The 144,179-nt window shown below is 44.3% G+C and overlaps 3 protein-coding genes across 3 annotated transcripts; 2 read left to right on the top strand and 1 right to left on the bottom strand.

Annotated features, from left to right (window-relative positions):
* Positions 1-35,376: 35,376 nt before the first annotated feature.
* Positions 35,377-66,904, bottom strand: LOC311224112 (transmembrane protein 120A-A-like; the record flags this gene model as incomplete). The annotated part of the gene is made up of 12 exons (XM_084308945.1): positions 35,377-35,493; positions 35,782-35,850; positions 46,499-46,563; positions 52,687-52,779; positions 53,017-53,078; positions 54,716-54,781; positions 55,419-55,508; positions 55,895-55,990; positions 59,709-59,768; positions 59,916-60,032; positions 65,338-65,456; positions 66,842-66,904. The coding sequence occupies 12 exons, from the start codon at positions 66,902-66,904 to the stop codon at positions 35,377-35,379; spliced, it is 1,017 nt and encodes a 338-aa protein (XP_084165071.1).
* A 742-nt stretch (positions 66,905-67,646) lies between these two features.
* On the top strand, positions 67,647-104,988 carry gdpd1 (glycerophosphodiester phosphodiesterase domain containing 1). The gene is made up of 11 exons (XM_084325668.1): positions 67,647-67,773; positions 70,758-70,915; positions 71,704-71,746; positions 76,675-76,810; positions 78,022-78,067; positions 79,827-79,948; positions 82,681-82,770; positions 84,207-84,340; positions 90,193-90,252; positions 98,589-98,640; positions 103,052-104,988. The coding sequence occupies exons 2-11, from the start codon at positions 70,780-70,782 to the stop codon at positions 103,184-103,186; spliced, it is 954 nt and encodes a 317-aa protein (XP_084181794.1). The 5' UTR covers positions 67,647-67,773; positions 70,758-70,779; the 3' UTR covers positions 103,187-104,988.
* Positions 104,989-105,702: 714 nt separating this feature from the next.
* ypel2b (yippee-like 2b) lies at positions 105,703-135,280 on the top strand. The gene is made up of 5 exons (XM_084318219.1): positions 105,703-105,875; positions 123,611-123,843; positions 125,462-125,505; positions 130,162-130,270; positions 135,134-135,280. Exons 2-5 carry the CDS (start codon positions 123,727-123,729, stop codon positions 135,221-135,223), a joined length of 360 nt encoding a protein of 119 aa, XP_084174345.1. The 5' UTR covers positions 105,703-105,875; positions 123,611-123,726; the 3' UTR covers positions 135,224-135,280.
* The last annotated feature ends 8,899 nt before the right edge of the window (positions 135,281-144,179 follow it).

The raw sequence follows: 144,179 nt of genomic DNA, 5'->3' as shown, positions 1-144,179 counted from the left end.
TTGATAGGAAAGGGTGGAGTCCAGAATGACACCCAGGTTGCGGACCTTTGGGGAAGGGCAGATGGAGCAGTCATCAATGTCCAGGGTGAGATCTCCAACCTTCCGGAGCAGGGCCTTGAGTGCCACAAACATGAGCTCAGTTTTATTGTTGTTCAGTTTGAGGAGGTTAGATGGCATCCAGGTTTTTATTTCGTGGAGGCAGTTGACAAGGGAGCGTGGGGTGAGCTGGGTGGATGGTTTGGTGGAGAGGTATAGTTGTGTGTCATTGGCGTAGGAGTGGAAACTGAGGCCATGGCGGCGGATGATCTGACCGAGGGGGACCATTTCGATGGTGAACAGAATTGGGCCAAGTACAGAACCTTGGGGGACGCCTTGGTTGACTGGGGCCGGGGTGGAACTGGAATCGCAGATGGTGATAAACTGTATCCGGGTGGTGAGGTGGATTGAAACCAGCAGAGTGCTGAGCCAGTGATGCCAAGGTTGTCGGATAGGCAGTTGAGGAAGATGGAATGGGAAACTGTATCGAAGGCTGCAGAAAAGTCTAGGAGGATGAGGATGCTGATGTGGCCAGAGTCAGCTGCAAGGAGGAGGTCGTTGGTGATTTTGATGAGGGCGGTCTCTGTGCTGTGGTAAGTTCTGAAGCCGGATTGAAAAGGCTCATAGAGCTCATGGTTGGACATATATTGATGGAGTTGGGCGGCCACTGCTCTTTCCAAGATTTTACTAAGGAAAGGAAGGTTGGAGATCGGGCGGTAGTTGTTGAGCTCGTCTGGGTCGAGGCCGGGCTTCTTGAGGATGGGAGTGACAGAGGCTGTTTTATTAAGGAGGGGACGAGACCAGATTTAAGTGAGGAGTTGATAATGTTGACCATGGTGGGGCAGAGAGCAGGGAGGCAGATCTTGACCAGGGTAGTAGGCATGGGGTCGAGTGAACAGGTGGAGGCTTTGGCCGAAGCTATAAGCTTGGCAACTCGAGGATCATCCACCGGGGAGAAGGAGAGGCTGCATTGATGATATAATGATGATATAATATTCACACACCGCGCCACTCACCACCACAAGTACATTCTCAACCCATGGGAAACACTGAACACAGTGATTATGAATAATACAAAAAAAAGTGACGAAGTGAATCAGTGATGGTGGTATTAGCAGAGTTTATAGGAAAAGGGACGTTCTGTCTGGGCTAAGTTATATATCAACTGGCTATCGCGTCTCGCTCTGCCTACTGAGAAATAACCCATCATCTCTAGCACCTAGTGTGCTCCGTTTAACAAAACAAATGCACCCACTTGCACGTGACCACGCCACTCCCATGCATCCCCTATATATGGTCACACCTCACCCTTCCTCATTCGTTTCCAACGCGGAAGCAGCTAGATGCACTTCGGAACTGGAGATTGTTATGAAGCAGAAGGAGACATTACACAATGTTGGGAATTCGCCAGAAGTTCGCCAGCCCCCGGAACCTTCTCGGCACATCCTGACAGCATGACGGCCCTATCCTGTTTGTTCCTTGTCGCATGACAGCAGACGAAGGACTTCGCGCGACGGTTAGCAGTCGAGCTACGTCGCGCCCAGGTAGGACCTGCACTAGCAGGCATTGGTATATGTAATACTGCTTGTTGTCTCGTGAGACAGCCGGGTGATGTATTGGCGCAGGGGGCGGGATATTTGGATAAACGTGGTCATCATGACTCACTTTTGGATGTTTTTCCAAGTATCCTAGCAGGCAGCTAATGCTAATGCTACAGTGTTGGGGCGCCGTTTCCCATGTACCCCGCCGAGGGCTGTCTTTACTGTCTTCCCTCCTCTTAACCATTCATGCTGACGGTCAATCGGTGTCTAATGTTGGGGGTTTAGTGGAGGCTTATTTATCCTTTACATGGGTGGATGGGCTGACGATAGGGCTCAGGGCAGGTGTGCTTTTTGTGAATCTATGAATTGAAAATGGGGGACCCTGATGTAGACAGGACTAACGTTTTCTCTGGTCTGCATCCCCTTAACAATTGTGTGTATTGGGCTAGCCCATTCTGCAATATATTAATAGAGTTTTCGTTCATTCATTCATTTATCCCTTCACGGGTGCACACCGCAGTGGAGGTTGTAAGTCGCTTTGGATAAAAGCGTCAGCTAAATGACTAAATGTAAATGTAAATGTACTGGGTCCACTTTTATTTACATTATATTATATATAAATAATATGGTATTTCTTCTCCGCATTGTGATATATATATTTGTATGCAAATCATACAATCTTGTATGCCACTGGCTCCACTCTCAATGATTCTGACATCAGTTTCACGTTATGACATAATTTTTACACAGAACTTCAAGATGGCCACCATCCAGTAGAATGAAAATGTATTAAAGTCATTCAATAAAGCCTCAACAAAGAATTGGAACAGAAAATACAGAATATGGATTTAGATTTAGATTCAAATTTATTATCATACAGCACAAGTATAGTGCTATTGTACCCATTCTGCAATCTGTTAATACAGTTTTCAATCAATAGTACAACGAAAATAAGTTTGGCATCCAACCTGAGTGCAAATGTAGCCGCAAAGTGCTTAAAGTGATTAAACTGGGTACAAAATATACAAATTAATACTACTGAGTGTAGTGCATATCAGATGTATGTACAGAGTTGTATTATACAGGTGTAAAGACAGTATGGTAGTAGTCATACTGTCCAACAGCGTAACTAGTAAGAATAGGATATGTACAGATATAGATATATAGGTATATATGTGGTGAGAATAAATATGTATATATGGTATATACAGCATTTATACATGCTATCATACAGAGCTATGGGTTATTTGTAGGTGTATAAGATGTGACGTCAGTCCGAATCAGAGCATTCTGCCTCACTAAATTCTGAATCATCAAATTCCGATTAATCCAGAATTCTGAAAATGAAAGTAGTCACCAACTTCCCCTGTCACCCTTGAACTTTCCATTTGCCCCATGACTTCCCAGCAGAGCTCAGGCACTCTAATGCCCTCTTGTCACTGAGTCACTTGTCAGAAGTTCTCAAGCCTAAACTTAGAACATGTCTTATTCTTCATCACCCTGTTCAGTGTTTCCCGCATGTTGACAAATGACATTGGGATGATGTCACAATATGAGATTTTGATTGTACGGTTATGGTGAGAGGCAGTGGCGTAACTCTTTTGCTAGTGGTGCGGGGGACAGATTAGGGGGCGTGGTCAGTGACGTCGCAGGGGGGGGGGGGGGGGTAGGGTGGGGCCCACCTATTTTTTTTTTCTAATACCAGGTGTGCAATACGCATTTTCCCAGGCGGTGGCGCCTCTTGTAAGAGGTGGTCATCGTGGAGCCAGGGCTTGTCCGGCTCCACGTCCGCTAATTTAATATAATGATAGTGAAAAAAATTTAACTCTGTCAAAATAAACGAGCTGCATAGGCATAATAAACTGTAAGCGACATATACATGTTTGCACTGTCTTTTTTCTATTATAAAGTGCCTCTCTGGTGCATAACACATGAACAGATCAGTCATTTGATTTTAATGCAGGTGCTCGCATTATAAATCGAATGTATTATTATTATTATAACACATGAACAGATCAGTAGGGTGGGCATTTTATTTGCAGCACCTCGGCGGGTGTATTATAAATCTAATGTATTATTATTATTAAAACACAACTCACCATAATGCAGCCCTGCCCATTGTTTCGGATCCTCCAAAATCCCAACTTTGAAACATGTCAAATGTCCACTCGCGTTGAATGCAACTACTTTATCTTCTGCAACTTGAACACAGTTGCGTCATTACCTCGTGTTGCCATGTCAACACGCGAGAGTCACCTGTTGCGATAAACCCATATTTTAAGTATGACTCCTGTTTATTAAAAGAAGCTTTATAGGTCGTAGGCTCCTCTTCTGGCTCATCAGTTGGTATTTCCCCGTTGCAAAGAAGCTATCAAGACGTTTTTTTTTTAACACATTTTTGCAAGCGTTCGCTCGCATGATCGCATCCCAAACGCGGAAGTGGAAGTGAAATTCCATTGGTTCTCCCAGTCCACGTGACCATTTCTAGCATTTCAATTGGCTATAGTGACAGACATAGATATGATGAAGACCTGAGCTCAGAGATGGAACAAGCAGCCGATGTGGTCAAAGTGCCGCGTCGCGTCACCGTTTATTATCATGTAACATTGTTTTTGGACGGTAAAAACTGACAATAACTCCATTCTGAAACCATGCAGGGGACATTTCCCGGGGACCCCCCCCATAGTTACGCCCCTGGTGAGAGGAAATATCACGGTTTTCATGATTATTATACTTTATACAACAGTTAGTTCCAACCAGGTAATTTGATTGGACAAGAGGCATTCCATGAGTGCTGATATTCAGTATAACAGCACTGAGATTTAAAATGTTTAACTAATAGAGCACAGGACACAGCACAGAAGAGAGTTGTTCATCAGCGTCTTTGGGTTCCTGAAAAGCGCTTTCATCACATTTGGGATTTGATCAGAGATAAATTATATGAGCATTAAGATGCAGAAGGCAAGGATCAAGATCCTTTGTACCAACGACCAGGGCTGGACTGGGACCAAAAATCGGCCCTGGCATTTTTGTCCCAGACCGGCCCACCATAATCGGTCGGACACCACCCACCAGTACACCATCCTTGCGGTCCCCTTAAATATGCGTACCTACTGTACTATTCCCCCAAACCACTACAAAGCTGGGTAGTAAGTGCCATGGACAAGTGTACCAGTGCAAGTGGACCAGTGTACTCACTCACTCTTGGCTGAATATTGTTTTGGGTGGTGATGTAAAAACATCTGCATCATAGCAGGCTCAGGATGGGCAAAGTAGTCTATAGCCTGTTCATCCCTGTCTCTCTCCTCCACAACCTGGCTTGACTAGACATAAGGAGAGAGAGATGATTACAATTAACTGGTACATTCAGGTCCAGAATTGTTGGAATTCCCTGACAAAGATGTGCAAAAAGCTGTACAATTAAAAAAAATATTCCCGCTTTGAAATATTATAGTGAAATATTTTGCACTGTTGCACATTTATCTTGTTGAAATCCTCCCACAGGTTATTTTTTGTAAGTCGAGTATATCAAGGAGGCTTTTCTCTGTAGCTCAGATGTTTTGTTTGAAGGCTTGCCAAACAAAGAGACAATCAAATCAAGGATAAAAGATATCCCCATGTCAGCTTGAAGTGTTGAGCGACGCATCAACGAAATGTCAGAAAATATCAGAGAACAGCAAACAGCTGGATTAAAAGATGCTCCGGTGTGCAGCTTAAAGTGACCAACTACAGCCCCCAGATAACGGAGCTCAGTAAAGCAAAACTGTTTGTCTGCATTGCACCCCCGCCCCAACTCAGATTTAGTATTGATACAACCATCATAATAATATTATTAATAATAACAATAACAATAATGATGTAATAATGTAAAAATTATCATTAAAAATACCTGATTATGAGAAAAAATTATTACGATGCATGGAATATTGTTGATATGGCACACTAGTTACAACTATATTTCAAACAGGCACTTCATGTCAAAAAGGTTGCTGACCCCTGCTATAGCCTGTTCATCCCTGTCTCTCTCCTCCACAACCTGGCTTGACTAGACATAAGGAGAGAGAGATGATTACAATTAACTGGTACATTCAGGTCCAGAATTGTTGGAATTCCCTGACAAATATGTGCAAAAAGCTGTACAATTTAAACAATACCATACTGGTAATGAGCAAATAGTTGTTTATTCAATGAATGCATGGAGCTGTTCCATCTTATTTCATTTGATACTAACTACTCAGTTCATACAGATTTCAATGATGAATATTGCATAAGGTTTACACAGTTAATAGATCACCTTCTTGTTTTATATTCATGTTCAGAGAGGAGTAATAGTTAGATATTTGTATGTGATTTATATGGCAATTAAATCAATGGTGTGCTTGTTTGTTTGGGGAGTTTGACGTACAGTTAATGTGCCTACCATGTGAAGGTGCATGATCAATGGACAGCACAAAAACAATTTGTGTAGGTGGAGACTAGAGCTACCACAGATAGTAATAAGTTATAAGAGTAAGTAATCCATACCATATATATCCTAATAGTTACCTTATTACCATACTTGGCTGAAAATAAACTTTGCTGCCTGTTGTGAATGTGTTTTCCCTGTAGGCTAATACATAAGTAGACATACATTTTTGCAGTTGAGCAAAAATTAGCAGTTGAGTAGGCTATATGTGCTGTGTTTTTATGTCTTCCATCGAGGACCACCTTGGAAATAAGTTGGTCAAGATAATTTGTTTTTATGATGTGTTTTTAATTTCCAAATACAAATCAAATCAAAAAAGCTGTTTTTGCAGTTGAGCTACAGGTGTTGTATATTATACAGCCTTTTCATGCATCTTTATCAAGGGAACCCTTATCCTAATGATTTTATAAATATTATTATGATGATACGATATGGACCTAGTTGGGTCATCTGTGGCCATTTTTTTTCAATGGATTTGTCATCTAGGAGGGGTAATAAACAAATTTAGCCGGGGTGTATTTTTAAAAAAGGCGGGGGAAATTTGTGAGAGACCAAAATCCAAAATGGCTGCTGTGGAAATTAACTTTTTAATGGTTTGACCTACAATGATGCACAATACATGGTACCAGCCCCCTCTCAATCATGTACCAGCCCCCCTCTCAGTCATGTACCAGCCCCCTCTCAGTCATGTACCACAGCCCACTCTCAGTCATGTACCAGCCCCCTCTCAGTCATGTACCACAGCCCCATCTCAGTCATGTACCACAGCCCCCTCTCAGTCATGTACCACAGCCCCATCTCAGTCATGTACCACAGCCCCCTCTCAGTCATGTACCAGCCCCCTCTCAGTCATGTACCACAGCCCCATCTCAGTCATGTACCACAGCCCCCTCTCAGTCATGTACCACAGCCCCATCTCAGTCATGTACCACACAGCCCCATCTCAGTCATGTACCAGCCCCCCTCTCAGTCATGTACCTGCACGACTGGCGGGGGGTGCTTAGTAAGATAGGTGATTGGGCCAGCCCAGTGTCAGTCAGTACCAATGGGCCGCTGTCCCAGCCTAGTAGTGAGCCGGTCGTTGACCAAATGAAATTATTATTTTTATTTAAAAAAAGAAAATATTATAATATATTTTTTTTATCAAATCATAATGGCCCAAATATGCGTCGGCCCACCGGACAAATGCCCGGTATGCCAGATGGTCAGTCCAGGCCTGCCAACGACCATCAGGCTCCACAACAGTGGGCAGGGACTGCTGCCAGCAGCCGGAGGACAAACAGTGGCAGAGCTCCAGAACCACTAGGAATGTCTGATTACTAATAAGTGTGTTATGGAATTGTCAATCAGCAGTCAAGAAAGCTGACTTCATTACTGCCTACGCCCATAGTCTAAATCTGCAGCTCCTGGCTCTAACTGAGACCTGGATAACCCCCAATAACTCATCAACACCTGCAGTATTATCTACAAACTATAACTTCACTCACACACCTCGACCTTCCAGACGGGGTGGTGGCACTGGCCTCATGACATCTCCTTCATGGGCTACAAACTTAACACCACTCCCAGAACTGTCACTCTCCTCTCTCGAATATCATGCAGTATCTGTCTCTAATCCTTTCAATCTCACCATTGTTACACTCTATCGCCCTCCAGGTCCGCTCGATCACTTCACAGATGAGCTGGACATGCTTCTAACCTTCTATTGGGCGACTTCAACCTGCCTGACTCATCTCAGTCAGTCATAGTGGTCTCCCTCCTACAATCGTTTGACCTGACTCCCACTGCCATGCCTCCCACTCACAAAGCAGGCAACTCCTTGGATCTCATATTTTCCCATAACTCCAGCATCATTAACACCACGGTAACTCCCCTACATGTATCTGACCATTCCTTCATATCCTTCTCACTAACTCTCATGCTTAACCGAAAGGTCTTCACCCCAACTCAAACCGTCTCACTCAGACGCAACCTGCCCTCCCTATCCCCCTCCACCCTCTCCTCTGACATACTATCCGCTCTACCTTTGAGTGACACCTTCTCTGCTCTCTCCACAGAAATGGCAACCTCCACCCTCCCTCTCAGCCCTTGCAACCTCCTTCGACAAGCTCTGTCCCCTCGTTGAGAAACCTGCCCGCCGTTCCCCACCCAGTCCATAGCTGACAGATCCAGTGAGAGAACAAAGACAGGTCCTGAGAGCGGCTGAGAGAAAGTATAGAAAGTCACGCCTCACTGCTGACATTGACACATATCACAACCTCTTGTTAACATTCTCCAAAACCATTACTAATTTGACTAATTAATGTTAAGTAATTGGTAAAGTATATTATTATATACTTATTATTATGTGTCTTGTAAGCCCATATGGGCTGGGCATACATCTGTATGTAAGACACGAAAATAAAAAATATCAAATCAAAAAATCAAAACTAATGCCTTTATTTCACCATAGGATCAAGGCCGCTGCCAAGAATCTTCGCAAACTGCATGCTACCATGTCCTCCCTCCTCACTCCCCCCCCACCCCCTCCTCCCTCATCTTTCTCTGCCGAAGACTTCGTGATCTTCTTTGAGGAAAAAGTGGAGAACATCCGCAGCTCCTTCTCCCAACCCCCACCCATTCCAAATGCTGAATCAAGAACCTCATCCTTCACTCTGTCATCTTTCTCTCCCATTACAGAAGCCGAGACCCTGACACTGTGTTGTGTCCTCTAACATTACATGTTGAAGCTGTACTCCCAAGAGTCTCCACATGGGGCGTAGTTAATAGAATGATGTTATGCCTACAGGAAGTGCAGAAGAAAAGTACACGATGCTGTATGATGAGTACACGATGCTGCTGTACCATGCTGTAACCTAACGTGCTTGACTAAAAGGCTAACGAGTAACCTGCTTCCTGAGTCTTATTACTACACCTCTACCTACATACAAAATACTACGTACGTACAACATAACAATTGGCGACGAGTGAAGTTGAACCGGGGAATTTTTTAACAACGTTTTTACTGCGGGAGAAATGGCTAATTTACATGTGCCTTCTCCGACAGCGTTTTTACCCTGCCCTGGAGAACCTACTATGCCGTTCAAGACTTGGCACCAGATGTTCACGAATTACATGCTGGTAATAAATGCGACTGGAAATGGCTGGTCCGAAGCTCGGAAGAGAGCTACCCTTCTACATTGCCTGGGTACCGAGGGTCAGCGGATTTTCTACACATTGCCAGATACAGGTGATTCTTATTTTTTTTGTATTTAATTTTTGTATTATTTTTTAAACATAACATAAAATTAGACACACAAGCATTAACAGTAAACATCCAATGAAATCACCATTTAAATAAATGTAGTATACGAGATATATACCTAATACTCGCTATCTAATACCCTACATACATATGCTCTCGCTCGCTCACCCCCCCCGGACCCCCACTTGGATAATCCATCCATTATCATTCGTTCCTAACCAGGCACTACAATTCATATGCTAGCTTTTATTCTCTCCACCACTTCTAACCAGATTGCAATTTTGGTTTCACTGACACCTAAAATTCTTGCTGTAGATATTTCTAGATAAATCACATCGAGATATGTAAGAACCCATACCTTCCGACACATTTTTTCCGGTTGAAACCATCGTGATGCTATCAGCTTTTTAGCCGCTGTGAGACCAGATAAAACTAGTCTCTTTATCTGTATAGGGGCTGCAAACTGAAAAACATCATTCAACAGCAATACAGAGGGGTGTACATGTACAGGTATGTTCAGAAATAAGGAATTTGATAATTGCTGGGACACTTCTTTCCAGAATATCTTAACTGGAGGGCAATCCCAATACATGTGCATAAATGTACCCTCATCCCCATTTGTACATAAGGAACATCTGGAGTCTTGTTTAAGTCCCATTCTGTTCAATCTTATAGGAGTCAGGTATGTCCTATGAATATAATTAAGATTAATTTGTTGATGGTCCGGGTTACGTGACGCAATTCGAACGTTTGCCCAGACTTCTTGCAAATCAAAATGTATTTCCAAGTCTGGTATATCCCTCCTCCAGACTGAGTCTAGGGGGAGGATTCCATACGAGGACGTTAGTAAGTGATGATAAAAATCAGATACGAAACCTCTCGATGTCTCTCTTTCATAGAAGAATTTGTGATATCTGTGGTGCTCAATTGGTATCCTTAATGGGACTCCATGAGCCTTCAAACAAACCAATAACTGTGCGTAAAAATAATATGTGGAACTGGTGAGATTACATTTTTTATGTATGTCTTTATAGCTACAAAAACCCCGTTTGTTGAAAACATCTCCTAATGTGTGTATGCCCTGCTTTTCCCATTTAGGGTATCTTATAGGTCGTTTTCCAATCAGGAGTGCATTGTTATTGAATAGGGGAGTATGACTATGCCATTTATGTTGGTTAGAATATTTTTTTTGTGTTTCACGCCATATCCGGATCACATGAGTAATAAATAATGGGGCCAAATTTCAATTCGCATTGCTTAATTGATAATATGGTGTATACTATGTCCTGCAGTCTATGTGGTGCTACTATATTTTCTTCTAAGTTTCTCCAGGATACAGATGCTTGGGAATAAAACCAGGTTGTCAGTGGTCTTAAAGAGTACGCTTTAAAATAGTGGTAAAAATCTGGAAATGCCATACCTCCGTCGGCTTTGTTTCTCTGTGCGGTGGATCTTTTTATACGTGGAGGTTTGTTATTCCAAATAAATTTGTATGCGGTGGAGTGTAATTTTTTCCAGTAACCATCAGGAGGGGGTAACGGTAACATTGAGCTAATGAAGTTGATTCTAGGTAAAACATCCATCTTAACTATTGATACCCGTGCCTGTACTGAGTTTTTAAGTTTGGACCACCTGTCAAAGTCGTATTTGATTTTATCTTGGAATTTTATGTAATTGTACTTCACCGTTTGGCTTATAGTAGGGAAAACTTCAACTCCTAAACATCTGAAGTGTTTAACCATTGGTATTTTTTCTGGAGGGAGTATATTCTTTGCAGGGGCATTAAGTGGAAGGAAGGCCGACTTTGGCCAATTTATCCTAAATCCTGATAGATTACCAAAGTCATCAATCAACTTGAGAAGCTGAGGCATTGAAGTGATCGGGTTTTGCATGAACAATATTACGTTGTCCGCATATAAACTAATATAATGTTGTGTGCCCTTGATTTCTATTGGTTCTATGGATTGGGATTGTCTTATATATTGTGCTAAAGGTTCTAGTGATAAAGCGAATAGTCTGGGACTAAGAGGGCAACCCTGTCTGGCAGAGCGCGATACCGGAAAGATTTCGGAGGTGATTATACCTGTTGTAATCATGGCCGATGGGTCTTTGTATAATACTTTAATCATATCAATGAATCCTTTTCCTAATCCCATCCTTTCTAGTACTGCCCATAAATAAGACCATTCCAACCTATCAAAGGCTTTCATCGCATCCAGGGACAACATCGCTATAGGTGGGGTGTCATCCTTGCTGGCATCTAACATGTGTAATATCCGTCTTATATTATCCGTGATCAAGCGGCCTCTTATGAAGCCAGTCTGATCAGGATGAACCAAAGACGTCATATGCTTTTGAAGTCTGATGGCTAATACCTTGGAATACAGCTTGATATCGGTTCCGAGGAGGCTCAAGGGTCTATAACTACCGCAATCGGTGGGGTCTTTGTCTTTTTTAAGGAGGACTGTTATGAGTGCAATATTGTCAATCTTATGGAAATTCCCCTCCTTAATTGAGTATAAAATCATATTAAGTAATAGGGGTCCTATTACATCCCAGCATGATAGGTACATTTCTGGTGGGATACCGTCCCTTCCAGGAGCCTTACCACTTTGCATTACAGATATGGCCTCCCTAAGTTCATCTTGTGAGGTTTCGCCTGTTCCCTGGACCTTTAATTCCCTGTCTCCTCACCTCACCAGCCCCCACCTTTGGACTTTCCCTGTCTACTCTCCTCAACAGCCCCCACCCTTGCGATGTTTTACTCTCCTCTGCTCTTCACCAGCCCCCACCCTTGGACTACCTTTCACAGCTGTCATAAGTTATGATTAGCGCCCCAGAGGGCTTTAAATACCTGGACCTCCCCTCCAGTCCTGGTCGGGTCGTTCTGTATGCTGGTTCGGTGTTCTGGGCTCTGTATCTTTATCTGTGTTCAGTGTTCATGGAGTCCTGGACGTTACCATCACCTGCCGCGTCTCCGGCGTGAGACGACGTGCCAGCCATCACCACCTGTCGCCGTTTGCCTGGAGTGGGACCCCGTCTGCGCTCTCTAATCCTCTACGGGAGGTTTTCCAGTGTTCCCACTCCAGACGTCAAGCCGGCACGCATCGCTTCCTATTCCACGGGAGGATGCGTCTCTTCGCCCCGGTCCCCTGGGACCCCGGTGTTCTGCGCTGCCAGTCTGCAGCATCCGAGGGGGGATCTCCGTGCCAGGCCTGGAGTGGTGTTCCCACTCCAGACGTCAAGCCGGCGCGCTCCCACTCCAGACGTCAAGCCGGCGCGCTCCCTCTCCAGACGTCAAGCCGGTGCGCATCGCTTCCTATTCCACGGGAGGATGCGTCTCTTCGCCCCGGTCCCCTGGGACCCCGGTGTTCTGCGCTGCCAGTCTGCAGCATCCGAGGGGGGATCTCCGTGCCAGGCCTGGAGTGGTGTTCCCACTCCAGACATCAAGCCGGCGCGCTCCCACTCCAGACCAGACGTCAAGCCGGCGCGCTCCCACTCCAGACGTCAAGCCGGCGCGCATCGCTTCCTATTCCACGGGAGGATGCGTCTCTTCGCCCCGGTCCTCTGGGACCCCGGTGTTCTGCGCTGCCCGTCTGCAGCTTCCGAGGAGGATCTCCGTGCCAGGCCTCCGCCGTCGGAACCCTGCCATCCCTGTAAGCAGCTCTGGCCCTCGCCCTGTCCAAGGCCTTAACCCTGTTCTCTGTCCCTGTCTCCAGCCCGCCTCTCCGGGCCTCTGTCCCTGTCCCCCTCTCCAGTGCCCCCTGGTCCTGGTCCTTGACTTTTTGCCCTGGCCCTGTCCCTTAGCCTTAGCCCCTTAGCCTGCTCACCTCTTAAAGGCACAGTGCCGCATTTTCCCTATATTCTTTGACTCCAGTGTTTTTGTGTTCTCCCTTAAAGGGACAGTGCCGCCTTTTGTTATGTAATGAATAAATGCCCTGTTTTGGCTTACTTTCATACCTGTCTTGTGTTGTGCGATTGGGGTCGGTCACAAACCATAACACATCTAGTGTGATGGGTGTTTCTAGCTGTTTAGCGTCATCCTCTGATAGTTTAGGAAGGTTAATTTGATTAAGATATATGTCCATTTTGTTTTGATCAAAGGCCATTTCTGATTTATACAAGTTGGAGTAAAACTTTTTGAATGTCTCGTTGATTTTTTTAGGGTCTGTAACAAGTCCTTGCTGTGCCTTAATAGTAGGGATATCTGCAAAATTAGCATTGGCTCGTATCTGCATAGCTAGTAGGTGACTTGGTTTAGATCCATGAAAGTAATACTGTTGTCTTGTGCTACGTATTTGAACTTCAGATTGTTGTTTTAAAGTGGCATTAATCTCTTTTTTTAACACAGTAATTTGAGATTCCAATCGAGCCGAATAGTTGTATTGTAAAGAGGAAAATAACGTAGAGTAAAGCGTTTCCATCTCTGCCAGTTTTGAACAACGATTTTTGCGTATTTTGGAGGAAAAGACCCCGGTAAAATCCTTGATAAATCCCTTTACCGACATCCATAATATTCTGGGGTCCTGTACCGATTGCGCATTCTCCAGCAGGAATACATCAAGAGCTTCTTTGAATTGTGTAATGAATTCCTTATTTTTCAGCAATATCGAGTTAAATCGCCATCTTGGGGCTCGGGATGACAGTATACCAAATTATCCTTTTAAGAGTAAATAACAGTGATCTGATAATGCATTGGGTACCATTTCCACGTCATAGTTATCAAATAGTCTAGGGGATGCAAAAACATAATCTATTCTGGAAAATGTGTTGTGTCTTGCAGATCGACAAGAGTACTTTCGGGTCGTAGGGTTGAGTGATCGCCATAAGTAATTTACACCTATATTCTTAGCCCAATCCTTTAATGCATTAGATGAATTTTTCTGGTCATTGGAGAAGGTGGGATAAGATTTATCCATTCCGGGATCCCAAATGGCATTAAAATCTGCGGCAATTATAAATGAGTATTCAGGATAGTTTAACATTGTTCTGGTAAGTGTAGCGTAGAAATTGGCCTCGTAAAGATTTGGGGCATATGCCGCTACCAACGCTATTTTCCTGTTCCTGTATACAATTTTAGCTATGGTTATCCGACCATCTGTATCAGACCATACTTCCTGCAATTCAATATTCAACTTCCGTTTCACGACTATAGCAACTCCACAGGATCTCGTTCCAAAGGAAGAGTGACTAATGTTATGATATATGTTGTCCGCTAGCGTTGCTTTGTCTTCCACTAAAAGGTGCGTTTCGCTTAGAAGAGCCACATCAACCTTTGTTTTTCATCAGTGTGAGCACACTTTTGCGTTTATGTTGATTATTTATTCCCCCAGTATTCCAGATCATTATATTTAAACTAGCCATAATCTATACATGTTGTTGTGTGCTTGTTGGTAATGCGTCTGGAGTACGAATTCAGAATGGATGTACATCCAATTATTGAGGTCCCGTTGAGAGCCGAGCTTAAAAACATAGTACATATATACAAATAATCCCCTAAACCCCCTCCCTCAGAGAGCCGTACAAGGCTGTGTTCCTTAGACACAACCTTCGCGTATAACTCCCTCCCTTACACCACCGGTTAGCCCAGAGTGAGCCTTTTATCCTTAACTTTCCTATGCTAATTGCCATAGGATCTAAAACTTTAATTCTAATTTAATAGAATGTCACTCGTGGCCTAGCCACTCTCCCTTTAATGTAATAAAAAATAAAATAAAAAATATGCCTCAATTAGTATATTCATTTGAACCTTCTACTAACATGTGTATGTTGGAACCTTACAGAAAACAGAGAAAAAGAAAAAAAGATTTTTAGCTAAATTATAGAAATCCCTAAAGTTAGGGAGCAATTGCTTAAAATTTTTAAAATAACTTTGCCAAGCTTACACCTTTAGATGAAAATGAGGATTTTAAATCCTTGTATGCAGTTCGTCCCCCGACAAGTGTGGGCATTAAACCGTTATGAGGGTTTATTGATCTTCCATATCTGGTTCATGTGCAGGTACATACCGAATGTTATTGTTCCCAGGCCTTCATTGTAAAAGTCCAGTGTATTCTAGAAAGTTAGCCACCGATCATGACTTGTATAAAACTGATGTTATGTTCCAGAGTATTCTTCCTACCAAAGAGTTATGCCATTCCAGTGTATTCCAGTATATTCCAATATGACACAGAGCGATCGAAAAAGAATCCAGAATGTTCCAGAATGTTCCAAAATGTCGAAGTCAGATCATTGCCTGCACAAAAACCATAAATCTATAAATATAGTGTCTAGCGTTTCGTATTAAACTATTTGTACCTCAATGTTGTCAACAAGCTTGTTTGATGCCGTTTTTGAAGTCCGAGCCATGGCAAAGTTATCCAAATAATAATAAAAAAAAAAAGATGAATAAGCTTGTCATCCACGATGTGTTTCCTTCATGTACTCTTCGGCCTCTTCAGGCGACCGTAGACCGATCCTTTTTCCATTTTCCTCCACAATGGAAAGAAACGCTGGATAACGTAGGCTGGGATGGAGATTTTTCTTATAGAGCTTCTGCATCACATCCTTGTAACGGGCTCGTAGGTTTATAGCCTCCCTGCACAAATCTTCGTAGAACGACACTGGTTTATCTTTGTATTTCAGTTTTCCCCATTGCTTATGTGCATCACTGATGATCGCGTCTCTTATTTCAGTTTTACGCAGAGTAGCAATGATCACTCTTACTTTGTTGCCGCTGGGGTCTCGTGTGCCGATTCTGTTACAATGATCCACTATCGGTACTGTAGGGAGGATATCTTTACCTAGAATTTCAACTAACACTGATGGAAATGAGTCGTCTGTGCATTTGACTGATTCATCCAATCCCACTATACGGATATTAAATCTACGAGAGTGACGTTCGAATTCGAGCAACCTCTCCATTGATTTCTCGTTGTTGTCATGTATCTTCTGCCAAAGCTCTTCGTCACCCTGTTGCATCGCCCCCGCTAGCTCCATGATTTCTTCATGAAGAGCCTTCTTGTTCTCATCGACTTTCAGTGTATATTCGTCCATGGTGTTTTCAACTGCTGTAATACGCTCGGTTTGTTTTGCAGCCGCTGTTTTAAACTCTTCGAATTTAGCCTTGATATATAACTTAAAAGCGTCAGCCTTGACGTCAGCTTTATCCACCTTGTCGGTCAAGTCCTTTATCAGATTAGTCAGAGACTCGAAGTGTATTCTCCATGTCTGTTTCGGATGAGGTTGCAGGAGCGTTGGGAGCGGTGGTATTGTCGGATGTTTTTTTCTCAATTTCCACTGCTATCTCCTTCACGGAGCACGTCCCCGCCGGGTCCGTTAGATTGTCTACTTCGCGTCTCTTTCCAGGTTCTTTCCTTGGTCCCATGTTGATTCTTTCTGTTGATATAGTTAGTAGAAGGTCTTAGTTAATATATACGTCGAGGTTTAAACACATTAGTGTTGTACAAAGAGGGTTTTGAAGCGAAATTAACGGTAACGGGAGCGGAGCGTTGACCAAATGTGACCGCTTACATCTCGTTCTCAAACCGGAAGTCTAGATACAGGTGATTCTGTGGCTAACGCCGTGGCAGCGTTGGATGCACATTTCACTCCAAGAATCAACGTAGTAGTCGAGCGACACGCGTTCAGAAAGCGTGCACAAGCACCGCATGAAAGCATTGCACAATACGTTGTTGCTTTGCTTGACCTAGCTACCAGATGTGACTTTGATAATAAAACTGAGGAAAATCTCCGGGATCAGTTGATTGAACATGTAGCTAGCCCACAGATAAGGGAACGTCTGCTGCTTGAACCAGGTTTGACGCTGGAAAAGGCTATCAATCTAGCTACACAGTTTGAAGCAGCTGCACTGCATGCTAAAGCTATCAGTACAGAGCGTGCTGCTCCAGTACATGCCGTGATGCCGCGGTCTCATAATACTTTCAAGAAACGGGACTGGCAGCGCTCCCGTCCAGCTAAACCTGCTACTGATTCTGCTTCCACTCGCTCTTGCTACCGATGTGGTTCGGGGAGCCACCTGGCGAACTCTTCACAATGTCCAGCAGTAAAAGTGACTTGCAAATTATGCCAGAAAACAGGACATTTTGCTCGTGTCTGCCGTGCTAAAACACAGTCGGTGAGTACAGTGGAAATTCCTGAAACTACAGTGCTATGCTTGGGAGCTTCTGACATTACAAATAGGATTGTGTGCAATGTGCATGTACACACACCTACTACCCAGGATCAGGAATTGAGACTGGTTGTGGACACAGGCTCAGCAGTATCCATAATGCCACTGTCTACTTATGAGAAATACTTCAGTGAAACTACCCTATCTGCACCTACTGTTCGGCTGGTGTCGTACACCAAGGCTAGCATACCTGTCATGGGGTGCCTACAGGCTCAGGTGAGGAGAGACAATGTCACGGTCCCTGCTACATTTTACGTCGTAGCAAGTGTCATCGAGAGGGTGGACGCTTCTCCATGGGTGTCACCGATCGTGGTGACACAGAGGAAAAACGGTGGAATCCGCATGTGCGTGGACCTCCGTGAACCGAACAAGGCTGTGGTTATGGACTGTTACCCACTGCCACACATGGATGAACTACTCTCCAACCTGCGGGGAGCAAAAGTGTTCTCCACGATTGACCTGGCAAATGCATACTACCAGGTACCGTTGCATGAGGAGAGCCGTGACCTTACCGCATTTATCACGCACGAGGGCCTGTTCAGGTTCTGTAGGGTCCCGTACGGTCTGGCTTCGGCGCCCTCTGCCTTCCAGAAAATGATGGCTACAATTCTCAAGGACAGTCCAGGCGTTCAAAGCTACTTGGACGACCTGATCATCTACGGTCCTACCGCTGCCGTCCACGATCAAAACCTGAAGACGGTGCGGCGGAGGCTAGATGATGCTGGCCTAATGCTCAATGAGGATAAATGTCACTTCAACAAGCCCTCCCTTCGCTACCTGGGACACATGATCTCAGCTGATGGTATCCTGCCAGTCAAAGAACACACCGACGCAGTTCTGAAAGCTCCTGCTCCCTCCGATGCTGTCTCCCTGCGTTCCTTTCAAGGACTGGTATCCTGGTACTCAAAGTTTCTGCCTAATTTTGCGACAGTCGTAGCCCCTATGCGTGAGTGTGTGAGCGCTACAGACACCTTCACATGGACTGACGCTGCGCAAAACATTTTTGATCAAGTCAAACAGCTACTGGTAAACAGCCCAGCTCTCGCTCTGTTTGACCCTGCTCTCCACACAGTGATCTCCACCGATGCAAGTGACTACGGGTTGAGTGGGGTATTCACTCAATTTCATGCAGATGGCACTGAGAAAGTGGTGGCCTTTGCATCTCGTACACTCTCGCCGACAGAGCGAAGATATTCAACTGTGGAGAAGGAGGCGCTTGCATGCGTGTGGGCCACAGAGAAATGGAGAACGTACTTGTGGGGACGACGGTTTACTCTCTGTACCGACCATCAGGCTCTCACCACGCTGCTCACGACAAAGGGCATAGGCCGTGCTGGGATGCGCGTCGCCCGGTGGTCAGCACGTCTCCTCTGCTTCGACTACGATATAGTCTACAGACCCGGATCACAAAATTACACGGCTGACTGCCTCTCACGCCTTCCCCTGCCTGCTTCTACTGACTCTGCTATGGATGTGGAGCCCGAGATAGTAGCACACATCGCTGCTACACTCTGCTACATTGCTGCCCTGTCGGTGACTGAGTTTGGGGCTGCTTGCTCTACCTGCCCTGAAGTTACTGCACTGCGTAGTCAGATTAACAGGGGTTGGCCTCACTCAGCGAAATCAGTGAGCCAAGATCTGATCGCATACTTCAAGATCAGAGAGGAACTGTCAGTCAAGGACAATTACGTCCTCAGAAGCAACCGCCTCATCGCACCAGTGTCCTTACGCCATACATTGCTCACACTGGCACATGAGAGCCACCAGGGGGTCGTACGCACTAAGCAGCGTCTGCGGGATCTCTATTGGTGGCCGAAGATGGACTCTCAGGTTCAGGCCAACATATCCAAATGTGTCTCTTGTCAGTCTAATGACAAGACGGCCAAGATTTATTTTGCACCTCTACAGCCAGTTCCACTGCCAGACGGCCCGTGGAAGAAGCTAGGCCTCGACATAGTCGGGCCCTTCGAGTCAGCTGTGCCAGCCTGCCGTTACGCGATCACACTGACGGACTACTATTCTAAGTGGCCAGAGGTAGCCTTTTCTCACAACGCTACAACTACGGATGTAACCAAGTTCCTAAGCTCTGTGTTCAGTCGCCATGGTAACCCAGAGAGCGTCGTCACAGACAATGTACCTCAATTCACATCAGCAGCCTTCGCCGAGTACCTCAAGGAAAGAGACAGGGCGGCTAATGGTGCTGTCGAACGCTTCCATCGTGTTCTGAGGAGTTGCATTCAGACAGCGATCCAGCAGTCTCAACCGTGGAAAGAGGCTGTGTTGGGTTGTCTGCAAATATACAGAGCCACTGCCCTTGCAGCCTACTGTGAGTTCACAGGACGAGACTGTGAGAGAAACGGTCCAAAACAAGCAAGCCAAAATGAAGCGCTACACAGATGCTAAGCGTGGCGCTCGTGCACCTGTTTTTCGGGAGGGGGAGAGAGTCAGGATTAGAATACCACATCATGTCCCCAAAGCACACCCGAGATACAGTGCACCAATGACAGTGAAAAAGAAGATTGGCAAAAGCACCTTTCTGCTCAGTGATGGAAAGAAATGGAACGCATCCCGTCTGGCTCACACTTCGAACACTCCAGATGAGCAGGACTTAGGGATCCGCCCGGCCCTGACAGCACTCAGCGGTCACACTCCAGCACAGTCGCGTGCAAGAAACAAGCCTAGTTGGCATCAGGACTTTGTTGCACACTGAGTGAGAACTAAGAGTAATATTGGTTGAGCATATATAATTATATCTTGATAATGATTGAATAACCTGTGCTCCCTTTGTTTAATGATTACCTTGAGTTACCCGTTTTATGATACTGACTGTTGGTTCAGTTTACTTAAGAAAGTGAAAAAGCAAAAGTTCAAAATTTGCATAATAATAATAATAATAATAATAATAATTTAGGACCTGCTCAGAGGTCATCAATCGGGACGCATGCGATGCATGCATGCGATTCGTATCTGCGATTAACCCATCCTGTCGTCCTTCCCCCCCAAGGGCAGCCGGGAGCAGACAGGCGTCAACGTGAGCCGCGCCAGGGGACCAATCCAAGTGCTCCTGTCCGTCTTCGTCAAGGACGCCACAGCGTTAGCGATCTATTGTTGTGCATGTTTTTCCATTGGGTTTATCTTATCGGGGGGGAAACCCTTGCGAGCACGGGGAGAACATGCAAACTCCACACAGAAAGGCCTGGGAGATACCCCACCTGGGTAACTGGCATCATCGAACCCTGGACCTTCTTGCTGTGAGGCGACAGTGTTAACCACTACACCACCGTGCCGCATAATGCTGAGTAGCAAGTAACATTCTTTCACAGAGAAGGGAGATGTTGTGTCCTCTAACATTACATGTTGAAGCTGTACTCCCAAGAGTCTCCACATGGGGCGTAGTTAATAGAATGATGTTATGCCTACAGGAAGTGCAGAAGAAGAGTACACGATGCTGTATGATGATACCCTGCTGTACCATGCTGTTACCTAACGTGCTTGACTAAAAGGCTGACGAGTAACCTGCTTCCTGAGTCTTATTACTACACCTCTACCTACATACAAAATACTACGTACGTACAACATAACACACTGGTAACGTCGAACCGTCCGACTACATGCCAGCTGGACCAGCTACCCTCCCCACTCCTCCAGACCATAGCACCAGACATCCTCCCATTCCTAACTGCAACCATTAACTCCTCACTCAACTCGGGGGTGGTCCCCACCTCCCTAAAACAAGCCAGAGTCACGCCGCTCATAAAAAAAAAACCTGAACCCCACCGTCATAGGCAACTATCGTCCTGTCTCTCAAGTTTCAAGTTTCAAGTTTCTTTAATAGTTGTCATACAGAAGTACAGAATACTTTCATACAAAATGCTTCTTACTGTTACACTCCAGAGACTGTGCTAGACAAGATAGTATCAAATAACATAGTATAGCATGTAATTTAGAAGTAGAAAATGAGGTCACAGTGTTCAGTATAGACATATGTACAATGTTCGATGCAGAATAGACGTAACTGAGTTACCATATAATATACAATACTATGCAGTGTACTAATGTACAATACTATATAGTGCAAGCAGAAATGGGATGAGGTTCAATTTAGGTACAATTTACAGTAAGGTGTACGAGTTGTAGTGCAATCCTTCATCAATAAATATAAAGTGTGGGGAGTGGGTGCTACAGTGTGTTTGTTTAAAGTGAGTGTGTGCTATAAAGTGTGTGGAGTGGGTGCTACCGTGTGTTTGTTTAAAGTGAGTGTGTGCATGTGGATGTGTGTGCTATGTGCGTTTGATGGTTGTTGTTGTGTAGTGTTCATTGTTCGTTTAGCAGCCTGATGGCCTCCTTTCTAAAACACTTTAATGTGCTGTATCCAACCAACTTACTGCTTATCTATTACAGAATGACCTCCTAGACCCTAATCAGTCTGGCTTCCGGACTGGCCACTCCACAGAAACGGCCCTCATTGCGGTCACAGAGGCACTTCACTTAGCAAAAGCGAAAGGCCTCTCCTCTGTCCTGATTCTGCTAGATCTATCTGCAGCCTTCGACACAGTCAACCATCAGATCCTCCTCGCGGCCCTCGCAGGAATGGGAGCTGGCTCTGCGCTGACATGGCTGACATCATACCTCAATGACCGCTCCTACCAAGTGTCACGGGTGTCCCCCAGGGCTCGGTTCTAGGACCCCTTCTCTTCTCCAGTGTCGGCGCCATGGGGGGGCATTCGCGGGCCATGCCCCCCCAGATGGCGCACTGTGCCCCTCCAAACGTCATGGGCAATTATTATATTTCATACTGTTTAATTTGTGTGTGTGTGTGCGCGAGACGCGAGTGTGTTTGTGACGTGAGAAAGAAAGAGGGAGCGAATTGGAGACGAAATCGCGCACGACACTGTCCTGATATGACGCAGCGCGTGTCCGAGTGTGTCTGTGTGACTACTGCAACGCACTGCTCGCTGGCCTCCCGGCCACTGCCACTAAGCCTCTTCAACTCATTCAGAACGCAGCGGCCCACCTGATCTCAAACCTACCAAAGTCGGCCCATGTCACCCCACTTCTTAGGGACCTGCACTGGCTCCCCATTGCTGCACGAATCCGCTTCAAGGCCCTCGACCTGGCATACCGTGCAGCAAAGGGAACCGCTCCTGCCTACCTCCGGTCAATGGTCTCTAACTACACACCCTCAAGACCCCTACGCTCTGCATCTTCTGGCCGCCTCAGACCTACTCCTATCCAAGCTCCGGGAGGGTAATCAAAGAGAAGTCGCCTATTCTCAGTCCTTGCCCCACAGTGGTGGAATGAACTACCCACCCCAGTTAGGACAGCCGAAACCCGTCCAATCTTTCGCCGTCGACTAAAGACTCACTTCTTCAACCATTATCTGAATTTAAAAATATATATATCTAACCCTAACTAACCTTACTGTTGTGCACTTGTCCTAATAAACTAACCTACACTGTAGCACTCAACACTTTGATAAACATTGTTACTCAGCTGATAGAGTTGTGCCCTTCCTGATGACTTGTCGTACAGAACTTGTAAGTCGCTTTGGATAAAAGCGTCAGCTAAATTACTAAATGTAAATATAAATGTAAGTGTGTCTGACTCTTACCACCTAACCTGCACAGACTACAACGTATAACATATGGCGTATATCATGCCAGTTAGGATACCTTGTGTATACTGCACCTGTGTATACTGTTTACTTTACTTACTCATAGTATATATTCAGATTCTAAGTGTTTTATTGCCCATATTTATTTTAACGTATAATATAACCCTCATCTGCACCTTTGATTACACTTAATTATATTATTTACATTGTTTATTTTTATCTTCACTATAATTCTATTGCCTATATTTATGTCTTTCTACTATTACCATGCCCATACCTGTACCTCCCCTCCCCCTCCCCCATGCTGCTATGACATCAGAATTTCCGGTCCACACCGGCTGCTAATCTACAATCAGAGGCTCTTGTCTCCTTCCCAGTGATCAAGTCAAGTCAAGAGTTTTATTTGTCACAGCATACAAGTATACAATGAAATGCGGGTGGTCTTGCCCGCAACGATGTGCAATACAGTAGTACAACATATAATAGAATCCAATAACACAACATTGTGCAATAAACAGGTAACATAGTGGGGCATCTCGGTATTTGTACATACGTTATTTACAGAGCATGGGGGACATGCTAGGTCCTTTGGTAGTGCAATACACTGTTACTGTTGCTATACTATTTTTAAAGTGACCTCTCCTTTGTGGCCATAAGTGTGGGCGTGTGCAGCATGAGTGTGTGCTTGCTCATGTTAAAGTGGCTGCTAGTGTGCGAGCGTGTACAGCGTGCGTGTCGTGTGTGTGCTCATGTGTGCTTGTGTGTGGAGAGTTCAGTGTTCTGTGGCACTCAGTGTTCAGTGTTCAAGGCTCTGATGGCCTGGGGGAAGAAGCTGAGCCGAAGCCTCTCTGTCCTAGTAGCTGGGGTTCGCAGGCGTCTGCCTGACCTCAGCAGCTGGAACAGGCTGTTGTTGGGGTGGTGAGGGTCTTTCATTATTCTGCAGGCTCTGGATTTGCACCTCTTGTTGTATAGAACCTGCAGGGGAGGTAGTGCAATACCCGTGGTACGCTCGGCTGAGCGCACCACTCTCTGTAGGGCCTTCTTGTCCTGTGCCGTGCTGTTTTCATACCAGGCAGTGATGTTTCCAGTCAAGATGCTCTCTACAGCTCCGGAGTAGAAGGACTGGAGTATCTTCCTAGATACTCTGAACTTCCTTAACTGTCTCAGGTGGTAGAGGCGCTGCTTCGCCTTTTTTACGACTGAGTCTATGTGTGTTGACCATGTCAGATCCTCTGAGATGTGGACCCCCAGGTACTTAAAGCTGCTGTGATGGAGGGGAGTATAAACGCTTGACCAGCCCTGAGGACAACGCAAGTTAGTTCTGCCAGGAACATGTGGGGACGCTGTTCCCGAACCGCCACGCTCGTTGTTTTTCTGCTCGCTTGCCCCTCCGTGTTTCCCCCCCCCCCCCCCCCCCCTCGCCTGTCCCTCGTGGTAAGCCCCCGGGACTCCCGACTATTCCCGGGAGTTGTTTAGGCAACCTTGACCCACTACATATACAACACGGTAAGACTAGTGCTGTCAATCGATAAAAATATTTTATCTGATTAATCGCATGATTGTCCATAGTTAACTCACGATTAATCGCAAATTAATCGCATTATTTTTTTATCTATCTTTTTCAAGTTCCAAGTTTTAATACTCTTATCAACATGAGAGTCAACAAATGCTTGCTTTATGCAGCCATTTAACACAAAAGGATGACCCTCATGCATTGCAAATTTGCATCAAATTCCAAACAGAGTGATGCACAAAATAACTTAAAAGAAAATAATAATTTAAAACAATGAATAAAGTGTGCATGAAATAATAGGGGAAAGAAAACATTAGGAACTTGTTACATTCACCCACACAAGGGCTGAGGACTCACCCCGCCGCACCCCTCTCTCTCTCTCTCTCTCTCTCTCTCTCTCTCTCTCTCTCTCACACACACTCTCCCAGCTCTCTTTCTCTCTTGCCCCTTCCTCATCTCTCACCCCCCCCTCTCTCTCTCTCTCGCTCTCTCTCTCACGTTAATATCGCGTTAACTTTGACAGCTTTAATATTATTATTATATTATTGTATATATAGGAGATTGTATTTATATCCTATCTATGTCATCAATTGTATGATATTCCATACCTAAGCAGATATCGTGACACATATCAATATTGAACAAAATGTCCTGATTTAATTTTTATCGCCCAGACCCACTAGGTAGTGATTAACTCAATCAGCGCCACGCAGTTGAGCATCGTTTGTACTTAACAGGCCGAACTTGTTACATTCACCCACACAAAGGCTGAGTACTCACACCCCGCACCCCCCCTCTCTCTCTCTCTCTCTCTCTCTCTCTCTCTCTCTCTCACACACACTCTCCCAGCTCTTTCTCTCTTGCCCATTCCTCATCTCTCTCACCCCCCCCCTCTCTCTCTATCTCACACACACACACACGCACGCACGCACGCACGCACGCACGCACGCACGCACGCACGCACGCACGCACGCATGCACGCACGCACACACACACACACACACACACACACACACACACACACACACACACACACACACTTTGAGTCAGAAACAAACATACTATCAATGAGAGTATCAATAATACACCTGAGTGAAGTCTAGTAAAAAATGTATAAATAAATAAATCAAAAAGTTAATCGTAGGACTTCCGGTATGAGAGCGGAAGAGTAGCACGCATGCGGTGAGGCTCCTGGTCAAAAGAGCGAAAAACGGAGAAATAAAGACCCGAAAAGTGACGAAAAGAGATAAAAAATCAAGATGCAAACGAGAAGGAAGGAGGAGAAAACAAATATGAAGGAAAGAGAAATGGAGAACTCACAGGAAGAGGAGAGTTCGATGGAGCAGAACCCCCGAGGCGAGACCGAGAAGGAGCAGGCGGAGGAAGGGGGAGTCTCGGCTGAGACGGACAAGGAAATGCCAGGATGTGCCGTGCTCATGCAGGCCGGGATATTGGCGACCATAAAATTGAACTCGGACACGATGCAGGCGACCATAAAACTGAACTCGGACACGATAAGAAATTATATTGGGAAGTTACGGGAGGAATTGAGGAAGGAACAGGAGGACTTCAGAGGTGAAATGAATACAGAACTCAAAAGGGTGGATGAGAAGATGGCGGAACAGGACAGAAACGTAACAGAGGTACAGACTAGAACGGTGCAAATGGAGGAATGGAACACAGAGATACACAAGGTGTTAATGTGTGCGATTCAAAAACAAGAACAGATGGAGACAAAGATATCGGACATGGAGGGGAGGTCACGGAGAAATAACATCAGAATATGGGGATTGAAAGAAGGAGTCGAAGGGGAATCGGTGATCCAATATGTGGAAAAGCTTATCAAAGAGCAACTGAAGGAGACGGGACTGGAAGAAATGGAGATACAGAGGGCCCACAGGGCGTTGGCTCCGAGACCGCAACCGGACAGACCTCCGAGGGCGGTGATTATTAACTTTCTGAGATTTGAGATTAGGAATTGATACTCAGAACCGCGTGGACCAAGAAGATAGAAATCGAGGGGAAAAGACTGTCGTTTGATCACGATTACTCGACAGCGGTAGCAATAACACGCAGGTCCTACGCGGGACTGAAGAGAATTCTGAAAGAAAATGGAATGAAATTCCAATCACCCAAGACCTCGCTAAGGATTCACTGGAAGGAAGGGACGGTGACGTACGCGACGGCGCGGGAGGCGGCGGAGGAGATGAGGCGACGGGGGATGCAGATGGCGGAGGACGGAGAAGGAAGGGGACAGGAGGGCCAGACGCGGAGCCTGCAGCAGAGATTGGAGAAAGCGTGCAGATGGACCAGAGTAGGAGATCGAAACCCGGGAGAGGAGGGAGGAGAGAGGAGAAGGCCGAGGTGAGACGTGACAGACCGAAGGCGGAGACGGACGAGGAGGCCAGAGACGGAGAAGGAGAGGAGAGGAGGCGGGAGGAGACGAACGGATGAGTACACGCACAAGAGATTGAAAAAACTATCCAAATAGAGACAAAATATAGAAACTGAAATAACATATACATAAACACACATTCCCAGGTAGAGGCAGGATATAGGAACGAACATAACGTGTACATGGACACATAATACACATGATGATGGAGGAAATAAATGGAAATAAAATTAGGTATGATAGACGGAACACAGAATATATTGAAACAAATACATAGACACACGCTGCGAGTAACACAGTTGGAAGGGATTAAGGGGATACATGGACATCACATAGAAAATAGAGAGGAGGAAAAGAAAGTAAAAAGGGGTACACAGAAGACACCACACACGGGTTTGGGAGGAAGGAGGGACATTGGAACATATGAGCCACATTGAGAGGGACCTAGGAAATGGGGGTCTTTGATCAGAATGAAGGACAGAGCGCTTTTGACCAGGAGCTCGACAGCAATAAAAACAGTAAGAATGCTGGACAAATATGACGAGCGGTTGGGGGTAAAGGTTTCAAATCCCCAAGCCGTCAGGAGGAGGCCTCTCACTAGGAGAGCAATTACTCCTCACCCACCAGCAGGGGACAGGGGGGGACGCCTTTTCCTTAATGATAAGCAAGCAGTGCAAGAATGCGGAAGCATTCTACCGTAGTGGCGTGCGGTAATGCGCCTTTCATTTTCCGCCGCCCAGCGCCCGTGCGTGCACCGGCGGCGGCGTGCTCGCTCAGGTGCGTGCGTGCGCCGGCGTGCTCGCGCGAGGTGCCCGCGCATGCGCATGAGATCCCGCCTTGGTTCGACACGAGCGGAGCTCAATATATATAAGTCACCGCCCCTTATTCAGTATCTAGAAATAGCTCAATTGGCAAGACTACATGGCTGTGGATCCTATGGCTCGTTTGCTGGCGAGTTCGAATCCCATCGAATATTTTTTTTTTAACGTGATTTTTTTTTTTTACGTGTATTCTTTCGCCGGTTAAGGTTAGGCATGGTTAAGGTTAAGGTTAAGGTTAGGCATTGTTTCGGAGTTGGTTAAGGTTAGAACGGTTAAGTTTAGGCGCTGTTAAGGAGCTGGTTAAGGTTAGAGTTTGTCAAAGAGAATGGCAATATAATTTCTATGGTTAAGGTTAGGCATGGTTAAGGTTAAGGTTAAGGTTAGGCATTGTTTCGGAGTTGGTTAAGGTTAGAACGGTTAAGTTTAGGCGCTGTTAAGGAGCTGGTTAAGGTTAGAGTTTGTCAAAGAGAATGGCAATAGACAGCCTATTTCCGCGCGACAGCTCCCAAAGCGGGCCTGAAAAGAAAGGCGCTTTACCGTAGTGGCGTGCGGTGACGAATGCTTCTGCATTTTTGCACTGCTTGCTTATCATTAAGGTAGACGCGGGGGGGACACAGGGACCCCCCGAACGCCTTGGGAGCACTTTATGTAAAGTTTGTTTTTTATTTATGTTAATCATTATATGTATTCGGTGAAGAGAGCGGAGGCTACAACCGGAGGGGGGAATGAATGTGACATGGGGGGGACTGACAGACGAAAGAAGAAGAAAGATGACAATGGTTAAAGGTATAAAAATGATGTCGTTAAACGTTAATGGAATGAATAATAAGATAAAGAGGGGCAAAGTGATGTTGAAGTGTAAAAAAAGTGAGATGGAAGTGATTTTTCTGCAGGAGACACATTTGGTAGCACAGGATCATGAGAAACTGAAGAGATTTGGATATGAAAATGCATACTATAGTTCCTTTAAACGGAACCTGAGGAGAGGAGTAATCACGTTAATCAAAAACACAGTCAAATTTGAATTGATCAAGGAAGTAAGAGACAAGGAGGGAAGGTTTGTTCTGGTGAAGGGAAAAATGGAGGGTCAAATTATTACGTTAGTGAATGTTTATGCACCCCCAGAGAGTGAGAGGGATTTATATGAGACCATTTTTGATATGATAGTGATGGAACTAGAAGGGATATTGATATGCGCGGGAGATTTTAATGTAGTACTGAATCACGACCTAGACACCACGAGTACTAGAAAAGGACGGGCACCAATCAGTAGATATATGAATATTCAGATGACGGAAATGGGAATTACAGATGTTTGGAGGGGGATGCACGCCATGGACAGGGAATACACACATTACTCACACCCGCACGTGACATATGCGAGAATAGACTACTTTTTGATGACGACGGGGGACAGTTACAGGGTACAGGAGAGCAGAATAGGAGTAGCGGACATATCGGATCACAGTGCCATATATCTGACAGTAGATCTAGAAGGGAGACGGAGGAACACGATCTGGAGACTAAATGTAGGAATATTAAATAACAAGGGGGTGGTGAGTCAGATCAAGGAGGAGATAGCCAGGTATAAGGAAGAAAATGACAACGGGGCGGTAGATCCGAACATTCTATGGGACACACTGAAGGTGGTGATAAGGGGGAAATTGATGGAGAAGACAGCAATGCTGAAGAAGGCCAGAACGGAGACATATCACAATCTGATAGGGAAGCTGAAGAAGCTAGAGGGGAGACACCAGATATCAAAAGAACAGGAAACGCTCGGAGAAATCAAAGAAGTAAAGGCCAGGATAAATAGGGAATTATTGACGGAAATAGAAAATAAAGCGAGGTTCATGAAACAAACGTACAATGAAGGGGGACCAAAAGCGACCAGATTGTTGGCTAGGAGAATTAGGACGCAACAGAAGTTGAACACGATACACACAATAAGGGATATAAAGACTAATGAAATATTGAGAGACCCAGCTGAAATAGAGAGGACATTTAGAGAATACTATGAGAAACTATACACACAGCCAAAAGCAGCGGGAGAAGAGGAAATAGAAGCATATCTGGAGAAGCTAGAGTTACCATCGATAGGGAAAGAACAGAATGAAGAATTAAATAAAATAATTACGGAACGAGAACTGGAAGAGGCAATTAGTAGAGCTAAAAACAACAAGTCTCCGGGGAGCGACGGATTCCCATCGGAATTCTACAAGACATTTAGAACTGAATTAGCACCCATGTTAGGGGCGGCGTTCAGACACACGATGGAAGAGGGGAAAATGCCCCCCTCGTGGAAGGAAGCCATAATCACCACGATACCGAAGGAAGGGAAGGATAGAGAATTATGTAGTAGTTTCAGACCTGTGTCCATACTCAACGTGGATTACAAGATGTATACATCGATAATATCAAAGAGATTTGAGACGTTTATGCCAGACATTATAGATGAAGATCAAACTGGATTTATTAAAGGGAGACAGACACAGGACAACGTGAGAAAGACATTACACATAGTAGAGGAGAGGAGATACAAAAACAAGGTGGTAGCGCGGTACTGATTAGCCTAGATGCAGAAAAAGCATTCGACAGTGTGAGCTGGACATTTTTATATAAAACATTGATGAGGTTCGGACTGAACGGGAGGGCGATGAAGATGATCAAGGCGCTATATCAAGAACCGACAGCAAGGGTTAAGGTGAATGGCAGCTTGACGGATAGAATCAGATTAGAGAGGGCTACCAGACAGGGATGTTGTCTCTCACCGACGCTCTTCGCCGTTTTCATAGAACCACTGGCACAACTGATCAGACAGACCGAGGACATTAAGGGAGTAAGGATAAAGGGAACGGAATATAAACTAGGCCTATTTGCGGACGACGTGATAGTATACATGAGGCAACCAGACAAGAGCTTCCCGGCACTGATGGATCTACTGAAGGAATATGGCCACTACTCAGGATACAAACTAAACGTGACAAAGACACAGACCTTAGCATGGAACTATACCCCAACGACGGAAATTAGGGAACAGTACGGGATAAGATGGGACATGGACAAGATTAAATACTTAGGGGTGAACATCACGAGAGGGGTGGAGAAACTGTTTGAGGCGAACTATACACAGATAAATCAGAACATCAAGAGAGACTTAGAGAGATGGACAGTAATGCCCTTGGACTTCAATTCAAGAATAGAGGTCATTAAAATGAACATACTATCAAGGTTACTGTACCTATTCCAGTCACTACCGATACAAATACCACAGAATCAATTCAGGGAGTGGGACAGACTGATATCGAGGTTCATATGGGCGGGGAGAAGACCACGGGTCAGATATAAAACACTACAACTACCAAAGGAAGAGGGAGGGATGGCAGTACCCAGCCTACAAGATTATTACTATGCAGCACAACTGAGAGCAGTGACGTGCTGGTGTAACGACAGATATGAGGCAAGATGGAAAGACATTGAAAAAGAAGGGGAGGGATACAAGGTACAAGCTCTGGTGGGAGATAGGGAACTATTTAAAGAAAAAGAGGGACTATTAGATCCAATCACCAAATGCACCTTGACCATATGGAACAGAGTAGTAAAAACACACAAATTGGAGAAGCAGTCAGGGGTTCTGAGATGGGTAGCACATGACAAGAGATTCAAACCAGGGAGGTTAGACCATGGATTCAGAAGGTGGGAGAGGGGGGGGGGGGGGGGGGGGGGCAACAGCGATATGCAAAATTATAGAGAAGGGGGAAATGCAGACACTACAAAAATTAAAGGAGAAATTTGGACTAGAAAACAGGGACCACTTCAGATATCTACAGGTTAGAGACTACTACAACAAAGAAATAAGGGGGGCCAAAGACGAAGAACAGAATGGAATAATAAAGATGATAGTATGGGCATACGAAGGGGGGCAAGGAAGAGTAATATCAGCAATATACCGGGCTATAATGAACAGCAAGGGACACACGACCGATTACATAAGGGAGAAATGGGAGAGAGAGCTAGAGATAGAAATAACAGGGAAGGAATGGGGGAACATATGCGAGGTGCAACATTCAACAACAGGATCGAGGATATGGAAAGAGTTTGGATGGAAAAACATAATCAGATTCTTTATAACCCCAGAGCTGAAGGGAAAATATGCACCAACACAAAGAGCATGCTGGAGGATGTGTGGGAAGGAGGGGGCAAACCACACGCACATATTCTGGGGATGTCAGAAGCTGAAGGGGTATTGGGAGGAGATAGGGGAGGCAATGATCAGAATATTAGGATACGGGTTACCACAAACAGGACTGGTGCTTTACTTAGGAGACCTGACACACGAGGGAATACAAGGGGGGGACAAATATTTAATAAAGATAATGTTGATAGCGGCCAGAAAAGCAATAACGAGACTGTGGTACAAGGAAGACCCACCGACAATAGCACAATGGGTAGGAATAGTGGAAGAGATACAGGATATGGAGAGGATAACACACATGCTGAGGTTACAGGAAGAGAAATTTGGAGAAAGATGGGGAAAGTGGGAGGATTACAAGGGGAACGAAAACGACATCACAGAGGAAGAACCAAATACACCACAAGAGGGCGAAGGGTAAAGGAGGAAAGAGGTTCAAAGAGGGTCTCTGAACCCATGTCACACACTTAATGTTTTCTAATTTTATTTTTGTTTAACACTTTAGTTGCCAAAGGACGAGTTTAGGCGTCCTTCCCCGCCATGCTCAAGTTGCCGAAGACGCAGTAACTCGTCTTTGATATCAATATTTCAAAAATCTGTGATCGGAATCATATTTCCTTTCCGGGGCCCTGAGACACAAGTGTGATCTCCTCTCAATTCTCTAGCGGTTCAAGACCGCCATCTGGTGGCCGATCGGCAGATCGAAAAAACGGATGTTACCTTTAACCCGGCAGGACTCACTCCATATGTGGTCCGGGCACTCGCTAATGTTAGAGAGACTCAGTCTTCACACAGTGAACATCGATCGCTGCAAATAACTCGAATAAACAACATGATTTGGACGTATATATTATTATACAACCTGGAAATGGACCGGGTATTTCAACATCCCATAATGGAAAACTGTCTACCCCACGCTGATCGCCCAACGGCCCGCTGAGACTGGGGTGAGTTTTAGCGTGTAATATTACCGTGTTCGACACTAACTGCTATGATGAACATTTGACCCACATTAGATGAATGGTATAACGCTGCCCACGAAATTATAAACGCCCCCTCGCTCATCCGGTCAACATCAGATGACGTGTAGTAACTTCCAGAAGTCCGTCCAGTTGGATTTTTTTATATCGCGCCGATTGCTATCAAACTGTATTTGATCATCAATATAATGCATTTGGGGCTATAAATCACGTTCTGGAGAAAGCTGCAGAAAGAGATGAAAACATACTTATACTTTAGATCATATTTTAGTATGAATGTGTGAATGAAAAGGTTTAACGTTCATACACCCTGAACAATACATATAGGACATTGAATGGGCCCTAATAATGGCAATTTAGCAATAGAATTTAAAAAGTTATAGCCCTGCAAAGAAGGGGAACTTCTCCATAGACAAATAGAGCTGGCAAGGGATGGTATATCATGAATTTAGCCTTAGGCAATCAAAGTGTTAAGGTATGACAACTGTTTTATGTTTTCAGTATTTTTTATTTTTCGTCTTTTGGGTATTAAATTTTCTCTTTATTATTTATGTCTGTTTAATAGTGTTGTTGAGGTTATTGCATATGTCGTGTTGTTTGTCTATAAATGTTTAATAAAAATCTAAGTTTAAAAAAAAAAAAAGTTAATCGTATAGTGGCGTTATTAGAATCGTGCGTTAACGCGTTAATACCGCGTTAACTTTGACAGCCTTAGGTAAGACCCCATTCTACATTGTTAAGACACACACACATAGGGGCGCCCAAGTGGCGAACCATGTAACGTGCTGCGTCGCGAAGCGGCCTACCCGGGTTTGATTCCCGGACCCGGCGTCCTTTGCCGAATGTCTTCCCCCCACTCTGTCTCCCGTTTTTCCTCTCTCTCTCTCTCTACCAGACTGCCCGGCAGTAAAAACAATAAAAATCTATACCAAAAACATAAAAAATTTATAAATAAAAGACACACACATAGTCACCTGCTTCCCGACATATTTATTAAATACACACTTCATATCCCAGACGTCCGACCTGCCCACACTACACCACCACAGTCGTTAATCTTTTGTTGTTCTGTTTGCCTTGAACCTTGTATAAATAAATACACGCCGTTTGGTGTTTTTCCTCTTGAACCTGTTGCGTTGCCTTAATACGGGTCCCGTTCCTCTGTTCCCATAACAATTTCCCCAAGGGGATCAATAAAGGAATATCTTATCTTATATTATCTTATCTTATCTTAAAAGGCTAATTAAAATCTGATCATATTGGCTGACCGATATATGTGTATAGCCCTAGGGCTTCATTTGTGTCCAAGTACCAACCAGACACCAGGTAAAATTCGTTATGTGCTTTTAGAAAGGTACAGGAGTAGTGTCTAGATTGCATTGCTGGGAATTCATAGCTTTATTTTTTATTTGTAGGTAGTAGGAATGGTTAAGGTAAGGGATAGGTTTATAAACATATTTTTAGGTTAAAATGATGAGTGATGATTCTCAATAAAAATGTCCTTCCGGGCTATAGGATCTAGACACTACCTTTTAGAAATTATAATAAAGATAAAGGTCACATTGGTGTGTGTGTGTTTATGATTAACTGGTCTCATTTCTTTAGGATAATCTTTATTTGCATATTGCGAGTTTTATTTGCATTTTACAGATAGTCCGTGGAACATCATACACTCACGCACACAACACAACACAAGTAGCTCATACAATATCTCTCTAATGTAAATGCACATGCATTTACGACCACACACACACACACACACACATTAGGGCATTTTCATGTACAAGATAAGCGCACAGAGTTTCCTCTATTATGGATCATAATCACACACATTTATTGATGTTACATTTTGCATAGACTTTCTATGGCCTTTTGATTTGCAAAAATAGATAGCTGGGCAAGTCAGTAAACTAAGATATCACAAAAACGAGTTCAGCAAACCGCAATATGCTTCCCTTACGAAAACATAGTTGCAAAAAAGTATCATGGCCATTGGCCAATGACCAAGAAATGTAGGAAATACCATCAATATCATGGTTTAAATTCGATTATACCACAGTATTATTATTAGTACAAAAGTGGTACCATAATGAATGATACATAATACCATGGTGATACCATGGTAACTGAAATTACCATCTAACTACCATTTGTAAGGGTTATGCCAAAAACAACCAAACAGGATCATGTCACTTCATGCCTACTACTACTACTACTACTACTACTACTACTACTACTACTACTACTACTACTACTACTACTACTACTACTACTACTACTACTATGCGGCGACATCACCCACCCGTCACAGTGCTTAAAGTTGACTTTGACTTTTGACTAGTAGTAAATGATGAGTCAAACAATTACTTGTTCAAAAGTGATTGGTCTTTCCGCTTTCTCCTGCCTCAGTGACTCTTTGGATTCGCCTGACTCTTGCTCTTCAGCTTGGTGCGAACGACAGCTACGGTCGTGAGGAAGTTCCCCAGGAACAGAATGAGGAAGCAGGCACTACACGTTGAGATCTGGAGTGACGGGAATAAATGACAAAGCATTAGAAGTAGAAACAGCTCTTGATAGTTAGATAAAAAAATATATAATATAGAACGTATACATTTTACACACAAAGTAAAATCATTTGATTATTGATATGGGAATGAGAGGGCTATGTCCTTTAAACACAAAATATGTCATCCATCTTCCTTTTTAAATCTAAACAAATCCAAATACACAGTCATATCATTGAGGACAGACTTTAATTGATGTAGAAAGGAGCTCAGAATGTGTTTCTAGGTGAGGACACACACACTGACCTGCCACTCTTTACAGTCTGGTTGCTGAGCCATTCTGAACAGGGACACGCTATTGAAGAGCTGCCAGAACTGAAAGTTGATAATGAGATGAATACAGTACACTGACAATAGAAATGTACAAATACATTAAAAGGGCAATCCATAATACAAATATACAATAAACAAATGGGTAGCCCCACTGATGAAAACAACAACAGCAAAAGGAACATTGGACATATTTCTCAAATTCTCAAAGAGATTGAAATGATTCTTTATACAGGGACAAAGTGTAACACCTTACGGGGACTCACTAAAAACATGGTATCTCATGCACCACGTCCAACAGGCATGAGGTCCATCCAATGAGGTTACTGTTTATGCATGAGACACCAAGTTTTTAGGGAGTCCCAACAGCTTACAGCAACTGCTTACTCCAACATAATTGTTTTTATTAAGTTTTATGAAGCTGTTTGAACTGAAGAAGTTTTGCTCACATTGCAAATATTTGTTTTGAGTCAAGATGGGTCAAGTAAGGAGTACAAACTTTGTGTCCACCCGTCGAAATGGAATTATTATGGTCAGAAAAACATGACTTTAATGTATTACAGATTCTTGAGAGTCGGGTCAAAACATGTCCTACATAGAAAAATCTTCTTTATCTTTTTCTTTATATTTATATTAGAAATCAAGAAATGTATAATGAATAATATGTACAAAGTTAAATCTAAAGGAACTGTGTATACTCATGTTATTATTCTCATATATTCTTTTACAGTTTCAATTTCAAACTGCCCTAAATTTCTTTTATAAAAATAAAGTATATATAAATAGCCTATATATATATATATAATTATTAATCAAATAAAAAATAATGGTTATAAATATTATCTGTCTGTCTGTCTATGTGATGTTAACTTAAAATAATGTTTTCTGTAAAAATCAAAGTTGTGTCCGACTCCTCCGTCAACACCGTCAGATTTTTTCATAATTTTGGTTAAATCAGGCAATAGTATGGTCAGCTATATCCCTGAGGACCCCTTTTCCACTTCCTATGTATCATGAATGCAGCAGTACAACACATGATCTGGTAAGTCTTACTTGTTTCGATATTTTAGACAAACAATGTTAATATCACTGCAGTCACAGTGTGTCAACTGTTACAGCCACAGCCAGGGCCTTTCTCTCCCCTGTCTATCAGCAGGTCCCCGCTACCATATAGGGTCCCTCCATGTTCCCGCTTCACTCTCAGCCTGTCTACCTGGGCCGGTCTACACACCTGAGGCTCATCTCGTCATCACAGAGCCAGGATAAGAGGCCTGCACCCCTGCTACTCCTGGTTCAGAGTGTTGTTTACCTGCCTTGATAGTAGGACCTTCTCTGGACCTATAGTAGCTGTTACACTATTCCGTGTTACTCCTTGTGTTACCTGTACATCAGTATTCCGCGTCATACTTACCCTTGTTCTTCTGTGTGTAGGATCACACACCTCTGGCCTGCACCCTCACCCTTGGACATCACCACCCTGCCTGAATACTTTGGGCAGCCGAAGAGTGTTTCCGCGTCTCTGATTGACCAGGTCATTTCTGGTCATGTGACATGTACGCCCAATCGTGGGACCGCAAGTTTCTACACTGGTTAGGCTTAGGCGCTCGTTCGAAGTCGGTTAAGGTTAGAGTTTGTCTTAGAGCATGGCGATAGAACGCCTGCCCTGATTCCGACGGTTAAGCTTAGGCACTCTTTCGAAGTTGGTTAAGGTTAGAGTTTGTCTTAGAGCATGGCGATAGAACGCCAGGTAGTTTGCAGGCTGTTAGACCCGGCAATAGGCGCAGAACTTGCTGTCCCACGATTGGCTCACATGTCACATGACCTGGCCAATCAGAGCGCAAAACTCGAACGCGGAAGCACTCTTCGGCTGCCCAAAGTATTCACGCCACCAGCCTGCACTATCATGGACACACACATGGACACACACATCCTTCACCTGTATTCTCTCACTGCCTGCCTTGTCGTCTTCTGGGTTTCCTATTAAATACCCTAAACCGCCTCATTCTCCTGTGCCTTGTGTTCTGCTCTTGGGTTCTCTAGACACCACCCTAACATCAACACCGTCTTCCCAATAATGATGATCTTAGTTAAGAATTTTGGATTTGATTTAGGCATTTTAGTGATGTTATTGAGGCAGCTAGCAACAGCAGCTAGCAACTAAGAAAAACCAACATGGCTGCAGTGTACACTACATATTTGACATAAAAAAGAAAGCCCCTTTGTCAACACCGTCAGACGTGAACTCTGTCAGGTTTTTATCTCTGATGATGTTGACGTGTAAGCTAACAGAGTTGACAAATCGTCCCATAACCTCTTAATGTGGTAATATAATATTACTTGGTAAAATATTCCAATGTTATTTAATGGTTTTATTTACACATACATGTACATATAGCCTGATTTACATGATTTAAGCTTGTATACCATACACCTTTGAAGGGTATACACAGTATTGATCGTCGGAATGTAATATGAATGTTTAAAATGAGAATCACGATAAAGAACACTACATTCAATCAAGAGAACAACTGACAATACTGCAATATTATCTGTCTGACAGTTTTCTTGTATTTTTCCAATGAGCTACTGGAGCCCCAGAAGAGGACACACATCTGCAAGGACTATCCACTTTGATTATGTTCAATATCATTTTTAACATAAAGAAGACATGTTTTGTCATCAGTTTGTCAGTATTTTTATTTCATTTTCTTTTTAAAACTTTGACCAGTCACCTGGTTCTTTTAGCGTTTATCGCTTTTTCTTCGCATTCATACTTGGTCAAGTTCGACCACAGAGCAGGCTGAAAGGGTTCAGATGGGGGGGAAAGACACTCTGGGAAAGGCACGGCTGCCGTCCGGGATTCGAACGCGCTCAGCCCCAGATCCGCGCGAGCGCGGTTGTCCACAGCGCTGAAATAGCACTCGCGGTACGTGGTGAGCTACTGGAGCTCCCCTTTTATTTCATTTTCTGTAGTTTATTTGTTAGTATACTGTGGCAACCCCAAGCCACCCCTGGGCTTGGTGATTGATGGGCGCTACGTGGCGACCCAATGGCTGGGCGCTGCCCATGTTTGGGCGTCCGCTTCCGGACGCACCTGTCACTAGAGACCCATCAGAAGTGATTAGGTGATTAGCGAATCACGGCGCGGTGCGCCTGTTGGGGAGGGGGGACTTAATGGAGCCGAGGAGCCTCCTCTCAGTCCCCCGTAGCAGCGCAAGGCAAAAGGCCACAGAGCGGAGACGCCGCCCGGCCGACAGATTACCGCCAGCAAGCAATTATTATTTGAATAGAAAATAAAGAGCATGATTTTGGGAACTGCAACCTGTCTGTGTGTTGTTTATTCTGCCACCCCTACACCTGGAATTGCCACAGTGGTGGAGAATGCGGGCATAGTCTACTGGCAATCAGGGGTGCGGAATAAACAACAATAGACTTTATCGAAGTAGAATAAAAGAAATAAAAAAAATATATATATATATATATTTAATAACGAAAAGAAGCATGGACGCGCTGGTGCAGCAGCTCGTACAGGCGAACCTGGAACAACAGACCCGGCACGAAGAGGCCCTGCAAGAACAGAGGAAACAGACGGGGATGATCCACGCGGAGCTCCAGCGGATGGCCTCTCACCGGCGGGACGAAGGGGCCGCAGGGACGCGGCCTAACCCCGGGCGCTTCATCCCCAAGCTGACGGAGCAGGAGGATATAGAAGCCTATCTCCTAGCGTTTGAGCGCACCGCCGGCCGGGAGGGCTGGCCAGAGGACGACTGGGGGGGACTGCTGGCCCCCTTCCTGTCGGGTAATGCGCAAAAGGCCTACCAGGACCTGCCACCGGAGCAAGCCGAGAACTACACTCGGCTAAAGCAGGAGATTTTGTCCCGTTACGGCCATAGTCTGCAGTCCCGTGCGCAGCGGTTCCATGACTGGGTGTATGACGCACAGGCCTCCCCGCGCTCCCAGATGCACGACCTAGTCCGCATAAGCCGAGCCTGGCTAATGACCGACCCCGGAGGGCCCACGGTCTTGGAACGGATTGTTATGGACCGCTTTGTCAGAGCCCTCCCTTATGACACGAAGAAGCAGGCGAGTCAAGCGGACCCCCGCTCCGTGGAGCAGCTAGTGAATATTGTGGAGGCCCACCAGGTAACTCGGGACTTACTCAAAGGGGGGCGAGGGGAAAAGCCAGAGCGGCCGAGAACAAGGAGGGGTCCCGACGAGCACAGCCCAAGGGGCCGGGTAGGGAACGCAGGTGATCCCGAACTACCCCGAAGAAGACTGCTGTTCGACCAGGACCAAAGACGCTGCTATGACTGCGGCGAGCCCGGGCATCTCTCGTGGAACTGCCCAGGCCGGGATGTGTCCATGCCATCGGCGGCAGCTTCAGACCCCCGCGGAAAGACGTGCAATTATGGCGCAGCCTGTTGGGCCCATAAGGAAACATCAGCGACACTTTTACCCGTGCGCGTCAACGACGAAGATGCCGTAGCGCTCCTGGACTCGGGTAGTGTCATAACGCTGGTTCAGCCCCATTTGGCACACTGCGACGCAGAGGCTCCGCAAGTGTCAGTGTCCTGTGTGCACGGGGACACAAAGTTGTATCCCACAGCGCAGATCACCCTGACAACCACCAAGGGGGTCTGCTCGATGACAGCCGGCGTGATACCCAACCTGCCGGTAGCGCTGCTGATTGGTCGAGACTGCCCCCTGTATCGCCAGCTGTGCTCAGCCGTCATCTCCCCGCGCACCCCACCCTCTACGGGTAAACCGAGGAAGAGGAAAGGGTTACGTCAGCCGAAGGTGTGTGCTCTGAACGTAACAGGGAGTGAGACTGAGACGGCATCAGATGTGGGTGACGACGCGCCGGAACCCCTGAATATACCGGGGAGTGAGACGGAGACGGCATCAGGTGTGGGTGACGACGCGCCGGCGCCCCAAGCGGGCCCCGAGACGGATAGCAGTGACGAGGACCCATTTGCGGAGTTCCCCCAGGCGGACGAGGTGGGGAGGGACCTGGCGGGTCAGTTCGGAACGGCCCAGCTGGAAGACCCAAACCTAACGCAGGCCCGGGCGAATATCAAAACCGTAGATGGAAATCCAGTGGAGGGGGTGAGTAACCTGTCATATCCTCACTTTGCAATAAAAAGACAATTGCTGTACCAAGTCGTAAAAAAGAATGATGAGGTTAAAGATCTATTGCTGGTGCCGAAATTCTTTATTCCCACTGTACTCCAGCTAGCGCATTCACATATCCTCGGAGCGCACCTGGGCGTGGACAAAACCATGGAGCGCATAAAGGCGCGTTTCCATTGGCCGGGCATGAAGAGAGCGGTAGAGGACTACTGCAGGAGCTGCCCAGAGTGTCAACGCGCAGCACCAAAGGTACAATATAAAAATCCTCTGATCCCGCTGCCCATCATTGAGATCCCATTCTCAAGAATTGCCCTCGACGTGGTGGGCCCTCTAGTCAAATCGTCCCGAGGCCACCAGTATATACTGGTAATCATAGATTATGCAACACGTTACCCCGAAGCCATCCCGTTACGCACGGTGACGGCCAAAATTGTGGCACGGGAGCTCTTTCATTTGTTTAGTCGGGTGGGAATTGCCGACTCTATTCTCACTGATCAGGGCTCGTGCTTTATGTCGCGGGTCATGAAAGAAATGTGCAAACTAATGAAAGTGGAACAGCTGCGAACCTCCATATACCATCCACAGACGGATGGGCTGTGCGAACGCTTCAACAAAACACTGAAAAGCATGCTAAGAAAGGTGATGGAGAAGGATGGGAAGAATTGGGATCAGTTGTTGCCCTTTCTGATGTTCTCTGTGCGTGAGGTCCCACAGGCTTCCACTGGCTTCTCGCCATTTGAGCTGCTCTACGCCCGCAAGCCGCGGGGTCTCCTGGACATCGCAAAGGAGATTTGGGAGGAACAGCCGTCGCCCCACCGGTCTCTCATAGAGCATGTGCAGGTAATGAGAGACAGGATGAAGGCGCTCTGGCCAGTGGTGAGAGAACATATGCAACAGGCCCAAGACGCACAGAAGCGCATTTATGACCGGGGCGCACAGCCACGGGAGTTTAATGTGGGGGACCGGGTCCTAGTACTGGTTCCGACAGCAGAGTGCAAATTCCTAGCCAAATGGCAGGGACCCTACGACATAATCGAGAAAGTGGGTCCCGTCAACTACAAGGTCCACCAGCCCGACCGTAGGAAGCATCGACAGTTATACCATGTTAACCTGTTGAAGAAATGGCATGCCCGGGATGTGTTGCTCTCGCCCCCCCCTCTCACCCCTTTTGCGCAGCAGGTGGCAGAGGCGGCCGATGTTCCCATCGGGGAACAGTTGTCCCCGACCCAACGGCAGGAGCTTCGGGAGCTGGTCCAACAGAACCGGGACGTGTTTTCGGCCACGCCGGGCCGCACCACATTGGCCCAGCACCACATCATTACCAGCCCGGGAGACAAGGTAAAGCTGAAGCCCTATCGTATCCCAGAGGCAAAAAGAGAGGCCGTAAGAAGAGAAGTGCGGGTCATGCTGGAGATGGGAGTGATTGAGGAGTCTCATAGCGGGTGGTCCAGTCCTATTGTTTTAGTGCCGAAACCCGACTCAACAACCAGGTTCTGCAATGATTTCAGGAAGCTTAATGACATTTCAAAGTTTGACGCCTATCCCATGCCTAGAGTGGATGAGCTCATTGATAGACTGGGCCTGGCCAGGTTTATCACAACACTAGATCTAACGAAGGGTTATTGGCAAGTCCCTCTGGCCCCCGCCTCGAGGGAGAAGACGGCTTTCTCCACCCCAGACGGGCTGTTTCATTATAAAGTTCTCCCGTTTGGCCTGCATGGGGCGCCATCTACCTTTCAGAGGCTGATGGACAGAGTACTACGGCCCCATCGGGATTATGCAGCCGCATATCTCGATGACATTATCATTCACTCATCAGATTGGGACACCCACCTCCAAAAGGTGAGAGCGGTGTTGGGTGCCCTCCGGGAGGCGGGTCTCACCGCCAACCCAAAGAAATGCAGGCTGGGACTAGAAGAGGCAGAGTACCTGGGGTTCACAATAGGCCGGGGCAATGTAAAACCGCAGAAGAGGAAAATTGATGCGATAAGGGAGTGGCCTCGCCCTTTAACCAAGAAGCAGGTCAGGACATTTAATGGGCTAGCGAGCTATTATAGGAGGTTTATCCCTAACTTCGCTGCTCGCGCTGCTCCCCTCACAGATCTGACCCAGGCGCGGCGGCCGTTCACGGTGAAGTGGACACCGGAGGCGGAGGCGGCGTTCGAGGACCTCAAGACTGCCCTCTGTTCGGGACCGGTGCTGGTCTCCCCGAACTTCGACAAGGAGATGACGGTACAGACAGATGCATCAGAGGTGGGACTGGGAGCGGTCCTCTCCCAGCAACTGGAGGGTGAGGAACATCCAATCTTATATGTGAGCAGGAAGCTGCTGCCACACGAGCGCAACTATTCTGCGGTGGAGCGCGAAGGTCTGGCAATTAAGTGGGCACTGGAGACGCTCCGTTATTATCTGCTGGGGAGGCGCTTCACGCTGGTGACGGATCACGCCCCCCTCGTCTGGATGGCCAAGACAAAGGGGACCAATGCCAGGGTGACTCGATGGTTTCTGGAGTTGCAATCGTTTAACTTTTCTGTCATTCACAGGTCCGGGGTGGCACATGGCAACGCAGACGCCCTCTCCAGGAAGGATGCCTGTTGGGCGTCGGACGCTCTTCCCCGACGGTCGGAGCTGGAGGGGGGGTACTGTGGCAACCCCAAGTCACCCCTGGGCTTGGTGATTGATGGGCGCTACGTGGCGACCCAATGGCTGGGCGCTGCCCATGTTTGGGCGTCCGCTTCCGGACGCACCTGTCACTAGAGACCCATCAGAAGTGATTAGGTGATTAGCGAATCACGGCGCGGTGCGCCTGTTGGGGAGGGGGGACTTAATGGAGCCGAGGAGCCTCCTCTCAGTCCCCCGTAGCAGCGCAAGGCAAAAGGCCACAGAGCGGAGACGCCGCCCGGCCGACAGATTACCGCCAGCAAGCAATTATTATTTGAATAGAAAATAAAGAGCATGATTTTGGGAACTGCAACCTGTCTGTGTGTTGTTTATTCTGCCACCCATACACCTGGAATTGCCACAATACTTAAACTGACAGTGTTTATTACAAATTTTGTCAACACTGTCAGTGATTGTCAGCAGCGTCACGTCAGATGTATGTTTTTGTACATTTTCAAAATAATCTTTTACTATTTGTTGAGTTTGTATTGTTCATCTATTAACTCATTCTGCGCCACGGGTCGGGGCGACAGAGGGCGCTAGAACGGCAGCGCTGTAAGTCAATGGGGCGCTTTGTTCACTTGCGAGTGCTTAAAATATATCTTATATTATAGCTATGGGTCTAATACACCCGTTGATTGTCAGTGAGTTGCTTCCAGTCAACATGCACGAAACAGATTGTTTTTTCATCTGTACATTTCCGTTTTATACCGTTTTGAATACGAGTATAGTTTTGGTGATTTTTAGTAATCCCAGGAAAAGATGCGATAATAGCCCTTTAGTGGAATACACTAAACACGTTGTAATTTTTCGCCTGATTATCGAATCTTCCTGAAATCAACGCTAGATTATCATTATTATCCTTCCTCGTGCATACATGAAATGGCCCTCGTAGCCACACACACACACAGACAGCGTCGATTGCGGTAGAAAGAAATATCAGATCAACGCAAGATTTTATATATAGAGTCCTTACCTGGTCTCTGATGTAATGCAAAAGAAATAATCCAATTATCTGATCGCCATTCCAAATACTGCTTGTGGAGGTCCGTCCCACATTGCCCGGCATTGCATATGTAAGGGGGAGGGGGGGCAGCCTCGCAGATGTAACGTTGTAAAGGCTAGTCCTGCCGGAGTATTTAAACCCCACCCGCACGGCTCAGATCGGCCCAGAAAATAAACTACACCATTTCTAATAGAGTGCAATACCGTCTGGAAGGCGTAGGCGGCGGTATTTGCCCTTTTGCGAGCTCAGACCCATTCCCAATGATAACATCAGGCTGGATGGATGAAAATGAATGGATATAGCTAATAAAATAAATAACGATTAAAACCTGACTTTACTCGTGATTGGCGCTGAACGGTTGGCGAGTTAACCCGACTTTACTCGTGATTGGCGCTGAATGAGTTAAAGTTATTAACTGATCTACATCTCTTATTTGTCTAAGAAATGTGTTTTTATAGTCTTAACATTAAAAACAAAGGTAGAAAATAAAGGAATTTAGAAATTGGGTTTTTCAGAATAGTGTGAAATCTGATTAAAAGTTGATATATTGTATTTTATTACATATCAGAGTAACTGAACACTATTGTTAGATACTTGAGGACTTTAAAGTTTTGTTGGACTGAACAAATTCAAATAAGATACTTTTTAGTATGTCTGACAGAGTTGACACAAATTAAGTTATGAAGTGAATAATGTTTATTTTCAGAAAGGTTTTTTCAGAATACCTTTCTCCACAAATACATTTAAAATAAATGTAGAATATATATATTTTTAAGAAATGTAGTTCTAAAACGTGTTTTGTCCCTTATTTGAAGAATCAGCGGTAGGCAGGGCCGGACTGGGGAAATAATTCATACCGGGAGATATAGCGCGAAATATAGCACCAATCAGGCCACTTTTTAAGCGGGGGGTCTGGGGGTCCCCCACCAGGATTTTTTTTGTTACAAAGACTTAATTTCCTGCATTCTGGTGAATTTTTGTGCATGTGAATCACAAACTAATGAGCCAACAATTGCTTAGTACAATGTACTGTTATGGACCTCAAATAAAACTGTTGTGGCACTAGCAATGCTACTCTCTCCACCTTCAAAAAGAAAAAAGCAAGAGCACAACATATTTTTCTATTTACTATTATAATACAGTTAACCACTCTCTCCTGTAAGGGCCTTTCTTTTTCTTTGTTTTATCCCTCTCTCCTCCACCCTTTCTCTTTCTTCCACTGTCCATCTTGACATCAACGTTAATTGACTTTCGCTCTACTGTATCTCTCCCGAGTCCCTCACTACCTGGCTCACTGCCTGGCTGTTATTCTGCATCTGAGTGCCGTCTGCCATTCCATTCGCCGCCACCGCTGTCAATCAGTTGTATCGCCTGATCCCGCCTCCACCAATCACAAGCGGCAGCACGGCTCCATTGTGTGTGTGTGTCCGCGTGAGGGAGAGAGTCAGATAGTTCTCCTGTGGCAGACAGTGAAATCCTGGTTGTTCCCCACCCACCTAGGTTATCTAACTATCGCGCCGCGCCGCCGCCACAACTAGAAACAATGGCCTGGCAAAAAAAACTAAAAAAATTATAATTTTTTTTTTTTTTTTTTATATAATTTTTTTTTTTTTATCTGTGCAGGCCAGGCCACCGGGAAAGCTCCCAGTGCTCCCGATGGCCAGTCCGGGCCTGGCGGTAGGCTATACTGTAATATCAGAGTTTTCAGGACAAAGATGTGGTGGGTTGTCCAGTCTTAAACATGACAGTGCATAATTCTCCATGACTGACTAAGGCTTAGTCAGTAATTGCTTAGTCAATAATTACTTCTGTAGAATGTGACTCATCAGTTGTAAAGGCTGAGACTATTAATAAACAGAGATTCCACACTGACAGTACCACACAGCACATACTTACATGACCAAAAAACAGGAAAGGCAGGAGAAAGGTCAGGCCTCGCCACATCCAGGACTGAAATCCCTCTGAAAGGCAGAATGGAATTGAGGTGTAGTTATGTCCGCAGTAGGCAGAGCCTAACCCATTGTAGCAGCCTGAAAATATTGTATATTATTCAGAACTGCTGACTGGTGTTTTATATTCCCTTTGTACACAAAGACATCATTGATATTCCCACGAGCAATGATATGAGTTTCTCTTCCTTCTATCGACTGAAGTATGGACTATACACAGTATCGCTGGACCATAATCAACATCCTTCCCTGTGTGACTAGTAGGCGGGACCAGCAGGGGGCGGTGTCTGACAGAGAGTGTTGGAGAGAGATGGAACGTGATATATGGGAGCGGAAGACGGAAAGAGAACCTCTTCGGCAGTGAACTTGAACACGAACAGTCGCAACGGACGGGGGCTCTGGAGAGCCCTGTTGCAGAAGTTATGCCAGAGGGCCCCGTGAGATAGCAACGGGTGATAGGAAGTACTTGCTAGTGGACACGATATCCTAGCAGTACCAGCGATAGTGTGTGAACAATTAGTGCAGAGCCATGCACTAACAATCGGGTTATAATAGTTACTGTGTGCGGTATAAGTAACGTGCGGCTAACCAAGTATCAAAGTCCTTAACAATCGAGTTATAGTAGCTACTGTGTGCGGTATAGAGTGCGAGCCCCGAGACGAGCGTGGGCCAACAACCGGGCTGCTCCGGCTGACTTCAACCAGATCTGCACCCGGCTGCCTGCAATCAGTCTGCTCCGGCTGCCTTCAATCAGACCTGCACCCGGCTGCCTGCAGCCTACGGGAGTTCGTCCCGTCCAGCAGGGGTCGTCATCGCTCAGCACACGCTCTCAGCCGGCGCTGCCTCTCTGCCCAGCTCCGCCTGCTAACATCCTCACCGAGAGCGTTCGACGCCATCTTGCTTTCCAGACAACAGTGGCGTGGCGAGGCGGCCATTGTGGATGAGTACAAATGGGCATTGATGCTCCCGAGTTATTATACAGTATACAGTGTGGTGCAGCCTGCGGGCGAAAGTAACGTTGCTACTACCATTCCATAGGGGTACCCCAAACAATACATGCCGGCATTAAGATAGGACTTTACTGGTATTTTGTGGGCCCACTCTTTTGTTTTCTGATTATTTCTTTTGAGTGTGATACCGTGTTGGTGTAATAATATTTTCCCATTCAGTGAACCCTGTTATTCCTCCCCTATGTCCTCCCTTCTTTCCCCATATTACGGAGTAGAGCAGTATATGTAAACCCTTAGGGAAGGTATTGATATTGTGTCTAGCCCAGACGTGGGCCGCACTTAGTCTGGGTACAACGAGAGCACTTGGTGCCTAGAGCGTAATCACCTAATGATCAGACTGTAATTATTGTGTAACAATAACCATGGTGCAATAATCACCAGACGTAGCTATGGTGTAACTAGGCCAATGATATAATAATACTCAGACTGAATGGGAGCACGGTGTGTGTGTCTTTTATTGAGCCTAATCCTAACCCTTTGATGCGGGTAATATATCTATTATTAACCCCTTCTTATTCAACCTTCCCTTTTCCACTGTAAGGTTTCTGGTGTTAATGAGGGAGGGTACTGCTTGCAGGGGGAACCAAGTTATTTATTTACCATTCGGTCATTAGGTGTGGGGGGGTGCTAAGGGGACAATTGGGGAGAGTGAGGGCGTGTTGGGGAGTACTGCTGACTGTCCAAGAGAGAGGGAGGAAGACCAGAGTACCGGACTAGGTTTGTAAATCCTGGGCCTCATACACCCCCACTGCCAGCCTCCAGTTGACGCTCCTGACCCCAAAGACGGAGGTGCAGCTAGCCAGAGTTCTACTGTGTCTCGCTACCTAGTGACCGTGCACCACAGTTCCCACGAAGCAGGGATAATCCACCCTGCTACACCATTATAAATTCAGTAGTGTAGGCGGCTACGTGGCGTAGTGGGCAAGGCGCTCGCCACAAAATCTGGAGACGCTGGGCTTGCCTGTTCGAGCCCAGCGCTCCACATTTGCTTTCAGTTTAGCTGGTCGTCCGTACTAATACACATTGGCCGTATTAGGGGGTGGGAAACTGATGGGTGGGGCACTGGGGATCGGGCGTTGTGGACAGCGACTCCTACAGGTCGGTTGGTGCGCCTGCGCAGTAGAATCAGGAAGTGTCGGGGGCAGCGTGAGCCTCCCACACGTTACTCCTCGCCACTGAGAGATCGAGCTGCGCAGGTGAAAAGATGCGACTGCTGTTACCTCAAGTACCGGAGGGGACTTGTGCTATGTATGACTTAGTCCACATTGCAGCCGGCTTGTGGGAGGCAAGAAACAGCGTTCGTGACAGGGGAGGGTTGAATTGGATGATACGAAATTGGGATGGGAGAAAATATAGAAAATGGGAGAAAAAGTGGAAAAAAAAATTCAGTAGTGTCTGTGTGTGGATGAGTGGGTGTGGGTGGGTGGGTGTGTGAATCCGTGTGAAGCCTGTGCTTTGGCACAGAAAGTTACAGAGGCACAATAATAATAATAATAATAATAATAATAACTTCGTTTTATATAGCGCCTTTCATAAGACCCAAGGTCGCTTTACATAGGGGGGGGGGGGGGAGATGACAAATATACATATAGAGTGAGAAATTAGGGGTTAAAGGCCAAATTGAAAAGGTGGGTTTTGAGCAGTTTTTTAAATGATGAGCATGTGGGAATATGTTTCACATCTGGCAATGGGAAGTATTTTTTGGGAATTCATTTCAAGCATCCTCCATCAACTTTCATGTAGTCCTTTGTGTAGTTTTGGTACACCTTTTTACCACCAGAGGGCAACAGTGCAATACTGGAGACAGTTGACCAGAGGATCAGCACAGAGACAGTGCAATACTAGAGACAGTTGGCCACTCTCTCCATCCCAGCATGCTTTACAGTTGGAGCTAAATGTTTTTCATAAGATGTAAAATAGTTAAATGTTGCAAATGTTATAATTATGTGGTTTATTGTCTCTTTCCATGTTATAGTGTGTTTAAATCTAGTTACTGTTATGTTTATGTGTTAACACTTTCTCCGCCAATAACGTCATACAACGGGTTTCAAGTTCATGCGAATTCTGCCAGATCACGGCGTACGACGTTATTGTGATCATATTTCATATTTTCGCCATGGTATTCATATTTCACTCACAGAGCCTTGTATGATGCTGTGGGACTCAGCACAACTCTGCAACGCTTCAACACTGCCACCTGGTGGATGATCGGCGAGTTGCCAAACCGGATATGCCTGTTGCATATCGGTGCGTCTCCTAAATCCGTCCGGCCACTCGCATATCATCCCAGGACTCTAGCCACACACCGTGGATATGGATCGCTGCCATAACTCAATAATCCACATGATTTGGGCGTGTATTAGTATTATACAAACCGGAAATGGATCGCCTCGATCCCCATCACATAACTGGGATCTGTTTGCTCCAGAATCATCGCCCAACGGTAAGAGGAGGCTGCCGTGAGTTTCAGCGTTTTTGTTTATTATTATCGATGCAAACTGCTCTGGGCCCTGTTTCATGTACGTGGTTCAACTAAGTCGATCAACATGTCCATTATCCAGCTTCAGTTAACCCGATGTTCAAAGCCGGGATTTTCCTGTTTCACAAAGGAGGATTCAGTCTCGTTAACTCAAGCCAGACTTGAGAGTCAGGCTCAAGTCAGGCTAGATGCGCGCTCCCGTTTTAGGTGGAAAGCCAGCACGTATCGATGGCAGAGACCCTGATTCTCAACGGCATTGATTGATTAATTGATTTAAGACTTTATTGACAGATTGCAATAGGCTCAATCGCCTCGCCGACAAGTTAAATGCGTTATCTATAGGCTAATTCTAAGTCCCTCATTACCTCAATCAATCAGATTATATTTCTTTAAACTTGCCTGCTGGATTGAATAATCAAATGAGATCTTGCTAGCGAAAATTATTAGTTAACTGTTATACAGAATTACGATACGGCTCTCTTACCCATTGGTTGATGTATAGTCAATCTTTTACTTATCTTCTCTGTGGTGTAACGGGTTCTTCTTTTGACTTTCACACGGACGACCGGGGTTCAAGGCCCTAGTCTTTTCCTTCTTTTTGCAATATAGGAATAATTCAATTTGGTGCACGTTGAGAGCTATATAAAGAATGACATCCTCAATGCATGTAGATTTATAATATTTTAACTTAAAACCAGGCTACTTTGGCGTATAATCATTAATATTATATTCAAAAAAATCATATTGGAAACACGGGGATTTGAACCCCGGTCGCTGAATTGGCAGGCATGAGCACTACCGCTGGGCCACTGGGCCAGATGGGATAAATTCATTGTTTATACATTAATGAACGAGAGACCCGTGTTTAGAATATCCGTTGTTTTGAATGAAGTTTATCTCTTTATCCTCATTCATTAATGTGACGTCAACGGCTCATTCAATTTCTCAAATCCGTCAAACAGCGCATCTCATCAGACATCTTAATCCCAGTTACAATTAAAATAACCACATCATGTGTACATCGCACGAGCGAGCGCCACCGTCGCCACGGTATATATAACGTGCATTATTTAGGACAAAGTGAATTTAATATCAGCATTTTGGGTCTATTTTACATTTCAAAAGCCCCCTCTGGAAGAATGGAGCACAAAAACGTAATTCAGAATGGTATAATGCAGATCGTAGACTGTGGGAATAGTTTCAGGAAACGGGCTGTCACTTCTTTGCGGGGGCGTGGCGATAGTTCAGGCTAACTTGAACTTGAACTCTGCTTTCGAGCAGGCTCAAACTTTTGGATATGTTGTCATGGTGATTTGGGAAATCCACGTACATGAAATCGGAAAGTCAGGCTAACAAAGTTATCCAGCTAAAGTTATCCGGCTAACTCGGTTATCCCGGTACATGGAACGGGGCCCTGATCTATATATCACCCTTACTACATAAATCATTTAATGACGATCACGGAATTATAAACGACCCCCCCCCCCCCCCCCCCCCTCCGTTCACCCGTGCATGATCAGTCATAACGTTTAGGACCATGTACAGTTGACATTTTTTATATAACGTGTATCGGCAACAAATGGCATTTGATAATGTATATATACATTTATGCCTATATCTCACGTTCTAGGAATTACTGCAGAAAACGATAAAAACATATTTATATTCTAGACGGTATTTTTGTATGAATGTGTGAATGACAAAGTAAAACGTTCCTACATCCTGAACGATAGATAATCGATGTTGAATGGGCCATAGTAATGTCAATTTAGCAATACAATTTAAAAAGTTATAGCCCTGCAAAGAAGGTAAACATCTCCATAGACTTAGAGTGGTGGCAGTGATCAAACATTGATGGATATAAGCGTGGCAGAGAAAGTGTTAACCATGAATGTGAGTGTTATTTGAAATAACCACCTCAGCAAACAACTTGTGTATATGCTAAAGGCACATCAATCTCTATGAAAATCCCAAACTGCATGAAAACACTTGTGAACTTGTATTTGGGGGGACTATTTATGACCCACTTGACTATAGCATGCCATGGCCATTATGTGCTCCAGTGAGCACCCATTCTAGTTAGTCACCATATGCACATTGTCCTCTTAGGTGCTGGGTTGATACAGATCTGCAGAATCTTCTGTTTGATTATCATCACAACAGTTCTCAAGGTGTCTCTGGGAGTTCCCAGCAAAGCATTTCTGGTCAATACTTCATTCCATTCACACTATACCTATTTAACTTATTTAGAGGTTAGTTAGCATAATGAGAACATTTACAACAATGGCTATTTTGATCGTAGGGTTCACACTCCACTGTATCGTTATCTAATTTTGTACTCAGTCAAAATCAAAAATCGCAGAGGTCCATGGAGAACCTATTTTAGTCTACGTAAATCAGATTTTACTTTTTAAATGTGGTCAATGTCAGATTCCAGTGTGAACTGGTCACAGTCCTGAACTGATCCACATGCGCAAATGAACAATAAAAGTCGCATGACCTGCATCTGATTTAGGACCACATATGAAATTTGCCCAAATCAGAATTGAATGCAGAATGCAGTGTGAATGTAGCCTTAGAGTAGCAATCCCTGGGCTTGGTCTCATGTTTTCTTGGTGTGTCCTTGGTGCTTAAAGCTAGTCTCACCCACAGTCAGGTCCATGGTGTGTCTCTCCCCTAGGGATCGTAGTCTGTACAGACAACCACTCTGATAATAGCACTGCAAGCACTGCACAAAACCTGTACGTTCCAAAACAAACACACACACACATTTATGTTTATGTGAAATATGGGGACATTACATACTTATATTCATTCTGTAACTAACCCTAAGCTTAAATCCCCCGATTTCATGGTGTGTACATGGTGTGTACACCCCCCGTCCCCCATCACACACACACACAAACAGTTGAAGAAAGTGAACACCAGTGATTTTACTTACTACTTTGGAATAATACATTTGACCATTGATCTTACTTTGATACAAGGAGTAGGCAAGGAACTGGTTCCTGAAAGTCTGGTAAAAGTTCCCATCAGGCCTGTGGAATAATGGACGTTGAAAATGTATTAAATTGAGCGGCTAGAACGGCGGTTCAAACACATGTCATTTTGTTGGTTACCGGTACCATCTCAGAACAGTTTGGCGCATAACAAATACGGTATGTAACCAGGAACCAAGGCTATCTATCTGTTTCAATTCCTTGTTCCTTGTTTGTAGTATTGTGTAGCCATACCAAGATTGTGGCTGAATGTACCCTATTCAGTATCCAAATGAGCCCAACCATGATTTATTTCTTAATAACATGCTAATCACATCTCTGGTAAGCATGAGAGGACCTTCTGCATGATTGCATGTGGGAAACACAATTTTACAGACGTGTCGATTAAATCTATTAGTCGACTATTAGTCCTTTGACTATTAGTCGACTAAGAGTTTCTTAAGTCCAGGAAATGGCCTCAGACCCTAAGTATCACTCTCCATTCTGGGAGGCACCCAAACTGGTGCTGCAGAATCAGCAGTGAGAAAGTGTTGACTCGGATGGTGTATCATCCCTACTCCCTACATTTAGTCCTACAGTGTGTACAGTACATCAGATCTAGCAGTGTGGTGATGGTGTTATGCAGTACTCCTCTTCAGGCTGTGGAGGGCGTGGAAGTGAGCGTCTAATAATTAGATCTGTCTGTTTTTATGGACAGAGATTATGAAGTGTGTAGTGAGTGTCTAGTAATTAGATCTGTCTGTTTTTATGGACAGAGATGGTGAAGTGTGTAGTGAGCGTCTAGTAATTTGTAGATCTGTTGCTTTTATTGACAGAGATGGTGACATGTGTAGTGAGCGTCTAGCAATTTGTAGATCTGTCTGTTTTTATGGACAGAGATGGTTTGATTTGATTAGGGATCCCCATTAGCTGGTGCCATAGCAACCAGCTAGTCTTCCTGGGGTCCACACACAAAAACATACAAAAACAATTATTATTGCAAAAACAAAATTATTAAAAGTCAGTACACACAATGCATGCAGATTGTGAAGTGTGTAGTGAGCGTCTAGCAATTTGTAGATCTGTCTGTTTTTATAGACAGAGATGGTGAAGTGTGTAGTGACTCTAGTGAGCTTCTAGCAATTTGTAGATCTGTCTGCTTTTATGGACAGAGATGGTGAAGTGTGTAGTGAGCGTCTAGTAATTTGTAGATATGTTGCTTTTATGGACAGAGATTGTGAACTGTGAAGTGTGCAGCAAGTGTCTAGCAATTTGTAGATCTGTTGCTTTTATGGACAGATATGGTGCAGTGTGTAGTGAGTGTCTAGTAATTCATAGATCTGACTATTTTTATGGACAGAGATGGTGAAGTGTGTAGTGAGTGTCTAGTAATTCATAGATCTAACTGTTTTTATGGTCAGAGATGGTGAAGTGTGTAGCGAGTGTCTAGCAATTTGTAGATCTGTTGCTTTTATGGACAGATATGGTGAAGTGTGTAGTGACTAGTGAGTGTCTAGTAATTCATAGATCTGACTGTTTTTATGGACAGAGATGGTGAAGTGTGTAGCAAGTGTCTAGCAATTTGTAGATCTGACTGTTTTTATGGACAGATGGTGAAGTGTGTAGCAAGTGTCTAGACATTTGTAGATCTGTTGCTTTTATGGACAGATGGTGAAGTGTGTGTTGGTTCTTCTCACCATGTCAACATGACTCCTGACAGGAAAGCAAAGACGTAGTGGTGGAACACCCACCAGCCTTTGATCCTAGAATAATGCAATACGCACGCCATCAGTGTATTGCAGAAGTCTGGTATGTATTCAAAATGAAACCTTTCAGAAATTGGTATTTGAGAAATGGTAATGGTAATGAACTGGAGTTATCATTATGCTTAGATTAGATTAGATTAGATTAGATTAAAATGTATTGTCATTATACAGCACAAGTACAGTACAACAAAAATAAGTTTGGCATCCAACCAGAGTGCAAATGTAACAATAAAGTTCAATAGTAATATACAATGTACAGGTGATTAAACTGGGTATAAAATATATAAATGAGTACTACTGAGTATAGTGCTAATAAGATGTATGTACAGAATTGTAATATTAATATGTACAGTGATACAGGTATAAAGACAGTATGGTAGTAAGTCATACTGGCCAACAGCTTAACTAGTAAGAGCCTATGCTAAAGTGGTTTATTGCTTAGTGGTTTATTGTTTTAACCCTTTCACTACCACACTACCAAAGGGTTAACCATTTCACTGCAACAACACAGAAGGTTAACCCTTTCACTGCCACACGACAAAGGGTTAGCCCTTTTACAACCACACTACAGAAGGTTAATTCTTTCACTACCACACTACAGACGGCGGTTTAGAAGAGAGGATGAGTTGTTGACCTGGAGCCATTGCTGATGAGGACGCTTTCTCTGATGGTCAAGGTGCAATAGTACCATACTAGCAGGAAGTGGAGGATCGCGTCAAGGAATCTACCGACAGTGGGCAAACAGACATAGAGATAAATTATAGATTGTAACAAACATACTACTCCCTTACAAAACGTATCATGCTAGTTTGATGGTCATTTCAGTTTTAGAATGATACCGGCCACTGTATAAATAATTTACCATGCCATGTTAAAAGTCATATCACCATGGTACAACTTTTGCAGTTAAATAAGACCATGGTGTAATCCAATTTAAACAATGATATCAATTATTATACCTACTTTTTGGGGAAATACCATGGTTCATTTTTGTAAGGGCGATGTTACAAACAAACAATAATAGCACACTGAAGCATTAAGATCTGTGCTTCTTTTTGCTTAGTTTTTTGGTGCTTCAAATTATATATATAATATAAAATATATATTTACCTGTAGCTCACAAAGAAATAGCATATGAAGGAACAGAGTAGCAGGATAAATGTGGTGTAGAGCTTGAATGTCTCATATTCATCTTTGTAGGCGAACCTGAGGAGGACACAACAAATTTAAGAATCAAGACTGTATTTTCTCTTATAGAATTGAAACATACAGAATTTCAGCGTTGGCCTATTATTACCTTTTGCTTACTAGCCTTCATCTTACCCAGCTTACCCAATAGTTGTGGCATTACAAGCATGATTTAATGTTGCTTGTTGGTATACAATTAATGAACTAAAAGTAATTTCCAAGAAAAGAAAATTATAACCGAACAGCTCCCTCTAATGGAGAAGAAGTGAGAAAGGTTGTTTTTCTTTTATTATTGTAGACACATGAATGTGTCTGTGAACAGATATCACAATCAATACAGACATTCAACAGGACTTTCCGATATGTTCCCTTGGCAGGACGAACACTAGGGGGTGCTGCGGGATAGTCAGACTGGTGGTCAGAAGAACGACGTCCGGTGTACTGTGGAAGACACGAAGAAGTAAGGAACACGCCCTCTCTCTGCGCTGACCGTCGACGAGAGCAGGTGTGCGATAGCGAGCTCCCGCGAGCATCCAGCTAACGGCTAATAAAGTGGCCCAGTGACTAAGTGTAACGCTGTGTATAGTGTATAGTGTATAGTAGGGCTGACCCCTATTAGTCGATTAGTCGACTAATCGGTCGAAAGGAGCCGTAGTCGACTGGCCAACATCTTAGTCGAATATATATATATATATATATATATATATATATATATATATATATATATATATATATATATTAACGCTAATGGCACGCATACCAGAGGCTAACTGCCTACGAAAACAGGCACAGAGGCACTGAAAGAGGATTTCACCCATCTAATGAACATACTAGACTAGACAAATATCAAGATGTATCCATCAGTGGACCAATTGCATGCTTTTGCAGAGGACAAGAAGCCTTCAGTAGACTCCTTCAGACATTAAGCACACCCAAAATGAAATGGAATGATAAAAAAAATTATAATAATAATAAAAAATAATTATACTTTTTTCTTTTTTTTTGTTGACCAATAGTCGACTAACGGCTAATTTTGGCCAATCATAGTCGACCATCCAAATCCTTAGTCGGGGACAGCCCTAGTGTATAGTGTAAAGTGTATAGTATCGAGACGTCGCGCCGGCGAAGAGAACGGTCAACCGACCAACGTGAGAGGACGACGGAGACTCTGCGAATTAGAAGTCTAGGTTGTGGGCGGCTAGGTGGTGTAGTGGGAAAGGCGCTCGCCATCAACTCTGGAGACGCTGGGTTCGAATCCAGCTCTCGGCGTTGCTATCAGCTTGGCTGGTCGTTCATACTAACACAATTGGCAGTATTAGGGGTGGGAAAGCTGATGGGTGGGTCCTGGGCATTGTGGACAGCGACCCCTACAGTTCGGTCGGGGCGCCTGCACAGCGAGGGTAGGATCTGGAGGGAGGTAGTGTGACCTTCCACACGTTACACTTTCCCGGTGAGAATCTGCACTGCCAGGCTGGCTGCCGGCTGGCTGCACATGCGTCGGAGGAAAGCATGTGACAGTCTCCGGCCTCCCGGACCAACAGTAGGGGGGAGTGCGCAACAACCAGGAAGGGGGTTGGGAATTGGCATAACGACTAACAGTGGGATGGGAGAAAAAATTGGAAAAAAGGAGGGATTTTTTCTTTTTTTTAATAAAAAAAAAAAAATAATAAGTCTAGGTTGTGAGCTCAGGTAGCCGCACCGGCTATTAGGTAACACTGTCATCGTGAGTTAGCCTGTTAGCTTAGCTCGTCGCGCACCCAGCTAACCGTGAAAGGAGTACGCTTCAACCCAAGGCTTCCACTGGACGCTTCCAGCAGACCAGCAGACCACCTACTGACTACCCGCATCATCCCGGCCGGGGTGAACCAGGTGACGGTCTACAGAGACCCCTTTTATCGCCGGAGAAGCACTGACTTCATGATACATGCGTGCTAAAGCCAGCCATGGCTAGACTGTTTAACGTGAACTTGACATTGTTAGTAAGCGCCGTGGCGGCGAACTTTGCTAGGCACGCGTGTTCATTAAAGGGACAACCCGTGCTTTCTCCTGGTCTCTCGAATACAGCCTTTTATTTGCTCAGGCTCTCAAGGGAGTGAAAGGGCCATTGTGTTTGCGGCCACAACGTCCCCAAGCTACGACCGGGCGCTCCAACGGGGTTTTCTTTCTTCTTTTATTTTGGTAGTAACTTTAATGTGCCGGCTTAGTACAGGTGTGGGCCCACGCAGGTTGTATGTACACGCTCCAGGTTACCCGCGGGGTTGAACCGTGGTTTGTACTAGCTGTTTGTGGTATATGTTCCACGTTACCCACAGGGTTGAACCGGGGTGGGTATTAGTATCCTGCATTGTGCTAATGCAGCACCTCCTTAAAGGGAACATGCCCTATTTAATTAACATTGAGTGGAAGCGTAATAACATGTTTCTGTGACTGCTCAATTCCCATTTTTCAGTAAAACAAGACTGATAATTGGATTCGCTGTGTGCGTGTGGTTTTATGGTGTCGTACTGTCTAACTTCTTTTAATACCCTGTATTTCACCAAGCAGGGTAGGTGTTAATTTCGGGTCTCTCCACAGAGAAATGTATGGTACTGCTTTGGGGAGAATTACACCAACCACTACTTCCAACGGGTGTGAGGGGGTGAATGAATGAATGAATGAATTAATGAATGAATGAATGAATGAATGAATGAATGAATGAATGAATGAATGAATGAATGAATGAATGAATGAATGAATGAATGAATGAATGAATGAATGAATACTTTATTTAACAGATTGCAGAATGGGTACAATACAGTACGGCTCAATACACACAATTGTTAAGGGGATGCAGACCTGAGAAAGACGTTTGTCTTGTTTCCATCAGGGTCCCCCATTTTCAATTCATATAGACATTTATGACATACACAACATACATGACATTTATGGCATAAGGACATATAAGTATTTAGTACTGATACATTTGTGACTTAAACGGTATTCAAATATACAGTACTGTTACCCCTAGATCCTGACAGAGTATATACATATGATGGGGAGGGGACTGTACATTAGGAGGGGGTGGGTGGGTGGGAGATAAATATACATACGGCGGGGAGGGAATATATACATGCGGTGGGGAGGAGACTGTCTATTAGGAGGTGGTGGGGGTTTTGGGCATTTTTTACGGTGGCCAGTTTCGAATTGCAGCCTCCCGTAGGTGCTCTTTAAGAGCGGTTTTGAATGTGGGTAGGGATTCACATTCCTTTACAGCTTTGGGTAGGGCGTTGGGTGTGGAGCGTACTAGGGGAGCGTGGGTGATTAGAGGTTACTGAGTATTGCCCTTAAGAGGCGGGAAGGACCAGTACACCAGTCCTAGGTCAATAAATCCTAAGGCCCTATAGGTCACCTTTGCTAACCTTAAGCCTAGTACCTCAACACTGCAGTCGGGGACCCGGCTGGACTCAGCTCTGCCGGGTGCCTACTATCCGGTGCCAGTAGAATAGCACCCTCACCAAGTAGGGATAATCCACCCTTCTACATTATCATTATCATTATTGTTATTATTATTATTAGTAGTAGTAGTAGTAGTAGTAGTAGTAGTAGTAGTAGTAGTAGTAGTAGTAGTAGTAGTAGTAGTAGTAGTAGTAGTAGTAGTAGTACTAGTGATAGTATTATGGCACTATCCTACAAACAGGTAAACACTCTGGGACTTTATTGTCATACGTGACATGTTATTATGACTCCTGCTACTTACTTGGCCTGCTTGTTGAGAAGAGTTACATCTACATTTCCCAGAACCAGATTGAGGTAGATCCTGCAGTTTGACAGATAGTGATGAAGAAACATGTAAAGTCATAATTTATCCACTTTGAGGAATCTGTCACTTGGAGAAATTAAATCTTAATGTGAGTCACAGATGAGCCCTGTATTAAAAGACTTGTGACTGTAGTGAAGTTCACACCCATTCTTCTTGGGAAGAAAAGCCTCCATTTCAAAGAATACATTTGGTCGTGTCTTGATTTGCTCCTTTATTCCATCCAAGGTGTTGGCTTCTGCCTCTGCTGTTCCTTTACTGCATCTGTTTGATAGAAGACAACCCAGATGTATGAGTATACAGGTCTGTATGATGATGGCAAACATTATTAATGAGTGTGTGTGTGTGTGTGTGTGTGTGTGTGTGTGTGTGTGTGTGTGTGTGTGTGTGTGTGTGTGTGTGTGTGTGTGTGTGTGTGTGTGTGTGTGTGTGTGTGTGTGTGTGTGTGTGTGTGTGTGTGTGTGTGTGTGTGTGTGTGTGCGCGTGCGTGTGTGTTGATAGGTCTTCTCAGAGGACAGCTCCCTCAAATGTGATACTTGTTGTCATGTCTCTCAGAGCTCCACCATAAAAAACCTTGGAGTCATTTTTACTTCCTCCCTCATTTAATGCACATATTAAAAATGTCACCAAAATTGCCTTCTTCCATCTCTGTAATATCGCACAAATCCACCCTATTTTAACTCTGGTCGACGCTGAAACCCTAATTCATGCATTTGTCTCATCACGTATAGATTACCGTAATGTGCTTTTTTCAGGCCTACCTAATTCAAGCGGCAAAAATCTTCAACTCGTGCAAAATGTGGCTGCACGGATACTAACTAAAACTAGAACATTTTATCATATCACACCAATTTTGTCCTCCCTACACTGGCTTCCCATTCAGGCCAGATCTGACTTTTAAAGTGCTACTCCTCACTTACATTTTTTTTCTATGGGCTCGCCGTTTTATCTATCCAATCTCATTTCACGATACTCGCCCGCTTATGCTCTGCGTTCACAAAATGCGGGGCTCCTATCGATTCCAAGGGTAAAAAATTAATCTTTTTTTTTGTATCCACTTTTTCTCCTTATTTTTCAATTTTTCTCCCATCCCAATTTCGTATCGCCAATTCTCCCCTTCAATTCTCCCCTTCAATCTTGAACGTTGCTAGACTATGCCTCCCACTGGTCGGCTGTAGTGAGGATAGAAGCCTTGCATCACGTGTTCCCTCCGGTACACGAGGAGGCAGCCTGTCGCATCTTTCCACCAGACAGCCCAGACTCTCAGTGGCAAGGAGTAACGCGTGGGAGGCTCACGCTGCCCCCGATACTTCCTGTCTCTGCTGTACAGGCGTCACCCAACCGACCTGTAGGAGTCGCTGTCCACAACGTCCAATCCCCACCCATCGACTTTCCACCCACTACCTCTGCCAATTGAGATAGTATGACGACTAGCCCAAGCCGCAGGCAATGCCGACTCGGGGAGTCGAGACCGGAGTCTCTTGCATTGGTGACGAGCGCAATCTCCGCTACGCCACCCAGCCGCCCCCCCGGTAAAAAAAATAATCTTGCTGGCCACAGAGCCTTTGCCTACTGCGCTCCCTACCTGTGGAATAAATTACCCGCCGTCGTCAGGTGTGCCTGCTCTGTCGAAGCTTTTAAATCCTCTCTAAAGACCCATCTTTTCTCTCTCTCCTTCAGCCTACCCCGATCTCACCTGGTCGGGGATAGACCCTTATTTTAATCTGTCTAGTTCAGTTAGGATGTCTGTTATTTGCTCAAAAAGCAGACATGGGAGATTTTCTAACCCCTGTCCCTGTCTCTCTGAGTGGATATATCGATATACAGATTCCAGTGACCGTTCTACCTCATACTGGATATGAGCACCACTGGCCCCATGGATCAGCTTCATACAGCCTTGTGTCCGACCTACAACGTCAAACCATACCTGCTCTACCTCAACCTGTTCTGAGTAGTTCTCCTGCCCCCCGGGGCAAATGGCCCTGTGCCATCGTCTTAACCCTTTCAGACGATGAGGCATGCTGTATACTAGCGCTTGTAGTCCTCTGCCTCTTTGTTCTTGGTTCTATTTACTACTTTAATTTCATAATTTTCTTATATACTTTGATTCTATGCTACTATGTATATTTATTACATGTATCTATTGCTCCTATGTCTGCCCACTGCAAACACAGGAACTCTCTAACCCCTGTCCCCGTCTCCCTGTCTCTCTGTGAGTGGATGTCTTGTGGTGATGGCCAAGGTGGTGGATGTCTCGTGGTGATGGCCACGGTGGTGCGATCTTCTCTACGTCGCCCCCATACTTCAAATGGATCAGAGCGAAATACACACATACATTCATCCACTTTAGCCTTTTTTCAAAAATGTTCTTATGTACCTTAGTTGCTATTGCATAATTATGTGTTGTACTTGTATTACATGTATATATACATACATACCAACTATTCGCCTGTTTTATTCTCCACCCATCTATCATCCATAGCAACACTATTTATCACTGACATCCAAGTTGGGGGATCCCCTTTGAACAGCCCATCTGAGGTTTCTCTCCTCCACACACCTGTGGTGCTTTTTTCCTATTGCTAGGTTTTAGTTCGTTTTTCCTCATCTTCATTGGGGAATGTCTGGGAGTGTCGCATATTTGGATTTTATGGTGTTTTTTTGTTCTTGATTTATTTTGATGTTTCTTCTTGACTTGTTCAAAGAAGACTTGTACAGCCCATGGGGGCATTACCTTGTGATTTAGGGCTTTTACAAATACAATTTGATTTGTGTGTGTATGTTACTCTGTCAACACCTTTTGCATTGCTCTTATTCTGTCTATTTTATACTCATTCTATGTCTGCACTTACATTGCTTTTATTTAGTCAGAGACCTGCTAATAGTCTTTTATAAATTGTAATGTCAGACATCTATCATAATCAATAAGTCAGAAACCCGCTAATAGTATTTTATAGATTTGAATGACAGAAATCTATAAGAAAAAAAGAAAAAGGTTTTAACTCTTTCAGTGCCACTCACGAGATTTCTCGTGTTTTTTTATAGGTGGTTGCTAGCCACTCACGAGATTTCTCTGAATTATTATTATTATTTTTTTTTGCGATCTGAAAAATTATTGCATCACCCGAGCCTACCCGAGTATTGCCGAGCTGCGCCGGTGATCACTGTGGAAAAAAGCGCCCCCTGTCGTCTCCCAGATGACATAAGTGATTTTGGAATGGACTCAATGAAAATGAATGGGGAAAAAAATCTGGTACTCCACATTTTCCAGTTCACTGATCCAGCCGGGGTTACTAGAGTTCATTCTGGAGCCTCAGATCCCCGCGGATCATGGAGATCCACTGTGTCGCGTTGGATCCATACACGTATCGATTTTTTCGAATGGTGATCAGGAATTGGAATATACCAGTTGGATACCATCTGATGTCAGGTAAGGACTCTATGTTATCAGTGGTAGGATAATCAGAGTAAGTTTGATGAAGTTATAAGCTGTTTTGTGAAATGTCTTCTTTCGGTTTCAATGTAAAACTCCGAGAGGAAATCAACGAGGCGATTATCCGCGCGCGGCCGTAATGTGCGTGCGTGCACGTATAATATTGATCATCTAGCGTTTATTTGAAAACGATTCATAAAAAGGCCGACGAATATCAACGTTGTGGAATATTCTACTAAAAGACGATTTTCATAGAATGCTCCAGAATTAGCTGTTTTTTATATCAAAACGGGGGCTTTTCTAACTGCTCTGAAACGGCAACGACGCGATAAAAAAACAATCTGCCTTCACAGCACTGTCTGGAAAATAGTCTTTGATAATGCGATGGGCAGATTAGACACATAGCCATAATCTAAAACATAGATTAGGCGATATTAACGTTAACATTGGCGCGGATGGTGGCATTCAAGCGGTAAAATGGAAAACCAGGCGTGGCACTGAAAGAGTTAATGTCAATTCTCTGTCTATTTTACGTCTACATCACTGTTGTGAAGCACTTTGCGCTCCAATTCTTGTATGAAAGGTGCATAAAGTTCATTATTATTATTATTATTATTATTATTATTATTATTATTATTATTATTATTATTATTATTATTATTATTATTATTATTATTATTATTATTATTATTATGTTGTGTCCCTGTGTGCTTCTGTGCCCATGTGTCTATTAATTAGCATATATCCATTAGAGTGTACGATATAATCCAATTGAAATCATGATACCGATGGTGATGCACCTCCGAGGCCTTGGATCAGTTATTTACCGTCGTCTGTCCGTGGTCCTGTCAACTGATTAACAGTATTAACAGACTGTTAACAGATTAACAGTCAACGCGGTTTCATTGCTGGGTTAAGTACTTCTATTCTATTCACATAATATGCTTACTTCATATATCTACTCCATTCACATATATGCTTACCACTTGTATCTATTGCTATGTCCGCCCACTACAATCACATGAGCTGTCTAACGCCTGTCCCGTCTCCCTGTCCCCCTATGAGTTGCTGTCCTGGAGTGCTGACCGGAGTGTCGGACGTCCCGTGATGAAGGCCGGGAGGTTGCGACCCCCTCTGCGTGCCCCCCTGTCTCCGGAGGTCTCGTAGTGGTGACCGGAGTGCCGGACGTCCCGCGATGATGTCGGGGAGTTCGCGACCCTCTCTGCGCCGCCCCCTATCTCCCTGTCTCCGGCTGTCCCTGAGCAATGACCGGAGTGTTGAATGTCCCGTGACTAAGACGGGGAGGACGTGACCCTCTTTGCGCCGCCCCTGTGCCTCAAATAGATCCGCTATCAGCTCTATCTTTAATCTTTCAAAATGTTCAGTTGCTATCGCTATTAGCTCTATCTTTAATCTTTCAAAATGTTCAGTTGCTATTGCATGCACTCATCTGTGTTTCACTACACACATGAGTGCATGCTTACCAACTGTCCGTCTGCAACACTACTATCACCAACATCTAAGAAGGGAGATCCCCCCTTGAATGGCCCTTCTAAGGTTTCTCTCCTCCACACTGCCTGTGGAGCTTTTTTCCCTATTGTTAGGTTTTAGTGAGTTTTTCCTTACCTTCGCGTGGGGTATGTCTGGGAGTGCTTGCATTCTTTCATTTATTTGCATTTATCTTAAATTTTTTGGACCTTATGGTGTTCTTGTTCTGTTCTTGACTTATTGTTATGTTTTCTTCTTGACTTGTTTAAAGAAGACCTGTACGGCCCATGGGGACATTAATGTGTGTTGTCGGGCCTTATAAATAAATTTGATTTGATTTGATTTGATTTGTGATCAGAGTATTTCCACTACCGTCATTGTACTGACCAAAATACAACGGAAATACTATGATACTATAATAATATGATACTTTAGTGTAGAAAAAATAGGGAATGCTGCACTGAGTAAAATCACTATGGACTTAGTATGGACTTTCTATGGACTATGTTAGCAGGACAACCGCTGTCTTTAATCCTATACTATGGTACTTCTTTTGGAAATATGATGATACTTTTTTGGAAGGGGTGTGTGCGCGTACGTCTCTGTCTGTGACTGTGGTTGTGTGTCAAAGTATATTGCAGCACCTACTTCTTCATGAAATAAGACATGTCCTTCAAGCTTCTGCGCTGGCGGGCGATAGAGGAGGAGCAGCTGCTCTGCAGCTTAGAGATCTCCTCTAACTTCTGCAGGTACTGCCTGTGTGTTTCCTGGATGACAGGGGAAAAGAAGTGTTACGTCCATATTCAAACCAAGACTTATTTTATATTATAATGTCATTCAATTAGGTTATCTATGACAAAGTAAAACACATCATGACAAGATAAAACATTTTCACAAGCCCATGTCCCACTGAAGCATTCCATTTTTTTTACCATGGGTCTCAGGAGTATTTTCACAAATATAAAGTGCGGTACAAATTGAATTTATTATTATTATTATTATTATTATTATTATTATTATTATTATTATTATTATTATTATTATTATTATTACTTAGGAGTAAACATTATGTCATTATGTGGGGACCACCACCACCATACATAAAGTTTTCACTCAATAAGTGTGGAAGTTCCCCTGCTCTGCTGCATCCGTTCTCCATTAGTAGAAGTGCATGTTTTTTCCCTTGCAGTAATGAAGCAAACGTCTGTATAACCCTTTCACTACCACTACCAAAGGGTTAACCCTTTCACTGCGACACTACAGAAGGTTAACCCTTGGCTTTCACTACCACACTACAAACGGTTAACCCTTTCACTACCACTACCAAAGGGCTAACCCTTTCACTGCGACACTACAGAAGGTTAACCCTTTCACTACCACACTACAGACGGTTAACCCTTTCACTACCACACTGCAGACGGTTAACCCTTTCACTACCACACTACAGAACCGTCTGTAGTGTGGTCGTGAAAGGTTAACCTTCTGTAGTACTAGTGTGGTCGTGAAAGGTTAACCTTCTGTGGTGTGGTAGTGAAAGGGTTAATATGCTAACTGCAGTGGTTGTCAAAGTGGGATCATTGAGGCGGGTCCAGAGAGTTCTCAGCAAAATGGGGACAAGTTTTACATCACAAATATTCTGTTTACTAGAAGTTAGCATATTAAGTTAGCATAGTTAGAATGTAAATAAGAATGACTATTCTGTTATCTCCTCACCTAAGGTAATATAGACAGTAATGGAATTCTTGACAAAGCATGTCTGACAATAAATCTGCAGGGGAACCCTGGATTAAAGTGGATATTGATTGATTGATTGATTGATTGAAAACTTTATTAACAGATTGCAGAATGGGTACAGTAGAGTACAGCTCACAATTGTTAAGGGGATGCAGACCAGAGAAAGACTTACGTCTTGTTTACATCAGGGTCCCCCATTTTCAATTAATTGTAACATATATGACACACACGACATACAGATAGACAGTACTGCTACATCTATACATTTATGACATACCAGATTTGCAAATACAGTACTGTTTGTGATACAAAAAGTGTCCAAAACGGGGATCCGTGGACCATTGTTTAAATCTGGAGCTCTGCCCCCTTGGCATAAAAAGATTTGAGAAACATACTGACTAATACTGAAGGATCTTACCTGAATATGTTGATACTCTTCCTCAATTTTTTTCCATTCCCCCAGGATCTCTGATAAAGGCATGTTGTCGAATCTTCACCTCTTCAAAGGCTAAAATGTTCACTCTGTGTGGCTCTTCCAACAGCTGATTCCAGATAGACAAGACCAACACACACACTGTAGTTATGGTGAAATATCGTCAGGGTGTGTGCAATAGTCTACATCTCCATGGACAGTTTAGGGCTGTGAACGTTGACCTATAAAATGTCCTTGGTTTTGACTTGGACATTGCTCTAAATACAATGCTTATCACATCCTGCATCTGTCCCTCACACAGGCAGTTGTATGTGTGCTTCAACTGAAACAAAGACACATAGCAGGCCTATAGTCTTATTAGGTCAAATAATGTATGCAATATATAATCATATACATCATGATTCATTCCAATGTTGGCAGAGTTGCTTTTCAGTTTGGAAATGACTTGGCCGCGGAGTCAGCCTCTCAAACGTCCACTAGAAGTCGCAATTGTGCTTTCTTTCTTCTTGTTATCTCATTCCTCTTTCACAACAGCAACCTCTAGTCTAGTGAATCGCGTGGGCTGAATATTATATTGGAGATTGGCCTCTCAACTCTGGCGTTTTGACCAAGGATGTCTTTTGCCTAATCAAGTCTTGTAATTTTATCTTTTCAAGGTTATCTCTTACGTCTTGGCCGATCGGACTGATTGACTGAAGGGGAGGGAGGAGGAGGAGGAGGAGGAGGAGGAGGAGGGGCCAACCAGTGGCGATGTGAGCGTTGATTGGCGCATGCTCAGACTGCTGAAACCCCGGTATGTTTTGTTTATGACAGCTCGCCTTCTTTCAATTTGACAAGGCATAACGAATACCCGGGACTATCACAGGACTAAAACGAGCTCTTTTAATCTACGAAGGAAAGGGAATTTGATGACAAAGGTACAATTATATTTCCTGTGTGGGTCTGTCAGTGTCAGGCTCAGCCAGCCTAACTAGAACGATAGCCAGCTCCTTGTAGCTACTTAGGTATGGTATGATAGCCAAATAATTCCTGACTGGGTGATGCTATGCTGTGCAACAGGAATAGTCCACATGAACATAACGTGTTATTCAACTTAATGTGATCACAGGGTTGGGGCGACAGTGGCTCGGGAGGTAGAGCAGTCGTCTGGCAATCCGGAGGTTCCCGGTTCGATTCCCGCTCCTCCCGGGCAGCGTGTCGATGTGTCCTTGAGCAAGACACTTAACCCCTAATTGCTCCCAACGAGCAGGTTGGCACCTTGCATGGTTGCCTCCGCCGTCGGTGAATGAATGTGTGAGTGAATGGGTCAAATGTGAGTAACAAATTGTAAAGCGCTTTGGATAAAAGCGCTATATAAAAAAGCAGCCATTTACCAAGCAGCCATGTGGGTTATCAGGTTTATGTTACCCCTAAGGGAGATTCATTGTTTCCGGCTTGGTCCTCATCTTTCATTGATTGATTGATTGATTGAAAACTTTATGAACAGATTGCAGAATGGGTAGAATACAGTATGGCTCAATATAAACAATTGTTAAGGGGATGCAGACCAGAGAAAGACTTTCGTCTTGTTTACATCTAGGGATGTCCGATATTATCGGCCTACCGATATTGGCATAAAAATGTGATATCGGTATCGGTTTTCAATTTTTTCAATTTTTTTTTTTTTACATTTATTTAACCTTTATTTACCCAGGCAAGCAAGTAAGAACAAATTATTATTTTATTTATTGTCAAAGTATGCATACTGTTGTGTTAATTACACGACAAGAGATATGTAATGTTAATTACCTGAAATTATTCCATTTTGGGGGGGGGGGGAACCCTGCATATATCGGTATCGGTTGATATCGGTATCGGAAATTAAGAGTTGGACTATATCGGTATCGGTAAAAAAGCCAATATCGAGCATCCCTATATCATTGTATCATCACATCCCTGTTCGCAGATACTCTTTCAGTTTCTCTCCCTAACCGCTTGAAACGGATATCAGACACCGTTGGAGACAAATCCTGAATGTGTTCCATTTACACTGACCACTGACCTTGGGGACAGTGGCACCGTCCCCAGAGAGAGTGGAATTGCGTTGCTAGGTAACGGCTTGGACCCAAGTTTATTATAGGGACAGCTGAGGGGGAATCAAAGGTTGACTATTTTATAGCTACCGTATGTCTCAGCTTCATTTTGCATATCGAAGTTCAAACAAACAGTCTTGGAGTCCAGACAGACAGGCAGTCCCTTTTCATTTTGAAGAGCATTAAATATTCTGTTTATCACAGACTGCTAAAGAGGACCGTAACAGAGGCATTCTGGGATGCTGGGGTTCAAGAAACAAAGGCACTCCTTCACACCAATAATTTTAAACTGGGTGGGAGGTATTGTAGATGCTTTTTATTTATTTTGTATCCACTTTTTCTTCTCCTATTTTTCAGTTTTTTTTTTTTTATCACAATTTAGTCGTTATGCCAATTCCCCCCTCCCCTTCCTGGTTGTGTGCCCCCCACTGGTCGGTCTAGGGCCGGGAGCCCTGAAGTCTATCAGATGCTTCCTCCGATACATAGAAGACAGCCAGCAGCCTCTTTTCACCTGACCTGGGGAAGTGTAACGTGTGGGAGGATCACACTACCTTACCCAGCTCCTTCCCTCGCTGTGCAGGCGCCCTGACTGACCTGTAGGAGTCGCTGTTTACAACGACCAGAATACCACCCACCGGCTTCCCACCCGCTGACACTGCCAATTGTGTCAGTATGACGACCGCCCAAGCCGGAGGGAACGCTGACAGCCGGATTCGATACCAGTGTCTCCGCGGTGGTAGACAGACGCTTAGTCCGCTGCGCTACCCGGCAGCGCCTGTAGATGCTTTTTTTGTATTTAAATGTTCTTTTGTGATGGATATCCTGCCACTTTAATTAGAGATTATGTTACACTAAAATCCCCCAAAAAGACATCAAACACCACTATCTGTATGGCAAGGCAAAGGGGGAGGGGCTCAAGCCTATCTGGATCCTATCTGCAGAGTACACTGCTAAATTAGTGCTGTCAGGCGATTCAAAAAATGTATCTAATTAATTACAGGATTTGTAATGAATTAATCTAATTAATCACATTTTAATCGCATAACTATTTTATGCCTGATATTCTATAATCATATTTCAAATTGCATGTGTCCGGATGGCAGAATTCAGTACTGTATCTATAAAACCTTCTGTTTAATCATCTTCCATCTATTAATTTGCTTAGATTTTTCAGGTCTGGTCAATTTGAGCATGGTGTTATTCACAGTCAAGGATACACATTTTTTTATTGATATTCTCATTTGGTTCATTACAATTTACTCAAAATAAAATGTTCATTCAATCAATCACCACGCAGATTGATTGATTGAATGAAAATTGTATTAACAGATTGCAGAATGGGTACAATACAGTAAGGCTCAATACACACAATTGTTAAGGGGATGCAGACTAGAGAAAGACATTCGTCTTGTTTACATCAGGGTCCCCCATTTTCAATTCATAATGAATTGTAAGTAAGGGTGCAACTTGCACCGTGCAATCCATTCTTTGTGGATCTAGCCCACAGTATTTCTGACACTGGGAATACATTCCCTGAGATCCATAGATGTCCCTAGAATCAGATACCAAGAACATGCAAATGGACCATATTAAAAAAAAGTCTGTAAATGTGTATTCTACGTTCTTATGGAATGAATGAGATAAAACAAAAAAAAAAAAATATTTTTATTTTTTTGTAATTAATTTTTAGTTAATTTTCATAACGCGATAATTTGCTGTGTAATTAATTAATCTAATTAACGTGATAAACTGACAGCCCTATGCTAAATATATTCACATCCACAAATCAAGACTTTGTGTTGTTGTTTTATTTCGCTATCCCCCCCCAGCCCCCCAGCCGCCTCACAAGAGATGAGTGCTGCGGTCTACGTCTTGTCCACAGTAACAGGCTACGTGCTCACCTCCGTTTTGCTGCTGAAATGCCCGTCACTTCTGCACCGGAAGAAGAGGGAGACATTCCTCAGCAGGCACATTTCTCACCGGGGAGGTGAGTCTGTGGCTGTTGCCTTATCACCAGTGCAGTGCCTCCCACTTTTTTACAGTTAGCTGGTGGTGGTGACCATAGATATCTATAGAACACTAGATAGCTTAAGGCGGAGTCACCAGCATCTCTGAACCGCCGCCATCTTGCTCGAGTCAGCCTTGAGTGAGGGTGAGTGATCTGCACAGACAAAAATACTCATAACTCGCTGAAATATTGACGGATTTACAAACGGTTTGGTTTATTACAAGCATTATTCAAGTGGTTTGTAAAAAAAAATCTTAAAAAAAGAACATTTTTATAAGTATGCAGTATCATAACTACATCTTTGATGTTTATAGCAAACCAACCAGTTTGAAAATCGGTAAAGAATTGAGCAATCTATGGTTATTTAAATAGTACATGCACCATATACATTAATGTTATCAGTAGCTGAGCTGCCTCTGGCAAGATGGCCGCCCTACGATGGTGTCACTCCATTGGCCGGCAGCACAGGTAAGCTATCTAGTGTTCTATATATATCTATGGTGGTGACCGCCAGGTTGGGTGATGATAAGCTGCACATAGGTAGGTCACCAGCAGGAGACGCCAGTGTGCTGCACACAACTCAAGAAGTGCTGTTTATGTTATTATTGTATCGTTTTTTTTGTATGTATCTGTGGCGGGCTTGTCTCTTTTGGATATTGGGAAACACTGCTTTCTAATGCAATTAGATTTATTCTGTTCTGTTTTCTGTTCTACTATATTTAGTTGTTGTATGCCAGCATACTTCTCACTGTAGATATTTATTTCAGGTGCGGCCGAGAATCTGGAGAACACCATGGCAGCTTTCAAACAGTGAGTCATCATCCGCTGTCATAATAACACCGCTGGCCAAGATCCCTGGGCACCAAGTGTGTGTGTGTGTGTGTGTGTGCACATTGTGCACGTCTGTGTCCACACCTAAGGGTGTAACGACACACATGTTTCCTATCCTAGCTATACTAACTATACTATACAAAAACATAGTTATGTTTTATTTCTATATTTCTTTAAATTTTGAGGTCACGATTTGATTTTCAAGTCTTAAAATGTATTCCTACGTTTTCAGAAGTGTGTGTGTGTGTGTGTGTGTGTGTGGTGCACCCTCCCCTCCTGTCCCACTCTACACTGATATCTATATCTGCTATATCTAGAGTGCTACCAGAATGGTTTGGTTTTACCAATGATGTCTTTGCCAACATACCAAATACACCTGATGTTGTTTTTGTTGACACCAGCCACAAGGAGGTGCTAATCATAGAAGTAGGCTGTGCCTTTGACCTGTACATGGACCAGGCTTTCCGGGACAAGTATATAAATTACCAACCACTGCTCAATGTGATGGCCAGCCTTGAGTACAGGTGTAGATATAGTGTACTTATATTATATTATCGGCAGTCTTGGCCATGTATACAAATGCACCATGACTGGTCTGAGAATTTCTGCAATGTCTAAGAGAAAAGCCAAACAAATTGCCAAATATTGCTCTGTCTCAGCGAGAGCGGCACGGTGGTGTAGTGGTTAACACTGTCGCCTCACAGCAAGAAGGTCCAGGGTTCGAATCCCGCTTGGGGACCAGGTTTCCATGATGCCAGTTACCCAGGTGGGGTATCTCCCAGGCCTTTCTGTGTGGAGTTTGCATGTTCTCCCCGTGCTCGCAAGGGTTTCCCCCCCCGATAAGATAAACCCAATGGAAAAACATGCACAACAACAAGATCGCTAACGCTGTGGCGTCCTTGACGAAGACGGACAGGAGCACTTGGATTGGTCCCCTGGCGCGGCTCACGTGGCGCCTGTCTGCTCCCGGCTGCCCTTGGGGGGGAAGGACGACGGGATGGGTTAATCGCAGATACGCATTGTATGCATGGTTCGCATGTGTGCCAAATGATGACCTCGGAGCAGGTCCTAAATTATTATTAATTATTATTATTATTATTATTGGCAGCTTAGCCGCGTGGAGAAGGAGGTGCTATGTGTACCCTTAAGTGTTCAGTGCTGCTTGGCCCCGATATATTTGATTCCCTGTTTATGTAATATAATTTGTGGAACCAAATAAAGTACTTTGTGTGTGTGTGTCTGTGTGTGTGTGTGCATGCACCTGTCCCACTCTACACTGATATCTAGGATGCAGGCAGATGCCTGTCTAGAGAAGAGAACGAGAGAATTTTCGATACACCGAATCTAAATTTATCTTCTCAGAATTTCTTCGATTTGTGTAAAATGGTTCCACCCTACAGTCCATCCTAACTAGTCATTCTGAACGTCTCAGCTGTGGTGCTTATTTTTTTTTGTTTGATCTACTTTTTCTCCCCATTTTCTATTTTTCTCCCTTCCCCAATTTCGAATTGTCCAATTCTAGCCCTCCCCTGTCTCGAACATTGTTAGGCCATGCCTCCCACATGTCGGCTGCAATGTGGACCAAGCCTTGCATCACGTGTCCCCTCCGGTACATGAGGAGGCAGCCGTTGCATCTTTTCACCTGCACAGCGCGATCTCTCAGCGGCGAGGAGTAACGCGTGGGAGGCTCACGCTGCCCCTGTTGCTTCCTGATTCTGCTGCGCAGGCGCACCAACCGACCTGTAGGAGTCGCTGTCCACAACGCCCGATCCCCACCCACCAGCTTCCCACCCCCTAATACTGCCAATTGTATTAGTATGAACGACCAGCCAAGCTGGTAGCAACGCCGAGAGCTGGGCTCGAACCCAGCATCTCCTGCGTTAGTGGCGAGCGCCTTGCCCACTGCGCCACTTAGCCGCCCAGCTGTGGTGCTTCTTTATAATGTGATGTAAACCTCAAACCTCAACAAGATGGCTGTCACACACAGATCACTCCCTATAACACATGACCCTGAACACCACCTCAACACATGACCCTGAACACCACCTCAACACATGACCCTGAACACCACCTCAACACATGACCCTGAACACCACCTCAACACATGACCCTGAACACCACCTCAACACATGACCCTGAACACCACCTCAACACATGACCCTGAACACCACCTCAACACATGACCCTGAACACCACCTCAACACATGACCCTGAACACCACCTCAACACATGACCCTGAACACCACCTCAACACATGACCCTGAACACCACCTCAACACATGACCCTGAACACCCTGAACACCACATGACCCTGAACACCACCTCAACACATGACCCTGAACACCACATGACCCTGAACACCACCTCAACACATGACCCTGAACACCACCTCAACACATGACCCTGAACACCACATGACCCTGAACACCACATGACCCTGAACACCACATGACCCTGAACACCACATGACCCTGAACACCACCTCAACACATGACCCTGAACACCACATGACCCTGAACACCACATGACCCTGAACACCACATGACCCTGAACACCACATGACCCTGAACACCACATGACCCTGAACACCCTGAACACCACATGACCCTGAACACCACATGACCCTGAACACCACATGACCCTGAACACCACATGACCCTGAACACCACATGACCCTGAACACCACATGACCCTGAACACCACATGACCCTGAACACCACATGACCCTGAACACCAGGTGACCCTGAACACCACATGACCCTGAACACCACATGACCCTGAACACCAGGTGACCCTGAACACCACATGACCCTGAACACCACATGACCCTGAACACCACATGACCCTGAACACCAGGTGACCCTGAACACCACATGACCCTGAACACCACATGACCCTGAACACCACATGACCCTGAACACCACATGACCCTGAACACCACATGACCCTGAACACCACATGACCCTGAACACCACATGACCCTGAACACCACATGACCCTGAACACCACATGACCCTGAACACCAGGTGACCCTGAACACCACATGACCCTGAACACCACATGACCCTGAACACCAGGTGACCCTGAACACCACGTGACCCTGAACACCACATGACCCTGAACACCACATGACCCTGAACACCACGTGACCCTGAACACCACATGACCCTGAACACCACATGACCCTGAACACCACGTGACCCTGAACACCAGGTGACCCTGAACACCACATGACCCTGAACACCACATGACCCTGAACACCACATGACCCTGAACACCACATGACCCTGAACACCACATGACCCTGAACACCACATGACCCTGAACACCACGTGACCCTGAACACCAGGTGACCCTGAACACCACATGACCCTGAACACCACATGACCCTGAACACCACGTGACCCTGAACACCACATGACCCTGAACACCACATGACCCTGAACACCACATGACCCTGAACACCAGGTGACCCTGAACACCACATGACCCTGAACACCACCTCAACACGTCACACTCTCACCCTCATCTCACCTGACTGCAGATACAGACCTCTGACTCTCATAATTCCATATGAATATTACTATGTAGTATTAATACTACAACTGTACATACATCTGATTAGCACTATACTCAGTAGTACTTACCAATTTATACATTTTATACCCAGCTTAATCACCTGTACATTGTATATTACTATTGCACTTTACTGTTACATTTGCACTCTGGTTTGATGCCAAACTTATTTTTGTTGTACCGTCTATACTGTTGTACTTGTGCTGTATAATAATCTAATCTAATAAAAAGCACCAGAGGTTTAGAGAAGTAAGTGATTCATGTAGTAATCACATTTCTACCTTTTGTGATTCTGCGTCTTATGCGCAAAATTCAGCGTTCCATTTTTTTTCTTATGGTTTTCTGGGTTTTTAATGTATACATTTTTCCTGGCATTAACCAAATAATAATTAATTGTTAGACTAGAAGTCTTTATTTGTCATGCAGTTTAACACACACACGCGAGATGGGCAACCCACAGGAACACACATGCACTGAGTCGCCGATGAAATGTCTCTCTGCACTTTTCCCATCCCGCCGTCCTTCCCCCCATGGGCAGTCGGGAGCAGATAGGGCGTCAACGTGAGCCGCGCCCCGGGGACCAATCCAAGTACTCCTGTCCGTCCTCGTCAAGGACACCACAGCGTTAGCGATCTGCTGTGCATGTTTTTCCATTGGGTTTATCTTATCGGGGGGGAAACCCTTGCGAGCACGGGGAGAACATGCAAACTCCACACAGAAAGGCCTGGGAGATACCCCACCTGAGTACCTGGCATCATGGAAACCTGGTCCCCAAGCGGGAATCGAACCCTGGACCTTCTTGCTGTGAGGCGACAGTGTTAACCACTACACCACCGTGCCGCCTCAGTCGCTATGCCGTCATAGCGACTGAGGTCAGTTCTTCTTGACTCAGCATTTATCCACAACGTCATACAAGTGTAAAAATATAGGACAAAATCACATTGAATTTTATGTGATATCAAATCCAAATTCTTGATTTGTTAACAATCATTTGATTTGATCAGATTGAAGCCCTGATAATCAGAATTAAATGGAACTGGCAGAAAGCCTTGTGCAATATAACCCACGTGACGCGTTGGAGGAATTGAGGACAAGCTGGTTAGTCTGCCTTTTGAAATGTTTGTTGTTCAGGAAATGAAAAACGAAATGAAAACAAACATCCATCTATCTATGTAGATGCCACGCTGTCAATGAACTGTGAACAGTTTTAACTCACTGATATTGTGTGTGTGCATGCGTGTTTGTGTGTGCATATGTGTGATTGCTTTTGTGTGTGTGCGTTTGTGTATGTGCGCGTTTGTGTGATTGCTTTTGTGTGTGTGTCTGTGCAGTGCTGTAGATCTGGGTACAGACATGCTGGAGTTGGACTGTCACCTGACGAGGGACCAGCAGGTGGTGGTGTCACATGACACCAGCTTGATGAGGTCCACTGGTATGAACGCCTACATCTCTGACGTGGCCTACGCTGTAAGTAACTGCACCTGATCGCATCTCCAGATGGTTACCCCTCCATGAGTCTCCATATTATTATAAACTTATATTAGATTAAGGGCGGCTGGGTGGCGCAGCGGACATTGCGCTCGTCACCAACGCAAGAGACACCGGGTTCGAATCCGGCTGTCGGCGTTGCCTCCGGCTTGGGCCGGCCGTCATACTAACTCAATTGGCAGAGTTAGCGGGTGGAAGTCGATGGGTGGTAATCTGGACGTTGTGGACAGTGACCCCTACAGGTCGGTTGGGGGACGCCTGCAGAGTAGAGACAGGAAATGGCGGGGGTAGTGTGAGCCTCCCACACGTTACACCTCGCCAATGAGAGTCCGCGCTGGCAGGTGAAAAGATGTGACAGGCTGCCTCCTCATGTATCGGAGGGGACACGTGAGGCTTCTATCCTCCCTACAACCTGCCAGTGGGGGGCATATGCAAGCAACGTTCAAGACAGCAGAGGGGAGAATTGGCACAGCGAAATTGGGATGGGAGAAAAATAGAAAAAGAGGAGAAAAAAAGTGGATAAAAAAAAACATATCAGATTTTTTATTTTTTATCTAGTATATCTAGCCACCATGTAGCACCTCCTCAACACTGTGCACGAGATGCCTGGCTTTTATCTATGTATATCTAGCCACCATGTCACACCTCATCAACACTGTGCATGAGATGCCTGGCTTTTATCTATGTATATCTAGGACTAGCCACCATGTAGCACCTCCTCAACACTGTGCACGAGATGCCTGGCTTTTATCTATGTATATCTGTATATCTAGCCACCATGTCGCACCTCATCAACACTGTGCACGAGATGCCTGGCTTTTATCTATGTATATCTAGCCACCATGTAGCACCTCCTCAACACTCCTCTACAACTACCACTACAGCACAGTGTTTCCCAGAGGTTCAGAGGTCATTTGTGTCGTTAGTAGGATGCTGGAGATACACATTAATGTAGCAGGGAAGAAACTGAAAACACGCACACGCACACACACACACACGCACATGCACACACACACGCACACACACACACACACACACACACACACACACACACAGCTGTTAATGTGGTTTTGTAGCAGCTTGGGAGATGTATTTGTGGTGGATCTGTCTGATATTGTGGTGTGAGTCTGTATGGAGGAAACACAGCCACTGGTCTAAAGTCGTGGTTGTTTACTGCCTTCTCTCTGCAGGAACTCCCTCCGTACTTCTGCAAGCTGGGCGTGACCTTTCAGAGAGGTGAGCAGTGTGTACATCCATCATGTCACGGGCCTGCAGCTCATTGGCATGATTGATGACTAGGTGATCATGTGTTTGTTGTAGAGTTGTTCCGATACCGATACCAGTATCGGAAATGCCGCAGATACTGCCTAAAATGCTGGTATCGGTATCGGCGAGTACCCTCTAATGTTGCGCTCCGATACCATGACGTAATTTATCAACAACACTGCGGACGTTGGGCTCTGTAGATACTTTATATACTCATACTTCGCTGGGTGAGCATTATAAAACAAACGTGTGCTTAATCGACCGTGAATTAAAGTGTCAATTGCCATTAACAGCAGAGCAGATACTTTCTTAAAATGCCATTGTCCCGACAGCGCTGTTGACGGGGAGCTCTGATGAGTTCGCTTGGTGGCTGGTGTTATTAGCATTGAACAGCTAACCGAAAGCTAGCTTTGACGTTACCTTGGCTAAAGTTGGGGCTATTCACATAATCCAGCAATAATGGCTGCAGATCTGCAAGCAAAGTACAGCAAATTGGCAAAGGAGTATTCCAAGTTAAATCACAATGTCACCGGCAGTAACGTTACAGTCTTTCCATATAGCGGTAGCTCATGCTAGCTAACATAGCTCACGGTAACGTTGTCATTGCACAATTGCACGTCGCGTACACAATTAATGACATGTTGCGGACAGCCATATCGGCGACAATGTTTAGCTTTTAGTGCCAAATGATAAGAGTCTGAGGCGGAGTCTCAAAAGAGAATGTTGAATATTTATTGTGCAAAAATCACAACAACAGAGCCTCTGGTACTAAACGGAGCCTTCTTGTGGAAGCAAGTGCAGCAACGAATAATGTCCGTGTGGAACTAATGTGCCAACAACCTTTCCGTGGGTGAACTCATTGAGATAGTTTTCAATTACTGATACTAATACTAATCTATACAATCACCTGTTGTTGAATAAATACCATTACTTTATAGTTATTACTAAAAAACAGTATATATAAAACAGTAGCTGTATTAAAAAAAAAAAACGTTTTTTATAATTTATATAATATTTTTTAATTTTTTTAATGTATGCACTGGTATCGGATAAGTATCGGTATCGGCCGATACCCAAAGCTTAGGTATCGGAATCGGATCGGAAAGGAAAAAATGGTATCGGAACATCTCTAGTTTGTTGTGTGTTAAGTCATCAAATGAAACTGTACATATTTTCTTTATTAATTAATACATTTATTTGTTTTATTACATGTCTACAAAATTATTTCTACAAAAACTAAAACCATATACATACAAAACATATATATTATATATATACACACACAGAACACAACCACCCACCCATAGGGACTCAAAATAAAATAAAAACACACTAAAGGTCCAATATAAGAATCCACACCAGTCACACCATAATTCATAAAGTCATACTGTATCTGGAGGCCACGGCTCACTGTGTCCTCGTGTTGTCCTATCTGGAGGCCACGGCTCACTGTGTGTCCTGGTGTTGTCCTATCTGGAGGCCACGGCTCACTGTGTGTCCTGGTGTTGTCCTATCTGGAGGCCACGGCTCACTGTGTGTCCTGGTGTTGTCCTATCTGGAGGCCACGGCTCACCGTGTGTCCTGGTGTTGTCCTATCTGGAGGCCACGGCTCACCGTGTGTCCTGGTGTTGTCCTATCTGGAGGCCATGGCTCACCGTGTGTCCTGGTGTTGTCCTATCTGGAGGCCACGGCTCACTGTGTCCTCGTGTTGTCGTCTCTCTCTGTACAGAGTGTTACTGCGAGGGAGGAGAGGACAAGCGCATCCCTCTCCTTGGGGACGTCTTCGAGGCCTTCCCCAACACGCCTGTCAACATCGACATCAAGGCCAACAACGACATACTCATCAAGAAGGTCTGTGAGGACTTCTGTCACTCTCCTGCCGTGAGACTGTCTGTCCGTCTCCGTCTGTCCATCAGGGCTGTGCGATTCGGGAAATCTCACAATTAGATTTTGATTCTCGGGATTCATAATCGATTCTTGATTGAATACATGGCATGGATTTGATTCTAGATTAATTTCCCCATTTGATTGCGGTATAGACACTTCGGTCTCAAAGGACACAAATCACACTGAATCAAATGTAAACCTTTACTCAATGTAAACCTTGAGTACGTTTTATTTTCCAGTTTAGTCCTCTCAATATGAAACATAAATGCAATCATAATTTTGAACAAAAACATGTTACTGGCAGTCTTCTCAATTTTGTGTATTGATTTCGGTAGAGATTCTATGTGTAGTGAATAGATTTTTCTTTGCACACCCTCCCTGTCTGTGTGCATGTGTGTGTATATACATATGTGTATACACATGCATACAATGTAGTACAGACAGACATGCTGTCCTGACTCACAACTTAATATTAGTCACTCTTTGTATGTCTCTCTCTCTCTCTCTCTCTCTCTCTCTCTCTCTCTCTCTCTCTCTCTCTCTCTCTCTCTCTCCCTTTATCTCACCCTACACTCACCACCCCTCTCTCTCTCTCTCTCTCTCTCTCTCTCTCTCTCTCTCTCTCTCTCTCTGTATTGTCTCATCTCGTGACTTGATTTAAAATGTCACTTTCTGTGGCACTGAGCTGGAAATCCACCTTTAGTGATTTGAAAGGTCAATACAATATGCTGTAGGAAGGTAGAGATAGAAGATGGAAAGGTCTTTGCTCCTTGCTGTGGATGACTGTGTGATTAATGTGGCAGAGAACTTGTTCAGTATAATACAGTGGGCTGTGGGCAGGCATTTCTATTGTTTAAATATATATTTTCCACATCTACCTGAAACCTATACAGGTGCACTGTGCTGTTTGGGGGGATACGTCCGTTTACGTTTGAATTATTCTGTCTCATGTCATCATGAATACAATTAATAAAAAAAAAAAATGTTGTACAGTATATAATCGCTACTTTTCCAAACGTGAGACGTGTACCATCATGGATCCATGCAAATACCATCGTCCACGATATACAGTATACTGTAGGCCTACATATTGTAAAAATAAATAAATAGACATACAGGGAAATAGACCATTTTGAAAATAGACCACACATGTATTACAAGTATGGGTGTAACGGTACACAAAAACCACGGTACGGTACGTACCTCGGTTTTGAAGTACAGTGGGGGAAAGTTTAGCTTTCCATGGTCCACTCAGGGGTGATGTAGTGTGCAGTAACTAATTGTACTTGTAGGGCTGTCAACGAATATTCTATATTGAAATTAATAATCGACTTGTAAAAAAGAAAAAAAATAATATCAGATTGTGAAAAAAACATTTGTTTGTATTCGTTCGGTACACAGCTGTTCGGTATGGTATGGTACACCGTGAAATGGTACACCCCTAATTACAAGATAAATATATAAAGAGGGCGGCCGGGTAGCGCAGCGGACTAAGCATCTGTCTACCACCGCAGAGACACTGGTATCGAATCCGGCTGTCAGCGGTACCTCCGGCTTGGTCGGTCGTCATACTAACACAATTGTCAGTGTTGGAGGGTGGGAAGCCGGTGGGTGGGTATCCTGGTCGTTGTAAAACAGCCACTCCTACAGGTTGGTCAGGGTGCCTGCACAGCAAGGGAAGGAGCTGGTGAAGGTAGTGTGACCCTCCCACGCGTTACACTTCACCAATGAGAGTCCGCGCTGTCAGGTGAAAAGAGGCTGCTGGCTGTCTCCTATGTATCGGAGGACGCATGTGATAGACTTCAGGGCTCCCTAGACCGGCAAGTAGGGGGCAAATGCACGCAACGACCAGGAAGGGGAGGGGGGAAATTGGCATAACGACTAAATTGGGATGGGAGAAAAATACAGAAAAAATAGGAGGAGAAAAAGTGGATAAAAAAAATATGATAAATATATAAAAAAGAAACAAAAAAAACATTGTAATTTGTACTGGAAATGAAATTCTGTCAAATACCGTTATACCATCAAAACTATCATGATATTATAATTTGGCCATATCGCCCAGCCCTACGAATAACTATGACGTAACACTCTGTTGTATGTTAGTTTAAATGACTATGATGTAGCACTCTCTGTTGTATGTTAGTTTAAATAACTATGAGGTAGGCGGTCAGGTGGCGTAGCGGAGATTTCGCTCGTCACCAATGCAAGAGGCTGCGGTCTCGACTCCCGGAGTCAGCATTGCTTGGGGCTTGGGCTGATCGCTATACTAACCTGTTTGGCTGGGCTAGGGGAGGGCAAGTCATGGGTGGGAATCTGGCGTTGTGGACAGCGACGCCTACAGGTCAGGTCTGGGTGCTTGCTCAGCGGAGGCAGGACTTGATGAAGGCAGCGTGACCTCCCACGCGTTACACTTCACCAATGAGAGTCCTCGCTGCCAGGTGAGAAGAGAGCCACTGGCGTGTCGGAGAAAGCGTGCGGATGACTTCAGGGTTCCCTCGTACCGACCAGTAGGAGAACATGCGCACAACAACCAGGTAGGGGAGGGGGGGAATTGGCACAACGACTAAATTGGGACAGGGAGAAAACAGAGACAAATCGGAGAAAGAGAGGATTAAAATAATTATAATAATAACTATGAGGTAGCACTCTCTGTTGTATGTTAGTTTAAATGCTTGACTTTGTGTTCCTGTTAGGTCTCTGAGCTGGTCATTAAATACGACAGAGAGCATCTGACTGTGTGGGGCAACTCCAGCAACCAGATCGTCAAGAAGTGTTATAAAGAGGTATGGATGAACACCGGGGCCATGATGTCTGTGTCTTCTCTTCACATCACGTTTCGGAGACATTTTAATCTGTGTTATTCTGTGGATGTATGTTCAAAGTGTAACCGTTCAGATAACATACATGGGTATGGATTCATTCATTTGATTTATTTAATATTTAAGAGTAGGAGATTAACTTTGCCTGATATCAGACAGAAATATCAACTCAGCGGATTCAAAGGCAAAGATTTACTTCGACTGGGGGCAAAAATAAGTTCACAAAATGCCCCTGAAATCAAGCAAATGGAAAAGAATGTGGTGTTGCATACAAAGAAAATGTCCTAATTCTCACTATTTGACGTGTTTTATTGTATTGTATTCTCCCTTTATTGTAACATTAGAAACAACAATTCCGTCTTTGTTTTTTGGGGAATGTTTTCCCAGAATTCTATCCTGGATTTCTGTACCTTTCAACAGCCAGAACGTTCAGTTCTCGTAAATTTCACATGTGAAATTTCCCCTAAACATCTGTTCAATGAAAGTTCCCCACAGAGAAAGAAAATGTCCCCCCCCCCCTTTAAAACATCTGTGCCATTCTATCTACAGAATCACATCAGATCAAAACCTCAAACGTGTTCCTCACTTCTTGTGGTTTGTGTGCTCTACACAGCATCAGTGGTGATATTGCTCTCTTGCCTGGCCTGAGTGATGGTGTGAGTGAGTGTAGGGAGGTCTGAGCGCTGAGCCTCGCACCTCAACAACCTCATTGCAATGATGGGTGTCGCTATGGTGACAGAACTCTGTTCCCTCGAGCCACTCTTCCCATAATAACTATGAAAGCGACCCGATGTTCGCCGAGACCGAGCACACCGTCCGCACGCTTAACCCTTTCACTACCATCCTACAGACGGTTAACCCTTTCACTACCATCCTACAGACGGTTAACCCTTTCACTACCATCCTACAGACAGTTAACTCTTTCACTACCACACTAGAGAAGGTTAACCCTTTCACTACCACACTAGAGAAGGTTAACCCTTTCACTACCACACTACAGAAGGTAACCCTTTCACTACCACACTACAAACGGTTAACACTTTCACTACCACACTACAGAAGGTTAACCCTTTCACTACCACACTAGAGAAGGTTAACCCTTTCACTACAACACTACAGAAGGTTAACCCTTTCACTACCACACTACAAACGGTTAACACTTTCACTACCACACTACATAATGTTAACCCTTTCACTACCACACTACAGCCGGTTAACCTTTTCACTACCACACTACAGAAGGTTAACCCTTTCACTACCACACTACAGAAGGTTAACCCTTTCACTACCACACTACAGATAACCGTCTGTAGTGTGGTAGTGAAAGGTTAACCTTCTGTAGTGTGGTAGTGAAAGGGTTAAGTGAGCTTCCTCTGAACCCGGTTCTCTGCGTGTTGCAGAACCCTCGCATCCCAGTGTTGTTCAGCTTCTCCAGGGTGCTGATGCTGCTCGGCCTCTTCTACAGCGGCCTGCTGCCCTTCCTCCCTCTGAGGGAGCAGTTCCTGGAGATCCCCATGCCCTCCATCATCACCAAGTAGGAACACACACGCACGCACGCACGCAAGCACGCACACATACACACATCCCATAATGTAGAAAAAGAACTTGTGTGGAAGTGTGGTTTTAAGAATAGAACAGATTGAAGATGTAAGCTTGCCACAGGTTTCGCACAAGGTCCTTGAAGTGCTTAAAGTGCTTGATTTTTTTACAAAAAAAAGTTAAGGCCTGTAATTCCTTGAAAACAGCCAATTTATTAACAAGGTGTTTAAAAAGTCCTTGAAATTCAAATCAACCATTCGCATTGAACGTTTTGTTCATCCATGATAAAATTGTTCTGAATCAAGATTTTTTTTATTTAAAGTGTAACTAATTGTCGGAAATTACTTTTAAGCCATAAATATTGGATCCGTTTTTTTTTATATAAAAAAAACAGCATTTAAAAGTGAATTGTATCCTTTTAAATGCCCTTTTAAAATGAAAAATAGTGCCTGAAAAAGTACTTGAAAGTCATTGAATTTCATTTTTTCAATGTTTGTGGGAACCCAGAGTGCCTACTAGGGAAATGATTGGTAGGAAACACTACCGCAAACTTAAAGGACCATACCAGTCTAATCACCATTACCAGAGATTGTCCCTGTCTTTAACTAATGTCATGTTCATACAGTAGGTGTATGAAGTGAATGTTTTGGTAGATCTCAGCCTACCTTTCACTCTGCCAAAGGGTTGAAAATATGCTCCATGAAACTTGAAATTCATTAGGCATAGGTAATTTACCCCCATAATGTAGAAAGAGAACCTCAAGAGAGCATGCATACATATTATTCAGATATTCATATAGTAGAATACAGATGTAATATGAGGTTGAAAATGTTCCACACCCACGCAACATTGTACGGTGGTTTAGTGCAATGAGGGAGGGTCACATCACATGGTAACAAGGGGGGCGTGGCTGGAAAAAGTACGAGAACACTTTGTCTAAGATACCTGTAGAGTGAACACCTGCATTAAAATACTGATTAGAAGAACCAAAGTCGGGCGGTTAGGTGGCCGAGCGGAGATTGCGTTCGTCACCAGCCCCGGAGCTGAGCTGGATTTGCCTGTTCGAATCCAGCTCACAGCTCCGGGGTTATCACCAGCTTGGCTGGCCGTCTGCACTGATACAATTGGCTGTATCAGAGGGTGGGAGAAGCTGGCGGGGTGGGTCCGGGTCGTTGTAAACAGCGACTCCTACAGTTCGGTCGGGGCGCCTGCTAAGCGCGGATTGGACGTGAGGGGGATAGTGTGGTCCTCCCACACGCTACGCCCTCTCAATGAGAATCCGCGCTGCCAGGTGAAAAGAAGCGGTGATTGGCTGGACGTGTGTCGGAGGAAGCACGTGGTAGCCTCCACTCTCCCAGATGATCTGACTGTGGGGGGTAAGTGCGCAGCGACCAGGAAGGGACTGGGAATTGGCATACGACTAACATTGGGATGGGAGAAAATCGGAGGAAAATGGAGGGGGAAAAAGACCAAAAAAAAAAAAAAAGAAGAACCAAAGTCAGGGTGGCCGGGTAGCGCAGAGGACTAAGAGTCTGTCTACCACCACAGAGACAGTGGGATCGAATCCGGCTGTGGTGCCTCCGGCTTGGCCGACCGTCCATACTAACACAATTGGCAGTGTTAGCGGGTGGGAAGCCGGCGTGGGTGGGTCCTGGTCGTTGTAAACAGCGACTCCTACAGTTCGGTCGGGGCGCCTGCACAGCGAGGGAAGGATCTGGGAGAGGTAGTGTGATCCTTCCACACGTTACACTCTCCCAGTGAGAGTCCGCGCTGCCAGGTGAAAAGAAGCGGTGGGCTGGCTGGCTACACATGTGTCGGAGGAAGCATGTGATAGTCTCCGCCCTCCAAGACCGACGGTAGGGGGTGGAGTGCGCAACGACGAGGGAGGGGATTGGGAATTGGCATAACGACTAACATTGGGGATGGGAAAAATTAAATAAAAACCAAAGTCTCAGTATTGCAACGTTCTGCGGGTCAAGGTTAAGTTTCCCAAGATGAAATCTCTTTAGCGACCGTGTATACTGATATGTTGGAACACACAATGCGCGTGTTGCCGTGTTAATACGTGACCCGGCGTGCTCATCCACCCTTGGTAATGCTCCTTTCACAGACCGCTCTAAGTACAGTGCTACCAGTCCTCTTTGGTTCTAGGGTTTCACTGGATTCAATGGGAACAGAACACCCACCAGGGCTAATCAGGAGATTAGCGCCAGCTGCTCCACAATCAGACGCCATCAGATAGTGGAGGGGTAAAGGTCAGGGACTGTGTATAGATCCTCCACTCTCCCAGCTGTGTCTGGCCAAGGTGGAGTTTATATATAGCCCATTTAAATGGTCCCCCCATTCTCTAAACTCTAATCCCTCTCCAGTGCCAGCTCCGTCAATAGACTCCAAACTGTCCCGAACCCATGCGCCTGACTCCTAACTCGCACCACGTCACCTCCGTCCTAAAAGACCTCCACCGGCTTCCTGTCTTCCACCGGATCAACTAGAAATTCCTGGTCTTCACCTACAAAGCCCTTCACCAATTGGCCCAACATATCTCACTGACCTCCTCTCCCCCTACCAACCCTCTCTGTCCCTCAGCACCCCCTCCCCAACCTTCACAGTTGTGGGGACAGATCCTTCTCCAGGACAGACAGATCGTTCTCCAGGACGGCTCCCAGGGTCTGGAACTCCCTCCCCCAAGACTTTAGACTCTCAGTTTTCCAATCCCACCTCAAGACCATCTCTTCTCCACTGTCTTCTCTTAGCCCCCCCCCATCCATCCATCCTTGTGTGTTTGTGTTATGTTTGTTTGTTGTTTGTCTTACTAGCCCTGCCCCTTAGTGTAAAATTACTTTTAGCGCCAAATAAATCGCATGTATTATTGTTATGATTTCCAATGTAAAACCTTCATTTGAAGACCCCACATTCTCCGAAGCCATGGTGAACTTTGCTTTCCTCAGTGGAAACTAGGTCCTCCCCCTCTCCTAGTGGATCAATCCATTGATTTGCTCCAAGTCGACCAAGACTTTAGATTTTATGCGTTTAGTGTGTTATTCCCTGGAAGGTGATGATGAGACACAACCCTGGTGAGCGCCAGATTTAAAGGCCTTTCTGCGTGGCTGCACGCAATATCTGGGCCAGAGAATGTTGTGTGAAAGTTGATCTCTCAGTTAAATGATTGAAAGAAAACACACACGACTGAGAGTTCTATATGTGCCAATGGATCACAGGGATCTGGGTCACACAGCAGATTATCCACGTTGCACATTCACCAGGGATAAGCTGATTTTCTTTTTATTGCACTTGTTGTGTGCGTGAGGCCATTTGTGGTGTTGAAGTAATTTGATTAATGCCAATTAAGCATTAAAGGTCCCAATCTGTAATCCACACGTAATAATAATAATGATATGCCCCACCACAGAAGAAAAGAAAAGAAAAAACTAAGTAATGGAGACATTTTTCATTCTCACCTTGGCAGGACAGGCAACATGTGACAACTAAATGTGTTTCAAATACCAGTATATTTGTGATGGTAAAGTGAATATTTGATATAATATTTCATTTTGAGTTCAAATGGGTTTAGGAAGTTGCAAAAAGTGAAATTTTCCAAATTTGAAGTCCTACCAGATTAGGTCAATAATCATGATATGTAATTGAACATTCTCTTAAGGGGGCACTTCACCAAAAACAAACAATGCTGATTTATTTGACATCATTTCATGGTGCTGTAATTGATTGATTGATTGAATACTTTATTTTGACACAAATCGTATGACAAAAAAAAAACATTTTTAAAAGACAAGACAATAACAGTGTCAATAACGCTGGTCAAAAATGGATAAAACACAATAAATAGGCTTGTTTCTATTGTGGTCCATACATGGAACATAAAAAGGCACAGAAACACAAATGGACATGTACACTGACAGGACACATTCTAAAAGAAAATTATAAAAACACCTAACCTGACAACTCATACAGTTAACTAATGTTAAAAGAAAATCCGCAAACCCTTAAAAGCAACTCATGATAAAAGAAATAAAAGCCAAGTTATGATAAAAGAGATAAAAAAAACATTTTTAAGACCAATTTGAGTTGCTGCTGAGCCATGTTTTTAGGGCGGATTTAAATCCGAGAGGGGAGTTCAGGAGTTTTATAAATGTTGGCAGGGCATTCCACATTACCGTAGCCGAGTAAAAAAATGCATCTTTCCCCATGCATGTCCTGACTCTCGACGGGACCAGGTCCGTGGGGCTTCCTCTTGTGGCGTGTTTGTGGACATCTCCTACTTTATTAAAATAATTTACTAGGTACTTGGGGACCGTTTCTTTTAGTACTTTAAAAACCAGTAGCATTTTAAGCTGGTGTACCCTTTCTTCAACCCTAAACCCTAGGTGAGTCCTAAAGTGAAGGTTGTGCAGGAGTCTCACTAGTTTGTTTTGGGAGGTCTGGAGCTTTGTCTTCATTTGTTTTGATATGTTGCTGTACCATGAAGTGCAAGCATAGTCAAAGTGACATTGGATGAGGGCTCCAGCTAGGGTCCTCAGAGCGTTTTTATTTATGAACGAGGAAATTCTAAATACAAATTTGGTTTTTTGATTGACCTTAGTAATAACTTTTTGTGCCATTTTTTCGTTAGAAAGTTTGTTATTTAAAATAAAGCCCAGGTAGGTGACCTCCTCTTTATCCTCAATAATGTTTTCACCTACTCTAATTTTAAAACCCTGGGATTTCTTTAGGTTGGCGTTTGACCCAAAGAGTATGGCCTCTGTTTTTCCCAGATGTAGAGACAATTTATTGTCACTGAGCCAGGAGCAGATCTTTTTCATTTCACTGCTCAGGACACCACTTTAGACTTATCCCTGTCTGAGACCAGGAGTGCCGAGTCGTCAGCAAACAGGAACAGGTTGCAATCGCATGCCGATTTCATGTCATTAATATATATTAAAAACAGTTGAGGTCCCAAAATGCTTCCTTGGGGGACCCCACATGTCACTGGAAGGGACGAGGACAAGGTGCCATTGATGTCTACCACCTGTTCTCTTCCCTCCAGGTAGGACTTGACCCATTTGGCTGACTTGCTATCAAAGCCTATCGCTCTCAATTTTTCTAGTAGGATGGAGTGGTTGACCGTGTCAAACGCCTTTTGCAGGTCCAACATTACCATCCCGCAGTAGTTCCCCTTGTCCATCTCCCGTTTTATATAATCTGTCAGGTACAGTAAACAGGTGTCAGTGGAGTGTGATTTTCTGAAACCTGATTGGAACTGGTACAATAGTCTATGTTCAGTCAGGTAGTTGTCTATCTGCTCATATACCAGCCTCTCAATTACCTTTGATATGGAACAAAGGATAGAAACGGGGCGGTAGTTACCTGGATCTAGTTTGTTTCCTTTTTTAAATAGAGGGGTTACCCTAGCAAGCTTGAGTTCTTGCGGGATGTGACCCTGGTTGATGGAGAGGTTGGTGATATGGGCTACAATGGGAGCTATGATGGAAGCAGAGTCTCTGAGAAATCTGGTGGGAATATTGTCATGGCCTGTGGCTTTTGTTGGCTGCAGCATACTGAGCTTTTTCATAACCTCTTCAGTAGTTACTTCAGTCAATTTAAAATCATTTTCACGTACACCCAGTTCCTTATAAAAGGCCTGGATGTGCTGTATGCCCATCCATAATTAATTAACACCACACAAGGACTAAATGTCCCTGATGACTTCACTGGTGGCCATACTTAAACTAATTTAATCTTGATAGCTTTCAAACTAAATGAATGTGTGAAAAACTGTTTAAGAGTTTTCGTATGTGTGTGAGATGATGTGCAATGATGTCACCGTTAACCCTTTCCTGTGCGGCTCCACAGACTGAAGGGTCCTGGCAGGATGACCAAGAGTGAGCGAGTCATGGCGTGGCTGGCAGACAGGTGACTTCAAGTTCAAGTGTTGTTTTATTTGTCACATATAAGGTACATGTACATTACAGTGAAATGCTTGGTTCTGTATGAGCCCCCTGAGATTGTGCTTCATACAGTAAAAAAAGAACAAGGATCGAACACTAAATATACAATATACAAACTAAAGTACAAAATGCAAAAATGAGGTAGAGATGTAGTGCAAATATTTTAGTAATAAATAGATACATATGTGCTGTGTCCCAATTCTTCCCTTCACGCTATGGCTTGGCCCTATGGCTCCGTTTTGCACATTCCCACGAAGTGTAGGGCTGTCCCATTTCTCTTTGGATCAAGGGGTAGTGACGTTCCAGACCTCCAAATATGGCTTCAGAGGAAGTGTGCCGAGATGCAGGCTCGGAGAGAAGGGAGAGATGGTATTTCCCAGAATGCACTGCAAACCTTTGGCAAAACTAAAGAAAAAGAAAATGGCGGAGCGGTACCAGTAATTTAGACAAATGGAAGTATTGATTTCGTCCTAACGAATCATTAAAGAAATATACAGTCAACTGGAATATGTTAGTTTTTTACACATATGTTGGATTATGTAATTGGTTTGTCATGAGAAGCCAATAAAAAATCGTGAATTTGTGGTTATCCTATAACCCTAGTTATATGATTACTGGCGAAGCGTCTCGCTTTGCCTATGGGATTGATTGGACATTTTATTAACAAATTGCAGAATGGGTACAATACAGTACGGCTCAATACACACAATTGGGATGCAGACCAGAGAAAGACTCATCTTGTTTACATCAGGGTCCCCCATTTTCAATTCATCATAACATTTATGACATACAGATAAACAGTACTGTTACATCCAGATATTTATGACATACAAGATATACACATTTACAGTACTGTTTAAGAGACAGAGTTTCTAAAAGAGAGTATATACATTTGAGTGGGAGGAAAACAGATCGCTTCTTGGCCCCGTTTCAACTCATGGTTGACAAAATGCCAGAACAATAGTGTGGGTACTGTACCCAATAAATTAAAAAAAAAATCTACAATTGTTAATATTTGCAGTGGATTTGTATTCTCTTTACATATACATGTGAATTACTAGAATTTATATCAAGAGAACCTAGAAGTAAAAAGTTAATATGTACTACCACTACCAGTACATTTACATTTAGTCATTTAGCTGACGCTTTTATCCAAAGCGACTTACAAGTTCTGTACGACAAGACAGCAAGAAGGGTACAACTCTATCAGCTGAGTAAAGATTTTCATCAAAGTGTTGCGTGTTACAGTGTAGGTTAGTTTATTAGGACAAGTGCATGACAGTAAGGTTAGTCAGGGTTAGATATTTTTTTTTGTACCAGTACCATGTAATACACTGCAGTACTCTGTATTAACACATTCCCTGCCACACAATTTGAGCATCTTATACCACTTTCTGCCAGCACTCTAAGCCTATGGAGATGTTCACCTTCTTTGCAGGTCTATAACTTTTTTAATTGTATTGCTAAATTGACATTACTATGGCCCATTCAACATCGATTATCTATCGTTCAGGATGTAGGAACGTTTTACTTTTTCATTCATAGATTCATACGAAAATACCGTCTAGAATATAAATATGTTTTTATCGTTTTCTGCAGTAATTCCTAGAACGTGAGATATAGGCATAAACGCATATATAGATTATCAAATGCCGTTTGTTGGCGATACACGCTATATAAAAATGTTCAACTGTACATGATCCTAAACGTTATGACTTATGCGCGGATGAACAGGGGGGGGGGGTCGTTTATAATTCCGTGATCGTCAGTAAATGCTTTATGTAGTATGGGTGATATATTGATCAGAGCAGTTTGCATGGATAATAATAAACAAACGCGCTGAAAATGACGTCAGCGTCCTCTTACCGTTCGACGATGAGACTGGAGGAAAAAGATCCCACTTATTTGACGGCGATCTCCTAAATCCATTTCCGGTTTGTATAATCATAATAAACGGCCAAATCGTATAGATTATTGCGTTATGGCAGCGATCGCTACACACGGACGTGTGTATACAGTCCCGCAACAATATGCGAGTGCCGGATGAATTTGGCAGATGCACCGGAGATCTCCAGAGATCCACTTCCGGTTGCAACTCACCGATCATCCACCAGGCGGCAGTATTGAAGCGTTGCAGAGTTGTGCATGCTCCCACTGCATCAGACCAGGCTCCGTGAGGGAATTATGAATAACATGGCGAAAAAATTAAATATGATCTCAATAACGTTGTACGCCGTGGATTGGCAGAATTCGCATGAACTTGAAACACGTCGTAAGCCGTTTCCGCCGTGGGATGTGTTAACCTGCAATACCATGTTGTACCCTGTACTACCATGGTCATATTCTGTTGTATCATGTAGTACGCTATAATGCCATGTAGTACTACTGTATATGCTTTATTATAGTCTCACCCATTAATTTTCTATTTGACTGACATACTGTATTAATATAAAGAACCTGACTAACATTTGATTAAACTTGTGCTACAAAATAACAACACAAAATGTCAAGAGTTTGATACCAAAAACCTTTTTATATACAAGCATAAACACTGAAGACATTCGTTATAATTTACATGGTATGCAGAGCAAGCTTCATGGTCCTTCTGATGTAAGCTGCCTGTAAGTAATGTAAACAGTCAGCGTGTGGGTGTGTTTCATCATTACGCTGTCGGCAACTGAGTGCTTAGTGCTGTCCCATTTCGTAGTGCAATTCACCCCTTGTGGCTCCGCTCTGAAGGGTGACTCCCATCAAGGGCACTCCAAGACGAGGGGTAGGGCCAAGCCGCAGGGCCAAGCCGTAGGACCAAGGGGAGAATCTGGACGCAGCCATGGTGTAGTGTTAAAAGTGAATGTGTGTGCATGTTTGTGGATGTGCGTGCAGTGAATGTAGATGGATGGGTTAGTGTTCCATAGAGTCATTGATCATCCTGATGGCCTGGGGATAGAAGCTATGCATACTGTACTCTCATCTCATCAGCCTTCATTCACTTCATATGACAGACGTTGTTTTCTCTCGTAGTAGCAGCTACAGTGGCCAATGGTTTCAAGATGTCACCACCAGCCAATTTGATTTCAGTTTTAAGAATAGAACAGACTGATTGACAATGTGAGCCTGCCAGAGTGCCTACTAGTGAACTGACTGGTAGCAAACACTACCGCAGACTTAAAGGGGACATGTACTATAAATGTCATTTTTCAGTCTCTAGCATTGTATTATAGTAATAGGAGTTCGTATCAATGTGTTTTAGTGTCTAAATACCATATTGGCGGATTGCTCTGATTCAGCTCAGATCATTTCCTTCTCCAGTAAATTAGGCCATCCTGATTTGAAGGCCTGAATGACGTTACTCAGGCTCTGGGTAGCAGACAGTGATGTGATTGGCTCTGTGGTTGTAGCTAATGCCCGCCCACAATCTACATAGACTGACTGTACACAGCGAGTGAAAACCACTTCCTCATTCTCTGCATGCACTAGTCTGGAGGGAGAGAGAGAGAGAGAGAGAGATAGAGAGCATTCACGAGCACTGGGGGGGGGGGACCTGCCGCACGGAAGTCCGCGCGACACACACCTCCGAACGGGAGAGTGATAGAAAGAAAAAAAGGAAGAGAGAGGGAGGAAGGGAGGGCTCACTGTTTACCTTTGTTTTTCTCTACCTTTCTCTCTCTCTCTCTCTCTCACCCCCTCCCTCCCTCTCTCTCTCTCTCTCTCTCTCTCTCTCTCTCTCTATCTCTCTCTGTCTACCAGTCGCAGTGTTTTGGTAGATCTCAGCCTACCTTTCACACTGCCATTGATGTTGAAAAGGGATGAAAATATGCTCCATGAAATTTGAACTGTATCATTTGTAAGGGTAATTTACCCTTGTGAAAATTACTGTGTCATCTATGTTTGCTAATGTTACTGTATTACTCTACTACGAGTTATTAGGATTCACGCTGCAACCAGGAGTTAATAACAAGCTCACCCAACTGAATGAGGAAGTTTGCCGTGTGGTGGTTCTAGTGGAGTGTAGTGAAAATAAAACAGTACAGTGGTTTTCAGAAGGCTGGGTTACATATGCAGAGCAACTTTCAAGGCTCATGGAATGTTTTCCATCCCTTTTCAACATCAATGGCGGTTTGAATGGTGTTTAGTAAGATAAGATGATATCAGCTAAAACACACATCAAAATGTACACTGTATGGTCCTTTAAGGCCAACACAGAGAGGCTCAAGAGACTTCACAAGTATTTTAATTTTTTTTTCATGCTAAATTAGTTATTAAAAGTAATAAGTGCATCTCTGGATACGGTTCTTCAGTGCCAGGGTTCAATTTTAGCTCTGTCTCTGTTACAGGGTATATACAGTATCATGACCATGGTCTCTGTCTCTGTTACAGGGTATATACAGTATCATGACTAGGGATGCCCCGATCGATCGGCCAGCGATCGGTATCGGCCGATATTCAGTATAAATATGAGATCGGTGATCGGTGATAATGCTTTATTTTCGCAGATCGTCAAAACCGATCGAAAAACATGTTCCAATTCTTAGCGGAGATCTCACTGCTGACTTCTCTCTCAGACACACAGAGCTGCGTGCAGCGTACGGCCCCTCCTCCTCCCCAGCCCTTCCCGCACTTGTGTAAACAACAGGCTCCTATGCCTTGCAGTCTGCTATAGTCTGGTGCATGCGACGTGAGCTAACGTTGGCTACCTACCGAGCTAACGTTACTGTTTAAACTAAATGACCCAGTGACTACATGAGGCATTGTCTAACGTTATCTAGCTGGCTAGCTACTGATAGCTGCTGATATCAACAAATGCTCCAGAAATAGTCGAGTGCATGATAAGTTACCTCCGTTGACTCGGTAGCTCACGTTGGCTCACGTTAGCTCTAAACTAAATAGTTCACTGAGGCGTTGTCTTAACGTTATCTAGCCGGCTAGCAGTAGCTACAGATAGCTCCTGATATCAATGTCTTATAACATTGATTCGATGCGTATTCGAGCTGAGGGCATGCTGAATGTGATTTATACCAATAGGGTCCAGCTGCAGTGCCGGAGAATCCTGGCCGTAGCTGGAGGCTACTCGAGTACACACAGACAGTGGAGCTGTTTGCAGATAGCGAGCATTTTGACTTGTTGCGTGGTGGCGATGTCTCGCAGATAATACAACTACAAGTACAAGTCTAATTATATAATATATATATTTTATTTTTAAAAAAAAGTTATATAAAATTCTTTTTTATTTTTATTTTTTTAAACGATCGGTATCGGCCGATATGGCTCAAGACGATCGGTGATCGGTGTCAAAAAACGTGATCGGGGCATCCCTAATCATGACCACGGTCTCTGTCTCTGTTACAGGGTATATACAGTATCATGACCACGGTCTCTGTTACAGGGTATATACAGTATCATGGTCTCTGTCTCTGTTACAGGGTATATACAGTATCATGACCACGGTCTCTGTTACAGGGTATATACAGTATCATGGTCTCTGTCTCTGTTACAGGGTATATACAGTATCATGGTCTCTGTCTCTGTTACAGGGTATATACAGTATCATGACCACGGTCTCTGTTACAGGGTATATACAGTATCATGGTCTTTGTCTCTGTTACAGGGTATATACAGTATCATGGTCTCTGTCTCTGTTACAGGGTATATACAGTATCATGACCACAGTATCTGTCTCTGTTACAGGGTATATACAGTATCATGGTCTCTGTCTCTGTTACAGGGTATATACAGTATCATGACCACGGTCTCTGTTACAGGGTATATACAGTATCATGGTCTCTGTTACAGGGTATATACAGTATCATGGTCTCTGTCTCTGTTACAGGGTATATACAGTATCATGACCACGGTCTCTGTTACAGGGTATATACAGTATCATGGTCTCTGTTACAGGGTATATACAGTATCATGGTCTCTGTTACAGGGTATATACAGTATCATGGTCTCTGTCTCTGTTACAGGGTATACAGTATCATGACCACGGTCTCTGTTACAGGGTATATACAGTATCATGACCATTCTGAATTCTGTGCCTCCTCTGACGACATGTGATACACTGAGCACTGTGTAGACCAGTGATTCCCAACCTGGGGTCCGCCAGGGGGCGCAGGGGGTCCGCCAGACCACAGATGATTTGAGGTCTTTTTTTTTTTTTTTTTTTTTCTTTCAGAGAAATATTTAATTAGCATATTTTTATCATCAGAAGCATGAATAGTCTCTCCACTACAATAAAAAATAAAGATAAATAAATAAACATCTAGACATGATTTTTGAACGTTAACAGTAGGCTACCGGGTAGCCGCTAAAACGCGAATCAGTTGACTGTATCACTTTCTGTAGCTAGCCTAGCACGCTAGTTAACTTTCTCGGCTCGTCTGCAGTCAGCCGCCAGAGGCGAAAATGTGTGACAAACGAAAAGGAGATGACGGCAGCTCATCTGCAAAAAGAGTTAGGACCTACAGCAATCGCGAAAATTACATCACCATGGGCTTCACTGAGGGACCAGACAAACGACCTGAGTGTGTGATTTGTGGAGAAAAGTTGGCAAACTCGAGCCTGAAGCCCAGCAAGCTGAAGAGACATCAGGCGTCTAAGCACCCAGAAACCGTTGGGAAGGATCCGGACTTTTTTCGGAGGAAAGAACAGTCTCTCAAGGTGAACAAGCCTGTTGATGTTAGAGTAGCGTGGAGCAGGGGTGGCAGTGATTTACAGAAGGCTACCGAAGCCTCCTTTGAGTGTTCGCTTTTAATTGCAAAAGCAAAGAAACCGCACAATATTGGCGAGCAGCTCATCAAACCAGCCTGCATCAAAATGGTTTAGAAACTGTGCGGCCCACAGGTGGCGGATAAACTAAAATCAGTACCACTCTCGAACAATGTAGTGAAAGACCGAATTGATAAGATGTCAAGTGATTGCGAGCAGCAGCTGTCAGAAAAGCTTAGAAAGGGTCCATTTGCCATACAACTTGATGAAACTACAACTGTCGCAGACGAGGCTGTGCTCATCGTTTATGTGCAATATATCGAAAATGAGGATCTGAAGCAGGACATTCTCATGTCAGTCAACCTTACTACCACCACTCGAGGTGAGGATATTTTTACTGCAGTGGATTCTTACTTCATTCAACATAAATGCAAACCGTTCACCATTAGGGCCTGATTTGAGAGGATGAATACAGGATTTGAATATTGGCCAAAATTTTGAAATACATATGGTGCAAGATTAGATTTGTTGATTGAAGGCACAAGTCAAAGAAGCATAGTGGGTCTAATTATGATGCATATGCCTGTGTATAAGCAGTTTGTTATTAAAATGACAAAAAAAAGGTATTAAACCCAGCTAGGACAGATTCTCTCTGCTACTGATTGGAATTTCCTGTCTCATATTTAGTTTAATTTGTTGCATTGATTTGTTCCATAAATGCAAACCGTTCACCATTAGGGACTGATTTGAGAGGATGAATACAGGATTTGAATATTGGCCAAACATTTTGAAATGCATATGGTGCAAGATGAGATTTGTTGATTGAAGGCACAAGTTAAAGAAGCATAGTGGGTCTAATTGTGATGCATATGCCTGTGTATAAGCAGTTTGTTATTAAAATGACAAAAAAAAGGTATTAAACCCAGCTAGGACAGATTCTCTCTGCTACTGATTGGAATTTCCTGTCTCATATTTAGTTTAATTTGTTGCATTGATTTGTTCCATAAATGCAAACCGTTCACCATTAGGGCCTGATTTGAGAGGATGAATACAGCATTTGAATATTGGCCAAACATTTTGAAATGCATATGGTGCAAGATGAGATTTGTTGATTGAAGGCACAAGTCAAAGAAGCATAGTGGGTCTAATTGTGATGCATATGCCTGTGTATAAGCAGTTTGTTATTAAAATGAAAAAAAAAACGTATTTTATGGTATCTTATTAGGAGGGGGTCCGCGAATTTCATCAGAGATGTTTGGGGGTCCCTGGAGGGAAAAAGGTTGGGAACCACTGGTGTAGACGATTCCAGTGGGATTGTGTTGCCAGATAACATCTTAGATGTTTATTCCCCATTGCAGTGTTTTCTAATCTCAGATTAGCTGACAGGAATGCACATGTAGTCCATGTAGAATGTTTATGTTATCAAATTGAAACCTTCTATTGGAAGATAAGAAACCCCATAGTATTATTCTAGACTCCCACTGAGTCATCACCATAGGTAACAGACAATAAAGAATGTATCTCTCTCTCTCTCTCTCTCTCTCTCTCTCTCTCTCTCTCTCTCGTTCTCTCGTTCTCATTCTCTCTCTCTCTCAGACTACTGATGAGAAAGACTCTGTTTGACCACCTGACAGCCAGGGGAATACAGGTGAGACCTCGCCACTGTACCTCCTACATGTTATTTCTGTGGACTAGGATGATAGTATAATCAATACTTGTGAACATGAACCCTCGCAAAGCCAGACACCTACACCTCAAGCTTGTGATGTCATCAAGTATAAAGTCTGGAACTGCTCCACAGACGGTGGTAAAACAGTAGTAAGTAGTAAGACAGTGGTAAGACAGTGAATATGAGACTGATTTAAGATCCACTGAAATGGTTTCTGGATTTTGAAGGGTTTTGCTCAAGTTCATTATTATTGACCGTATTGTTCTAGATCTAGACCATAGGGATAACATTATGCAATGTTGCCCTTTAAAGTCCCCAAGAAACGGCTATTTGATGCGATTCCACATATTTATGCGTCACCTGTAAAAACAGGAAGAGGGACTTGTCGTGGATATTGATTGGCGTCTATGTGACCGATCATACTGGGTCTGCGTTGTGTTTGATGTTAAATGAGAATGTCCCGAGGGGGAGTCGAACAGGGGGCTCCCGCGCCGCGGGCGACGACACAGGCCGCTGCACTAAGAAGTGAATTCACTCCTAACTACCGTACCTATGCGTCTGTTAACCCTGTTATGAGGAAGTGAGTTTAACTTACCAGCCCGCACTGCCACAGTCACTCGTCAACACACCTGTTTCCGTGACTGTGGACATACCCACGGGCTTCCCCGTTACACTCACCTCCCTAAACTCACGCCCCTCAGGACATCCGGGTCACTGGGCACCACTGTGACGGATCATACTGGGTCTGCGTTGTGTTTGATGTTAAATGAGAATGTCCCGAGGGGGAGTCGAACGGGGGGCTCCCGCGCCGCGGGCGACGACACAGGCCGCTGCACTAAGAAGTGAATTCACTCCTAACTACCGTACCTATGCGTCTGTTAACCCTGTTTTTTTTTTTTTTTTTTTTTTCCACTTTTTCTCCCATTTTCTGATCTTTCTCCCATCCCAATTTCGTATCATCCAATTCAACCCTCCCCTGTCACGAACGCTGTTTCTTGCCTCCCACAAGCCGGCTGCAATGTGGACTAAGTCATACATAGCACAAGTCCCCTCCGGTACTTGAGGTAACAGCAGTCGCATCTTTTCACCTGCGCAGCTCGATCTCTCAGTGGCGAGGAGTAACGCGTGGGAGGCTCACGCTGCCCCCGACACTTCCTGATTCTACTGCGCAGGCGCACCAACCGACCTGTAGGAGTCGCTGTCCACAACGCCCGATCCCCACCCATCAGTTTCCCACCCCCTAATACGGCCAATGTGTATTAGTATGAACGACCAGCTAAACTGAAAGCAATGTGGAGCGCTGGGCTCGAACAGGCAAGCCCAGCGTCTCCGTCATTCGTGGCGAGCGTCTTGCCCACTACGCCACGTAGCCGCCCCACGTCTGTTAACCCTGTTATGAGGAAGTGAGTTTAACTTACCTTCGTCAACACACCTGTTTCCGTGACTGTGGACATACCCACGGGCTTCCCCGTTACATCTACAGTGGTGCTAGCTTAGTTACAATGTGCTGTAAATGTCATTCTAGAAAGCATTTCATTGGATGCTAAATTAGTATACGCCCCCATGTGCAGGATGACTCATCGACATTAAAAAAAAGTTATAGAAATCCAGGAAATAACTAACTCTAAAATACCATTAAGAATACCTACAAAACTACTTTTCTGTCATTGTTGCGACAGATACTGGCGTATAAGTGACAATCAGGGCAAAACATAATGTGAGAACATAAACGTCTATTTTGATTTCATGGGGCCTTTAAGAAGTGTCTTACTCACTCACTGACTGCCCTTTATGCCTACTGCCATGTAAGGCAGCAATAAAAAGATCTCCACTCCTGTCTCTTTAGGGTCTGCTCCAGGTCTCTCAGTCTCCACTGTTCAACGGCAGGTTTCTTTGGGTCTTCCTCTCTGTACAGCCTTCCTTCTGGTGTCCAGTGTAGGGCGGCTCTTGTGACGTCATCCTGTTGTCTTTGCCTGATGTGTCCAATCCGTCTCCACCGCCTCCTCGTGGCGATAGATCTCTCTTGATTAGTCGGAGCGAGCGGTTGTTGATTGGACGTGGCGTTGGGACCGGATGATACGCACTTTTCTGAGGCTCCTTGTGTGGAATGTTGACGGCTCTGAGAGAGAGGTTGCCCTCTGTCACTCTGCAGCATTATGGGCTCAATGGCAGGGTAGGAAGAACACAACGGCTCTGGTCCAATTTTAGTGCTAGTGGTGTTGATGCTGGCCGGGGGGGGGGGGGGGGGGGGACTTCCACATATTGTTCAGCATTCCTGAAGGCGCCCATCGTTTACGCAGACTCCTTCAGAAGGGAAACCTTTTGGATTTTTAAACTTGATGCAGTATGGTATATCCTGGTTTAAATGAGGAGATTGATTATAGGCCTTTTCTATGAAATGTATAATATTACTATGATATATGTGTCTTATACTATTGTTTGTCTGGAAATGTAGTTTAGTTTTGTGTAAATTGTTTATTTACCATAGTCATTACTATGGTTTCTCGTTGTGATCCATTGTGGTCGCCCATCTATTCACTCTTGTCAGAAACCTGCTAATAGTATTTTATAGATTTTAGTCTATCATAATCAATAAGAAATCTATTACAATCTTTATTTAAAATGTTCAATGACAGAAATCTATTACAACATTTCCAGGCGCTTTTAATATCAATCTGCTCATTTTATGCCTGTCTATAATTATGCACATTTTATGCACATTTCATGCCTATGTCTATTTTGTGTCAACATCACTGCTGTGAAGCACTTTGGGCTTCAATTCTTGTATGAAAGGTGCTATACAAATAAAGTTTATTGTTATTATTATTATTTATCAGCATATTATTTATGGGTGACGCCCCCCAAGCCAAGTTTGTGTGGTAGTGAAAGGGTTATTAACCTTCTGTAGTGTGGTAGTGAAAGGGTTAACATTCTGTAGTGCGGTAGTGAACGGGTTAACCTTCTGTAGTGTGGTGGTGAAAGGGTTCACCTTCTGTAGTGAAAGGGTTAACCTTCTGTAGTGTGGTAGTGAAAGGGTTCACCTGAAGTTTGTTTCCTTCCGTGTGCTGATCTCAAAGCCTTCAGCAGCACCTGCGTGCTCCTTCAGTTACATGATACAGACCAGTCCTCCAGCACCCGGCCTCCTCACAGTTACATGATACAGACCAGTCCTCCAGCACCCGGCCTCCTCACAGTTACATGATACAGACCAGTCCTCCAGCACCCGGCCTCCTCACAGTTACATGATACAGACCAGTCCTCCAGCACCCTGCCTCCTCACAGTTACATGATACAGACCAGTCCTCCAGCACCCGGCCTCCTCACAGTTACATGATACAGACCAGTCCTCCAGCACCCTGCCTCCTTCAGTTACATGATACAGACCAGTCCTCCAGCACCCTGCCTCCTTCAGTTACATGATACAGACCAGTCCTCCAGCACCCTGCCTCCTTCAGTTACATGATACAGACCAGTCCTCCAGCACCCTGCCTCCTCACAGTTACATGATACAGACCAGTCCTCCAGCACCCGGCCTCCTTCAGTTACATGATACAGACCAGTCCTCCAGCACCCTGCCTCCTTCAGTTACATGATACAGACCAGTCCTCCAGCACCCTGCCTCCTTCAGTTACATGATACAGACCAGTCCTCCAGCACCCTGCCTCCTTCAGTTACATGATACAGACCAGTCCTCCAGCACCCTGCCTCCTTCAGTTACATGATACAGACCAGTCCTCCAGCACCCTGCCTCCTCACAGTTACATGATACAGACCAGTCCTCCAGCACCCTGCCTCCTCACAGTTACATGATACAGACCAGTCCTCCAGCACCCTGCCTCCTTCAGTTACATGATACAGACCAGTCCTCCAGCACCCGGCCTCCTCACAGTTACATGATACAGACCAGTCCTCCAGCACCCTGCCTCCTCACAGTTACATGATACAGACCAGTCCTCCAGCACCCTGCCTCCTCACAGTTACATGATACAGACCAGTCCTCCAGCACCCGGCCTCCTTCAGTTACATGATACAGACCAGTCCTCCAGCACCCTGCCTCCTTCAGTTACATGATACAGACCAGTCCTCCAGCACCCTGCCTCCTTCAGTTACATGATACAGACCAGTCCTCCAGCACCCTGCCTCCTTCAGTTACATGATACAGACCAGTCCTCCAGCACCCTGCCTCCTTCAGTTACAGTTAGAGTTTGTCTTAGAGCAGGGCGATAGAACGCCAGGTAGTTTGCAGGCTGTTTCGACGCGGAAATGGGCAAACACGCTATTGGGCGCACATGTCACATGACCTGGCCAATCAGAGCGCCGGAAACGCGGATGCGTTGTAAAAAGGCTACACGCCACCCGGCCTCCTCACAGTCTGTGTCTCTGCCTACAGGTGTACGTGTGGGTGCTGAACGACGAGGACGACTACCAGAGGGCGTTTGACCTGGGAGCCACAGGGGTTATGACAGATTTTCCCACCAAGCTTAAAGACTTCATAGAGAAGAAAGGCATTTCTAAACCCCAGTGACCTGCCAAAGTATGCTCCCTCCCCGCCGATCATTCAGAGACCGACTGACCTGCCAAAATGGCCCTGTGTCCACTTTACTGCCTGCATTCCACTTGGGGTATTTTCAGGCTGTGTTTTCCAATCACTTGGGGGGGGGGGGGTGTTAACCCCAATGACCGTGTCCTACACCCACACCCAGTGTTGTTGTTTTCCTGGAAAACTCGGACCAGCTCCGGGGAAAACATTTCTCAGTGTTTTGAATCATATAGTCTCCATGTACAGCAGACTCACCTGCCAACACCTCATCTCCCCTGGTTGGATCATAGCCTCAGAGGTGAGTGTTGGTGCATCGGTAGCAGCGTTGTTCCAAGTAGCACAAGTAGTATCACAAGTACAAATAGTATTACAGGTACAAGTAGTATTACAAGTACAAGTAGTATTACAAGCACAAGTAGTATCACAAGTGCAAGTAGTATTGCATTTTCCTCTAAGGAAGTAATGTAAGCGTGGTTAGTTCCTCATCATAAATCTTCCCCAGCTGTTGTGTATCTCCTTGCCTGGTTCCTGTTTGCCGTCACGTTGCTGGAGTTTAAAGTGTGCACGGCTGAAAGAGGAGAGGAGAGACACCCTAAAGACACTACTGTCTGCAGTGTCACCTTCAACATACCTCCACCTCCCAGTCTGTTGAGCCCCAATGCATTGCAGAGGTTGCAGGGTGCAACGCCAAAAGTACTGTTAAGAGAAGTAATGTGTAATACATGACTCATTTTTTTTTTTTGGGGCTACAACTGAGGTGCCCACATACAGTAGACGTTTAGCACAGTCGGAACACCAGCAGAGCTATGAAAATTACAATGACAGACATATATGAATATTATAACTGCAGCCAAGCAACATGTGAAGTACATTGATGTTTTGTTGAATGAATGTAACAGGCCTTTTCTGTTAAACATTTTTAAAGAACAGAAATCCAAACAATCTTATGCACCCCAGGTAAGCAGCCAGAAACCTGCCAGTAGTCATACCCCATACCCCCCCCCCCCCCCCCCATTACGGTCAGTCACAGTCAAATGGATTTAATCGGTACAGTACTGTATGTGGTATGTGGTGAAATATTCAGTTTTCTTGTATATTTTGTTAAGAGAGCTATCCTCTAAACTGTGATTTTGCTGTTATTCTATATGTTGTTCACATAAATCCTTCAAAAAAAATTCTGAATCCAATGCAAAGACTGAGGCATTCAACTAATATACCTATTATGTGGTGGAGGGTCTACATAGTATTTTGTGTTTCTTTCTTATTTCGCGAGAAACTGATATTGTAAATCAACTAAACAGTTTTTTTCTTGTATTGCATCCTTTACGTTGTTGATGCACAGAGATAGAACCACTTGTGTTTTTTGTTTTTTTCACTTTTGATAAAGTGGTCTTAGCCTTGATCTCTAACTTGAAACTTACCAGACCCTCACAGTTGGAATGTCTCAAAACTATTACTATCACGCTACTGATGCTAATCCATGTACATAAATATTTAATGAGAATGACACAGAATGAATGTAGTATTGATTTGAAAGGACTGTAAGTTGTGAGGTATTTCAAAGTCAAAACAGTATTGCTGTTTATTTTTTACAATATTATTGGGTGTTTTTAATGTTTTTATTCATGGTTTCATGTTTTTGCATGGTCAAATGAATATCTGTTTATTGTTGTTTGGATATGTTGTAATGTGGTGATTTTGAGTGATTGAACCAATCCGTGGGAGCTTTTCATACCAAATGGGATGCCTTATTTGATTTCACTTTAGTGTGATTTGATACACACATAGGCCCACTTTACCGTAATCAATAAAAAAAATAGGCCTTTTAATTTTGTGTCCTGTCACCTTTATTTCGCAGGCGCTTAAATCATGCCATATTTGCTTGATACAGAAGCAAAAATCTGTCTCGTTTTCAAGCAGATGCTTTTAAATGTACTTTACATTTTATTTCTGAACTCTAGTTTCAGCATCAATATCATCAAATAATCTCTCCGCCGGGATTTATAAATGGATAGGAATGTGTGATGTTGTGACAGGAGATGGCGCTGTTGACTTTAAGTGTTTAAATAAGTTTTCCAAATAGCGGGTTGAAATAATAGACATGTTTTGGTGCAATAAAAAGGACCTATGCGCGGATGCCCGGATTTTGATTGGTAGGCGTCTAGGCATATTTACTGCGCCTCTTTTCTAGTAAAAGTTAAAAGAAAAACAGACAATGCAGTTGAACAGTTCTTATGTTTTGGTCTTTGAAGAGCTCGGGTAATAATAGCGGACCATTCTTTCATAAAAACCCAATAGGCAGGTATGTATGTGCAGAGATCTCAATAAAATCTGAGCCTACAGTAAGATGATTGGTTACTCGTGTCGTCTCCGAGCCAATCAGCGTAGTGTTGCTATGCCTGGTCGCCGTGTTGGTTGGTCGTGGCGCCTGTCAGTTATGGATCTAGTGGAGGTACAGTATGTGGTTCTGCGCTCGGTCTTCAAAACTCTGTCTGGGTATACTGTACCTCCGCTGCGCGCTGGCGCGTCAACACACCGCGTCTAGAGCTGGAGAGGGGATCTGGATCTGCCTCGAGAGGAATGCGAAAGGGGCTTTAGGATTGGCATTGCCACGAGGAAAACGAGGAGGTGCAACTTTTCTACGTGGCGAGCGTATATTTTCTCCCCTTCAAAGGTAAAAAAAAAAAAAACCCATTGCCTGCATTTGCTTGCAAATGATTCATTTGTGCTATAATAAACTGCTTTCCTGTAATAAAGCTAAGAGCTTGTTCTGACGCGCAGTGGCCTTGTTAAACAAAGCCTGCCAAATACTTTAAATCGAATGATCCCTATGCCGAACGTTGTCTCTGCCATTCGACTTGTTTTTAGAATGAAGCATGGCGGATTGTTTTTGTTGTGGATGGGATAGGGAGGTCTGCAGTGGAGCAGATCGTGTTTATTATTACTGTCCTGCGTGCGCCTCCATCCGCGCTGTCCGTGCGCAGTGAGTGGCGCGCCTGCCGCGCACGTCAACGGTAATCAATACAAGCGATCATATGACCTCACGTGACCACCGCGACAAGACAATACATTAACATTAATCTCTGAAGTGTGTCATGTTATTGTCAAAGTCACAATGCCCGTATTGCTTTTCAGAAAATATGATGTGTGTATGTTATTGTGTGTGTGTGTCACTGTGTGTGTGAGTGTGAGAGTGTGTGTGTGTGTGTGTTGGTGTGTGTGTGTGTTTGGGTCCTGGGCAGCATTGCTATAAGCTGAGGCATCCCCGCCATCTGTGCACTGTGGTGGCTGAAGTCCTGCCCTAGATAAAGTGAGCCATTGCCTGTGTGACCTGATTCATACGAACCACCCCACATTCCAACAAACTCTGCAGTTCAACTCGGAGCAAAATCTGCACCTTCAAACTCTTCACTAAAACAATACTTTAAACTGCTTATTGCGACGGTAATCGTTGACCAAACAGTCTCGCGCTCTCCAATCTTATTTCGTTGCATGATAAGCTTGCGTGTAGTTATTGATTATTATGCGAGGGGTGGGGGTCAATCGGAGATCGGGTTTAGAGTCAGAGAGTTGCGTAGAGGTTGTAAGAGGATCCATGGACCTGCCCCGCTGTACAGTACTGGCACAGACATAACAAGGCATATGCAGACAGTGAGTAATGTGTTCTCAACCAGGAGCACCGTTAACAGTTTTTCCTCATATCTTCCCCCAAAATGTATAGTTAACAAAGGGCCTGCCAATGCCATCCCTGTCTCTCCCCCCCCCCCCCCCCCCTTCATCGAATCACTTCCCATTTCAAACACCACAGCATGGACACAAACAGAACAAGGGACAGTGAAGGAGGACCACACGCTGCCAGAAGCGCCCGCATCACTTAGATCTGATAAGGGTGCATGTGGGTGTGGGACGCAGCCTGTGATGTAGTGAGTGATGTCATGCCACTCTGTGCTGGTGAGCATGAGACACTGAATGAGAGAGAGAGAGAGTGAGATGAAAGAACAGAAAGTACACAGAGCTTGACGGAGGAGAGGAGCTTTTGGCTGTGGAGCTGTTCGGAGAAGGACAGGGCCGACGCAAGGACGGCCTCTCTCTCCCTCTCTCTCGCTCTAGGCTTCTCCCTCTTTCTCTGGCTCTCTCTATTTCTCTCTCTCTTTCTCTCTGTCACCCCCCCCCTCTCTCTATATATATCCTGATCCACCAGCAGCAGCAGTAAATTACATAACAAAGGTTGTCTTGGGGATACAGAGGGCTTTGGGCACGGTGAGTGTTTTGGCATGTAAGCATTGCATTGTCGCCCAGAATGGACCGGGGAGGACAGCTCTGCAACACTTACTACAGAGGGGACCCTTTAGGACAGACGGACGTGAAGCCGATAGATGCGGGAGAGACGGATGGACGGACAGGTAGCCTATTCAGGGCGACAAACTCACAGGACGGACAGCCGGACGACAGACAACCTGGACGAACGAATGGGAGTGAAAGAGAGACAGATAAGTGGGATAGACAGACAGACGGAGACAAAGACGTCTGCTGTCAGAGGCCGCCTGTGTCTTTTTTGACCAGCCTCGTTAGTTCTTAGTTATTCCATCCTGTCATTGAGAAAGGAAATGGACTGTTTTATTGCTCAATGGGCCAGACGTGCGTCAGCATTTTATAACTTGTCAGCATCTTGTTCTCACTAACAATGTTGCCTTTGAGGCTGTTATTATTAGACTTTATCATCCCATCAAAGACGGCGTTGTCTCGCTTCTGAAGACGAGCGCACTAAATAGTGTTATTTGGAGTAGCCAGACAAGTCCATACTGCAGACTTCAAACAGGTTCAATACACGTTGAAGGGCTTGAGGGTGATACACGGTGGATTATCTGGCCTGTAGTGGCATGCGTTAGATCTTTAGATGTGTTTTTTTGATGTTTTGGTCAGTTTGGTTGTTTTCTTTTTGGTATTCAAAATCTTGAGTAACTTCCTGTAAGTGGAAGTTAATCTTTTTGAAGTTCAGTCATCTAGTTATGATAGGGTTTCTTAAAGCTTTTGATCATGGGCATTTATCTGTCTATTCATCTGTAAAGCTATGTTACTTAAAATGCTTTCATGAGTAAAAAATTTATGAAATAAGAAAGACCAGCACTAGCTCACTTGCCCCTGTGTCCCATTATACTGACAAGTTTGAAGCTTTTAACAATGTGTTAAGTACAGTATGTGATATTGAACAATCAGAATGTATTGGAAAACTGAGCTTAGATCTCAGAATTGACCACAAGGCAATGACACATGTTGAAAGGGAGAAATAAACGGGACTGTAATGTAATTCCATACTCTGGAATATGAACCATGGATATATATTACAGATAGAATTCCACAAGACCACAGATGACTCATGGGAAAGCCTCTACTGTGTACTATACCCTTACGAGACACAGATAATCAGACACTCCATCACAGAAACCCAATGGCCATCCATTAGGGACATATTTGTTTCATGCCCTATATCAGTGGGCTGACAGTCGGCTATAATAAAACCCCACACAGTGCTTTTTTCAGCTCCATATTTCAAGCTAGCTAGCATCTGTCTTGCCCTGGCCTTGGCGCTGATGGACTGGCTGACCAAGGCCAGCTCGATGAACCCAGCAGCCCTGGAGTAAGCGGCACGCGTATACACTACTAGATTTTCCAGATTTAGCTCTGATTAGGTTGTCCTGGAAGAAAGGGTCAGGGATAACACGTTTCTGTAAGGAGCATACATTACCGTTAACTACCAAGGACCTAATGAGGTCCTACATACATATGTTAACAAAAGTGTTGGCACGAATATCATTTAACTGATCAGTTCACTTTTAGAATTAGAGGTAACCTGGTGGAAAATGGAAATTCGAGAGTCAAATCCTTTACAATTATTTTCAAAGTTCTTTACTGAACAGGTCACTGGGAAGGGAAGTAGAAGCCGTTCTGGAAGGATTTCCCTGCACTGACTTGAGCCGAGTGCCGCTGGTGGTTAATCAACAGTTTGTCAACATACAGCCTGGCTCCTCATTGGCTCCTCATACTTAATCATTATCACCGTGCCGTGTCAGAGTGGCTTCACAGAGGTCCAGAGCACCTCCCATCTCCAAACCTTAGCTGAAGCTGTAGTTTGTTTAATGCTGCAATGTGTTGTTTTTGGGAGAGAAGTGAAAAATACCTAAATAAACAAACTGTCTGTGGAGGAAAACGGGTCCCTGGAACACTGTTGTTGTTGTTGTTGTCGTCGGTAGGGCCCAATTTTGTTTACAAACATAGGTGCACATTTGGCTCACAGTGCCTCAAAATAATTTTATTTTGATTTATGATTAAATTAAATGTACAGTAAATATGTTTTGTAACTGTAACCGCACGCTCTGCAAACCGATCCTCCTCTCCCTGAAAGCGGCTCGGTGCAGCTTTAACTGCTTCAGCAGGTCCTGTGGTGCTCGCTGCTCTCGGAGGGCACCGGTCCTCCAGGGCTAGATGTTACAGATCAGGGCTTGAGTTTCTGCCGCTATAAGCCTCCCCTTTATCCTCACTCTGACCTAAAATGACCACGGAAAGAGTACGCTTTGGGTTAAACATTAGGAGTGTGTGTGTCTTTGTCTTTGTGTCTTTGTCTTTGTCTCTGTGACACCACGGTGTGTGTGTGTGTGTTTGCGTGTGTGCATGTGTGTGTGTGTCTTTGTCTCTGTGACAGCATGGTGTGTGTGTTTGCGTGTGTACATGTGTGTGTGTGTGTATGTGTGTGTCTTTGTCTCTGTGACATCACGGTGTGTGTGTGTGTCTTTGTCTCTGACATCACGGTGTGTGTGTGTGTCTTTGTCTCTGACATCACGGTGTGTGTGTGTGTGTGTGTGTGTGTGTATTTGCGTGTGTGTGTATGTGTGTGTGTGTGTAACTGTATGCGTGTGTGTGTGTGTGTGTGTGTGTATGTGTGTGTGTGTGTGTGTGTGTGTGTCAGGGGCCCAGATCCCACGCCGCTGGCAGAGAGAAAACAAGGACATGTCTCACTGCAGGCCGTCCCTCCCTGCTGCTGGACCCTTTAATCAGCCTTTCTCTGACTTTACAAACTCATATCATCTTACTGCAGCACAAGCAATGTGTTTATTTCACATCAGTCATGACGTCACAGAGCATTGTGTTTATTTCACATCAGTCATGACGTCACAGAGCATTGTGTTTATTTCACATCAGTCATGACGTCACAGAGCATTGTGTTTATTTCACATCAGTCATAACGTCACAGAGAGATATGCCACTCTCGTTCCTGCTTTTTCTTAGTGTTTCAGATGCTATGGTGACGTCATATCTCAGAAAGACAGATCATGGTATTTCTGGAATATAAAGTATAGATTTCCCAGAAAGTATGGTATTTCCATAATTTCTTTGGTCACCAAAATTATTGTAAATACCATGACTATCATGTTTTAAATTGGATTATACCATGGTATAATTTAAGTACAAAGGTGGTAGCCTGCCATAGCGATAACATCACTTTTACCATGGCAGTATCATGCACTCGTAACAAAAATTATGCTAAATAGCACTAAAAGTGGTTATTTGGCTTGTAATCATGGGAGAACCTCCTTATCATTAAAGGTGCTGCACCTCAACCACCTCCAAAGAACCACTGAAGAACCACAATAATTTTGTGTGTGGTACATTATCTATACAATGGCCGGTACCACAGTGAAACAGAAATGACCACCACACCACCACCACTACACACCATCACTCTACCACCACACCCCCATCACTACACACCATCACACCACCACCACACCCCCATCACTCTACCACCACATCCCCATCACTCTACCACCACACCACCATCACACTACCATCACACCACCATCACTCTACCATCACACCACCATCACACTACCATCACACCACCATCACTCTACCATCACTCTACCATCACACCACCATCACTCTACCATCACTCTACCATCACTCTACCATCACACCACCATCACTCTACCATCACACCACCATCACTCTACCATCACTCTACCATCACTCTACCAACACACCACCATCACACTACCATCACTCTACCATCACACCACCATCACTCTACCATCACTCTACCATCACTCTACCATCACTCTACCATCACTCTACCATCACACCACCATCACACCACCATCACTCTACCATCACTCTACCATCACTCTACCATCACTCTACCATCACTCTACCATCACACCACCATCACACCACCATCACTCTACCATCACTCTACCATCACACCACCATCACACCACCATCACTCTACCATCACTCTACCATCACTCTACCATCACACCACCATCACTCTACCATCACTCTACCATCACTCTACCATCACTCTACCATCACTCTACCATCACACCACCATCACTCTACCATCACTATACCATCACACCACCATCACACCACCAGCACTCTACCATCACTCTACCATCACTCTACCATCACTCTACCATCACACCACCATCACTCTACCATCACACCACCATCACTCTACCATCACACCACCATCACTCTACCATCACTCTACCATCACACCACCATCACTCTACCAGCACTCCACCATCACTCTACCATCACACCACCATCACTCTACCATCACACCACCATCACTCTACCAGCACTCCACCATCACTCTACCATCACTCTACCATCACACCACCATCACTCTACCATCACACTACCATCACTCTACCATCACACCACCATCACTCTACCATCACACCACCAGCACTCCACCATCACTCTACCATCACTCTACCATCACACCACCATCACTCTACCATCACACTACCATCACTCTACCCTCACACCACCATCACTCTACCATCACTCTACCATCACACCACCATCACTCTACCATCACACTACCATCACACCACCATCACACCACCAGCACTCTACCATCACTCTACCATCACTCTACCATCACTCTACCATCACTCTACCATCACTCTACCATCACACCACCATCACTCTACCATCACTCTACCATCACACTACCATCACTCTACCATCACTCTACCATCACACCACCATCACTCTACCATCACTCTACCATCACACTACCATCACTCTACCATCACTCTACCATCACACTACCATCACTCTACCATCACTCTACCATCACACCACCATCACTCTACCATCACTCTACCATCACACTACCATCACACCACCATCACTCTACCATCACACTACCATCACTCTACCATCACACCACCATCACTCTACCATCACACCACCATCACTCTACCATCACTCTACCATCACACTACCATCACTCTACCATCACTCTACCATCACACTACCATCACTCTACCATCACTCTACCATCACACTACCATCACTCTACCATCACTCTACCATCACACCACCATCACTCTACCATCACTCTACCATCACACTACCATCACACCACCATCACTCTACCATCACTCTACCATTACTCTACCATCACTCTACCATCACACCACCATCACACCACCATCACTCTACCATCACTCTACCATCACTCTACCATCACACCACCATCACTCTACCATCACTCTACCATCACTCTACCATCACTCTACCATCACACCACCATCACTCTACCATCACTCTACCATCACTCTACCATCACACCACCATCACTCTACCATCACTCTACCATCACACTACCATCACTCTACCATCACTCTACCATCACACCACCATCACTCTACCATCACTCTACCATCACTCTACCATCACACTACCATCACACTACCATCACACCACCATCACTCTACCATCACTCTACCATCACACCACCATCACACCACCATCACTCTACCATCACACTACCATCACACCACCATCACTCTACCATCACACCACCATCACTCTACCATCACTCTACCATCACACTACCATCACACCACCATCACTCTACCATCACTCTACCATCACTCTACCATCACACCACCATCACACCACCATCACTCTACCATCACTCTACCATCACTCTACCATCACACCACCATCACTCTACCATCACTCTACCATCACACTACCATCACACCACCATCACTCTACCATCACTCTACCATCACACTACCATCACTCTACCATCACTCTACCATCACTCTACCATCACACCACCATCACTCTACCATCACTCTACCATCACACCACCATCACTCTACCATCACTCTACCATCACACCACCATCACTCTACCAGCACTCCACCATCACTCTACCATCACTCTACCATCACACCACCATCACTCTACCATCACACCACCATCACTCTACCATCACACTACCATCACTCTACCATCACTCTACCATCACACCACCATCACTCTACCAGCACTCCACCATCACTCTACCATCACTCTACCATCACACCACCATCACTCTACCATCACACCACCATCACTCTACCATCACTCTACCATCACTCTACCATCACTCTACCATCACTCTACCATCACACCACCATCACACTACCATCACTCTACCATCACTCTACCATCACACCACCATCACTCTACCATCACACCACCATCACTCTACCATCACTCTACCATCACACTACCATCACACCACCATCACTCTACCATCACTCTACCATCACTCTACCATCACACCACCATCACACCACCATCACTCTACCATCACTCTACCATCACTCTACCATCACACCACCATCACTCTACCATCACTCTACCATCACACTACCATCACACCACCATCACTCTACCATCACTCTACCATCACACTACCATCACTCTACCATCACACCACCATCACTCTACCATCACTCTACCATCACACCACCATCACTCTACCATCACTCTACCATCACACCACCATCACTCTACCAGCACTCCACCATCACTCTACCATCACTCTACCATCACACCACCATCACTCTACCATCACACCACCATCACTCTACCATCACACTACCATCACTCTACCATCACTCTACCATCACACCACCATCACTCTACCAGCACTCCACCATCACTCTACCATCACTCTACCATCACACCACCATCACTCTACCATCACACCACCATCACTCTACCATCACTCTACCATCACTCAACCATCACTCTACCATCACTCTACCATCACTCTACCATCACACCACCATCACACTACCATCACTCTACCATCACTCTACCATCACACCACCATCACTCTACCATCACACCACCATCACTCTACCATCACTCTACCATCACACTACCATCACACCACCATCACTCTACCATCACTCTACCATCACTCTACCATCACACCACCATCACACCACCATCACTCTACCATCACTACCATCACTCTACCATCACACCACCATCACTCTACCATCACTCTACCATCACACTACCATCACACCACCATCACTCTACCATCACTCTACCATCACACTACCATCACTCTACCATCACTCTACCATCACTCTACCATCACACCACCATCACTCTACCATCACTCTACCATCACACCACCATCACTCTACCATCACTCTACCATCACACCACCATCACTCTACCAGCACTCCACCATCACTCTACCATCACTCTACCATCACACCACCATCACTCTACCATCACACCACCATCACTCTACCATCACACTACCATCACTCTACCATCACTCTACCATCACACCACCATCACTCTACCAGCACTCCACCATCACTCTACCATCACTCTACCATCACACCACCATCACTCTACCATCACACCACCATCACTCTACCATCACTCTACCATCACTCTACCATCACTCTACCATCACTCTACCATCACACCACCATCACACTACCATCACTCTACCATCACACCACCATCACACCACCATCACACTACCATCACTCTACCATCACTCTACCATCACACTACCATCACTCTACCATCACTCTACCATCACACCACCATCACACTACCATCACTCTACCATCACTCTACCATCACACCACCATCACTCTACCATCACTCTACCATCACTCTACCATCACTCTACCATCACTCTACCATCACACCACCATCACACCACCATCACTCTACCATCACACCACCATCACTCTACCATCACTCTACCATCACTCTACCATCACACCACCATCACTCTACCATCACACTACCATCACTCTACCATCACTCTACCATCACACCACCATCACTCTACCATCACTCTACCATCACACTACCATCACTCTACCATCACTCTACCATCACACTACCATCACTCTACCATCACACTACCATCACTCTACCATCACACCACCATCACTCTACCATCACTCTACCATCACTCTACCATCACTCTACCATCACACCACCATCACTCTACCATCACTCTACCATCACACTACCATCACTCTACCATCACACCACCATCACTCTACCATCACTCTACCATCACACCACCATCACTCTACCATCACACTACCATCACTCTACCATCACACCACCATCACTCTACCATCACTCTACCATCACACCACCATCACTCTACCATCACTCTACCATCACTCTACCATCACTCTACCATCACTCTACCATCACTCTACCATCACACCACCATCACTCTACCATCACTCTACCATCACACTACCATCACTCTACCATCACTCTACCATCACACCACCATCACTCTACCAGCACTCCACCATCACTCTACCATCACTCTACCATCACACCACCATCACTCTACCATCACACCACCATCACTCTACCATCACACCACCATCACTCTACCAGCACTCCACCATCACTCTACCATCACTCTACCATCACACTACCATCACTCTACCATCACACCACCATCACTCTACCATCACACCACCATCACTCTACCAGCACTCCACCATCACTCTACCATCACTCTACCATCACACCACCATCACTCTACCATCACACTACCATCACTCTACCATCACACCACCATCACTCTACCATCACACCACCATCACTCTACCAGCACTCCACCATCACTCTACCATCACTCTACCATCACACCACCATCACTCTACCATCACACTACCATCACTCTACCATCACACCACCATCACTCTACCATCACTCTACCATCACTCTACCATCACACCACCATCACTCTACCATCACTCTACCATCACTCTACCATCACACCACCATCACTCTACCATCACTCTACCATCACTCTACCATCACACCACCATCACTCTACCATCACTCTACCATCACACTACCATCACTCTACCATCACACCACCATCACACTACCATCACTCTACCATCACACCACCATCACACCACCATCACTCTACCATCACACCACCATCACACCACCATCACTCTACCATCACTCTACCATCACTCTACCATCACACCACCATCACTCTACCATCACTCTACCATCACACCACCATCACACCACCATCACTCTACCATCACACTACCATCACTCTACCATCACACCACCATCACACTACCATCACTCTACCATCACACCACCATCACTCTACCATCACACCACCATCACACTACCATCACTCTACCATCACTCTACCATCACACCACCATCACTCTACCATCACTCTACCATCACACCACCATCACACCACCATCACTCTACCATCACACCACCATCACACCACCATCACACCACCATCACACTACCATCACACCACCATCACACTACCATCACTCTACCATCACACCACCATCACACCACCATCACTCTACCATCACACCACCATCACTCTACCATCACTCTACCATCACACCACCATCACTCTACCATCACACCACCATCACACTACCATCACTCTACCATCACACCACCATCACACCACCATCACTCTACCATCACTCTACCATCACACCACCATCACTCTACCATCACACCACCATCACACTACCATCACACTACCATCACTCTACCAGCACTCTACCATCACACCACCATCACACCACCATCACTCTACCATCACTCTACCATCACACCACCATCACACCACCATCACACTACCACCACTCTACCATCACACTACCATCACTCTACCATCACTCTACCATCACACCACCATCACACCACCATCACTCTACCATCACTCTACCATCACACCACCATCACACCACCAAGTTCCAAGTCAGTCAGAAGATCCTTAGGAACTTCTACTCATGTACAATAGAGAGCATCCTGACCGGCAACATCACCTCCTGGTTTGGGAATAGCACTGCAAAAGACCGTAGCAGACTACAAAGAGTGACACGTTCAGCCGAACGCACAATTAGAGGGGGGCTTCCCACCCTCCAGAACATTTACAACAAGCGGTGCAAGGGGAAGGCTAAGAGAATTATTAAGGACTCGAGCCACCCGAACAACTGCCTCTTTGAACTGCTGCCGTCAGGCAAGCGATACCGGAGTCTTATGGCGAGCACAGAAAGACTCAGAAGGAGCTTCTATCCCCAGGCCATCAGGCTGCTAAACGAACAATAATCGCTAAACGAACAATAATCACTATGCAACAACCATCAAATGCACACAGCACACACACCCACACGCACACACTCACTCAAACAAACAACACACTGCAGCACCCACTCTCCACACTTTAGATCACACAAACACACTTACACTTTATATTTATTGATAAAGGATTTGCACTACAACTCGTACACCTACTGTGAATTGTACCTAAACTGCACCTCGTCCATTTATGCCTTGCACTATATAGTATTGTATATTAGTACACTGCACAGTATTGTATATTGTATGGTAACTACGTCTACGAACATTGTACATATGTCTAAACTGAACACTGTGACCTCTTTTTTTACTTCTAATTTTTACTATGTTTTTATTTCATACTTATCTTGTCATGCACAGTCTCTGGAGCGCAACAGTAAGAAGCATTTTGTACAAAAGTATTCTGTACTTCTGTATGACAACTATTAAAGAAACTTGAAACTTGAAACCATCACACTACCACCACTCTACCATCACACTACCATCACTCTACCATCACTCTACCATCACTCTACCATCACACCACCATCACACCACCATCACTCTACTATCACTCTACCATCACTCTACCATCACACCACCATCACTCTACCATCACACCACCATCACTCTAACATCACACTACCATCACACTACCATCACACCACCATCACTCTACCATCACTCTACCATCACACCACCATCACACCACCATCACACTACCATCACTCTACCATCACACTACCATCACTCTACCATCACTCTACCATCACACTACCATCACACCACCATCACTCTACCATCACTCTACCATCACACCACCATCACACCACCATCACTCTACCATCACACCACCATCACTCTACCATCACACCACCATCACTCTACCATCACTCTACCATCACTCTACCATCACACCACCACAATACCTTTTTTGGTAAGAGCGGAAAATGAGGACCTAGTCATCATGTGACAGAATAACAAAGTCACCATAAGTCATATTCAGACCATGTAGTCACAGAACACATGGCAGAGGCCAGGGGCTAGGAGCCAGCGAGTCGGGGGCTAGGAGCAAGAGAGTCAGGGGCTAGGAGCCAGAGTGTCAGGGACTAGGAGCCAGAGAGTCAGGGGCTAGGAGCCAGAGAGTCAGGGGCTAGGAGCCAGAGAGTCAGGGACTAGGAGCCAGAGAGTCAGTGACTAGGAGCCAGAGAGTCAGGGGCTAGGAGCCAGAGAGTCAGGGGCTAGGAGCCAGAGAGTCGGGGTGGGAAAAATGATTAAAAATAAACAGATAAGGGCGGCTAAGTGGCGCAGTGGGCAAGGCGCTCGCCACTAGTGCAAGAGATGCTGGGTTCGAGCCCAGCTCTCGGCATTGCTACCAGCTTGGCTGGTCGTTCATACTAACACAATTGGCAGTGTTAGGGGTGGGAAAGCTGGTGGGTGGGTCCTGGTCGTTGTAAACAGCGACTCCTACAGTTCGGTCGGGGCGCCTGCTCAGCGAGGAAAGGATCTAAGGGGGTAGTGTGATCCTTCCACACGTTACACTCTCTCAGTGAGAGTCCGCGCTGCCAGGTGAAAAGAAGCGGTTGATTGGCTACACATGTGTCGGAGGAAGCATGTGATAGCCTCCACTCTCCCAGACCGACCGTAGGGGGTAGGTGCGCAGCGACCAGGAAGGGGATTGGGAATTGGCATAACGACTAACATTGGGATGGGAGAAAAACGGAGGAAAAAGGAGGGGAGAAAAGATAAAAAAAAATTAAAATAAAAAAACAGATAAAAACAATGGATCAACTTAAAGGGGCACCGTGTAGCTTTGGGAGAGAGTGGAAAGACATTCTAATGTTTCACTGCTTTTATTGACAAAGGCCGGAATCGCCAATTTAGTTTACAAACATATTCTAGGCTTACGTTTGGTTCACTGTGCCTCAAATGGATTTTTATTTTGATTGATGATCCATAAGATGGAATAATAATAATTATACAACGGCATGCAAATTTCTCGATTCTGATTGGCTGAAACAGTCCATTTACACGTATGTATTGCGATCAGTCCACGCTTGCTGGCCCAGGACCCGCCCACAACCGAATCACATCACATCAATCCGCCGGATCACAAGAAGGTGGACAATAATCTTTACAAATGGATATGTTGATAGCGACTAAACGACTAAATATCAAGCGATTCTGTTACAGCGAATGTCTTAGTCGTTTAAACAATGTTGGATGATGTAATTGATGGGTCTTGAATCATTCTGTAACAAAAGAAAAATCGCGGATTGATTGATTGATTAATTTTCAATTTTTTTTTCAATTTCTTTTGCCTTTCGACTGTCAGCGCTCGCTCTAGTCTCCACCCACCGCCACACACCCCCCCCCACACACACACACACACACACACACACACACACACACACGCACACACACACACACACACTCTGCCTGCAACGCGGGGGATAGTCAGACTGAGAGAGAGCTGGGTGCTGCGCTGTTCTAAGTGAGCATGGCCTATTGAGTTGATTGATTGATTGATTGATTGCTAATTTTATTACTGTATGCTTGGTTTCCAACTGGTTAAGTTTAGGCCCTCTACAGTAGGTTTAAAAAAATAAATAAAAGAATAGGGCGAAGAAAACGTTTTTTTCCTATAGGGCAAAGAAAACTTTTTAATTTGTTTTACCTACTTTCTATAGAAGCATCTAAGAATGAAGTTCTATGGAAAGTAGGTCTGCATTCCCTTAACAATTGTGTGTATTGAGCCGTACTGTATTGTACCCATTCTGCATCTGGTAATAAAATTTTCAATCAATCATTCCAATAATACACAGTTGGATGTGTTAGTTGGTTGGATGCACTTCCGATCTGCTTCCACATGGAGGCAAATTGTCTTTTTTGTAGTTGTGGGAACTACTTTTTCTGGCGGATGGTTTTTTCAATAAATCTTCGATTAATGTGTGTTTATTGTATAGAAATAAGGTTGGATGAATGTGGCAGTTGTATAAAAGCTTTACACCACTTGCAGTCGTGATTTGTGAACAATAAACCATGCCTACGGGGGTCTAACGACCACCCCTAGGCATGGTTTATTGTTCACAAACCACTCCTGCGCGTGATGTAATGCTTAATTACATGTACAGTAAATATGTTTTTGTAAACTACTCACGGGATCTGCAAATGTAAACAACCCTCCCCCGAGACTGCATAATGCAGCCTTAAGAACCCAGATGAAGACTGGGCAAACACCCCTGGTGTTTTCAGAATGGTATTATTTTTATCTTATTGTCCGTGGGGAGACAGGAAATGGAATGAGGGTGATTCTGCTCACTAAACAGTTTTCTTCTACTACCTGTACCCCCCCTCCGCCCCCCATGCTGATATGATGCCTGAATTTCCCCAAGGGGATCAATAAAGGAATATCTTCTCTGAATTTAGGCATTTTAGGGACAAAAATACCTCTGTATATCAAATTATATTAGTATAATCATGAAACATCGAAGGATTCAACTGGAATTCAACAAGGACAGCATACACAAGTCTATCAGTGTTTTTGCTGTCATAGGAAAGTTAAGCAAAACCTACAGTACTTGTCCCCCTCTGGCTCTACATGGAATGTTAGACGGACTGCATTTATATTTAAGCAAAATTACACTCGATGCCATGCTGTGATATTGAATATCAGCACGGCTGTGATTCGGTTGCAGCCGTGCCAACAACTAATTACACAACTGCACTCTTGAACTTGGACCGTTGCCTAATTAACGGTTATTAATAGAACACCTGTGTGGCGGAGTGATACGTATAGTTAAAAGTCCCAGTGCTGTTATAATGCAAATTACTTGGTTGGATCTAACTGTTGTACAAAGCTCTTTTATTCAAAGCGCTTTGCAACTTATACCTCACATTCTCCCATATATTCACACCAACAGCGGAGGCAACCATGTCAAGGGAGGAGCCGGGGTCGAACCGGGAACCTTCAGATTACCAGGCGACCGCTCTCTACCTCCTGAGCCACTGTCGCCCTCTAATCCCCATGGGACTGTTTTCCAGGCCAGCCTGCTAATCTACTCAGCCACTGGGGCGCCCCAACAAGTATTTTAAGGGCTCTGTCTATTAGGAAATCATAAACTGATCATGGCAAGATCCCCCCTGTTGTGCTTGGCTAAGCAGATTAGCCTAACTGCACCCTTTAGATACGGAAACAACTGAATGTGAGGTGTATCCTGCTAGCATATTATGGGTATTGAAAGAGTGAGCTAGCACAAAAACAAAGTGTGAATACGAGTTAATGGAGATGGTCCCGCCCACTCCACTGGGTTGTCACCCTTTCGCCAAGCTACACCGTTTTCACCACAAAAAAACTATCCTTATCATAACCCTAACGTCACTGGAGACCTGAATGAATGAATGAATGAAAACTGTATTTAACAGATTGCAGAATGGGTACAATACAGTACAGCTCAATACACACAATTGTTAAGGGGATGCAGACCTGAGAAAGACGTTTGTCTTGTTTCCATCAGGGTCCCCCATTTTCAATTCATATAGACATTTATGACATACACAACATACATGACATTTATGGCATAGGGACATATCACGCCTGACCCTAACCCAATGAGTCCCACAGTTATATACTGACTAGGTGGAGGGTCTGATTCCCCTTGGCTCACTAGGTGGAGGGTTTGATTCCCCTTGGCTCACTAGGTGGAGGGTTTGATTCCCCTTGGCTCACTAGGTGGAGGGTCTGATTCCCCTTGGCTCACTAGGTGGAGGGTTTGATTCCCCTTGGCTCACTAGGTGGAGGGTTTGATTCCCCTTGGCTCACTAGGTGGAGGGTCTGTTTCCCCTTGGCTCACTAGGTGGAGGGTCTGTTTCCCCTTGGCTCACTAGGTGGAGGGTTTGATTCCCCTTGGCTCACTAGGTGGAGGGTCTGTTTCCCCTTGGCTCACTAGGTGGAGGGTTTGATTCCCCTTGGCTCACTAGGTGGAGGGTCTGTTTCCCCTTGGCTCACTAGGTGGAGGGTCTGTTTCCCCTTGGCTCACTAGGTGGAGGGTCTGTTTCCCCTTGGCTCACTAGGTGGAGGGTTTGTTTCCTGTATGGGGGCAAGGAAACTATAAAAGAAGGAAGGGTCATTACGTCACTGTGTAGTGCATGAACGCACATTGGTGCCAAATGTGGAAACATTCACTTGGGCCAACATTGAGTTGAATGGGCCAACTCCTCATTTAAACAGGTTATTACTTTGGATGTCAGAATCATCTGCAATTTGTTGCATTGTTTGATATATTGGTTGATGTATATTTCCTCTAATAGCTGGCATATATTTTATTTGAATACAGGCTTCACTTGAACTGGCACCAAAGTCTGTCACCAAGCAGAGCATAGAACAACCAACTAATATGAGACATGGATATAGATATAGCACAAGGCAAGCATTAGATTCATGCTTTACTTTACCTCTACCAAAAACAAATGCTCTGACGGTAATGTATAGAGCAGTTGCTTATTGGAATAAAATACCCAGAAATATAACAATGGTAAGGAACAAATGTATGTTTAAAAAAAAGTTAAAACAAAAAAAAAAATCAGGAAGAGTAGTCTCACTTTGGTGTAGACTAATGGGGATCCACAATAAAACAATAGACGCTGGTATTCTGACGTAATGACCCTTCCTTCTTTTATAGTTTGATTGTATGGAGGATGTCCGGTCTGTCATACAAGAGGCTCTTAAACGTTTACAACCCAGGGCATGGATGAGACGTTTTAGTCTGTAGCCCCTGAGGGGGAACTAGGCCTCATTAAAAAGCCTTTTTTTCCTACTCGTGTCACGTTAGGGAACACGCCAGCAGCAGTAGCTATTGACCACGTTTTGGTTTTAAGAAACCAGGTGTGAGCGTTCTCCCCCTCCTCCCTCCCCAGGTGTGTTGCCTCCCTCCCCGCCGCCCACCACGGCCCTCACCTGCGTGCTGCGGTGCTTCCCCTGCGAGCCGACCTGGGCCGGCAGCCCCTTCTTGCACCGCCCGCCCACCCCGCCCATGGTCAGGATGACGCGCTCCAAGACCTTCCAGGCCTACCTGCCTAGCTGTCACAGAACCTACAGCTGCATCCACTGTCGAGCTCACCTGGCCAACCACGACGAGCTCATCTCCAAGGTAACCGCCCGGCCACTGGCATGTGCTAGCACGCAGGGGGGGGGGGGGGGGGGGGGGGCTCTGCCATGCTCCGGCGGAGTGACTCATCTTACCAGCTGCTGGTTGTTGCCCATGGTAACAGCAAGAGAGAAACTTTTGAGACGGCTAATTATTACACACTGTGAAAATGGAAGTCAGGAACTGACAGATGGGGGAGACTGGGCTGCAGTGGGTTTCCCCCATCTTTGCTCAGCATTTTCAAAACAAAATGTTCTTGGATGCAAGTATCGCCACAAAGGTTTCTGAGAGACCCACAATTAAATAGCAGCAGCCCACCTTTTTGGAGTATCATTAAATAACAACCGTGACTAATGAGCTGTGTTTATGGCATTGTGCCATGTTGAGAACACTATGAATACTGCTACAGTGTTCTGTAGAGTCATGCCTGTTGTATTAGTAAATAAACTAACACATCTGTATATTTACTTTTGACTGGCACACCAGTGGCTGTGGTTGGAATATGTTATATACTGGTTAGTGAGTGTGATTATGGATGATGACTATCACTTTTTCTACGCTATCATCAAATCCTCCTCACTTGTACGCAAAGCCAATGCGAGTCAGAGTGAGCATCAGGAACAGATAGACATTAAAGGTGCACTATGTCGTTTTGGGAGAGAACTTTGTGAGAACTTTACTACTCAAGTAGATAGTCCAAAAATCACATTACATGTCTCAATAGGCTTCACAAACCCACAATGGAACGACACCCCCTAACCTAACCTATCCTATCCCTCAACGAAGACCTCAAGAAGTATGATCTACACTTTCATTTGGTTCCAACAGTGCCTGAAATTGATTTATTTGAATTATAAAATAGAATGTATATTAAATCTGTTTTGTAAGCTAATTGCAGATTCTGCAAATGCAAGCCCCCCCTCCCCCCTCCTAGGGCTGGGCTTTTAATTTAATTGTATTTTCAGTTACCAACGATTATGAAAACAAAATATGATTTTAATAGCTGGTGTCTGATAGAGGAGCCTGAGGGGTCTTCTTCGTTTGGCAAATATACTGTAGGCTGGCGTTCAACACACACCTTATCAAATCTAACGATAGTTTACGCTATCTAAAAGTATATTGTATTGTTTTTATTATGGTCTAATACTATATACTATATGCATACATCAAAAACAATAATGAATCACCATTCATTAACAATTCAACACTTCCAATGTTTACAGGAATGGGTTACATTTGTAAAGCAAACAAACAAACTAAAACGATACAAAATGAAACGGATCGAGAATATTTATCTAGATTGATACAATAATTAAGAGAAGATAGAGAGAGAAAAAAGTATTGTTGGTTTTAACGTTGAAACAGGATACTGTAGGAGTCTGTAGGACTGCATACAGAACTTAGTAATGTTATCTGGATATTTCATGTGCAGATGAGATCATGGTCCATCTCCGGTCATTTTGGTTGCTGAGGCAAATGCATCTGGGCTATTATTGGAAGTATTACAGTAATGTGATTATATTTATGTAATTGCCTTCCCTTTTATTCTCTTTCTATAACTCTCTCTCTCTCTCTCTCTCTCTCTCTCTCTCTCTCTCTCTCTCTCTCTCTCTCTCTCTAGTCGTTCCAGGGGAGTCAGGGCAGGGCATACCTGTTCAACTCAGTGTGAGTATCTGTATGGCTGCATTCTCACAGTCTCTTTGCAACCGTTTCATTTGCACCTGATTTTAGATACTAAAATACTGTGAATATTCAAGTTGAATTTAAGGCTTCACTATATTTATTCTGTTGTTAAAGGTAGAATCTGTAATACCATCAAACAGCTATCTCTAGACAAAATAACCTGACTTGATATTTCAAATTCTTTATTAGGAATAAGCCCTTGAGATGAACCATCTAATTTTCTCACAAAACAACAAAACAAAAATAACAACAACATAATTAGATGATACAAATGATGACATACAAAACAGACAAACAAAACAAAAGTAATACATTTCAAATAGTAAGACATACAAAATCAGCAGATCATATGTTATTCATTCATAGGTTCTAGAAAAATATTCACGTCAGTGATAGCATTAAGTAATTAAGTAAGTTATAAAACATAATTATAGAGGTGTTATAATAGACATCTACTAATCACATAATAAGAAGACAGGACATTTTTGAACAGTTGGAAAGACGATATGGATATAATATTTACAGATAGATTATTCCAATCAGAGGGAGGTTTAAAGGAACACACCAACATTATGGGAAATGTGCTTACCATCTTCTCCAGAGTCAGACAAGAAGATGGATACCAATTAACAATATCTACTGTGCATTCAGTAGAAAACTATCTGGCTGCAAGCTAGCCTACTGTAATTTAGCACAAAGAGGCTAGGCTAGCTTGCAGCTGGATATCTTTCTACCGAACACACAGAGAGGTAATTGGTATCTATCTTGTCTGACTCTGGAGAAGACGGCAGTTCCCATAATTTTGGTGTGTTACTTTAAACATAAAAGCTTTCTTAGCTATTTACTTAGAGCTGCAGCAACATAAAAATGGTGCTGTATAGAATGTCAATTCATAATTAGAAGAGAAAAGTACCATGAACTGTTTTATATAGTATAGTGAGGATAATTATAATGTATACATTTCTTGTAATGTATGCAATGTATACATACTGTATGTCTGCGGATGAGACATTAAACCGAGGTCCCAGTTGGCTGATATCAATCCCTGTCTTCTGAGCCTTTCAGCCATTGTGTAGTGTGATGTGTGCCTGGTACCAGTGAATGGCAGCCATTGAGCCTGCATAGCCCAAGGTCGGGTGTTACACAGTGGTGGTGAAGGAGGCCATTTCCACTATGTACTTTGTAAAGCACTTTGAGTTAGACTGGAGAACTGATTCAATCTGTAATAAATTATACATTTGGGTGTGTATATTACCATTTGCATAACGTTGAACACAAAATAAAATGTATAATATTTCTGAACTTTTTCAATTTTCTGAATAAATCAAGGGAAGGTCATTAATAAAAATGGAAAAAAGAAGTGGACCAAGAGTTGAGCCTTGAGGCACTCCTCGTTGTTGAACTAATGTATCAGATTTGCTTCCTTGTATGACAACACATGCTTTTCTGTAGAAATTAAATCAAAGTAAAGCATTTCGTGACACCAACAGCATAAGGTTTATCTATAAGAAGGTAGTGGTTGACCAAATCAAAATCCTTGGTCAAATCAATGAAAAAGATGCAGAGAAAATATCGTTATGCACGTTATGTTTACATGTCTTGTTTTGGTCTGGTGTGTGGGTTGGATTTGAATGGGTATAGGGGCGGGGTTGCTATTGCTGGTCACACCTCATGCTCTGTAAAGAGAGGACTGGAGAAAGTATAATAAGTTACTAAACTCCAACCCAAACATCAGACCAAAAAGAAAAGTGCAATACCAAGCAGAGCTCTTTTGCCTAGAGGTCACTGTTTGATGACATAACAGATTCTACAGAAGTTTGAAACCCTAGCCCTAACTACTCACCAATAATGTTGTTGATCAGTAGAGTCCTTTCTCAGCACAATCCATGCTGTTCCTCATACTAGCTCTGGCTAGTTAGCCACAAACTAATGCAAAGTCAATGGGGTCCAACTCCTATCTGTACAAATAGAACTAGGGTTCCAAAAAACAGAACTATCCCTGTACAATAGGATCATAATTTGAGATGTGCACAATTCTAGCTTTTATTCTATAGTTTCAGTGAATGAAGATATTTATTCTGTGTTTCTCTGTTTCTGTCAGTCAACTCTAATGGGCTTTGCTAGGCATGAACATTGTTTACTTGGAGTTCAACACTCGTTTTGTTTGTAGTCTGATCAATACACTTACAGATGTGGAGCATAGGGATGGCTTTTAGTTCTTTCCAAGCAAATAACAATGGACCTATCTCAAGCTCCGTCCTCTTTTCTTGATCATCCAATCACAACAGCTGCTCAGTCCTCGGACCGAGGGAAGCAACTGTTGTAATTGGAAGATCAAGAAAAAAGGGCAGGGTTTGAGCTAGGTCCATTGAGTACCTCAGATGAAGAATCATATAACTCTGTGTTAAGTTTTCAGATGAACAATGTTGTCAAACTTGATTATGTAAAGATGGTAAGTTAGATGTGGGGCGGCTAGGTGGCGCAGTGGGCAAGGCGCTCGCCACCAATGCAGGAGACGCTGGGTTCGAGCCCAGCTCTCCGCATTGCTATCAGCTTGGCTGGTCGTTCATACTAACACAATTGGCAGTGTTAGGGGTGGGAAAGCTGATGGGTGGGGATCGGACGTTGTGGTCAGTGACTCCTACAGGTCGGTTGGTGCGCCTGCGCAGCAGAATCAGGAAGCGACGGGGGCGGCGTGCCCTCCCACGCAGACCCTCGCTGCTGAGAGATTGCGCTGTGCAGGTGAAAAGATGCGACGGCTGCTTCCTCGAGTATCGGAGGGGACACGTGATGCAAGGCTTGGTCCACATTGCAGCCGGCTTGTGGGAGGCATGGCCTAACAGCGTTCGAGACAGGGGAGGGTAGAATTGGACGATACGAAAATTGGGATGGGAGAAAAATAGAAAATGGGAGAAAAAAGTAGATAAAAAAAAAAGTTATAGTGTTGTGTTCATTCATAGTTAAAGACAGTAGAGGTTGAGTACTTTATTATATAAAGATGTAATAATTTTTTTTGATCCACTTTCTTCTCCTTCTTTTCTATTTTTCTCCCATCCCAATTTCGTGTTTCCAATTCTCCCCTCCCCTGTCTTGAACGTTGCTCGACTATGCCCCCCACTGGTCGGTTGTAGGGAGGATAGAAGCCTTGCATCACGTGTCCCCTCCGGTACACGAGGAGGCAGCCTGTCACATCTTTTCACCTGCCAGCGCGGACTCTCATTGGCGAGGTGTAACGTGTTGGAGGCTCACACTACCCCCGCCACTTCCTGTCTCTGCTGTGCAGGCGTCCCCCAACCGACCTGTAGGAGTCGCTGTCCACAACGTCCAAATTACCACCCATCGACTTCCACCCGCTGACTCTGCTAATTGAGCCAGTATGACGGCCGGCCCAAGCCGGAGGCAATGCTGACACCCGGATTCAAGACCGGAGTCTCTTGCATTGGTGACGAGCGCAATCTCTGCTGCGCCACCCAGCCGCCCTATGAAGATGTAATTCTAAGTGTATTTGGATTGACTTTACAACTGCAAATACATGAGCGTTCCAACAAATTTCAAAATGGACTTATATGGTTGTTCATCTGAAGGGTGAAGGGTTACATTATTACTTATTTGTCAAACATATGAAGAGACAAGGGGGTGGGAGGGTTGGGGGATCAACTGTCAAATGTTAAAGTTGTTTATCAAGTTCTACATTGAATAATCAAATAATCACTTATTCAGACACACACAGCCTAGTGATAATTCAAATGCCATTCAAAATCGTTTTAGTATTTATTTTTTTAAAGCCCTAGTGAAGACGGAACCAAAGCATGCCCTGGAGCGCTGTCATTATCCAGGGGAATCGAGTGTGAAAACAGGGCTGTTGGTATCTAGCTGCATGGCCTAGTGCCCTGGCTTGGTTTATCAGTATTCACTGTGTGAGTGGGTGGAGGAGGCCATACATGCAACTGAACATGTTGAAAACCCAGCCACCTGCACGCTCTCTTTCTCAACCTTTCTGTCTGTCTCTTTCTCTCTCTACCTTTCTATCTGTCTCTCTACCTTTCTATTTGTCTCTCTTTCTCTCTCTCTACCTTTCTATCCGCCTCTCTTTCGCTACCTTTCTATCTGTCTCTTTTTTTCTCTACCTTTCTATCTGTTTCTTTCTATACCTTGTATCTGTCTCTCTTTCTCTACCTTTCTATCTGTCTCTCTTTCTCTTTCTCTACCTTTCTCTCTCTCTTTACGTTTCCACATGTCTATCTCACTGTTTACCTTTGTTTTTCTCTACCTTTCTCTCTCTCTCTCTCTCTCTCTCTCTCTCTCTCTCTCTCTCTCTCTCTCTCTCTCTCTCTCTCTCCCTTTACCTCACCCTACACTCACCACCTCTCTCTCTCTCTCCCTTTACCTCACCCTACACTCACCACCTCTCTCTCTCTCTCTCTCTCTCTCTCTCTCTCTCTCTCTCTCTCTCCCTTTACCTCACCCTACACTCACCACCTCTCTCTCTCTCTCTCTCTCTCTCTCTCTCCCTTTACCTCACCCTACACTCACCACCTCTCTCTCTCTCTCTCTCTCTCTCTGTCTCTCTCTCTCTCTCTCTCTCTCTCTCTCTCTCTCTCTCTCTCTCTCTCTCTCTCTCTCTCTCCCCCCTCTCAGGGTTAACGTGGGGTGTGGTCCTGCAGAAGAGAGGGTTCTGCTTACGGGCCTGCATGCTGTAGCTGATATTTACTGTGAGAACTGCAAGACAACGCTTGGCTGGAAATATGTGAGTGTGGCCCTGCTGCGCGTCGCCTCTTGGCTGAGTCAGGAGTACTTAATAATACATGCACACACACGGCTCAGAGACGGTGGGCTCCTATTATAGAGCACCCTGATGCTATTATAGAGCACACCAGTGCTATTATAAATCACCCATATCCTATTATAGAGCACATTAATACTATTCTAGAGCACCCTACTGATATTATAGAGCACCATACTGCTAGTATAGAGCACCCTACTGATAGTATAGAGCACCCTACTGCTAGTATAGAGCACCATACTGCTATTATAGAGCACCTTACTGATATTATAGAGTACCCTGATGCTATTATAGAGCACACCAGTGCTATTATAAATCACTCATATCCTATTATAGAGCACATTAATACTATTCTAGAGCACCCTACTGATATTATAGAGCACCATACTGCTAGTATAGAGCACCCTACTGATAGTATAGAGCACCCTACTGCTAGTATAGAGCACCATACTGCTATTATAGAGCACCTTACTGATATTATAGATCACCCTGATGCTATTATAGATCACCCTGATGCTATTATAGAGCACCCTAATGTGATCATAAAGCACCCTATTACTATTATAGAGAACTCTGGTGCTGTTGTAGAGCTCCCTAATGCTATTATAGTACATTAATGCTATTATAGAGCACCATAATGCTATTATAGAGTACATGAATGCTATTACAGAGCACCCTGGTGCTATTATAGAGCACCTTAAAGTTATTATAGAGCACCCTGATGATATTATAGAGCGCCTCAATGCTATTATAGAGCACTCTAAATGTATTATAGAGCCCCCTGATGCTATTATAGAGGGCAGTAATGTTATTACAGAGCTCCCTAATGCTATTGTAGAGTACATTAATGCAATTTGGATACCATCGCTCCTAATGGTAATATGATGATATGGCAGTAGGCAGAGTGGTTTTGGTAGAGGAACCTCTGAGAATGGGGCCCTTATAGCTTTAACCCGTGAGACATGCACACACACACACACACACACACACACATACACACACACACACACACACACGCACAGACATACAGAGACACACAAACACACACACACATACGTACATACATACAGAGACAGACAAACACACATACACACACACACGTACATACATACAGAGACACACAAACACACACACACACACACAGACATGGATTAACCAGAGGGCTTTGTCTGCAATGACACAATATGTCTCTGATGGGGTAAAATTATGTTATTTTTCTTTTCTATGAAATCAGCCCAAGGCTTATTATTAATAAATATTTGGCCAGCGCTCCACTCCAGTGCTCTGCACTGCCTGTTCAATTCACTTTCATACTGACACATTTTTACTTCATTTTAGGGATGTCCGATATTATCGGCCTACCGATATTATCGGCCGATATTGGCATTAAAATGTGATATCGGAAAATATCGGTATCGGTTTAAAAAAATATATATATTATTATAATTATTTTTTTTACATTTCTATAACCTTTATTTACCCAGGCAAGCAAGTAAGAACAAATTCTGATTTTATTTATTGTCAAAAGTATGCATAATGTTGTGTTAATTCCACAACAAGAGATATGTAATGTTAATTACCTGAAATTATTCCGTTTTTTGGGGGGGGGGAAACCCTGCATATATCGGTATCGGTTGATATCGGTATCGGAAATTAAGAGTTGGACAATATCGGTATCGGTAAAAAAGCCAGTATCGAGCATCCCTACTTCATTTCCATAACCACTTTCTTGGCCCAATCCAAGAGCCCTACCAGCAGGCCTCTAGTCTCCACCCTGAAGGAAGCCGCGGGCTGTGAACATGTCACCTTTCCTGTGCACCGGGGTGTGATATACGCTCTGTCATCCTCCACGTGCACCACGTACTTAGCACAGGTGGTATGTCATGCCTCTCGTTGGCGTGGCCAGGGGTGCAGTCGTAATATCAGAAGTGCCTGTACGCTGTTTAAATGGCGCCACGTGCACGCGCGCGCATGCGCATACATGTTCCCTCGCGTGCGCACAGAACAGATGATTATTATGCATAAATAGTAGGAAACATGTTTGTATAGGAAATTACTAGTTTTAGTTTAGTTTTTGTAAATATTGCCTTGAAATAGAGAAGCTGAAAAAGGTAGCAGGATGTAGCCTTCAATATATAAAGAAATTATATTGTCAACAGATATGGTTGAAAAACAAACAATGTTTTAAATGTAATTGTAGATACAATATTGTAGTTACAATTTCTTTAATTGAATTAACTTAAACTAGAAAAGTAAATACAAACTAAATTAACAATGTAACTTACAGTTTACAGTAGCCCCCTGATGCATCACAGTCACGAAAGGGGCTAAGTTTACAGAAGGACAGTTTCCTTCTGAAGCACAACTTAAGAAAGGTCTCATCCTTCCAGTCGGGACCATTTGTCACATAGTGAGAGGTTCCACAGCTCAAGCAAACCCCCACCAATTGGTACAGGGCTTGTATTTTGGTTTTGCACTTCTCGTTCTTTGTTATGCTATTGCTATGCTATTGTTATGCAAAGACTAGGTGATAGATAAGTGCCGGTACTTGGCGCATGGCGTGACGAGTCGAGTGAAAGTTGTGAACGCATTTTTATGTATGCGCGTGCACGCGCGTGCACATCCGTGCGCGTACTTCTGCTCAGAAAAGTGCTGGGACGGCGTGGTACCGCGTGGCACCACCACTGCGCCACTGTGGCAGACTGTGTTCACATGCTAGGGCTTCCATATATCAACACAGTTGGGCATGTGTCAGTTCCCTCCAACATGGAGGTGGGAGAATACAGGACACGTGAATGTCTGCGAACATTTTATACTGTCTGTGTTTTTACATATTTTTCCTGTACTGTTTACACAGTGTTTTGCTCATGTACCTGTATTCCAATGTGGATTCGTCCATACATGGCAATAGAAATCTTTGACTTTGACTTGACACACACACACACACACACACTCACACTCACACTCACACTCACACTCACACACACACACACACACACACACACACACACACACACACACACCTGTATATGCATTTACTGTGTGCACATGGTGGCATGCTTAAGTGCTGGCTAACATACTCACACACACACACACACACACACACACACACACACACACACACACACACACACACCTGTATATGCATTTATGCACATGGTGGCATGCTTAACCTCTTAAACCCGACGGGACCGGTACCGGTCCCAAAATGACATTACGTCATAAATCAAGCTCTCCAGACTGTCTGACATAATTATTATAATTTTTTTCAAACGTATTCAAGAGTAAACATAACCATGTCACAACAGCAGTCATAGTGTATATTTTCAGCAATACGTTTGTTTACCAATAGGTTAAAGTGTTATTAGTGAGATTTTAGTTTTTGAAATGTGTTGTTGTGATTGCGAAAATCCGCCATTTTGAAAAAGCGGCCGACACTGAATGTAGTAATTTTTAGTCATTTTGAGAAGAGAACACCCAGAGCTTTCAATGACCGTTGGAATTTTTTTAAACTACACTTCCCAAAGGCTTCTAGCTCCCTTCAAACAAATGACTTGCTTATGAATTTTCTTTTATTCTCTTATTACTCGGGATTATATACCACAAAACTGAACGTTATTGGCATATATTGGAGCGCAGTTAGTTTGTCTCCCCTATGGATTTAGCAACCATCCGATTTGAAATCAGTTTCAAAATGGCGGAGCTGTTGCAAGAATAAAAAACCTACTGTACATACAGTAGATTTCATTCTCTGTTCTTCATGCATGCCTGGTGATACTAAATCCAAATTGAACTCTGCCATTTGAAAGAGGAGATTTGGCCCGATCCATAGTGTGCAAGTTGGCTATAATAAGGTCATTTATAGGTCTCATATTCTATATTCTATAATAATATTTCAAATTGCATGGGTCCGGATGGCAGAATTCAGTACTGTATCTACAAAACCTTCTGTTTAATCATCTTCCCTTTATTAATTTCCTTAGATATTTTGTACATGTGATCACATTATAAAAGCATAACACACACCTAAACACAAATACACATACAGTTGGACAGGCAAACAAACACATACGTTCTCTCACACACGCACGCACGCACGCACGCACGCACACACACACACACACACACACACACACACACACATACACACACACACACACACACACACACTTGATATGACAGAGAGAGAGAGAGAGATAGAGAGAGACTTGACAAGTTTCAAGTTTCTTTAATAGTTGTCATACAGAAGTACAGAATACTTTTATACAAAATGCTTCTTACTGTTACGCTCCAGAGACTGTGCTAGACCTACTGCACTTCTAATCTGATATAGCCACCTCCTGCCTCTACCCAGATAACCAGAGACTAAACCAGATGTTGAAGCTACTGCAGGCAGTAAAGAAACAAAACAACAACTAACAAAACAAAGGTGTTCTGATAGATGCTTGATAAGCAGTTTTGGCTCCGCAGATTACCCTGCAGTGTTCTCTCTCTCTCTCTCTCTCTCTCTCTCTCTCTCTCTCTCTCTCTCTCTCTCTCTCTCTCTCTCTCTCTCTCTCTCTTCTCTCCCTCCTCTCTGTCTCTCTCTCTCTCTCTCTCTCTCTCTCTCTCTCTGACTGATGGTTATATAACCTGCTTCACAGCCAGTAGAACAGATCAAGAGAGACAGGAAGGGGTTCTATAATGAAGCTACAAGACTGCCCTGAGAAAATACTTAACAATGTTAACATGGTTCTCTCTCTCTCTCTCTCTCTCTCTCTCTCTCTCTCTCTCTCTCTCTCTCTCTCTCTCCCTCCCTCCCTCCCCACCCCGTGCCGCTCCCTGTAGGAGCATGCATTTGAGAGCAGCCAAAAGTACAAGGAGGGGAAGTTCATCATCGAGCTGGCCCACATGATCAAGGACAACGGCTGGGACTGAGAGACCCAACGCAGGGACACGACGCGACACAACGCCAGGGCTGGACGGATGGATGGATAGAGGGATGAGTGTGAGGGAGGGAGAGAGGGGGGAGGGAGGGAGGGAACGAGGGAGGGTGGGTGAGTGTGAGGTAGGTGAGTGTGTGACTTTTGGTTTGGTTGATTTACCATAAACCTCTGTCCTTTCCCTCATTCCTCCCACCCCTCCTGATGACATTATGCTAACATGCACACATACACACACACACACACACACACACACACACACACACACACACGTATGCATGCATACACACACACTCACAAGGATTGGCTGAACCTGTCTGTGAGCTCTTGAGGAGGAAGTCGTTGAGGATTGACACAACGCCATAAATAGCAACACACGCACAAACGTGTCTGTACATGCCAACAAGTCCAAGGGCTCACACAACACACACACACACACACACACACACACACACACACACACACACACACACACACACACACACACACACACACACACACACACACACACACACACCACACACACACACACAGTTCTCAACCATCCCAGTCTGACAGGTAGCTGTTCAGATAGCAAGTGGACTAGAGCGGCTAGTAGGGCCTGGTTGTATGAAGCTAGTAGGGCCTGGTTGTATGAAGCTGGCCAGGTTAGGAGGCTGGCCGGCAGGGGCAGAGAAAAAGTCCTTGTTTTCACTGCATCTTGAAAAACAGATTTTTCTGCAGCCGTTATGGGGCAACATTTGTGTTCAATAACCTATTTCAACACCGGAAAACAACACAGTCCCTATAAACACCGGACTGTCCTTAACGAAGCAGAACTAGGGAACCACCGGAGCGCCTTCAGTTTATGAAGTATTTTCCTAATCTTGGTTGAGAGACGTCGCACCCTCTAGAGAAAAGTTATTCCTAAACCCGACCCTGACACCAGCTGTGGAACAGTTGGAAACGGGCCAGGGGAGCTGAAGCGGCTGCCAGAGTCCATTTGGCCCGCATGGCAGGGTCAGCCTGCCCGGTGAGAGACCCCACGGTCCTCCCGCATGGCAGGGTCAGCCTGCCCGGTGAGAGACCCCACGGTCCTCCCGCATGGCAGGGTCAGCCTGCCCGGTGAGAGACCCCACGGTCCTCCCGCATGGCAGGGTCAGCCTGCCCGGTGAGAGACCCCACGGCCCTTCTCTCTCGCGTCATCAGTGGGAACGAGATGGCCTGAGGTGATTATCCCAAATCCAGCTGATCTGGGCCGTGCCAGCTGGGCCGTGCCGCCGAGGCTTGGCAGGGAGGCCCGGAGATCGTGGGTGTGGGGGGGGGGGGGGGGGGGGGGGGAAGACGCCTGCCAGCCCGCCCTAGATGGTAGGGGACAGGGGGACAGGGGCGGAGACCGGACACGGGTCCTGATCCGGTCACGCTCCGGTGCTTGTGGATGTGGCTGGCTGGAATCCTCTCCGGGTCTTAGCAGCGACCGGGCTTAGAGAGCGCACGGTGGGATGAGAGCGAAAGGGATACGAGCAGCCGTCGGCTTTTCCAAAAACCTCTGAGGAATTTGACCCCGGAGCAGCAAAGCAGGTCCTTTGGGTTTTTCTTCATCCTTTGATAGGAGTCATCATGTAATGTGATCCGCCAATCCTCTGCGTACGTCTGGCGTCACTAATGCCTCTTTACGTCTACCTTTTGTTACCTCGGTGTATAGAATTATACTACTTCAGTGCGGCTCAATTGGTACAAGATGGGCAGGGTTTCCCAAAAGCAGTTGGAAGCCCTTGAGCCGTTTGTAAGTCAATGGACAGAGTAGATTCTGACCGGGGCTGGAGAACAGTACAGTTACTAGTCGTAATATGTAAGAAACGTACAGATGTAGCAATATACAGTACAAGTCCCTGTTTTTACATCGTTGCTACAATGCTGTTGTTGTTGCTCTACGGCAGAGAGGGATTGTTTAAGAAGTACTAAATAATGCAGGATAAATGCCAGGGTAGGGGGAACTATGAAATAGATACCACTGTGTGTATATGAATCAGTGTGATCAGGAAATGGTAGTAGCCTAGCTTGTTCTGAGGCCTGTCTCTCAGCCTGGGATGACTAATGTTACACTCTCCTTCACTAACTGGCCCTCACTACGACCTGCCTGCAAGGCCTGACTCTTGAGGGTCGTGACACAACAGGAAACATTTTGAGGCAATACACCAATTCAACCAAAACAACAATTGTACTTTTTCTTTCTTGATACGTTTATTCCTTAACACATCCCACGCCGGAAACGGCTTACGACGTGTTTCAAGTTCATGCGAATTCTGCCAATCCACGGCGTACACCGTTATTGAGATCATATTTCATTTTTTCGCCATGTTATTCATAATTCCCTCACAGAGCCTGGTATGATGCAGTGGGAGCATGCACAACTCTGCAACGCTTCAATACTGCCACCTGGTGGATGATCGGCGAGTTGCCAAACCGGAAGTGGATCTCTTGTGATCCCGGTGCATCTGACAAATGCGTCCGGCACTCGCATATTGTTGCGGGACTGTATACACACGTCCGTGTGTAGCGATCGCTGCCATAACGCAATAATCGATACGATTTGGCCGTGTATTATGATTATACAAACCGGAAATGGATTTAGGAGATCGCCGTCAAATAAGTGGGATCTTTTTCCTCCAGTCTCATCGTCGAACGGTAAGAGGACACTGACGTCATTTTCAGCGCGTTTGTTTATTATTATCCATGCAAACTGCTCTCATCAATATATCACCCATACTACATAAAGCATTTACCGACGATCATGGAATTATAAACGACCCCCCCCCCCCCGTTCATCCGCGCATGATCAGTCATAACGTTTAGGATCATGTACAGTTGAAATTTTTAATATAGCGTGTATCGCCAACAAACGGCATTTGATCATCTATATATGCGTTTATGCCTATATCTCACGTTCTAGGAATTACTGCAGAAAACGATAAAAACATATTTATATTCTAGACGGTATTTTCGTATGAATCTATGAATGAAAAAGTAAAACGTTCCTACATCCTGAACGATAGATAATCGATGTTGAATGGGCCATAGTAATGTCAATTTAGCAATACAATTTAAAAAGTTATAGCCCTGCAAAGAAGGTGAACATCTCAATAGGCTTACAGTGCTGGCAGAGGGTGGTATAAGATGCTCAAATTGCGTTAAAGCTGCAATCCTTAAAATCCTTCTCTCCTAGTTACAAATATACCATCCCTATCGTGGTGAGTTCCTATGACTAGTACTGTCGATTACCATTGCCTCAAAAGAGTTGCTTTTGAATCACGGCCCAAAAGACTGTGGGGTAGGCTACTCTCGGCAACATTTGGGGTAATGTTGACATGTGACATTTGACAAGTAGTGACTTTGTAGACCTGGAAGTAAACGTCAAGTATGGCGTCAGCGGCGGATAACGATTTGTGAGGTTTGCTGCCATGTGTGTCTACTTTATTTCATGCTGTGGGGAGGGCGTCACCAAGCTATGTTGCCCTAGAAGTTGTCTACTCTATCACAGGCTCTGCTCAACACAAGCCAACTGTAAACAAGCCTAATCAGAATAATCTCCTCCGTAGCCACGGCAACTGACTGACGGGCGACTCAGGCCACCAGTCAGAGGCTGTGGCAGGAACCCAGCACAACCAAAGAACCCACCCATCTACAATAACATTGACCAAACAAAAGATCTCGTTTTTGCTTTGGGCAAAGTGTGCTAAACGTGGGGGTCGAGTATAGCTGAAAGCCAAGGTTGTGGATAGCCTTTCTCTGTGATATATAATGCATTATGATTTTGTAAATGACAGATCTTAATATATGAATATATTCTATTTACTGTATTCACCATGAGAACTATGATTCATGTCAACCTCCTTGTGTTACAATATGTAAATAGTGTTACGATAATGTACTGTGTTTTATCTTTTGATCCATGGTGATGAATGATTATGATTTGAGGTCATGTCATGCTTTCACATTGGCTGTACAATACTTACTACTTTTTTACTGAAAATGTTTAAATTTTAATGTCTTTTGTAAACGGAGGATGTCGACGCTGACAATATCATTGGATGTTCATCTATTAAAAAAGCACCTTGATATCTGTATGGAATAGAAGGCGTTTTCTTTTCTCACACTGCATGCTAATTTAAAGGAACACGCCGTCATTATGGGAAACGTTGGAAGAGCTTTCTACTGAAACACACAGAGGAAACGGGTATCTATCTTCTCGTCCGACTCTGGAGAAGACGGTAAGCACATTTCCCATAATGTTGGCGTGTTCCTTTACGCATTCTCACTGATTTGGTATACATTATGAGATGCTTCTCTCCTTTAGTCTATAACTGTATCCAGTATGGGTCTTTGTACTATTGCCACACAGTCTGTGGGTTAGCTATCTGGTACAGAAATAGCCTGTTTTCTACTAGGTTTTACTCGTTAGTCCCCATGACAACGAGACAACAAATTGCCAGATCTTCTCACGATTAAGAGGAGAAATTTACTCCATGGTGTTTTCTCCTTTTAAACTAGACAAGATCAAGAATCAAGTACTGATCAGATCTAGGATCAGGTTCGCTACTGTATGTCCATATCTTAACCCAGGGTATCTGCAGGGTATTAACCCATTACCCGCCAAAATTGCTGTTCAGCGTTATTGCCCGCCATGCATTGTCTGCCAATATCGCTGTACAGCGTGTTTCAAGTTCATATTTCATATTTTCGTCATGGAATTCATATTTCACCCACGGAGCCTTGTCATATGCTGCGGGAGCCATCACAACTCTGCAACGCTTCAATACCGCCACCTGGTGGCCGACCGGCGAGTTGCCAAACCGGAAATGCCCCTTTCAGCTCGGTCCGTCCCCTAATTCCGTCCGGCCACTCGTTTATCGTCCCGGGACTCAATCCACACACCGTGGACATGGATCGTTGCCATAACTCAATAAACAACATGATTTGGGTGTATATTAGTATTATACAAACCGGAACTGGATCGCCTCGATCCCCACCACATAACTGGGATCTGTTTGTTCCACTCTCATCGCCCAACGGTACGAGGAGACGGACGTGAGTTTCAGCGTTTTTCTTTATAATTTTCGATACAAACTGCTATGATCAATATATCACCCATACTACATAAATCATTTAACGTTGGTCACGGAATTATAAACGACCCCCCCCCCCCCCCTCCGTTCACCCGCAGATGATCAGTCATAACATTTAGGACCATGTACAGTTTAAATTTTTAATATAGCATGGATCGGTATCAAACTGCATTTGATAATCTAATACATGCATTTATGCCTATATCTCACGTTCTATGAAATACTGCAGAAAACGATAAAAACATATTTATACTCTAGACCAGGGGTGGCCAACCAGTCAGAGACTAAGAGCCACAAAATCATTACTGTGGTACCACAAAGAGCCACACCATATACCAGCGTTTCTCAACCTTTTTTTTCAGTCACGGCACCCTTCATGTGTTTATAGGTCTCACCCTCTGGCCTCTGAAGTTGCTAATGTCTTTTTTATTTGGGCCTCACAGAGTTAAAAGTACCCTGTGAGACCCACGGTTGCAAAATTACAAAATCACTTTTAGCCATTTAAAAAAATAATGTTTATTTAAAAAATGTTAAAGGGGAACTATTTTACTATTTCTTTCACTATTTGGGCACTTTTACACAATTCCTGTGAGTCTATGGAACACCTAGGTTTTTTTCAAAAAAAATGCATTGTTTTGTATTTCTAATCAAGTACTAAAAACCGCATTTTTCTACCTCAAGATCTTAAGCCGTTTTGAGGCTGGGCTCCAACCACTGTGTGGCCTGGTGCCAACTGCCACATCAACTGCCACATTATTATGCAGCTGAGAAATCTCTGACATCACAGATATGCACATTTTCAGATGACTCAGTTCAGTGAGGGTGAATATTGTGAGAGGAGAATTGGAAGAATTCGCCAATATGAGAATTAGAGACATATATCCTATTAATATAAGTCCACATAGCTAAGAAACAATGGTAAACACTGAAAAAAGCCATTTATAAGATAGTTCCCCTTTAAGCACATGTATAGTCAATTGGTCCTGTTGTTCAGCCTCACAATGCTATTTGATAGTAAATGTGTTTATATGTCCCACCCTCTGAAGTTGCTAATTTCTTTTTAATTTGGGCCTCACAGGGTTAACCTCTTAAGCCCGAGATATACAGTAAAAGTGTATATTTTCAGCATTATGTTTGTTTACCAATTATTTTAACTGTTATTAGTGAAATATAAGATTATAGAAATCTCAGGGCATTGAGTCGGAAACCGGCGCATATTGACAGGAGGAAGTGGCACAGCCAAAAGTGAGTAGTCTTTTGAAGGAAGAGACTCAGGGCTTTCAAATTTCGAAAAACTACCCTACCCAGCTCACACCAGCCCCTGTCAATCATCTGACTTCTGGATTTACTTTTTAATTTCTCTTATTTTTGGGGATTATCTCCCACAAACCTGAACGTTATTGCCATAAAACAGAACGCAGTTAGTTTCTCTACCTTTCTGTGAACGTCTTGCAAAAAACGGTGTTGCAATATGATGAAAAATGGTGGAGAAATTTACATTATAAAAAAGATGGCAGAATTCAGTACTGTATCTACAAAACCTTCTGTTTAATCATCTTCCCTTTATTCATTTGCTTAGATTTTTCAGGTCTGGTCAATTTTAGCATGGTGTTATTTACAGTCAAAGATAATTTTTTTTTTAAATAGAATTGATATTCTCCTTTGGTTCATTACAATTTACTCAAGCCTAGTAACAGACACACTATTTCTGACACGGATCCATATATGTCCCTAGATTCAGATACCAAGAACATGCAAATGGACCATTTAAAAAAAAATTGTAAATGTTTATTCTACGTCCTTATGGAATGAGTGACATAAAAAAAAAAAAAGTAAAAAAAAAAATAAAAGTAAAAAAAAAATAAAAAAAAATATTTTTTTTTTATTTTTTTTATTTTTTTTTATGGATGGAAGAGCCGCACATTGACGGGCAAAGAGCCGCATGCGGCTCGCGAGCCGCGGGTTGGCCACCCCTGCTCTAGACGGTATTTTCGTATGAATGTGTGAATGAAAAAGTTAAACGTTCCTACATCCTGAACGATAGATAATTGATGTTGAATGGGCCATAGTAATGTCAATTTAGCAATACAATTTAAAAAGTTATAGCCCTGCAAAGAAGGTGAACATCTCCATAGACAAATAGCGCTGGCAGAGAATGGTTTAGGATGATCAAAGTGGTGGCAGAGAATGGGTTAAAATGTTTTAAAATCTATTAAATTCATAATTCTCAATGTAAGTCCTAAATGGTACTAAAAAGTCTTACATTTGCATTTGCTCATGTATTAAGTGTTTGGGGGGGGGGGGGGGGCTGTCAGGAGATTAAATAATATAAATACTATTGCACAATATTTTAGTATTCAAGTCATTGTTTTTTGCTGGGCTACCGGGAGCTTGGGGCGTGCGAGAATTTGAATTGGTATTATGAAGTGCAACCGCAAGTTCAGTGTCATTATGTGTTGTTTTTTTTGCTTGTATGGACGTGAAATTGGTATTAAATTCTGCTCTAAGTGGTATTAAAAAGAATAGAAAATTTAACTAGTTGAAACCTGCAGATACCCTGTAACCATAATCAGTTAGAAGCCAAACTCTGTTCCTGGATCAGCTTTGGCGCCCTCCTCTATATCTGCAACCATTATTTTTACATAAAAAAATTCTAACAAGGGAAAATGAGCCAAAAATCTAAAACGGTCGGTCGGTCTGAGCCTCAGCTTTAGGTGTTCACAGTCAGAACATGCTAGAGCGCTGTGCATTGATGGGTATCGGTCAAGTGTTTATAGAATTTAGTGTTGAGGAAAGAAAGACTAACGTTAGAGAACTATGAAGAGGCAAAAGCCATCCGGCCATCCAGTATAAAAAGAGAAGAAAAGAAGAAGACGAGAAACGTGCCAAGGTGAAAGGTATGCAATTTTGTACAACTTCCAAGACCTGCCACACCAAGAGCTGATGAAGCAAGCAGAGGCACGTGTACACACCTTAACCATGGAGGGCAATCTGATTTGGATGGGAAGGAGCTGGCTCAGGAGTTGGAAAATTTGATGTGATTGATGACTCTGCAGCGAGGAAGGCCAGAAGGATTGCACTGTAAATGGAAACCAGTAGGAGCTACAGGTTAACCTTGAAGTGTGATGATAGGGAGTGGAATGTAAATAGTTCTTTAGACAAAGTGAATTTGTAATTTTTATTTATTTGTTTGTTTATTTAGCATATTATATTTTGATCATATATGTGTAACATATTTTACAATACATAATTTTCTTTTAAAGCAAATTTGCACGTTATTTTATTGTTATTATTATTATTGATTGTTAGCTAAGTTGTTTGTTTTAATTCTTTAGTGTGCACTTTACATTTCTTCTTAATTTTCTTTGAAAGCAAATTTGCACATTCTTTTATTGTTTGTTATTGTTATTATTATTATTGTGTGTTAGCTAAGTTGTTTATTTGTTTTAAATCTTTAGTGTGCACTTTACATTTATTCTTAGCTCTTGTTCTTGCTTGTAAAAAATAAAGGTGCAGTACTTTACTGTATAACTGTTAACCCTTTCACTGCCACATGACGGAGGGTTAACCCTTTACTATCACACAACCGACGGTCGTGAAAGGGTTAACCTAATTTTGGGGGGGGGGGGGGGGGGGGGGCAGTGGTGAAACCTCGCCTAGGGCGCCAAATGTGCTAGGTCCGCCCCTGCGTACAGGGTACGGATGTGTGGATATGTAGATATAAACTCAGTGTAATCGTACAGGGTATGAATGTGTGGATATGTATATAAACTCAGAGTAATACAGGGTATGGATGTGTGGATATATAGATATAAACTCAGTGTAATCGTACAGGGTATGGATGTG

The sequence above is a fragment of the Notolepis coatsorum genome (assembly GCF_963971535.1).
Source record: "Notolepis coatsorum genome assembly, chromosome: 1".
NCBI classification, from domain to species: domain Eukaryota; kingdom Metazoa; phylum Chordata; class Actinopteri; order Aulopiformes; family Paralepididae; genus Notolepis; species Notolepis coatsorum.
Note: the sequence above shows the minus strand (reverse complement) of the source record. Positions and strands in the feature narration are given on the sequence as shown.

Bases quoted from the DNA above. Each gene is read 5' to 3' on its own strand.
- ypel2b (XM_084318219.1), top strand. From the start codon at position 123,727: ATGGTCAGGATGACGCGCTCCAAGACCTTCCAGGCCTACCTGCCTAGC. The intron at 123,844-125,461 runs GTAACCGCCCGG...CTCTCTCTCTAG, and splicing joins ACGACGAGCTCATCTCCAAG to TCGTTCCAGGGGAGTCAGGG. The intron at 125,506-130,161 runs GTGAGTATCTGT...CCCCCCTCTCAG, and splicing joins GCATACCTGTTCAACTCAGT to GGTTAACGTGGGGTGTGGTC.
- gdpd1 (XM_084325668.1), top strand. From the start codon at position 70,780: ATGAGTGCTGCGGTCTACGTCTTGTCCACAGTAACAGGCTACGTGCTC. The intron at 71,747-76,674 runs GTGAGTCATCAT...GTGTCTGTGCAG, and splicing joins ACCATGGCAGCTTTCAAACA to TGCTGTAGATCTGGGTACAG. The intron at 98,641-103,051 runs GTGAGACCTCGC...CTCTGCCTACAG, and splicing joins TGACAGCCAGGGGAATACAG to GTGTACGTGTGGGTGCTGAA.